Here is a 119,472-nt window from a genome sequence, read left to right on the forward strand (position 1 = left end):
TCACAGAGAGATCTGGCTGTTGCACAGAAATGGTTGCAAAAGTAAGTGCTTTCTTGGCTGTAGTTAAATATCTTTGCCTTTTGAAGTATTACAGTGACAGGACTTTTATCCGGTGGCAACTGAAGGTCTATTTAGGCACAATCAATATTTGGGATGGCCCTTCAACTCTCCAATCAGGCTGTTTATTCTAAAGTGTGCACCTAATTGCTATTTCAACCTATTACATGAACAGTTTGAAGAAATACTATTTACATAATGTGAAACCAAAAGATACGCTCAGGTTTTTTATGTCCAATTGTCCAAACACTCCAAGGATTACATCTGGATTGCTATCATGGAGACACTAATTGATTTTCAAGGATGACAAATGGCATTCAAAGCCCCAGTGCCAGGGTAATTTTGAGCAAGCGATGAAAATGTACAGTGGGGCTGTCCCAAGGTTCATAGTTCTTTTCATACTCATCTCTCACATGTGCATTCGAGGTCACTTGACTCAAATTTATACTGATCTTTTATTTATACCCAGAAAAAATGGCAGATAAGAAACATAAGTGTTCTTGATATTGTGTTTTGTCATATCTAGCAGCCAAAGATTGAAATCCTGCGAAACAATTTTCTGTAGAAATGAAAGAGCGTGCCCTTCTGAACCCTGGAGGAAAATAACCCCACGGTGCGAAGCAGAATATGAAACAGAGGCACAGAATAAGTAAAATAGACAAGTGCACCAGGCTTGTCAGTTTTCCATTTGCTGCCCCCGAGTGTGAGCACTTCAAAATGCTCCTCATCTCAGCAAAGACCTTCATCGTTATGCTCCATCTACTGTACTGAATACAAAAAAAGGACCATATCAGACAAAGGTAATAAAGAAGGGAGTTTTACAGATATACCATGTTTCTGTCCATCAGGAAGTAGAATGCAACAGGAAGGACAACAAAGTCAGAAATATACATGTACAGCACAAGCCATTGTGCATTGGAGGCGATGTGGAAAGTGCTGAGATGAGTGTCACAGAAGCAGTTTAACTTGGTTGTGATATCAGACATCACCATTGGCTTTTGACAATAGCATCATTACACAGTATTAAGAGCACAATCTCCTTCAGAGAAGCATTAAAATCAAATTATATTATACAAGAGCTTGGCTTGATGAGGTGCGAGGGGTGATGGTTCCCGAGCAGTGGATCTCTGGTTATTACTGTAGCTCTTTAGCTTGCTTGGGCTTGAATTGCCACGTGACAAAGTTGAACAGCTTTTACAAAAGGTCATCAGCTTCCAAGAAATTAGTTTTTAAAATTCAAGTCATTTGAAATCTACACACCCAGATGGATGGCTTTTCATTTTTCCCCCGCATCAATCTGTCAAATCACGAATGCATGCCGCTGAATACATGATGCCGGCAATAAACCACTGTGCTGTAGTTTATACCAGAGTGACATTCAGGGATCAGAGAGCATTGTCATTCTCTGTCCTGTCCTGAACTCATTACACCACTGAGCGATGACATCTGTTTGAGCATGCATACAGTTTGACAATTATTACTGCAAACAATACACTGTTGTACCTTAATTAAAATTAAACTACAGTAGGACACACTTTTAGAAAGACAACATAGGCATGAAAATATTTCATCATTGTATTAAAAAACTGCCTATAACTTAAAATTGAGGTGCTAGCATATACTGAATTAGTTTCCAACACAGAAATTTGTTTAGGCTGTTTGTGCTTTTAATGGTCCTGTATATACATATTTTTTGTGCTTGCCAATTGATATATGGATTAATTTTATATAGTGTTAGGAGAGCATGCCCCTGGAATCAATAACGTAAAAACAAGGTTAACCTAAATTTACACGTCCTGTCATAGGCAGGATAATAATTCAATTATAGAGCAGAGTTAAGCACAAATAAATACTTCTTTGTTTTAGTTTTCTTGCTGTTTTACTAAAGTATTACATATTTCTGTGCTCAAGAAACCACCAAAAGCAGAACAGGGAAGAAATGAAAGGCAGAGACAACACACCCCTGCTACTACCTCATGTGGAAATCATACAAAGCATCCTGCAGGCAGCAGGTTCATTTTATAGCTTCATCTATTACCACACTGTCATTGTTAATTGTCTTCTTTTTACCTCTGCAGGATTCTCCAAATTGGTCCTATCGAATGTGACAGGAGGAAGAGCATTAAGCATCTGACAAGATGATATCTAAGTTCAATTTCCTACTCCTCACCTGATTTATACCTGCAGCAGATCATTTTCCTTTCTGTCATAAAGACCTCTATAAATCAGTGGTGCTTATGGAAGCACTACAGAACAGGGTCTCTGGATTTGTATCCCCTGTGTTTGCTATTAGGAAGCCATTACAGCCACATTTTCCTCCTTCAAACAAAAATGATCAAATCTAATACTGGCAAGATTAGAGAGATAAGGAGAAAAAGCGCTGGCAGAGCTGTTCAACACAGTCCCCTATCTAAACAATATGCTCTAAACTCAATAAAAACAGGGCCTTTTGCTGGTGACACCATTATCCATCTGTTTGGACAAAATTGCTGTATCATGGTATAAATCTGTGATACAAGTGACATATCCTCTAAAATAAAAGGGAACATTAACTGCTCTATCTTCTAGAGGCCATGGGACTAGCTGGCTATAAGCTCAGTCAAGTGTGATGGCAGTTATACTGTGTTTTACTAGACTGCAGACAATTATACTTTGCTCCTCTCCCCTAAGAAGACAAACTGCCATGGCTTCAGCTGAAATGATTTCAAATAGATTTTCCAAAATGTCTGTCGCCAGATTGCTTCCATACATTATTTCACTTAAATGGAGAGAAAAAAAAAAGAGCAAATCCACAAATCAATCACAACAGCTCACTTTACCAGATGGAAAGACGAGAGCTTTGCTTTCTCTGTGTGTGTGTGTGTGTGTGTGTGTGTGTGTGTGTGTGTGTGTGTGTGTGTGTGTGTGTGTGTGTGTGTGTGTGTGTGTGTGTGTGTGTGCAGAAGGACAGTTATAGGATGTGCACAGTCCTGTCTCTGCTAGGCCTATATGTGTCTCACTCATCTTGAAGGATGACATAGAGCATCAACTTTCAGTGGTGAGCTGGCTGTGCTGTAAAAGTGGAATAATGTAGGCTATAATGAACTGACCCGCTGACTTCTGGCGAGTTCAACAACTAGTTCATTCAACAGTATGTTTTATTAATAATAATTTATTAAGATGAAAGGGACATACAGTTATTTCACACATGACAGGCAACACACACTGCTCTGATAAAAGAGATAAAAGAGTTGAATAATACTGCTAACAGTTGCATACTAAAAAAATGTTTTGTAACACAGGCACAAGATAATATAGGAAGATCCAGTGAGTGACATAAAAACCCAGGAAATATGACTTGGCTAAAATGCTTTAAAATATTCTATACTGGTTGATAGGTTTATCTGAATGTGTTGCACATTAACTTACCAACGACATCTAGTTCAACAAGCATACTTTACGTGTATTTGTTTATTTGTCTACTTTAAGTCCACATCCACATGGAGACTTTGCGACATTTATCAACCAATACGAATGCTGGATTTTAGCCAGATCTACATTCAATCACGGCACGACTTTCTACGTAGCAAGTAGTGCTAACGCAACTTGTCATGTCATAAAACCAAACTAAGAAGAAAAAGATATAATTATTTTGTTTATCAAAGTAGAGGAGTTTGTTATATACGTTTATTAATGTCTTTAATTTAGCTAACTCCACAGGGAGTTCGGGTGAGGAGAGAATGAGATTCCATTGGAGGGAAGCAACCGTGTTTTTAAATAAGCTTGCGAGAAATTGCTAGCTAGCTAGCTAGCTCAACAGGTGGAGCAGAGGTGCTGCAGTGCGTTTCACCTGGAAACAACTAAAATGGTAACTTGAGTGAAGTTAACTTAAGTTGTAACGTTACTGTGGTGAATTTGTCCTAGTACATTTACTCAAGTAATGTTACTGTACTTAAGTACAACTGCAATATGCTTGTGTAACGTTATTTTACTTAGCTAGCTAGCTAAGTATTTCCATGTTTTGCTACTTTAAACTAGCTAGCTAGCCAAGACTTAACATTTCAAAGAGAAATATTGTAAAATAGCGTTAACGTTAGTTTAAATTATCTCCACCTTTACTGTTTACCATCGACATTAAATTAGTTCCCACTTAAATGCTAGCTACATATTGTACTTTTAGTTGTAATGTAGTATGTAGTATTTTTATACTGTAGTATTGCTACTTTGATTTAGGTAGGTTAAATGATTTGAATACTTCTTCCACCACTGCATTTCACCTTTTCTAAGTATAGGAGCAGCGGCCAAGGGACCAGCTCCAGTTCTGAGGCCAGCACCTCCGTCTATTGGAGAAGTAAGTAAAAAGATTTCTCGAAGCAATTGTGGGTTTGTTTCTTAAAGTTATTACCATGGTTTATGCTATCTATTCAGAAGTGTCCTAGCTTGTGCAAATGTGGCCTGTGTTCCTGTAAACACTGTACGCTTTTATCCAAAGCAACTTACAATTGCTATATATGTCAGAGGTCGCACACCTCTGGAGCAACTAGGGGTTAAGTGTCTTGCTCAGGGACACATTGGTTGATGTATCACAGTGGCAATCGAACCCAGGTCTCCCACACCAAAAGCATGTGTCATATTCCACTGCACCATCACCACCCCATTTAAGGGTAAGCTTGTGAGACAGAATAGGCACCAGACAGAGACTGTGTTCAGACTGTGGACAGTATGCTTCAGATAGATATGAGGACCACGTGAAAAAAAATGAAGCCCCACATTCATTGCAATAAGACCACTGGGTTGATGTAGCAGATGTGCCAAGACAACACAAAGCGTTGTCATTCGGCAAGGTTTTGCATAGGTCAATCAAAAGCATGCAAGCGCATAATCCTAAAAGATTGCTTTGTATCATGGACAGTACTTTTTCTGTTCATCATGAGAATCGTTGAGATGGAGGATAATAAGTATACCTCCATCACAACTTTCCAGAGTTGTATAATCCTACTTATACTGTAGGGTTACTAAACATATAGGGCTACACTGTGTAGTGTTTGCTTTATGATTAACCTTCAACTCATGAATCTATTACTCCAATGAGATTTCCTAACTAACTTTTTTCACTAGGAGCACAGTGGCCCCCAACTGAAAATTTTAGGGACGCAACCAGAAAATGTAGGGGCACACACCGTAAATCAACATGCTAACCAAATATTCACATTTCTACTAATTTCCACTGTATTACTAATAAATACTTTGATAATAGATGCAGAAATTACAATGTGCTGTTTCAAATTCTGTGTCACATTTTATTGTGCACTTTTGAAGATGCAACATAGAAGGTAAACTGACAGCACCATCGCTGTCATACCAGTACAAATATTTTAAAAATATATACCATGTATACATTCAGAATAAAAGAAAATGCTTAGTAACCTTTCGGTAATTTCACAGTTAAAGGTCCCATGGCATGAAAACTTCACTTTATGAGGCTTTTTAACATTAATAGGAGTTCCCCCAGCCTGCCTATGGTCCCCAAGTGGCTAGAAATGGCGATAAGTGTAAACCGAGCCCTGGGTATCCTGCTCTGCCTTTGAGAAAATGAAAGCTCAGATGGGCTGATCTGGAATCTGCTCCTTATGAGGTCATAAGGAGCAAGGTTACCTCCCCTTTCTCTGCTTTGCCTGCCCAGAGAATTTGTCCCACCCATGAGAGAGAGACATCATGGCTTTCAAACGAGCAAAGTGGCAGATGGTCAAGGCCACTTGCTTTCAGCACCTGAGAAGCCCTGTGATGAGGGGCAGAGAGTTGCAGTGCTTTGCCTTTCTGAGAATATAGTTCCCAGTTTGTATACGGTTAGAAGATGGCTGTGTCTCATGTGACGTGGCAAAAGCGTAGGGGGCGGGTAAAACCATCACCAATGAAGAATGAAGTCTCTGCTGATTTCAATGACACCTCACACGAGACTCTACCTTAAACGGTTCAAATGTTATAAATGGGGGCGGGGCCTGAGTAAGTGGGCGTGATTAAAGTATAGGGGGCGGCTCAGTATCACATGTAGACCACACATTCTGAGTTTCATGTAAATCGGATGATGTTTGTCATATAAGGCAGATTTCCTGATGCTATGACCAAAAGTCAATTTTGGCCTGTAGGTGTCCTGAGGCCTGGACCCTTGTCAATCGCGAGAAATTTCGGGCAGATACGACAACTTACACTCAAGTTACAACAACTTCTTTTTTTCATCGCTAAACATTCAAAATGGCCGCCACGCCACGCCCACACCGTCTGACGAAAAGTTTTTCTTTTAATAACTTTTCATCGTTAAGGTGTTGGGATGGTACAGACCAAGTTTCAAGTCCATCGGATGAAATCTCTGGGAGGAGTTCGTTAAAGTATAGCACCTTAACTTTTAGGCCTACTTCCTGTTGCCACTAGGGGGCGCTATGACTTTAAGTAAATATCGGCCTTTATTTGTCCTCAGGGTTGGACTCTTATGAATCCTGAAAAGTTTCGAGGTAATCGGACAACATACACTCGAGTTACATCCACTTCCTGTTTCGGCGGCGAAACGCACAAAATGGCCGCCCTGCCACGGCCACGCCCTATGACGAAAAGTTTTTCTTTTAACAACTTTTCATCTTTAACTTCTTAAATGGCACAGACCGAGTTTGAAGATGATCGGATGAAATCTCTAGGAGGAGTTCGTTAAAGTACGACGTGTGGAAATGGCCAAAATCACACTAATTTCGAACATTTCATTCAAAATGGCGGACTTCCTGTTGGGTTTAGGGTATGGCTCTAATGAAGTTCTTTGTACATCTTGACATGTTACATATGTGTACCAAGTTTCGTGAGTCCACGTTAAACGTACTGCAGGGGCTCAATTTTCTTAACATTCTAAGGGGCGCTAGCGAGCCATTTTTGTCCGCCTATTCCTGAAACCCTTAAAATATGTAAATCTTCACCAGAATTGATGCGCCCACCAAATTTGGTGAGTTTTTGAATATATTAAGCCCCTCAAAAAGCCAATTCATTTGACAGGAAAATAATAGAAAGAAACAATAATTCCTTCAGTTTCAATAGGCCCTATTGAAACTGAAGGAATTATTGTTTCTATTCTATTGAATAGGGCCTTTGCCGCTGTCGGCGCTTGGGCCCTAAATAGGAACATGTTGGCGTTATTTTGTCACTTATTGGGAGCAGTAGGCTATTTGGAACCGGTTACCTCCAGGATCTGGTCTAAACTAGGCTAGCGGTGGGGGCGTCAGACGGATTTACAACAAGCACGGAGATTAGAAGGGTATGCATGGACTTATCTAACTCTGAAGGATATGGTGAATAAGCTTAAGTCCTAATAAGACATTAGGGGTCGAGCTGGCTTTTGAATTTGGTGAAGGGTAGTTCCTCTTTGGCAACGAAGTAGGCCGTGTTAAATTTCAACATCATCTCTGCCTCATCTCTGATTTACAGCCTCTTGTCTTTTAAAAGCAACCAGCAGTGGCGTTGTTTTTTCATTTATTAACATGCCACGGCATACTCTATGATGAAGCTAAGATTGTGTTTAACTGGTGTATTGTGTTTAAACTGCGATGTGCCTGCACTGTCGGCAAACTTTGTGTTCCCTGCAGTTCATCTCCTTACAGTTCTTGAATTCTTGCAGTCTCAACAATATAACGGTCTACAAGTACAGCTGAAATGATCAGCCGATTATCACTTACTTGATTGACAGAACTTATTTTGATCGTTTCCAGTTTCTAAATTGTGAGGATCTTTCTGCATTGATTACTTTTACTTTTAATACTTTTAAGTACATTTTCCTGATGATAACATTTTCACTGCAGGACTTTTACTTGTTACAGAGTATTTTTACAGTGTGGTTTTAGTAATTTCACTTAAGTAAAGGATCTGAATACTTCTTCCACCACTGGAGAACAGAATAGTTAGTGACTATATGACATGATAATGATAGATTTGATAGATTTGAAAATTCCGACTTGCGTGCTAAAGTCATTTGTGGTTCCACAATGCAATGCACAACAAAAGTATAGAAGCTCCTCACAGCAGGGAAATTATAAAGAAATAGTGGACTTAACATGGCAGTTCTGGAGACAATTCACAAAATGGAAAAAATACAATACTTTTTTTATTTTAACGATTTATGATTTCTAATTCAGGCTCTGTTGTAAAGTCAGTTTGATTAACATCTGTTGTTGCACACACACTTTATTTACAATTACACGTTAGTACAAAATAGTATAGTACATGATTTAGTTTGTAATGTATGCTTTTTAGTATCATAGTTTGGACTTGGGACAAAGGGCCTGACCAAGGCATTCTGACATAGACTCCAGCACTCTGTGACAATGAAAATAAATCCCAAAGGACATGTTTGCCAATTCAGTTTGCTGCTGTTCACAAAACTGAAAGAAAAGAAGAAATTAAAGGTTTTGAATAAACCAATGTGCAGACACTAAGTTGTCTTACGTCTTAATAGAAACTGTTCAAAGGCATATGTCTCAATCTCAATGACATGTAACCTGACACAAGCCATATAACACTTGTGCATGTGCCATGTTCTCACAACAAGTAACTTTATACTTAATTTAAAAGATCTGCACAAATCCTGTATTATATTTCAACCCGTAAGGAAGCAGTCACACACATTAAGACACTGCTGCAATTTAGCATTATAGTCATGCACATTTATTACGTTTACTCTGGATGGCAAACACCCATGCATGACTCAATCCATCTCTGTTTTTGCAGATAGAGTTGGGTTTGAGATGGATATATGCAAAAAAACTGCCACAAATGTGCAAAAAAAATTGTGCTGAATTGAAACAACAGATAAATTAAAGAGCTGCTTCACTGATTTCCATTTACTAAATGAAAGAATTACAGCCTCTCATGGTTCTTTATCATCATTTTGCCTTTCTTTGTGTCTCTTCCATAATGTGTCTATTTTATTGAAACGGATGAAGATGTACAATAATTTAAGTGCATTTGAACAAATCTGTGTTTGACCCATTATTATTGCAATCATAGTATAACTGAATAGAACCTTGAAAAGAAATAGGTTAACACACCAAAATTACAGTGATGTGAAGATTTAAGACTGTGCCTTTTACATTGATTATATGTATATAAATTAGGAAAGAAATGTCAAATGCTTTGTTTATGAGATTTGTATGGCTGTGGGAAATGTGATAACGTGCATAAAAACCACACCAAAAGAGTCATCAATAAACTTGCAAATGACAGTAGAGTTTATTTTCTGTTTACATAATACAGAAAAGTAAACACATATTTGCTTCCATAACTCATTTCATTTTAGTGTATTGTAATTATACTTTTATTCTTAGCCGAGAGTGGTCATATGCCATCGGGTAACCCACTCTCTGTACAACCCTCTTTCTGTGACCCTGTTTTGAAACACTGCTAAAAACGTTTGGTAGCACAGAAATATAAGTCTAAAAAATGATCAATTAATGATAGCTGTAACTACAGCGAAACATGACTTCACTCATATACTATATCACTTTAATTATTTAACAAAACTTTTATTTTTCAGTAAGCAATAAGCAGGCGTTGATTAACAAAAGACAAACCTTAGCCTTAGATTTCTCGCAATATGTCAAAATGTTATATTTGACTTCAAAATACTTCAAAACATAAAGAATATTGCATAATTTCTTGTTATAAACTGGTAATAATAGTGTAGTATTTATATAAAATAGAATTGGTATGATGTAAAGTCTGCCCTTCCCTTTATCCTGATAGCAACAATTAACTTCTTAAATGTTCATAGACTGGCTGATTTATATTTAGATTAGGTTTGGTTGTACTAAAGATTAGCAAAAGCAAAAAAGTTGCATAAATATAGGTCAAATGCAGCAATCTAATGATTAAACTAGTGAATAGGTAAACATTTGAGCAATACTTGTTAATAATCAACAAGTAATGACATAATAAAATACATAATAATGTATCTCTTCACTTATTCTAACATTAAGTGAAGCTGTATATAGTTTTGTTAATTTATAAATCAGTGTAATTTTGACTCATATTTGTATAATTTATGAGTCACTTATTGAAATTAAATTCAAAATTAAGCTTGGATTGTAGCTGTATGATATAGGACTGCAACTCTGAACATGTACAGTAGCAGCCAATGCACCCTTTGCACTTTTTTAAATGTTCAAGGAGAAATGTCTTCAGAAGCTATAGAAATGGCAATAGTCATTGTGCCCTTGATGTTTTAAAGTATGATGTTCACCATAAAAAAAAGTGCATTATGTGTAGAGAGTATTTTACCTAAAAATTCTGTCTGGGTCCTCTTGCAGTGTGAGAAAAAAAACAAAACAAAACCTCTGTGAGGATAGAGGGTGGCAGCACAGAGCGTAGAAGACCGCAGTTCAAAACAGTATTTAACAAAATTTAAATACAGTTTTTCAGTGTTTATTACATCGCCAACAGTTTGACAGCCCCCAGACAACATTCATGAAAGTAATTATCTCAATAAAGCATAGGTACAAAAACAATCCAGTGCCTCTTCTTTGTGGACATTAGCCTGTTGGCACTGCTGTGCTGTGACTGTGCACCAGATAGTCCTTTACATGGATATTCCCTGTTGCCAACCGTAATTAATTGCTTTACAGTCTTCGAGGCCATAATGCTCATCAGTTATTAATTAGAAATTCATTTCACTGAATAAATAATGCTCATGATTGATGATAAAACTTGTAATTAGGTTCTTGGAGTAATGCACAGGGGAGAAAGCCTTTACACTTGAAACCAGGCTATTAAATACTGCTCATTTAAGGGACCGCTGTACCTCTTGTCATAAACCCGGGCTGCCACGGTAGCATCTGGATTCAGGGAGCAGGAGCATAAGTTTTTATCCAGACAGGATATGTTAGACTACCTTCTTCAACAACAGCTCATGATCCCTTATGCTACTGAGCTCTTTTGTTCTAGAAAACTAAAGCATTCATTCCCAAAGCATCAGGTTAGAGCAGCAATGACCTGTTGTCAAGTTCAAAACAACAGCCTACAGTGTTTTCACCAAAGGCAAAACAAATTAGGTTATTACTAATCTGTGTCTGTTTCAAACAGCGTTGTTGCTATGTTACAACAATCTCATGGGTTCTTCCAGGCATCGTATAGCCTACAGTCTTTTTAAAGGACGAGAAAGAACTGTGAAAACTCAAGCCATCTATGGCTCGCTATTGATTTTACACAGAAGACCCTACCGTTGTTGATAGCCTTTTTGATATATATTCTTGCAACCACCAGTCCCTTTGGAGTTTTGTGGAAAATAAACCAGTCAATATATACCTATTAGAATTTCTTGATCTGAGCCCATAAACCTATGGTGTACAGTGTTTCCGATGCTCATTGCATCATAACAGCAGAGAGACCAAAAGCTATTACTTTCGCAGCATGAATGATCAGGCCAATTAACATGATTGACCAGCAGTACAGAGGAAGGTGAACCATGATGGCCCTCAGCAAAAAGACTGAAGAAAAAGAAAACAGCAGCTGATGATAGTGTAGCCTCATCAAGCAAGAATACTACTACTGGTCCTTTTTCACCTGTCATCACGGGTGGGAGTGAGCAATGGTAACCCCCCACTCCTCCCTTTTGCTAACCAGTATCTGCCCTATTAGCAATTTATAATGGAGATCAAGAAGTAGTCAGTGGAGAATGAAGACAACTGTCTGCATCCATTCCTAATTGGCTTTATGTTCTCTTCCTGATAAATGGTTTGCAACTACTACAGAGTCCTGTGGATTTTATTGCCCTAATAGGACTCAGTAACTGGATTTACTAACAGATAGCGGGTCAAAAAGGACATAGAGAGCAAAAATGTTAATTAATATCAATAATGGCCAATTATTAGTTTGACAGAGGGATCCAAGCTAGCTGTGTGCTCTAATGACTCTGAGCTAACTTGAAGGGAAACACTGGCGAATTAGCATAACTGTGTATGCACACTCCATGGAGGTGCCCAGCAAACATCTGTTATGTTAGAAATTCAAATACAATTCCTATTAGTAACCCTAGCTGTGGTTGCATAATCAGTCATTCTTCTCTGGCCATTTTGGAGGCACTAACAATGCCCCTGTGACTGGTGGAGCTCCTCCCTTTGGGCTTTCCAATCAAATTTGGCCCCATGTGGACCAGGTCCTAACAACAGACGAGGCAATGTGGACTTCTGAGGGGAGCTTTGTGCTCTGACAGGAGCTCAATCTATCCACCCATGACACATGACTGAAGAAAGGAAAACTGTTATATTATAATATGAATACAGCAGATATGAGTTAAGGAATAAATGTTGAAATATAGCTTTCTGACCTGCTGGGATAAAGCTTCTTATTTTCCTGCACCCTTTGTGTGTTTCTATCCACATGCAAAGTGTATTTGGAAGCACTGAATTGTTTGCATGTTGTATTTATGACATGAATTCTACTTCAATACTGAATAAAATAGTATAAAAGAAGATGGTAAACAGGGATTTATTAATTCATACTGCGGTCATCTGAAGACAGCAGCTTCTGTGGGATATTGAAAAGAGAAAATATTCAGCAAAGTAATTGATCTTCTATTTGGAGCAAATAATGTTTCTGTACCTTATGGGAATTACTGCATTCTACTGTATTGATGCTAGCAGGCATCTTGCGCTTTCTTTGTAATCAATGGCTGAATAAATGCCCTCAAAGACAAAAATCATCAACATCCATCCTTAATATCTGTATACAATGACGTAAAATAAAAATTAAATCCAGTTCTCTTGCAGACATTATTGAGTTGGCTTGTTGGCTGCTGGGTTGAGCTTAATTTTCCACACTAACACTGGTATGCAGGAAAACGATGGAATAAAGAGGGATGGACATTTTAATGGACCTCATTATTTTGTTCGCTACCTCAATAAAACATTTCAAAAGCATTGTTAAGTTTGTGAATATTATTAACGCATCTAAAACATTTTGAATGTTATGTTTCTGTTTTTTTAGTGACTTCAGCGTGAGACAATTCTATAATTTGGTTTACCTACTGTACCTTGTAGTTTGTCTGCTTCTCATTAATATGCTCCATATGTTTGACATTCAGAATGAGCCTATTCTACCCTACAGTATGTGTTCTATCATTTTATTTAGTCTTTGTTACCCACTGTAGCAGCTGCATGTGTAAGAAAAAAATGTAATAATTAAAAAGAAAACTATAATAATTTCATTAAAACTCCCTGCATATTGAAGGGATATTTCCATCTAACCTTAAATTCCCAGCCTGCCAGACGAGGGTCGGAAACTTGTATTGTGCTCAGTTTAATGTAACTGCATTAATTCTTAAAGTAATATTAGCCTTCGCTATCTGCAAAAATAGTGTGAGACTGCTGTCATGACTTACAACTCGGTGTGACCTTCTCTGTTATAATCTGAGCATGTAATTCCCTCTAGTGTAATGTCATGTTTGATCAGAGGAGCTACCAGTGTCCTGATCTCAGCAGTGCACAGCAGGAGGTGTGGTGAGTCAAATGGACAACCAGAGGTTCCTCTTAAGGGCAAAATTGACACTGTCTGCATATTCTTCCCTCACTGTGGTTGGCTTTGTGGGACAGTTTCATGTTTTAATATCTAAAGCCGTGACAACAGTGTGGTATTTGAAAGCAAATAAGTATCATGCTGATAATCTTTGACTTTCACTAACTAAGGAGGAGTTTACATGAAATCAAAATTAAAGTTGGTGTTTGTAGCAAGAAAATTGCAAACTCTTACAATCAGCAGGCATGTTTTTCTGAGCGTTTATTTATTCATTCATTTGGTTGTAAACATTTTGCTTAACGTATTCAGTCATATTTGAATTAATATCTGCATCCTGAATTAATATCTGTTTGTTAATAAACAAACAACATATGTTTGGTGCACAGTGCTGAATCCAACAGATTTGGGTACAGTATACATGACTGGGCGACTCCATGGTTGTATATATGAAATAGCTTCAGCTTTACGCTCCTCTCCATTCCACGGCCTCCGGTGTATAAATTTAGTTGATGGTTTTCGTTTCTCTTTCTTAATTCATTGCAGTTGGATTCCTCTTTGATGCAGTTCTGTTGTCCCCCAAACAATTGAAGTGGAGACAATGGAGGCATAATGATAGATCCGTGTACCCACCATCTGTAAGAGCAGCTGCTCCCTTGCATCTGTACAATATGCTGGAGCGGGGAGCCTCAGTAATCTGCATAATAAGGAGAGGGCTTATCTCAGTCTAGTTAATAATCACAAGCAATCGATGCACTTCATTCCCTCACTCTTGACTGATGAGAAAAAGCAGCAAAGTTTTGTTATGTTTGCTGTATCCTCAAGATAGGCAGGGGTCACGGCGTAATGCCAAGCTGTTGATTTTGCCTGCAGCTACAGATTTAGTCTGCACTCTATTTCATCTTTTCATGAATACTATAATTACAGCAGGACGCTCTGAGTTATCATACTGCTTCTCCCCTCCTCATTCCCTTATAGGGTTTATAGCCTCTGAAGCAATACTGGACCTCATAACAGAATTGGGAGTATGACTCAAAGTCTGTGATAAACACATAGCTCGTGTTGTGTTGATAAGAGTCACACCTTATAAGCAATACTCTCAGACTGGCTAGAAGATTGGCCCCGTAAAACACTAAAAAATTCATTGGAAATGTAACCTCCTGTCTGAAATGCCTTCTTAGACACCACTGCTGCTGTGCATGTGGCCATAGTACAACTGTAGTACGCTTTCTGCAGGACATCACATCTCTTCTCAAGGAGACATTTATCTCTGAATTCAGAATAGTTTTTGCTGGCCATATCATTACTGGTTTGTTTGACTTGAGACTTATCAAGAAATTATCATTTTAATTATCAACCACGTGCTGTTGTTAGGAAGTACAGAAATATGGCTATGAAATTTTACATTTTTATTTGGAATAAGCATTTATAAAGAACTGATTTGACAATAAACATTCATGATAATTGATTAAACATTGCTAAACAGTCCTTTAAATTCAACTGGAGGCTTTGAAAGTCAATGTTTGTCTTATACTTGTTGACAGTCTGGGAGTACACAATCTATCCATTGAATGGCCTTTTTGTGTGTTGTCCATAGATGACTTCGAACATGTCTTCATGCAATTTAATAAATGCCTCTGGGGTTTGTAAATCAGTATATTATTATTTTCTTAAGCAAGACCTTTATTTATTGCACTTGGTAATGGCTCTTAAGCAGACGCTAAATTGATTGGATAGAGAGTATGCAATAATATTGATCAGCAAAGTCTCCTCTTGGTATTCTCTTGTTAAATATGCTCATTAAATCAAGCCTATTTAATACTCTGCAGTGTAAAAGTAGAATAAGCTTTGTTTGAAATACTGAAGGAACATTTTCCATCTTGGAACAAACTGCTGTTTGAGAAAAGCATATTACATATATTTTAACAGAGGCCTTTTTAATTTATGTTAATGTTTATTCTTTTTTTTAATTTCTGTTCATAATTTAGTTACATAAATGAAGTTACACTTATTTTACTTCCTGATGCTGAATGAATTAATGTATTTTTATATATCCCGGAATATATACTGTGCATTTAAAATTGCCAACCACTTCCCATGGTTCCTGAACCTCCTAATTAAGCATGCATGATGTTTCTCTCCCAGCTGCTAGGCTTCCGGAATGCACTTGGCAGGTGTATTGAGCCCCCCAGTGAGGCTCGAGAATGAGAGTGGTATACGTAGAAGTGCAGGTGTGACATGTTAGGAGGAGTCCAGGTGCTTATTGAGTTATCAGAGGCAGCCACTGCACGTTTGATTTATCATCTGGGGTTTAGCATTGCCATATCTGAGAGGCAATATATCAGACAACAAAATAAAATGTTCAGAAAATGACCCGTTGAAGTGCAGTCGTGATAACTTACATCTAGCACAGTGTCGGATGTAGTGTGGCAAGGACTGACACTTTATGTGAAAAATTGACAATGCTTATTGAACGTGTATGCTGACAACACACACTAAATCATGAATGCAAAGCCTTTAGCCAAGCCAAAGATTCACCTTGAATTCACCCTTTAAGCGTCATGATTTGTCCCTGATTTGTGGTTTATGGTATGTTTGTCCGCACTCGAATCAAATAGCTAAGTTACTGCAGTGCTACATAGGGACACCGTTCTCATTTGGAGTGCATTAAGACCAATTATAATATGTACGAATATATCATAAACCACATCCAGTAGAACTAGTCTTTAGGTACTCGTCATACAATGTATGCTCTTTGACATAAATACCATGCTTACCTCTGCATTCTTGAGAGCCTTTAACTCAGAAACAGCCAGCCAGTCTCCATGAGCACATAAAAGGTACCCAGATTTATAGGGAGTTTTTTTTATCCTAGACTCAGGCACCATCTGATAAACAAGCACTGTTTGCTTGAGGCTAAATAATACTCTTTGAGGTCCTGATTTACAATGCTGTGAAGGATCCATTTGTGGTTCAGCTCTGAGGCACGCACCTCTGTGATTGGTCATCCATAAGCTTAAAATTTGGGCTCAGATCTACAGCTCACGAGCTTGAGGATTTCTAAATGGACAAATGCATAAATGGTGGTAGTTTTTTATTTAGAGTTAATAGATGAAGAGAAATGAACTTTTCAGAGATGTAAAAGGCTCTTGGATTTAACAAAATCCTCCCCGATTCCCTGTGATTGAAGCTAAAACTGAGGCAGCGTGCAGCCAATCTAATATTCCCGGCTTTTTAAAAGGAAACTCTTTGGGGTATTGGTCCACTACATGGACTCTTAAGAGATCTGATTAATTGGCAATCCCTCTATGTTTTACCTTCACCTTCTCCCCAATAAATCAGATGCACATTGCAAATGCCTATATTCATCTCACAACGCCTTGGTTGACATAGGAAAGAAAAAGTTCCCAGTGCAGCGAATAGATGCTCAAAAATAATAATAATTATACTTTGCCCTTTTTTAGATATCTCATTTGCAGCTATTGTTTTTTATATAAGATGAAATATACTAGGCTAGGCTTTACATTAGCATACAGATAAGGATTTTTATAACACCTGACATTTATTCAGCTAATATTTTATACTGGACACATGAAAAGCCACCTTGTTTTAAGATGGGAACCATTTTAGCAACAATTTATTCAAAATGATAATGACTTTTTTTTTATAAAGCCATAAATAAAGTGTTTATTAAAGATAATGTACATATTCACATTGCCACATAACCAATGAACTCTTGAAAAAAAGACAGTGTGAGGTATACTGTAGGACTCCATTTATATAAAATGGCAGTGAGTGAACTAATTCTGTACTGAGGGGCACGGACCCAGGGTTAGGACAAAAGCCGTAACTGTTAAATAAATTCAAGTGAAGTAGCAAGCAGACTCTAAAAGAAAAACACACAAATTCTCCGTTGCTGACATGCACAGGATCATGTGTTTACAAGTGCTTGGTGCATGAAAGAATATTCAGTAGCTTGGATATTAACTAGTGAATTAGCTGCTAATGATAGCATCAAGTTTCATTAATGAGAAAAAAAATCACAGATCATTTACCTCATGTGGATTGCCTATAAAGAGAGACAGAAGAGGATCCGATCTTATAATCCATTCATAATGATTTATGTCTTATTGTTCTGACATTAAACATATTCTCCCTAAAGACGAGTGCTTTGTGCATTGTAAGACTTGTAGTGGCTTACAATTTAAACAGAGCCCAACCTATATTTATCACAATCCTCTCATGTTGCAGCCTATACATTAGATTCTCCATTTACAGACCTTAACTTTAAAACCTCACACCTCTCTGAGATATATTTATCCTCATATCAAATGTCACTAACAGAGCTTCCCTGTTTTAGCTGCAGCTGTTATATGAAGTTCAACACCTGAGAAAAACAACTAACTTGGCAATTGTGCTTGTTTTGTTTGGTGGTTTATAGAAATTAAACGCTGTCATTGCGGTTCAAATACATCTATTTTAAGCCTTGTCTTTTATTTGATGTTTATGGGGTTGTGAGAAGGCCATGACATTGTTGGGTCATATTTTGACACATTAATTGGACTAAGGGTTTTTCATCACAGCTGCTGGGAAATTAAGAGGAGATTGAAAGCCCCTGATGTCTTGTAATTACTGTTTCATGTTGTGTAGCCTCACTTACGAACAGCAGTGCTCTCTGATAAATGGGCAGTAAAAGCAATAATAGAGCAACTACCATACCGAGTGGTACCGAGTTAAGAGGGAGACAGCTCCTTCTTACGTCAAAAGTTGAGATCAGGAGAAAGCAATTCAATTTGTGTCATTCACAAATTAATACAAATTAATGTTTTTATACTCCATCCAATCCAGTAGTAGTAAAGTCAGAATAGAATTACACGCTTAACTCTGCCGTGACCACAATCAAGTATTAGTACAATTAACTACACGATTGTGGCAGAGTAGCAGCATGCTTATCAAAGGAAATGTTCCGCCCAGTTTGTTCAGGCCATGCTCCAATGGGGTGGGGTGGGGTGGGGTGGGGTGGGGTGGGGGGGGCTGGGCTGCATTCAAAACAAACCGCTGTCCCTGATATCAGCTGGTTAATCCTCTCCTTTTAGTGGCTTTATTGGTTCATTCAAGAGGGTCTGTTGACATTCCCCCTGCCCTGTTAAAAGGCGACTGCATCTCAAGTGAAATCTGGAGTGTTCTTTACACAGCCGGGGAGCCCCATGTGGCTCCTGCCTCCCAGTGGGCCTGTGATTTTCCTGCTTTAAGTGTCTACTGTCAACACTAATTTGTCCCACTCCGCCCCCTCCGGAGGTGGTGGCTCTCCTAAAGTTTTAATAAAAGATCAGCTATAACTCCCTGTTTTCTGGGGGTGAGACAAGAGCTTTAAAAGCCATAGAGGCAATAAGATGCCAGGTAATGATTACAAGGCTTGAACAGACGCAGTTACCAATACCACATGCTGTTTTAAACAGCAACACTGAAAGTGTTTGCTGCAACTAAAGGCTGTTTCCTTTACAGGAGTCATATCAAATCAGAGACCTGGTCTCAGCACTCCCCATGGGAAATGAAAAGCAAAGTTGTAGTTTTTCATTTTTGTAAGTCTATAGGACTAGGAGAAGTGATTTTGATGAGATGAAAAATTAAGTTGATATGTTTCAAAATCCTGAATGTGTGATAGTTCGATGTTGGTCTTCCAAAAAAATCTACAATCTACTCAATCTCCTGCCAATGAAATAGAGGAATGATTTTATTGTAGTGTGCTAAGATATATATTGGATACAACACATTTTTTAATCACTTGTAACTAGAAACCATGTTTGTGTAAAAACTTTGTTTAAAAGTTACACTTTAATTTTTAATTTTATTTACTCTATGCGACTGCATGTGTCCCTCGCCACTGTTTGTGGCCTTATACAAACTGAAAATGTGTGTAGCCCAGTAAATCCCTATGTGCGTTTTCATTTATTCGTTTTCCTCAGGATTAATAAGAGCAACATGATTGCAGATAATAGTTTCTGACATGTTTTGCTTGAATACCATTTCAGAGCTCGACAAAGTAAATTGCTCCATTTCATTTGTCTGCCTTTGATGTTTTAAGGAAAATCAATAGAAAAAGTAATTTCTCACCTGCCATCTACCTGAATGATAGGTTCCTGGGAAAGCATTCAGGAGACTTTCTTTTCAATTATCCCTGACTTGTTTACATAGCGTTTTGTTCACGGGACTAAATGTGAACACACAAATGTATATGGGTTCCGCCGTTATTGTGAAAGTTTAATACCTTTTCACTTATAAGGTAGGCAAGAACCATGTAGGAAATTGTTCAATATCTCAGTCAAAGCCCAATTTTCACTGCATTGTTTTGTTGCACAGTGTATTGTAGGGTTATGGTAATGTAATATGCATAATTCATACACCTAGGGCCCCCTCCTCATTTTTGATTCTGCTGTCCTGCCTGTTCATCTGAAGCTGAATTAATGCTACATTGTCCATTAGGCGGCCATAACACAGGGCAATACTGTCACACACTGTGGTTGAACTGAAATTCCCTTGAGGCAAATGGTATTCTTAATTTTTCCATTTTGGTAGACTCGGCTATACAAGAATTGCTTCGCAAAACACTACATTTCTCATTTTGGGTCAAGAATGATGTTTGAAAAGATACTGAGATAATAATTCTGCATAGTAATTGGAAACGGCATTTTCATGAAGAACTTGATGTATGTTTTCCACGCCATCTAGAGATTGCATCCACAGCTTTGCTTTGTGCTAACTGTGTTTTAGCTTGTAATATTCTCAGGTGGATCAGTGGCTGTGAGAGCACAAAGAAAGAGCGTTAGATGTGTCTTGTTATCCTCTCCTGGGTTCACTTAGAGAGCCCCAGACTGCTGCAGTTGTGACCTTCATAAGGCACTGTCTCCCTGCTGGGAACACTCACACACACACACACACACACACACACACACACACACACACACACACACACACACACACACACACACACACACCAAGCACATCCACTCTACAGACGGCACTCATTGGGTCATGATGGGGCTAAGCAGCCCCATTACAGCATGCTCATCTAGGCTGGAATCACGTGCACAAAGCATAGAGATGGACTCTAGCCAAGAGGTCTTGGGCCCGTGGTTTCTTGCTCCACAGCCCAAATGTTGTACAGTTGTAAGATACAGTAAAGTAATGTCCTTTTTTGTATACTATATCTGTGTCATCTTTTCCTCATGATACCATTCTTGTGCTGTTTGAGGCTGAGCTCAGTGTATTATAAATCCATTATTTGGACATGCTGTGGTCAGTTTAATGATCATTATGTGGCTCAGATGGAAAAACAAGGGAATAAGGTGAATCAATGATCGATTTTACAACGTGACTTGATTCATGGGTAGTGCTGTGATAAATGGCTGTCCTATTGAGCTTGAGGGTAACTGTTAAATTTGTATGTTGTGAGAGAGAACTCATAAGAAAGCCTTTTGGTTTTACTTTCTGTGTTTCATTAGTTGATAAGTCTTAATAACATCCTATAGTGTACTGGGCTGTTCAAGAGAACATACTGTATTAGCTAATGACTACAAATTATACAGCAGCATACAGTTTAAAGGTAACTATGAAACATTTTTCAGATATTCATTATGGAGCTGCCGCTGCAGCTGTGCCCTCCAAAATCTTCTGAGATCCTGATTTAAAATCCCCAAGCACCACATCACCCAATGTTTTTTTTCCCCTTTTTATTTAATTAGTCAAATGAGATACAGAAGTGCCTTTCTCATTGTGGTATGTAGCTTCAGTGCCAGCTCTGTAAGAAGATGGGCATGTATAATATCAAGCAGAGGATCTGTGTTTGATTCTGGCTGATGGGAGGGCGAGCTTCACCTAAAGGTACTGAAGCAAAGAAATAATGGTATACTACACTGCTTGTGAAAAGCAATAGGAGAATGGAGGGGGGTTCACATTAAAAGTGTCTCTCTAGGTAGCTGACATGACGCGACTAGTCAGACGTAAATAATGACAGACGGAAACTATCATGAGGTCTGTGAAGCATCCGCGTGCTGCCATCATTTTCTGTCTAACCTTGCATTGCCAGCAGCTCACCAGCTCTGGAGATCATTTAAAAAGCAGACTAACGATGCTGCCAGACCTAACACCAGTCACAAGGATTTGCATGAGTTTAGATCAGTTAAATACATTTTTATTTCCGCCATAGGTGATGATTCCCACAAAGTGACTTTTTCATTGATTTGCTTTAATTTAAATTTGTAGATACTTTTTTTTATAATAATTCATGTAAAATATAGTTTTTAATCACATCATGTTAAAGGGTTTTACCTATGCTGTTTTAAAGAGAAGTGTGTACATGCTGCTTTTCTGTTACATGTATGTTTGCCAGACTACTGCTGATGAGGAAAATAGGGTTCATTTTTCTCTTTAAGTGGATATGTCACTTTTTGAGTGAGGGTAAAATGATGATACAAGAGGACTAAAAGTTAATATCAATTCATTGAATGACCTGGTGCTTCCATGGGTTGGCATTTTAATTATATTCTGTTCATATGACATACAGTTGCTTCACTACCTGTAAATCAAATTTAAATCAGGTACCACGAAGGGTCCAATTGAGAAAGATGGTCCTAATTTTAAAATGTTTATTTTTTGCATTACATTGCAAGAGATGAGCAAAGTAATTTAGTTTGGGTAGAAGGCTTTTCTTCACACTGATGCACCGACCCACGACATGTCCAAAATAACATCCCTATAATTGCTCTATGGCTGTAAGCTTCAACCAGAAAGCACATGACCATATTTCATGTAGATAACATGCACCAGATATGTTGCATTTAAGCGATGTGAAAAATAATTTGAATATCTGCAGAGACTCTTATTTATTGTCCCAGCTCACCGGTTCCTAACTAGAGGACAATAACAATGCAAAACAAGAGCCCATTCTGCTATATAATTAAAATCATCTTTGGGGACATGTTTTGCTCTGCACACAGAATTTGAAACTTAAAAAATGGCATGGTAATGTATTTGCATAATATAACAATGAGTCCCACTCAACAAATTTATTAGTCTAGATTCTGAAAAAGCCATGGCAAAGCAACTTGCATACTATAATTGGCATCTTGTGGTTTGCTTTCCTGAGGAGAAAGTGAATTTTATATGCTTTTATAATAAATAGCATATTTAAGCACCCAGGAAATCACTGCAAGACATCCATCCTACATCGTTTCATTTATTCTAGTGTGTTTAATTAAAGCTCGGAAACTACATGCAATTTGTGTCTGAACAGTGTCTAATGTCTGAGACTGGTTATTAGATATTAAATTGATGCATAATTCAGGCAATTAAGAAAGTAATCACACAAAGTAATGTAATGGAAGTTAATTATTACTGCATAAGCAAACAGTTCATCAATGCTAGTTAACGCTGTGACTGCATCCCTAATATGCTCACCAAGCACGGGAATTCCTCTCCCTCAATGTTTTGATGTGCTGATTAAACATCGTAGAGGCAGATTAGTGAAGAAAAGAAGCAGGGCCCTCTCACCTCTGCTGTTCCTGAGCGACAGGGTTCAGTGTGTTGCCGCAGCAGGGGGGGGCTTTGTGCCCGGTGCCTCTTCAAGTGCCAAAAAATGACGAGGAACGTTGTTTCAGTGCAGCCAAGTCCATTTTACACTCATGTCACAGGTAGTGTGACTGATTGCCACGTCACCCCCCCCACACACACACACACACACACACACACTCTCAACATTTTTTACCATATGTCTTTCTTTTTATCTTTGTTTCTTTCTTTCTCAAATTCTTGTTTTGCACACTATATATACCGGTACTACATGTACATGTATGTACGCACAGGGTAGGGCATATCTATCTATCTATCTATCTATCTATCTATCTATCTATCTATCTATCTATCTATCTATCTATCTATCCATCTATCTATCTATCTACAGTATCTATCGAGGAATACACAGCATAACCTTGTGTATCTGTCTCTGTGACAACACAGCGCTTTCCTGTGTTCAAAGACCCCAAATCACGTAAAACTGGGCAGCCAAACACTCTCTCTCTCTCTCTCTCTCTTTTGAAGACATCCGATAAAACAAGACCTTCCAGCCTCGGGTTGTTTTCCGGAGTAAACATGCGTGTCACAGTTGACCTTTCCCGGGGTCAGGCTGCTTTTTATTGGCTGACATGTTTCCAACTTAATAGAACTGTTTAGCGGAGCTCCCCTGGGCCCCTATATTTATTAAGCTGCAATGAGTTGCATCTGTCTGGTTAAATCAAGAGGACCAATCAGCTGAGGTCAGACACATAGTAACAGAGAAATATAGACATATAGCTGCACACAAACACATGCTTAATATGGGCACATACAAAGATGCAGACGTGTGCAGGTTTGCAGCATGCACACACACAGTTTGCAACTAATTATATTAGCTTATTTCCTTCTCTTAAATGATTCATTGATTAATTTTAGCTTCTTGTAGAGTAGTATATGTAGTAGCATAGGCATAAATGGAGCAAGTGTAGCAAATGCATCCCCATTATTCAATTAGGGGGAGCAAGACTTTTGTCTTTTTAAAATATAAACTTATCATACAGTCCCCACAATCAGGTGTTTATATCAGTAATAATTTTTGATATTTTCAGCAACTGACAAAACAAGTAATAAAAACATTACACATTTTTGGACTTTTGAGTTGGTTCAGTCAAATCCATCACTGATTGTTTGCCACAGAATGCTTTGGTTGTTAATCACAATCCACACAGGAGTCTGACTGTTTACAAACAGCTATTTTGCTTAATTGAATGAGCTAAAAGTAGGATTGTACTTTCGCCGAAATGCCGAACTGATCTATTAGTCAACCTTAGCTAGCTTTACCAGCCAGTCCACCTAATGTAGCTCGCTGATTTGGAGAAGGGACGTTCGCGATAGGCTTGGCCGATCTCTAATATTTTCAAATCATCCAATCATGGTTACTCGAGATCGCCAGTCTGACAGGCTACATTTAACACGTGATTGGACATAACATATTATGGATATGCAGAGCGGCTTTCACTTTCATCAATGAAACTACACCAGCTCGGCTGTCCTGCCTCCTGCTGACATGATATTCTTCTTTAAAGAGGCTAATTATCCATTTTACATTTAAACTTAATGTTACACTAGTTTATTCAAGTACTCATAGCAATCTCCTTTTTGTGACTTTCTCGCTAATCCCACAGATGTTTACACGCTATTAACTCTGTTAGCTACTTTAGTTTAGCAGTTAGCAATTGCTTCTCTCAATCTCCGTCTCTCTGTTGATCTGCCCGTCAAATTTAACTATTCCTCTGCCTCCTAATGTGATAATTGAACATGTAATAACTGTACTTTTTTGTCGTGTTGGGGGCGAAGCTCCGCACTAGGGAAAATCAGTAGTTAACGTTAGCTGCTGTTTCTTAGCCCCCAGTAACGTTAATCGTGCGGGCTGACCCAATGTAGCTCCCATCCCCTGGCAGCAGCCGGGAAGTCAGGGAGGGCTGGGTGACGGCTGTCCAAAAGAAACACAGCCCATCAGGTGTCAGATCCATAGAAAAGAGACGGAAAACTGCTTTGTAATTAACGTTAAGGATTTAAAATTGACTCGTCACTCGTGTTGATTAACGTGGCTCAGCGGGCGGGCTTACAGCTCGACAAGAAAATAAGCAGTAGGGCGCAGATTCTAGAAATTATAGTTCTGATAGTAAGTAAGTTAAAATCACTTTAATATATGCGTAGGAAAAACCAATCGCCGATCATTCCTTCAATCGTCGATATACGACCTGATCGCCAATCGGCACAAGTCTGGTTCTCGAAGGAGCCTAATCAAAGAGTTTACAATATTTTGCATTAGCCTTGTCGATTTTATAATTTGGGATGTAGTGGAGGGTAAACACACATAAACGCAGTTTACCCACTGTTTTCAAATGCAACATACAGTAGGTTCACTCACCTTTTTATGAGTTTACCGTCACTTAACATTGGATTACAGTATATACTCATTCTTGGTCTAACTAATCTAGGCTGCAGGTGGCCGTTTCTTGACTTAATCCAAGAGGTTAGGTGCTGTAGAAATGCAGGGAATTTGTTTTAAATTACAATTTCCCGGCAATTATGTATCTTTCCAGGTTTGCTCCCCCATTTTAAAGCTTAACCAGGCGCCCATGTGTAGTAGTATACTGTATCTGAGGGATTGTTTGAGGCACAGCAGCATGTGGTTTAGTGTGACACTCTTTTGTCTTGTTCTCTAAGCCGTTTTCTGAGTTGTATTGATTTATCTTTGTTCAGCCATTGTACAACATCCCATAATGCAGGTCATTTTCTTAGACTGATTTTAAGCCCCTGTCTGGTAATCAGGGATAATTGTCAATTATCACAAGGAACCATCAGATCAATTACTGCAAGATCAATGCAGCCACTTGGCTCGTACTGCCTCTTTTCTTCTAACAGAACTACCACTTGGAATAGTAAAAAAGCTTGTAAATCTAAAAGATGCATATAAAACATCTAAAATATTTAATAATATACGTTTTTTTTTTTTTTTAGGGTTGTTTTGTGTTGCTGGAGAATGATTGCAGGCTAGTGTTTTACAGCCATGTTTCAGAAATAGCGAGGCACCAGATGCACATCTTGTTGCTGTTGTTTTACAACACCTAATGGAGACAAAACTATTGTTACCTCTTAAACTGAAGGTTGTGTATCATACCTTTTCCTTTTTATGAGCGAGCTGGAGAGAGCCACTATTCCTGGTGGGTGAGATGAATTTTGTGATGAAAGTTAATGTCGGGGAGTCCTGATGTCCTTATTTTCCTCTCAGAGGCAAGATTCCACTTTCATCTCATGAAGGAAAGATGCCATCCACTGAATGGCTTCCTCCATGTATGGAAACAAATGTGCTGCTGTAATGGAATAGCCCGGTCAGCAGCCTAATGTATTATCTCCTCCTCAACGTATTTATTTACACTCAACTACTCCACAAATTGTCTTGCCATCTTAATGGGTGAGGATTAATCTGTTGCCATGCAGGCTTAGGTGCATAAAAGAGATTGACTTTTTACAAACTTTGTTTGTGGCCCCAAAGGAAAAGTTAAGACTTTAAAGTCTGTGCTTTGAGATGCTGTACAATTAATTGTTCTGCTGTTTTGTATCTGATTCAAATACAAAGTAAATCTCATTGAGTTAATCATAAATAGGCTGTTTATGTATTCAAATTGTAATTAACACATAATAACAAGTTGATGGCTTGCACTATATGGACTTTATATTTTGCCTTTTTCATTATATCCATGCAGTGGCTTGTTCAAGGACATACCTTACATTTCACCACTGAGGAAGGACAAGCTATATCAAGACAAATGGTAAGGTCATCATTAAATCTATTGCAGTATCTGTAATGTTTATTACAGAGTATATTGTTTCTACATATTAGATATTGAATCCTTGTTTAAGACGGGTGCCAGAATCATGTTGTCCATTTCGATATATGTCAATTGTGCTATAATGATTTTCAGTGAATCTAGCAGAGATTGTCATTTACCCAGTGTCCAAACTGCTCATATTTCATCCCCACCTGAAAGAGACTGCCATTGAATATAATCACATACACACCTACTGCATCAGACCAAGAGAAAACAGAGTGTGCACTTTGTGCACAGCTATTTATATCAATAAGTCCCGTGCTGAGAGGCACAAAATGAGCGTTTAAGCTGCAGGGCCCAGAGAGCTCAGTAGCAGGTGGGCAGGCTGCTTTGAGGTGCCTGGGCTGAGGGGGTAGTTGCTCTTTTACAGGTGTTGCCCATTTCGCTGTGCATCCATGGCACTGGGAAGGTTTAGTTTTGGGAGGGAGTGGGACAGCTGGAGCAGCAGGCATTGGGGAGACAGAGAAAGAGCCTCCTCTCACTGTCGGGGCCTCCGCAGGTCAGTGCCTCTACCCAAAGGGACGGCGGAGCGAAACGCCATCAATTCACAAACAAAGGAGCCACTTCACCCGCCACAAAGGAAACATATGTGATAGAGCTGACTCCCGAGCCGCAGCTCACTTTAACATGTCAGCCTCTCCTAATTAGCTTTGTTAACTCCCTCTGCTGTCTGCCCAACTGAGGCCTCTCCCAGTCACATGTGGGCTTTGTGTTTACAAGGGCAAATGCTTGGACTCGCTCCCAAAACAGACATTTTCCTTCAACCTGATACGCTACTTAAAAACCATCCCCCAAACAACTGCCCTATTATAGATAAATTCTATTGACACAGTATTGACATATTGATTTCTGTAGTACACACAACCTAAACCTTACAGTGCTTTATACGGTTTTGCTGCAGAGCTTTACATGGCCTGGTTTTCATTTTGTGTGCACGTGTGTGTCTGAGACAAGTTGTTTTAGATTAAAACAGCTGCCCCTCAATCTTTATCGCGATGTTTTGGAGTCATTACTGGCCAGCTTTCAGACTGTGGTCTGCCATGCGTTACATGTTGCAGTCCACACTGAGCCTCATGTGACCCCTGCTGCTTACCCACTGGCAGTGCAATTTAACCAGGCTGATGACATGCAGCATGACATCCTTAGGAGAAGCGGCCTGCTCGCAGCCTCATTGGGGGTTTTAGTCAAGGGGGATGTGTGAACTGCAGGATTTCTCACTGACCTCTCTGGAGAACAAATCAAATTGGTCTTTGTGTAATTTTGCATATATTTGAAGTCATGTGTAACAGATTTTCTTCTTTAAAGGTAGGAAGGAAGTAAACTAGAAACTTCATCAACTTAGTCAAATGAAGGAGGTGTCCTGTATACAAACAGTAGCTCGTGCTGTGATTGAATCTCATTATCATAAGTCAACCTCAGTTAGAACCAGCCATAACTAGGTGTCTCTGGCCTGAACGCTATAGGTGGGTCTGACAACTGACATGGCTAAAATATTTATAGCCTTCGTGTTGTTTATGATTTGCTTCACTCTGTTTACCCTCCCAACAGTTTTTTTTTTTTTTTTATTTGATGAAAAACAGCATGCCTTGATGTATTCATGCATAGTTTAATGTACGCTGCCGTACAGTAAGTGGAATCTGCTGGACTAATATATAACTAAGCTATGTGAAATTCAGCCTCTGGCCCTGCTGGCTGCCAGACAGTCCAGCACTTGAGAAGCACCCGGCCCAGAGCTGTGTGACTGCTGCTGACTGAGTGTCATGATCCCAAGATCTCTGCTTTCTTTTTGACAGGAGGGTTTGAAATTCCTGGGTTAAAAGTTCTCTGAGATTATATCTCAGAAGGCTTTTGTGATGATGGTTCATGACAGGTATTGCTTTCAAGTGGGTGAAGGAATTCTGCTGAATGTCTTTACTGCAAAGACCTTCAAAGAATTGCATCAATGAACCATACGAATGTGGAAAATTAATATCAGTAAGATGTTTTTTATTTTTTTTTATTTCTACACCCTCTACCCCTCCTTGCTTCAAATTGAGGTATATTTTTACTTAAACCGTTTTCCAGGGTCTGTACTCAATAAAATTTACACTCACATTACAGTATCAATAAATGTCAGGACATTCAAGATGCATTTCCCATCTCTGAAATGATTGTCCTGCTCTTAATGGATAATTCACTAAGTCAGTTATTATCCATGTGCATTCAAGAGTAAATGTGACCTCTTTTACCATGACTGTATTTATCTCACTTCATTTATATTAGCAATTTCTTAATGTAGATGCAGGTGTATACCTACATAAATATGTATACATTACATTATACTGTAATGAGCCATATTACACATAGACAGCAGCCCAGTGTCAGTACAAAAAAAAAGAATTCACATTATTTACATTTCCTTTAAATGACAAATTAGTTCAAGGTTATTTTAAGCTTGGATTCGCTGCAGTCCACCCCTTTTTTTTTAAAGAGTGAGAATATTTACCACGCATATGTGTATCAAAATATGGCATTATTCCCTGATAGGTGAAGCATACATACATGCCTCAGCAACTTAATGCATTCTACACACTGACTGCCAGCCATGACAGCAGACAGTTTTTTTGTTCTTTTCCTCCTCTTTCCTGAACACTTAGAATAAAAATCACAAGTACTGTTGTGCCAATACCAAGGTAACAGTCTGGAGATGTCTGGCCAAAAGGGATTTGTCCCTCTTGGTACAAGGTAGGGAACGTTATGCCCTGCTCTTTTGCATTTCTGAATTGCTTAGCTGCCCAAGCATGCTTTATGTGGGCCAGGCTCTTGAAGTGTGTCATAGCATCATATGACCGCTGTACGGGAGGCTTGCTGTTGGACTTTACCCAACAAATATGGATTATGTTAAAGTGGGCTGTGAATTGACGAGGATATGCTAATATGTCCCAGATGGGTATGTGAGCAGCGGATGGCGGGGACATGCAGACAGTATATGGCAGAGGCAGTGTTTGGCAGGTCCATCATTCCGTCATTAAAGGCCACATTATTACTTACAACAAGTCTTGCATGACAATTGCTGGAATAAATGCAGTCCCTCTGAGAGTAGCCTGTTGTGTCCTTCAGTTTCTCTTTTCTTTTCCTTTTTTTTTGTTTTCTTCTTCCTTGCAAATCTGTTCTCAGCTGCTGATACCGTAGATCCCGGTTCTGTGTAAGGGAATTTGTTCTTACCTTGTTTAAACATCAATAAGACAGGCTATTACTAGCTGAGGCCATTCATTAATATAATGAGATGATTTTGCTTTAATTGATAACCGATCGGTGTTGATGACACATTATGCACTTGTGGATACAATATTTTGCTGCATTTTTCCTAAGTTGAACTGAAGCACCTGCATATTTGTTTTAGAGAGGCAGGACTCCTCTGGAGCTATTATTCGGTTGTACCACTGGGCTACCAATGTGCTGTCCCCTCTGCATTATTATTGAACTAAGGTATTAGGTTTTCAGCTGCACAAGCAGAAAGATAATGGTGGCTTATGTGTAAGTGTGCATTTGGGACAGCCTTTGTCCTTTTGATATAAACAGCTATATAAATGACAGGATTAAGGAAAATGGATAAATGATGCCCACTGTATTTCACCTTGAGTGAAAAAAATATTCTAACTCATATTTATAATATTAAAAAACTTGGTGAAATGATAAGTCGGGTAATCGATTAGTTGACTGACAGGTTTTCAAACATTTCAGGTTTTTAAATGTGTATATATATACATTCTATGATATTAAACTGAATATACTTTTTTGGATTGTTAGTCAGACAAAAGAAGCAATTTTAAGACCTGACATTGGGCTCTTGAAAATTGAGATTGACATCTTCCACTATTTTCTGACATTTTATAGACTGATTAATTGAGAAAATTATCAGCAAATTGTTAGTTGCAGCCCTACTTTCAAGTGTGTTCTATATGTATGTATTTATTGATGCAATATAGTAAAACTTCTTCATTGATCTAAGGATTTTTGTTAGCCACAAGCCTGTGTAGAGATGTACTTTGACGTGGAACAAATTACCACTGACACCACATCCAAGCACATCAAGGATTATCATCACAAAAATGACAGAATTAAAGATGTCAGGATTGGCTTTGAACCTCTCTCTGGAGACGTAGCTGGGTAGATAGCGAATGGGGGGGTGTTAACATTTGTTATAGACTTCCACACTCTATATTTGCTGGGGGCATTGTTAGCACACACTGCCTCGAGCCCAGGACTTAGGCAGGCCCCTTGCAGATGCAGACTGCCCTGTACACACACACACACACACACACACACACACACACACACACACACACACACACGCACACGCACGCACACACACACAAACACACACACACACACACACACACACAAAAACACTACAACCCCATCCCACGAAGAGGAAGAATAGATGCCCTGGGGCAATTCAGCTAGTGTGGATCAGTTCAGATGAGGCACATTAAGTGGCTAGTGATAAATTTGGCATGACAATTGCAAACACCATCGCTTTTGTCTGTAATTAATTCCAGTGGTGCCCGAGGCCTTTCCCGTGTTGCTACTGGTGTGGGCCAGCAGCGCTTTCCTAACGAGGGCACATTACAGCCAGGATTATAGCCCAGATAAAGGTGCTCTTAGAGGGAGGTTAGTGAGATGTATTTCTTTGGTGTTGAGGTTGGTAAAGATCTGGAAGTCATTTTTAGAACCCCTGATGCAGCAACAAACACAATAAGCCTAAACTAGAATGAAACTGGTTTAGGATGTAATTTAACTGTTGAGATTATTTACTATGAAGTTCATACACAGACCTCCATATCTTAAAGCTACATTGTGTAAGAATTACTCCCATCTAGCATTGAGATCATATATCGCAATCAACTCTCTCTCCACGCAGTATTGCAACTACGGTAGCCTTCACGCTTCAAAAAGCAAAGGTGTACAAAAGGCCGTCTATCAGCCGTCATTGTTTGAGTTCATACATTCTCTTAATACATCCATGAGTTCATGTCGGAGAGTGGCGTGGACACCACGAGCAGGCACGCGGCACCCGACGGAAAGGAGAGAGAAAGAAAAGGAGACTGGAGCGGTCCAGAGGATAATTAACTAGTTGGGATTTGGTGTGTGCCTCCAAAGCAGCTCCAATGTTCACTCTTTTTACAGTCTCTTGCTCTTTTCAATATCCGTTTTCTTTCTGGGCGAAGCAGAAGACTCCTGTTCCTAAAATTTGGATTTTGAATACGTGTGGTCCTCCATGTTTCCTTCTTCAAACTTGCCGGGGCTGGGAAGCGACGATACCCACTAGCAGCAGCTGTTAGTCAAAAACACGAAAGGCGGAACAGTATAGCCTGTATCATCATATTCTTTATTCAGGACACACACAAAAAATGGTCCATAGCACAATACAAAACATAGCAAAAGACAGAGAAATACAAGATAAAACACATTCCAGAATTCCACAATACACAAAAAGAGTGTTCAGATATTAGTGTATAGACTAAAACGCCAATGGTTCCACAATCTCGAAGTAAACCTAACTGCACTCAATGCAGGGTTCACTAGTGTTGCAATGATGCTGTTGAATGACTCAGATAGTCTACACATACATCTGTACATGAGATTCCTGAGTACAGGTGGGTACGTCAACACTTACAAACATTTGGCTTGCACTGCTCCATCGTGGCATTTTAAGCAGCAGCCTCATACCATCATTATATGCCTCACTGAGTTTCTGCATACTGCTTTTTTTATAGCGCCGCCACAAGTGACTGCCCACTTGTGGCGGCAGTCACTTGTGTACATTGGAGTACAAAAAGCTTTAAAAATACTAAATTTGTGATTCAGCATATTAGCTTGTGCATACAACATAAAGTACTGTCTATGAATGTCCCTATCATCAGACAGGTCATCAGTTATATAGTGTCCTAAGTATTTGACATCATCACACACTTTAAGGACAGTACCAGACAGAGAGAAAGCAGGAAATGAAAGTTTATTGTCCTCCCTGCTTCTAGCAATCATTATATTACTCTTCTTAGAATTGAAGTTAATATCAAAGTCTGAGCCATATTGGGAGCAGAGCCTTAGTAACTGTTGAAGGCCAGCACTATATGGACAAAGAATGACAAGATCATCTGCGTACATCAGGTGTATGTCCCTTACCGGCTAACGTATTTCAAGATGGTGCATCATTATGGAGCGTCTACCCCAGTTCATGCAAGCGCAAATGTAAAATTCCAAGCTAATAGGAATACTTGAAATTGATGGTGGTGGTCAATATTCATGAAAAAGGACAAGTTTGTGAAGGGCAATAATAATACTACACTCATAATACTAAGAGGTAAACAAATACAGTGATTTAAAACTTTGCTGAAGACACAATGAGTCTAATAAGGAATGATGTGCAGTACAGTAATCAACATGTCACAATACTGGTTTAGAGATTTAGTACCAGGATATATTTTAGTGGCTGAAATGATGAATTGGCACCGAGCAGTGGAAATTATGAGCCCACAGATTGCACCTTTAATATTTGGTCCAATGGGTCCTACAACTCAGTTATTCCATTCACTGGTAATGTGGAGGCATTAATTAACGGCTTGTACTTCTGAGTAGTTTTATTACGGCTAATGTCCCTCATTAAGTGAAATATAGTTACTCAAGGACATAAAAGAATCCCTCAGCAGCACTATTAATCTTGATTTCACTTGTGAGAGTACTTGGATATCTTCTGCAACTTGCTCTGTAATATGATATCTCTGGCTCTTGCTCTGGCTCAGGCAGCCTCGTGTGTTCACCACCTCCTCTGTAGTCTCCAGCAGGGGGATGCTGAACACACCACCAATCTGTGTCATTACTCTGTCATTGCATCAAATCACATGATTAGCTTCATGGGGCAGTGGAGGAGGCCTGCTTGGTGCGGCTGGCCGTTGCAGTCCCTGGGTAATGGTCCGGTGGCACTGTGATGGAGGGTTGTGTGCTGTCCTCCATGCAGGGCCAAGGATGCACCATCATTCAGCCTGCCGGAGATGGCCTTAGGGTGAATCGTGTTCTTTACTGCTCAGCCTTTTCAGCACTGCAGTTTCCCTCAAGAAAATATTGCTTATTGGTAACACTTCCTTTCTTGGACATGCTATCATAAACATGGAAAGTGAGTTGTTTGGAAATAGGCTTTACTGTGTATAATTTGCCCAATTATGGATCTGTCACATATGTGTGTAGAAAGACAGGTCTTTACTGTGGAAGTTGAAAAAATGACCATACCATTAAATGGGATAAGGAGTAGTCTATGCAGGAGTACCTACAGTAACAGGTCCAGGTTCCTCTGTGGAAGGCCAATCCGACAGTTTGTCGATGCAGCCTTTTATAATGCAAAGGCTTATAATTATCTCACGCTCGCTCATTTCGCACCGACATATCGCTTTCCTAAATGTCAGTAGGAACAGCCAGTGCACTTCTCTTCCAGCAGCTCCAAAGAGCCCTCTCTGCACCCTGCACACAGCTATGATGATGGCAGTGCTTTAGCCCTGAACGTGTAGCCCCCCGCCGGGGAATAGCGGTTCAGGCATCACCAATCGTTGACCTGGCTATTGTTGTTTGTGATACTTACTGGTAAACTTTTGCAATCAATACAACATCAGCCAGCAGAGCCCCTGGGAATGAAAACCTGAAACAGCGCACTTAATCTTGGAGCCGGCCCCTGCTCCCTGCTCTGCCGCTAAACTAGGTAGTTGGCCTACTTGATGCGGCATTATTGCCGCAGAGGTCAGATGTGGGCTGTCTTGCACAGCGCCTGATGAATGGCTGCTTTTGATAAAGCACCTCTCCCATCCAACAAGAGACATTTAATAATGATGGACCATAACTGCACACAAAAAAATCCTTGTAGAAGAAAGAAAAAAATCCCTCCTGCCTGCCTTTCCCCATCTCAGACAGTGAGCAGCTAGCCATGCTCAGTGCACTTGTGGGCTTACATACAAAGGAACCATAGCACTGTGTAGTTTACAGTCACCGCTCAATTACATTTGTGCAGACAGGTATGCATAGGTGGACAACAAAGTTACATTTAATTTATTAATATATATTATATATATTATATTATGTGTATATATATATATATATATATATAGTGAAATACCGCATATAGTAAAAAAAAGTAATTAATAAACTAATAATTAAATTACACTTTTACTGAACATTTTGGAGAAAAAAAATCTACCCAAATATTTCCTGTCATGTCCCTGACATGTATTCTAATGGAAAATATGGGTGTGCAATGCCACAGCACAGTATAAGCCTGTATACCGTTTTACATTGGAAAGTATAGGTTAAGGTAACAATGTTAAATTGTAGTATTATCTTCACAGTAATGCAATTTAGCATCCACTCAGACTGCAGAACCCTCCTCTCAGCACCCATCTCTGGAGGCATCCATAAGATAATTGAATGTCTTTTAAACTGTGGATGATCATTTAACCACCTCAGTGGTCAAGGCGGCAGCCAGCAATTTTGCAATCTGCCATTGTGATGAGCAATCAAATCAGCATGTATTTAGTTTAAGTGGCTCTAAATAAAATGCACACCTCATAAATGAGTATAGTTATGAAAGTATACGGTGAAATTAAATGCCATTCTCCAGAAAACAAAGCCCAAAGCGCTGTGACAGTTTTGACATAGACAATGGCTTTAGTGACAGGAATAACAAATTAATTGGAACCATAACACATTCTCTCTAAAGGTGAGGTAAACACACCTGACTGTATATTTTTCACCATCAGTTAAATCTCAATTGGATCTAAAAATAAACCCCAAGACATTGAACAGTTTAATGGATTTTGACGTCTCCACATTATGCTGTCACTCCTGTATAAATGAATCATAACTTTGCTCTGCACCAAGGAATTACCATGCATTTTGAGAAAATGCATTGTGCGCCAAGCTGTGAATTATGATGCGAGATCAAAATAAATGTGTAATGACTTTGGAGATGCCCAGAATAATTTATTGGGTGAAGATAGTTCCATATTGAAAAGAGGAGCCTAAGTGGGATACAGAAGCTCTGTGCACTGACACTGCCCTGAATGTGTTTGAATTCTGAAATGTCAGCGTTAGATAGGCAAAGAATCCAGCCTGTTTACTGAAGCTTGGTAAATGAGGGCTTCATTTGGGATGCAGCAGCATTCAATTATATGGTTATTTATTGATCTGAAACAATATATGTCTGTCTGCAGCATGTAAAGATGAATTCAGAGGATAAAACGAAAGTGTCAGGGAAATTGGCCGATGAAGGATTGCATTTGATCTGGGTGGGAATTCAAGAATGGAGACAGAATACCCTTGTGTTAAAAACAAAATAGGCCAGAGGTGTATCTGCAATTAAAGTTTTCCACAAAGAACTGTCAAGTGGGATTTAAAATGAGAAGAAAGCATAACAATGCCAAAATAAACCATTGGGGGAAAATAAATGAAATAAGTTAGAAAACCATCCTAAGTATTTCTTGTTACCAATGTTTGTCCTGTTAAGATCAGAAGTTATTAACAACAGAAAAATGATGGTCTAACTAAAGCAAAATGTTTTCTCAAATTGGTTGGGTGTTCAGTTTCAGTTGTACTACTATAGTGAAAAAAAGTTTAGCTAATAGCCAAACAACTCCTGTCACTATGCTCCACACACAAGTTAGCCAACATGTGACTGGATCTAAAACAACAAATGACTATTTCTATTATCATTCTCTGTTTCCACCTTGACAATTGTGAGGATTATCTGCTTTTCTGTTTTACATCTTAGTATACTGAAATACTTTGAGTTTAAGACTGGTTGGACAAAACATGCAATTTGAAGACATCATCTTTGTGTCTTTGTGACAAATTCTTTTACTTTATTGATTCATCAGTTAATTAAGAAAATAACTGCCAGATTAATTGACAATGAAAAAAAAGTTAGTTGCAGCCCTATATTTAAACTATTAAATGTCACAATTTAAGAAATAATAATAATAATAATAATAATAATAATAATAATAATAATAATAATAATAATAAAATAGCCAAATGTCTTCATCATATGATGGTCATCTTTGACTGTCTTTGCCACTGAGCTGTCCCAGAGCTTTTTGTAGAATAAAGTGTGAAACTTTACATCTTCTGCTCCTCTGTAAGCTCATTTACAGGGCTCAGCTGAAGTGTGCTGGGGTGTGTGATGCACCAACGCACTCACTTTACATCCCCACTGTAAACACTGTCTATTATATTATTCACAACAGTGTCCTCCAGAGAGATGGATCCCGGTGAGGCCCCTCTGAATATGGAACAACAGCTATTGTGCTTACCTGCTGCCCCATATCAGTGTGGCCCACAGTGGCCCTTAGATGGTTCTCGTTCGGATATCTTTAGCTGGGCTGGAGGGTAATCCCTGGGCAGCCAGGGCTTCTCTGTTGTCTCCTGGTTGTTTTCTGTGTAGTTCATAAATTATAGATGGGCCATGTCGAGGGCCATCATGCTGCCTGATCCCTGTCTGTGCTGACAGCTGTATGATGCGCACTGAGTGCAGCAGATTGGGAGCTCAGAGTTTCATCAATAAATATCACTCTGACCCTCACACTTGGCCTCGTGTCAGCGGTCAAGGTAATGGCTTTTTATTATCGTGAAGGGCAGCCCAGCGTGGGGTAGTCTTAAGGTTGCTCGTCCATCTCAGGTCTGGAGACGCAAAGACAGACAGAGAGGGAGAGAGAGAGAGAGGGAGAGAGAGAGAGAGAGAGAGAGAGAGAGAGAGAGAGAGAGAGAGAGAGAGAGAGGAGTAGCTGGCCTAAAGTTTAAATGGACTGGGCTGTTATTATGTGAAGCGTGAGGATGAGTGTACATGTGTTGTGTGTTTGACAGTGAACAGCAGGGAGCTTTTGTGTGGTGCTCCAAAGGAAGAAGTGATTTTCATGGACACATTATTGGATTAAATTAGCCTTATTAACCAGCTGTGATGAATTCTATTGAGCACACTGCCTCACAAAAATCTCCAAAGAAATGGTGTGAGTGTGTGATAGTGTGCCGCTGTTTCTATTTTCTGTGTGCTTGTGTTTGATTGTGGAGCCTATCTGTCTGTGTGTGTATGTGTGAGTGTTAGCTGATGGTTAGCTCTAACTGCCCGGATCATAGATGACAGGGCTTGAAATGCCATGAATGTGTACTGAAAGCTCAGGCAGCTGTACATGCTCTATGATGTCTTCAGAATACAGGTTTTTAGACAAAACAATATAGAACAGAACAGCATTTTGTCTAAAGTTCATTCATCAAAAAGCTGCATATTTTGAAAAGGGTAAAAGCCCCACACAACCCTGTCAGAGAAGCGCAAAGGCTAGATACTATAGATTACTTTAATCCCCTGCCAGATATAAAAAGGATAATTACATATTTGTGGTGGAGGCTGTGTGGTGAAAAAATCAATACAGCCTTTTTTTGTATGACACTTCATTAGTGTGAAAAAATCTTGGAGCTGAGAAGAACTGCACTGCAATTAAATGGTTCTGCTACCTTAGACTTTGTAATGGCTCTATATTATTATCCAGTTTATTTGAAATAGTGGTTGCACTTGTGGAGTAATTGGAAACCATTGATTATGTACTTTTATGTCTACACTCTTGCACATCATTATGGAGAGAAGCAATAGTTAGTTAGCCTCTCTAATGAAGCACTAATTGCACTAAGTAGGTTAAGATGTTAGTCAAACTGCACTCAACTGAAATGACAGCACAAAGACTTTCAATTAATCTGCATACACTGATTAGCAGATGTTGTTTTGGACTGCATATCTTGCAGATTTTATTTGCTTTGTGTCTGATCCTGTTGCATGAATAGGAATGTGTTTGTAACAGTCCATTGGCAGCAGATGAAATTGATTGGAAAGAGGGGAAATAAGGGGCGGCGGGGTGAAAAGAAATCTAAGGTGATGGAATATATAGTGGCCACTTTGCTGCTGTTTTCAAAAGGTGGACCGTTTGTAATGTAGGTTCCCTCCTAATAATGTCAGCGGTGTAACACTGGCTGGTAATTGTGCTGGAATGTCTGTTAACTCATACCACTGTGTTAACGTTTATTTAAGGATGTGAGAACCTTGCACTTATATTAGCCCCTGACATAACTCAAATGTGTCCAGTTGTAAAGAATATAACACAGCATGGAAACTGAACATAATTTGTCATTTTATCTGAGTATAGCAGAGTATTATCAGAGTATAGCAGAGTATCACAGGATAGTGAGGTTAGAGGCAGAAAGAAAGAAGGGATGACCCACAACATACGCCACAAGCCAGACCTGAAACCACAACATCACAAAGCACATGGTATGTCCCCTAATAGTCCAACGAGCCATGCAAATTTTTTTTTTTTATAATTTCACAGTAAACATCCTTAACCTCTGGTATATCTAGCAACTTCTGTGGTGACTATATAGACTACATTGCAACTATAACCATCAACTTATTATTCTTACAATTACCACTTATCATTTGTTAATTGGATGTTAATCTATGTACAAAGGAATCTTTCACATTTATAATAATTTGTATTAGATTTTGCTCTTATCTTCAAACATTTCCATTCACAGATGAAGCTATTACATTCAGGAAATGTATTAGCATGGCATCTCGCTAAATATCACTTATAGAAATTACAGTATATTCTTATTGATTTCTTTTTGAAAATACCCAATTATTTTTTAGGACTGCATTGAAACTAAATATGGCATCCATTCGGCTGGGTGCAGAGTTCATTTTCTGCAAAAATGAGATGGATTGTCCATTTGTGCAAATGAATTACCCTGTCTAGATATTAGTGTAGCACATTACCCACTGAGGTCATTATGGGAGATGCAGGCTGCCACCGTCTCCCTGCAGAGTTGATGGTATTGGTGTGGGGGTCCACATGGACTGCCCGCACACTGTCCCCCATCATGGTCCTCTGTGGAGAGAGTGATGCTGACAGTACACTCCTGGCAATCAGTCAGCTCGCCACCCACCACTATGCGCTATCCGAGATGTGGAGAGCAGGGTCTGTGCTGGTTACAGCTTAAACCCAGCAGCAGCAGGAGGACTAGCCGCCTTTGATCTTTTTTCTTTCAAAGGGCTCAAATGCTCACGCTATTGTACACTTGAGAGACACTTCAGCCTTCACTACTCAGGAAGAAAAAAATGTAAAACTGCTGTCCTGTCCGCTTGTTACAGACAGATTCAAATAAAAAGTAAACGTCTAAATGGAATAACATGTCGCAATATTGTTGATTGGTTTAATAAAAGCAATCTGTTGAGCAGGGTACATCGGTGTAAACCCGAGTATTAAATGTGAGGTGGAGACCTCTATCAGGACCTCTTATTAACAGAAGCTTGTTCTTGGTGGGATCTTAAGAAATCTCCTGGCTTTATATGGCTGTCTGGGGAAAGGGTCAGACCCTGTAAGCTGTCATTGCACATGAAAGGATTAATGTCATCTTATAAGAAGGGGGGAAAAGCCGTCTTATAGTTATTTATTCTGTTTCATTCACATTCTGCTGGCTCTGTAAAAGAAAAAGGCTAATGTCTGGTCTAATTTGTAGCCCTTTAAATTCCAGACAGAGATTCTTTACATATCTCTGGAGCTCATGGCTCCTCTCGGCGCAGCCCCTCTCCTCCTCTCCTTCTGGGATTCCCCTTAAACCCCACCAATTTACTATCTGAAGCAAAGTGAAGATTTACATGAGTTTGTACTTGAATGGCTCCAACTCTAGCTTCATGCACTAAACACTCCCACTGTAATTACCATTCGTGGATCCTGCTCTCTGATACCTCTCTCTCTCTCCTCTGTACCTAGGCCAATTGAAGAGGAGAGAAAAGGAAAATACTTATTCCCCAATGCTGATTCTTAGGGCTCCTTGTTCAGGATCTGTAATTGGATCTGTGTTTTCGACTCCCTGCTAATAAGCAGCTTACTTTGGCTCCCTCTAGACTTGACCCACCGCATTTTTGTTTTATGAATTTTACAAGAGGATTTTAATAGATGCTTTAGGCTATGCAAAACATAGGCTGAAGGGGAGGCATAATGTGAGAGCCTTGACACAGAGTACGCCTGAGTGGCTGCTTATCATTGCGGACAGGTCTCATAACTTTCATTAAGATTGATGTAGGACAAAGGAGAATGCGTGAGAAGAGGAACATGAGAGAATATTAACCTGTGCTCCTGTAACTAACTATAATTGTTTTGCATTCGGTCTCTCCTCAGGCAGTCGCCCTCATTATCTTTACCCGTACATGACGGTGCAGCAGATTTTAGTAGCCAGGCTTGTTAGATGAGATTGGAGGTCAGGGCAAACTGTAATCTGCCTTTGGTTATTTTTATGGTAGAATCCGACGGCCAAGGGCTGGAGTGGTGTATCAGTGTATTTTACAAACATAACACCTCATTTCCTTTCATTTTACATATGTGAAATTGTTTCTGAAGTTCACTGCTTGGGGCTGTTGGAAGTTCTGTCTTCTATACGTCTTGCCACGCTATTTTTTGTGTGAATATTTTATCAGCTCAATCAAGTAAAATGTATAGAAATAAATCTGCCTTTTATGCTATATTTTAAATGGAAAGCTGAGCAGACAATGGCATGTGGATTTTCATGTCTGTGATTTTCATCTTTCTCTCTAATGTAGAGTCTGCTGTTAGTTCAGTGCTCATTTAAAATGGCAGACTGCCAGTGTCACCCATACAGGGTCACAGAAATGAGAGAGATGAAAAATGTAAAGACAAGTGCTGACCCTTAGCCTACCCACAGTTTCTTCAATCATTAAAATAGTCCCAGAAACCATGGATGATTCCATAATTCATTATAGGTTTTAGTATCTAAGTGATTTTTTATCATGCCTGTCTACATCTCTACATTAAGCTAGTTCATTTGTCTTAAAAAAGAAAGAGAAATTAAAGAACATTTCCAAGATTTATCCAGATGAGTGAGACAGGTACAGTCATAGAGGTGAATATTCGGTGAAGATGAAGCTTTACTCAAAGGTACTAACTAAGACACTCTGTTGGGTATAGGAACACTAATGACCAACACAATCACCTATCTTGACATGAATACCAAAGATAACAAGGAGAGGTGGGAATAGGTGTAATGCTCTCTCTTTCATCCTCTCTCTTCCTTCTCTCTCTATGGGAATCTACCAAGCACGCTTTACTTCATCACAAAACTAACGTGGCATACAACTTTTAAAACCCGCCTCGGCTTTTGTATCCCCCCCCCCCACCCCTTCCCTCTTTCCCCCACTCTTCATCTCTCTCTCGTCTCTCTCTCTTCTCTGGTTGGTAATTCTCCCATCTGGAGGATGTTTGAGAGAAACAAAGAAACAATAAGAGGAAGTTGGGAGAGGGGGTGTCAGGCTGTCAGTAATCTGACAGCTATGGTAACTACCCTCTAATCCAGACGGCTCCAGCCACGCTCCGGCCTGACACCCGCGCCTCTGACTGACAGCTGAAGACCGGGCACATTCCACAGGCAGAAGTGACATCCAGTCTATTAAGGCAGACAAGCACAAAGCAGAGATTTGCCCTGACTGCCTGGTACTGAAGCCTACTATGGGGGTGATTGGAGAGGTCCTGGAGAAGGTGTCAGACTCAAGCTCAGATGATAACCATATTGTAATGATGCTGCTGGACAATGAAGTGCCATGATTGCCCATGCTGACAGCGGAAGTTTATGTCTGGATATCCCCCCCCCCCCCTCGTATGCATTCGCAGGCAGCTCACAACACACACACACACAGTCTCCAGGTCCCAACTGCCAGTCAAAAGCCTGGCCGCAAACGGGTGCACTTCTCATTCCAGCACAAGAGTGCACCAAACAGTGATCTCTAATGGACTGACCCGAGGCATGCTGTGCTGACAGGGAGAGCAGTATAATTGTTGTTTATCTTCTTCCTCTTTAGATATCTCTCTGAGCATAAAGAGACTTCTCAGTGTTCATTTGTTACTACAGAATAGCCCAGAATCCTCTACTTAGTTTCTTTATCAGCAAAACATTCCTAGAGAAAGCTATACATGATTGCTTTTGGAGGCTTTCACGATGGCAGAAAAGTATGTAATTGGTTTCACTTAAGGTTAATTATTTGCGCTGGCAGGTCACATTGTTGTAAGCCGTTCATTAGAATGCACATCCAACACACTGAGCAAATGAGATGAGCTGGCTCGTCTTTATTGTAGGTTTGCTTTAAAAGAGTCCCAAAACCGAGGCAAACCTTAATGATACTCTCAGCAGCCTATATAATGGAACAAGTTTACATAAATTAGGCCACAGAGCTGCACTGGCATCGGACAGCCTAGACTGTTTGTATTTGAATACTTTGGCTAATTAGAAGTGCTAAAAAAGGGGACTCAAAATACAGTATATACTCTTTGCTTTGAATTCAGTCCTGAATTTGTACTGTATACATAAAACATGTTCCCCTTGCTTTCCCGTATCAAATGCCTTTGGTTTCAACTTTATTTTCTTATGAAGCCTGATGGTTTAAGATGTAGATGATTTGATTTCCTCCGCTTGCAGTGTAGTTTGCAATGCCAATGCATGGTGGGAGATTTAAAAGGGAAAAGATGAGCTAGAATAGGGATTTTCTTGTGAATGCTTCAAGTATGAAGTAAATCCCATAAGACAGACATACCCTAACATTTCTACAATAGAAATTATATTAAGTGTGTAAAAGACACACACTCTGTATCCTCCCACCCTTAGCACAACATTCAAATACGTCTGAGAGATTTTGGTTCCAGGCGAGTTCACCAAAGGTGGCATTTCCCGTCTTCTTTCCAGCCAAAGCCTGCTCGTCTTCCATCTTACTTAGCTCGTCTTGATGGAGACTCAGGGTGCATGCCTCGCTAAGTGACAGGGAGTTAAGTATACATTCACACCATCCTGGGCTGCTAGTTAAGTTGACAGAGAGGTTCTGCAACCAGTCGGCCAACATGAAGCTCATTCACACTCCAATCAGACCAATGATAGAGAAAAGGGCTGTTTCAGGATTTCATTTAGAATTTTGTATTAAAGCGTTTATTCTTTAGCAATAATTTTGGTCGCCTTCATGTTCTCTCATACATCAGATGAGTGATCAACATTATAATAATTGCCTTTGCCATATTTATGCATCTTGCCATGACTATAATAAATTAGACATTAATTTCTATCAACTCTAAGCTCTGAAATGTAAAAGTCAACATGAGAAAAAAAAAAATCAATATTGTTGTTCATCTTCCTTGCTCTCTGTACATGCAGGCCAACATCACCATAATGAGACAGATAATTGAGGATATTTTTTATTCAATGGCTAGTTAATTGGTTGCCACCAGTTTCCCAGGAAAGGTTAAATTTATGGTTGCATGTCACCAATTACAATCCCAGCTGGCTTTGTTCATCTGGCAATATTTATGGCAAAAAGTCAATGTTTCGGCGACAAATGACAGGTTGGACGTGAACACATTGCAGAACCATAAGCCGCATGTTGCATTTTCTCACAGGATCTCACAGTCTGGGCTGTGCATAATCTTTAATTTTTTAGTGTAGAATCAATGTGTGCATAATCAAATTCCTATTGACAGCACTCATATCCTTCTCCCTGTTGCAGAAAAGAAGATCTTGAAGTGGGGAAGGATGAATGCATTAACATCCTTTCAGTCAGTCTAGCAGATAACAAAGCTCCTTGCCTCAGTGTTAACACTGCAGATTAGGTCAAGTTTCTACCCCTCTGAGTTTCTCTCCTGTAAATGACGAGTTTTGATGTGAAACAAGCAACATGTCAAGGCGAGTTGAAAAATGTAGGCATTTTCTGCCATGTCACAATGACAGGCCGCTGAATATTTGGGCCATTAGGGGCTTATTAGTGAATAAATGACCAGATGGTTCAGTGATGCACAGAGATGGACAGAACTGGATGCTACTAATCAGCAGTGTCTGTAGCTCGGTGTCAAATCACACGACATGGTAACCCATGGCAACAGAATAAAAGTTAACATTAGCAAGTCAATTTGAGATCTGGGAGCTGTAAACAGGGTTTCAAATAGCCCTGCTTTGCTCGCTTGAAAAAATAGAGAATGTCTGTGTTTCCAGAGAGCAAATTCAATTTGAAACAACAGATGAATGGTTTTCTATTTGCACTGTCCGTGCATTTCTACATGTTGTCCTTTTCAGTGAGAACTTTGATACTCTTTAGATTGAAATGGCATTAAATTACAAATACTTGTTATTAGCATTGTAATGGTTTTCCAGTAATCTACAGAACGAACCAGTAAAGCAATAGTACATTGTATAGAAAGCCCCTTCAGTGCTGAACGTTTAAATGGTTAAGAAAAGGACACCATTTAAAAAAAAACAACCACATAGACAGTAGGATGTCTCACAACATCTCACACTTGTTTATTTCAACAGCACCTCATTTTTGCGTTTGTCAATATATTCATTCAGATTCTACTTTTGAGGTGCTTTGATTAGTTTGATTCTGAGATGCCCCACCATCCTCTTTACAGGAGGTAACCAACAAATTTGAAAACGGCCGTGTTTGTGCTTCACTATAATTGGTGATGGGTTGTTTTGTGACAGATGTGAAAAATAAAAAAATTGTGTGAGCTGCATTACACAAAACACAATACAAGATGCTCCATGTTGGAGCTGCATATGAATGTGTGTGCGTGAACATGTGGGGTCTATTTAATTGTATGGGTTTTCTTCCAGACCCACAGCTGACACAAACAGGCAGCCTGTTTAATGGATGAAAAGAGCCGTTTGAAGATGGTCTGTCACTTCTGATTGCTTTGCCTCTGTTCTACAGCATAATTGATCACTTCTCTACTGATACCCCTCCATTTAACTTGAGTTCTTGCTGTCATTAGATTTAATAGATCATTTATAAATTAGGGATATAGGTAAGATGTGGAGAGAGCTAAAGAAGCTCCATTATTCGCCCATTTGTTTAATTAATAATTAATTTGTTTGATTAAATACAATATAAAGAATTCTGTGCATACTGTTGGACTCTGAGGTTACACCATAATAATGGTAGTTCACAATATTCTCATGTGTTTTTCACACAAACATAAAAAAGCTCTAGCTCTCAGAAATATATTAAAATGTACTTCCGCTGTCATTGAGTATGATTAAACTACGGTCAGGCTTTGTGCAGATTAAGCACCTTGACTCATTGATGTATTATAATTGTGATATTTCTCGATAAACATATTAATTTGAATAATTTATGCACACGTTCTACATCCCACTCCATTATAGCTTTGAACAACAGAGTGGGCAATAAAACATAGATATCGTGAGCTTTATGTAGGGTTGAAACAGTGGGATTCCATGTTATTATCTTATCCCCCATTACATTGAATTGGAGTGCATTGTTATTATTTGTCATCATATGCTAATTACACATCATTAATGTTAGACCTTAATGGCCCCAGGAGTGGGTAATAGGCTGTAAGGCTGAGCTGGCTGCTTGCAGGGAATCTGAGTCTGGGGGGAGAGAACACATGCTAATGAAGCTGAGACCTTTTATCTTTGCAGATTAAAAGGGAAAAGATCACAACCCTCAAAATAAGCGTTTTGACATCTGTAATTGGAAGAGACAACAAGCTTTTGTTCTATTATAGGGAGCAGGAGGCATCAGGCTGAGTGTATAAATCTCTCCAGCGAGTTTTACTCCCTCAGTGCCTTCAGTCAGTTAGCCAAATGAAATCTCACTGCTGCTTTCATGCCTTTAGCTGCAGTTAGACAGAAGATGGAGTGCTGCTGCTTCCAAAGCAGTGCAGGGTCTGTGATCTGGGTGCGTACACGTGTGAGCATGGTAGCTTAGCCTTTTCAAATTAATGGGTGCCCTTGTATGCTGAATGGGGAAGACAGAACAGTGACCATGGAAATTATTGGAAATACTATGGAACTGTTTGCACACTTTCTGTGCTGTTTCGCAGATAGCTAAAGTTGGATATTTTTCAATTATCACAAAATGCTACAAACTTTACTGCAATCATCTTGGCAAAATAATGCCAAAGCACTGGGGTCAGATAGTTAGACCTATGTTGCTGTAAGCTGTAGAAGAGTGACTGAGTGTGCGCATCTGGCCCTTTCCAGCGGGCCTGGCTCAGAGCTGGGGCGAACAGCAAAGCGACAGCTGGTCCAGCATGGCTCCATGTTTGACCCCCAGCACCATGTGTAGTCCTGGGCGGCCAGCGGCACTCCATACCCTGAAGACATGTATGCCATCCCGAACACCTGGTGGGAAGGGAGCCCACCTCAGAGCCTAGGGTCTAGTTGCGCTTACACCGGGTTAGGGATAGTGTTGAGGTGTGTGAGGCTAGATTTCAGGGTCTGTGACCCTCTCAGCCCCTGACACCTCAGCGACCCAAAAGGCTCAGAAAGCAGGGGGCCTGCTGACTGCCCATTTGCTCTGTCTCTGAGGTCCAAGCCCAGAGGTCCTGTCATCACAACGCAGCTCAGCTGGAGGCCATAGGTGTAATGACCTACATCTATCCATATAGAACAATATGTATGGCATTATCAGTCTGTTTATCTGTCTTGACCTCTGCCAACTGTACTACACTCTGTTCATGTAAATATCTGAAAGATCTAGTCTGTTTGTAAAGTCTGATTTAGTCAGATAAACTTTGCTCGCTGCTGTGTGACACAGCTGGAAGGATGGTGTTGGGAAATTCTCTTGCTATAATTTATGAAATCCTGACTTTGATAGTCTCCATGACTTCCCTCATTGTATCTGTTTATGATGAATGTATTATGCATGAAAGCAGAAAATGTTGATCAGGGAAATTGTATGGAATTTGTCTCCATTATGCATGCTTATCATAATCACAGCAAGATTATGCAGTAACAAAGCAGCAATGGTAATACAATAAGTCTCCTTGATAACACAGAACAACTAAGAGATGAAATGATGTTATACTTAGGCAGTATGTGGTAGTCACATAGCCTCCACGTTTTTCATTGTTCATATCTTTTCCTCTAAAATAAACTCACTCATACAAATAAGGCTTTTATAATCACTGCTGTGTGAAAAGAAAAGAAGAAGAAGAAGAAGAAGAAGAAGAAGAAGAAGAAGAAGAAGAAGAAGAAGAAGAATAGGGAAAATGATGGTGCTAAAATGTCAGCTTGTTTAATTATTGCTAGTTATCACAATTACCTTCTCTTTGACTTCAGCATGTATGTAATAAGAATGTTCCTGAGTGCCTCGGAGAAATGTGAAAGGTCAGATGTCAGTTTTAATATGACTAGAGCACCTCTAATGAAACACTGTTGCAATATGTGTTGAATACGAATGCATTAATTTCTTAAATGTCTTTTATATTTGCAGGCACCTCAGCCTTTTTAACTGGGATAATTTGACAGCAGCCCCCTGCCTCCCTTTGACAGCTCTGAGGAGCTGGGGCTCAGCACCTGCGTCCACCCAAGCATTAAACCTCAGATCCTGAACTCTCCTCACAAATGAACTGTCAGATCATTACTGCGCGTGATGCAATATAATCTGTCTCAGAATTAGCATTTGGCCAAGTCCACACAGGGTTTTTTCTTCCATCTCGCTCTTCCGTACATCTAGCCCCTTCGGAAGGCGCTGGTTTGAATATGCATCTCTTCACATTTCCATGAGGGACCCACGGGGAGTACAGGCAGAGAGCAGCTTTCAGCATTAGCATGTCAGGAGGGAAGGGTCCTTTTCGTTCAGGGTCCCACTGCAGATGCTATGCCTCACTTGTTCATTACAATTGCATTTCATCAGCTTGATGATGTCCACATGTCAATTGAGTGTGAGGATTTTGCACACAAAGGAGCCTCTGGGAAAAGGACTTCGCTAGCTAATCAGCTGATTATCATACCTCAAATGGGGCTGTAGTGCTCTGTTACAAACGCCAGCCAGAGAGAACGAGGGGCAAGAGACAAGCATACGACGGGCGAGTGCAGATAGGAAGCAAGCTCTCTTATGAACGCACATAGAGGAATGCAAAGTAAGCAAATAAAACGCAACCAAAGGACGAGACAGAAGATAGCATTAGAATATTTATGGTTATCATAGTTTTATACTCTTAAGACCTCAAGTTTACAGTTGGGTGTTATGATGTTATCCTCACATTCATTCTAAAGGTTAAAAAATTAAGCAGCTGGTACATAACTTGTGATATTTGTGTATTTTCTCGGGCACAGTTACGATTTGTTTCAAAAAGTGCCTTATTGGCCGACAGCAGAAAGGAGGTGCATAAATCAAATCAGGAAGATTGCCTCACTCTATTGTAGGACTGGTGTCATAGGCACCTGGAGAGGGCGCCACATGGAGACCCTGTAGCTCTGCCAGGAGACTTCAGTGTTCATGTTGTTAACGGTGAAACCTAAAGGGGTGTGATTGGGATGAGCTGAAACCTAGTGGTCAACAACATTATCCCTATTGTCACTGTCATTTCATGGACGTCATGCTGAGACGTCCGGTCAAAGTTGCTAAGAAGACTACTGTAATTTTTATTATATTACCTTTTAGCAAGTCCTTAGGAGCATGTCCCCTACTACCCCCTTTTCACTGAACAGATATAAATCCTTCAGTCTTAATTCTTGAATCTTGTTTTGTTATCGGACAATGGGACTCGATTTTTGGTTATCAAACAATTGTTATGGGGGAAGTTCGGGGAAGCCTTGAAAAAAGGACTTTCCATTGGTTCTGGTTAACTGTCAGACGACCCAGAAAAGGGAGGCAGGGCTTTGCTGGGTATATTGTTTGGCGGTGAAAAAAATACTTAGGGAACTCTTGAACTGAACCACAGTAATCTGCAGTGGCAGGGCACCAGTTGAGGAACAGATACACCCTGAGATGCTGAATGATATTGTAGGGTTATCTTGATTGACAATCCTCTTGTATCATCGCGTGGATGTCAGGGCAGTGCTTGTGGACTTGCAGGTTCGGGACCAGAAGGCGTCAGTATCACACTGCTTCATTTTCTACAGGAAATGTTATGCCAGAGTGACCGAACAGAGAGTCAGGCTGATCTAGTTTTGGTTTAGAAGTGAGCTGATTACTCTTACAAGGATACTGGAAGGGTATTGTGAGTTTACCCATCAAGTCTATATGCTTTGTGAACTTAGAGAAGGCTTATAGTATATACTGTAGGTCTTGTTGGTTGTATTGTGGGAATACAAGGTGCTGCAAGCCATCTCCTGTATAATTGGAGTGAGAACTGTTTATGAATTCTTTCAAAAAGTCAGGATCTCACTTTCTTTGTGGATGTTAGGCTCGGCGAAGTTAGTGTCTCGTCACTGATGGTTTTTGTGATTTTCATGGACACGATCGTTTGAACAGCCGAGGAGTTAAGAATGTCCAGTTGGGTGACCTCAGTAGTAGATCTCAGCTTTTTGCAGATAATGTTATAATGTATAATGTGAATAATAGGTATTCACATTAGCAGTAATATTGTTATTAAACATTAAAAGCATTAGAATGATTTTTGTTGACAGGTTATTTATTTATTTAGGTTTTCAGAATATCTGATTGGATCTAAAGCGTTATCATCTTTTTCTGTAGAATGCTTATGTCGTCCTTCAGTATGTATTGCTCACATTATTTTTATTTATCTATATCTCGTTGGTGTGTCTCATAATCCACAAACATCCTCTTCATTCCTTGAGCTCAGCGGGAATGTCTTTTTGTTATCGGCTTCTTTTGTTTGAATGGAGATCGCCAGCCACACATCGTGGAAAGGAAGTCACATGTGACCTGAAAGCCCAATTATAAAGTCTGCAATCTGCATTGTTCTTGGAGCGAAGAAGAATCAATGTGCTGAAGGCATATCCCCATCAGAAGACCTAATGATGTCTTTCTGGACCACAGCCTTGCACACTGCATAGTAATCTTCTGCTAATTAGGTTTATAATGCCTAGGCAGGCCTCCGCATCAGCACAATTCCAGGGAGGGCAGTGAAGTTATTTATTTATCTCACTGTGGCTCATTGTTATGGCGGTTATAATTAAAGCAAAATTATTTAGATTATTTAGGAAAAGAGTTTATTGGAATTATTGTTGCGCATTGCAAGTGTGCACACTTAAACTGTGTTTTAAATCATGAGTTCACATTGATTCAAATGGTTGCATTAGAAAAGGAAATGAAAAGAAAGACAACCTTACTAAAGCTGAAATGTGGAGTGTCAGCTGGAGTGATTTACAGAGGGCTCATGCTGCTCATGTCGAAGAATCGATAACACTCGCCATATTCTATATGTAAAGCCTTTGAGGTCCACTCTCTTGTGGCCATATTAAAATAGTTCAATAAGTCAGATTCATTTCTGTAGTCAATGGAAACATAGTGAATACGTCACATATGATTTGTTTGACAATATATATTCCAAGTATGGATGTTTATACAGATTATTTCCATTATCAATTTATCTATTAATTAGCTTGTCTTTAAAATGGCAGAAAATAACGTCTGATTATAACAAGTTAACAGATCCTAAAGTGATGTTAGAATTATTTATTAGTTGACACCTCCACAAATTTTGTATTTTAACTCAATAAATTATTTGTATATATGATTTACTAATTGCAAAAATAGATGGGGTTGTTTAATCAACTGATTGTTTAAATGCAAAAAAAAATAATACAATGAAAATCAAGGGAGAGAGATTTGAACTTAATTAGTGATCATACGTCTCCTTTAGAGATGAGGTCACCTTTGAGATCTCATGGGACTACTTCAGCTGGAAGTTGAAGAAAACTATACCTACCTGTACACTCCAAATAAAAAGTGCTGTTTAGCACCTTTAAGGGTTGTTGAGCTTGTCTCAGGAGAACTTGTATACTGCAGGTCCAACGCAGAACCTTTTTCAGCCAGTGTTTTTTTTTTTTAAACGTATGAAGTAATGGTCCACTAACCTATGAAATATTTCCAATGCCCTGCTATTCTTTTGTATGTCACATTCAATTTATACTAAACAATTGTACTTAACTTCCTATGTGCGACATTATATCACATTCTAATCCACCAGTACAACAGATTAAAGTACATTACATATGTTTTAGCCTTCCCTGTAAGTTTTAAGTTATCACATCAGGAGCTTGAAAATGGTGCTCTTAGCTGACGTATATCAGCTATTTATGGGTTGAATGCTTTTGTGCCTTGTGAACAACTAATCTTTTAAAACCAGTTGAATTTCTTCAGAAAAGAACTCTTTTGTATCTGTAAACATACCCAAAAGTGATGTCACAGGGCCCTATAGTGCACCTGCACATCACTAAAGCAAGAAACCTACAATCACTTCAAATTTTTATCATTATATTTATATATATATATTACAAGGTAATTAAAAAAATCATGTCAGACACAAATTATTATTCAAAAGCAGATTTTCTTCAAAATGTCACAGGGGGTCTTTAAAATGATCTTGGAAAAAAAGCCTGCAAATCCTAAACATACTTGACCTTTGTCAACATTTTCTGTTAAAGCTGCATCAAGCAACAGTTGGGGATGGAAAGACTCCAAAACACACTCACAGCAGTCTGCCGCAATACTGCATCAGCTAATCAAGTTCTGATGGATTGCAAAATATTCCCTAATTACTCACACACACCAGAAACAGAGCAGCATGGACATCCTGTTCTTACTTACCACCTGTCAAGTGCCAGACTTCTGAGAAAAATATATTTATCTCTTCCCTTTGATAGATGTTTAACTTTCCTCACCAGCCATTTATATAATTTTGCAATTCAGGCTGGGATTCCAGTGAAAAGTTGGCTAAAGCAAGTATCTGAACCGGCAAAGTTTTGGTTGGTGCAAACCAAAACAATGAGCTAAAAGTATTTTAAAGCTCTACAGGTGTTGATACTCAGAAAGACCTGCAGTACTGGAAAGCCTTTCTAGACATGCTCTAGTTCCCATTAGAGCTGGGCAATATATCGATACTATATCAATATCGTTATATGAGACTAGATTTCGTCTTAGATTTTGGATATCGTAATATCGTAATATGGCATTCTGAGCCATACTGAGAAATACAGAGAGAGTTTTGCGGAGCTGATAGTCTTGATTAGCTTTGTATCAACTCATTTGGAAATGGCTTGAATGTAACGGACGTTCATTAATATCAAAATGTTATGCACTGAAGTTTTAATACCAAAAATATAGCTTAATACAAGTTCAATAACCAGAAATATTCTTATACAGTGTAATGAAACTAACAAACTCTGTGTTGTTACAGTGCAGGAAACATATTGAGACAGAGAAAGGAAAGGTAGAACTAATTAGAGAAATTATTCTAACTTTTTTATTCATTATTATTCATTATTGTTGTGCCTAATAGTGTACATACAGTATGTGTACATGAGTTGTACATATTGTCTGTTGACCATCTCGTGCTCATACAATACCCTACATACCCTTGCCTAGTGTTTTTTTTTCTGATGTGACCATGTTAGTGTTCAGATAATGATTGTGAATTATTGAATTAGTCCGCAAACAGAAATAGTCAGTTAAACCAAAGTAAATTAAAATGTTTATACTTAAATGCCTTCAGATACCAGGTTCTGGCTTGTTACTGTGTGAACACACACACACTCTCTCTCCTTGCAGTATTTGCATTAAATGCATTAACACATGTATTGTGAAATGGCTTGCCTTAATCCTCGTGACAGTACTGGCAATTGCACTCTGAAAACTCTAAACTTTTCTTTTTATGGCTTGGAACTTACTGTTGGTCTTTGTTTTTTCTCTGAGAGGTTAGTAGCTGTCCACCTTTTTCTGGCAGACTGTTAACTGACAAGCTTCGAGCATTTGGCAAGATGTTATCCAGCAGCAGAGCTCATCTACAGCTCTGACAGCCCGCAGCACCTGCCAAAGGATCTTCTTACCTTCACTATCTGCTGTGAGTGAACAATGCTCAACGTGAGGGAACTGTTTCAATCTCCCTCATGCTGGAATTTTTTCCTTTCTCTTTGATTAGACAGAAGAAGCAGAAGAGATACTTTCATGGATAATGAGACACTGGACAGAGGTTTTATTTGTTTCCCAAGCTAAGGTCTCCATTCGTCTGTTGGCAGATGTGCTGAGTCTAGAATGGCACACTGTCATTATCTTTGTTTTTCTAATCATTAAGAGCAGACTGTTGCAGTATATGACAGCATGGTCTTTCTATTATGGAGAACAAGCAGAACATAAAGACTTGCCTCTGCACTGCTAGGTGCTACTTTTTTGTTTTTTTTGGTTTGACTGATGCAATCTGAACACAGCGGAGGAGGTAGATGAGAAGAATTTAATTTGCTCTCCTTTCTACTTCAGTGCCTGCAAACCTAAGGTCTTATGTCTAATGCAGTCGTGACCATGATAGATAAGCCTGCATAAGTCTACAAAGCCAGCTTCAATGCATCTGAGATTACTACATCTTCTCTATCTGGAACTTCGGCAGCAGCGTGAACGACCCTGGCCTTGGCGACAGGACAGCGGGACATAAAAGTCTTTGAGATCCCAGGCAGTTCCTCACAAGAGCATGTGCCATAATTAGAGCCATAATGGCATCTGAATGCAGTGCAGGTTAATGAAACTCTGTCTCTGCGAGGGAACCAGGAGCTTTTGGGTAAAGAAAACAGCAGGGTTCTGCCAGGAGCCCGATGATAGCAATTTGCAGAGTGAGTTATGTCCTATAACCTCGAAGCAGCGAGTACTTTGAGCATGTTTTGTTCTTAAATGGAGTATAGTTTTCCATTTCCCATCCATTAATATGCATAGAACAGCTAATGAGGCTGAACCAACTAAGATAATAAGATTCTGAGGCTGCAGCACCACTGACTGCATTAATGGTGTATGACTTTGTAGTGAGGCATTTGTCTCTAGATGCCTTTGGACATAAGCACAAAATGGAAACCTTAAAGAAACTGTGTTCAATGGCACATGGACACAATGAGGTTTTGATCTGCATTTTGCAATTATTGCCCAATTGAAATGCTTCAGAAGAGAGGACCTTTATCTATTGAGATTACATCTTAACGAGTATTAAAGGACTCGTTTAATTAGTTCATTTTTTACACTTTAATTTGCGCATTACTCATGATCTGTACAAACTGTAATCATAAACTAAATCTATGTTCCCATGTAATGTACTATATTGTGAAACATGAAATTTGAAATCTTATAAGTATCATTTTGTAGCATTTACCTTCAAAATGTTGTAATCTCACTTTTTAATCTGAATATACAACAAACAATGTATTATTGTAAGCATTATGTAACTTTTGTGTCAAACTATCTTACATTATTACAATACTAACCATTTTGAAGAGACCTCTTTCATCTCATATAACACAAAATGACCTTATCAGTGTTCATCTCCTCAGTTGGCCACCTTGTAGTTGAACCTGCAGTAGGAGCAACCGTGGAGGTTGTCTAGAGGTGTATTGGCAGATTGTGGGATGTAAATAAACACAACTATAAATATAAAGAAGTGTAACGTCCTCTAGGAGGGAAATCCTATGATTTTTGCCCTCTTCCCGTCAGCAGTTTTCTGCAGCGGTGTATTAGCGTTGTCTCCTCTCAGTAAATAATGTGTCCTCATTCAGTCACAGTGAAGAGAAAGAGCATATGACTACAATGGGCTATTATTGGCTATAATAGGGATGAAGCAGACTCTCAGGAGAGACTGGGAGACTTGTGAACTGGAAATGTCTGCTGTTCATCACAGCATTTTACAGCCAACGTTTTCTCTGCAAGAGCAGCATCACTGCCCCAGGATAACTTACACTGATGCCTCACTTCATTTACACAGGGCAGTTTCGCTTCTGCTTGAACAGAAACTGCTGTTAGGTGTTGGAAAAACTAGACAACTAAACCACTAGACCAGCCCCCTGTATAGATCCAGATATACCCCTGAACAAAAATCCTTCTCCTTTCCCTCAAATACTGTATCAGCATCCATCTTTGTGAATGAGGATCCTCATCGCTCTCTTACACTGACTGGACCATCCTCTTCATCCTCTTTTTGTACAAATTAACCCAAGAGCTATCTTGCTCATCTTTCTTTTTCTCCTTTAGTGTGCCATCCAGTAAGTCACTATCACTTTATCAGCCCTGTTTCTTTTCTTGCATCCTTTTTTCATCATTGAGGCCTGTCTGCGTTTTCTGTCTCACTTAATGCAGCCGCGATCACAACACAACTCACCATCGCACCCTCTTTAACTGTCTCTCATCCCTCCCTGTGTTTGAAGGACCTCCCCCCCCCCCCTCCTTAACAGAACCCTCTCCCTTTCTCTCCTCCCTCCCCCCATACTGACCCTCCTCTCTCCACCCCCCTGGCTGGACCCCTCTCTCTGGTGTGGGGCCTGGCTGTCAGGCCCTCTCCTGTGAGTGCGGCTGCTGTGATTTCCTCTGGGCCATCAGGTGGGCTGCTGCTAACTAGCCAAGCCTGAGACAGGGTGACCTCAAGCCTCAACATGATGGGTCTGAATCAACAATGTGTTCGCCTAAACAGGGAGGGAGAGACCAAACAACTTAGAGGGCTGCCTGCCAGCAAGTAAACCAACAACACTACATCTCAAAGTTATCTACGTGCGGAAATTTTATTGTTCAAGTAAGCATTTAATTCCTTTCCCTAAAAGTGCCTATTGGGTCTAACTTATGGCTTTTTGTCTATACTAAACTGTTTTCGCTTGGGTGTGTTTGCTGCAGTGTTTGTCGCAGTGGTGCCTCACAGTAGGCGTATTGTAAATCAACTGGGTGCAGCATGAACTGTCATTATAGTGATCATTAACACTCGTGATATCATCAGCGCATGGCATACACTTAATTATGGGATCCCTTCTTCTGTTTCAGAGGCCCTGTTGTATTTTTCTTTTTCAGAACAATTTCTGATGTCTGCAAAATCCATATAAGCCTGTCTGATTAGAACAAGCTCAGTTTAATGAGTTTCTCCTGTGCCACCGTTTCAGATGGATCTCATTAAGGGTAATCATACTGTAGTATGAGTTCTAAGGAGGACTTTATACACAAGCCAAGGCTATATAAATTGATTTTCCCTGTTAGTATTGAGCATTTAACAGGTGAGATTCTGTTGGTCAGATGAAAAATGTCATTCTGCTAATCAGATATCTGATCAAGTAAATGTTTCTGTCAAACTCCACTGTGCTGTGACTGTACAGAGCATTTGCTAGCGTTTAGGTAATGATAAAATTTAATGATGGCATTACTGAATAGCTGAGGCTTGCTGCAATCGCTCTTTTCTCTCCTGGGTCCTTTCTCTGCTCCTCAAAATGTTTCAAACTTTTTCTCTTCCACAATTCCCTTGAGCTAGCCTCCCATCATATCTGAAATGCGCTTACAGCAGTGGCCGTCTTTTGCTTGAGAGCTCTTTGCCTTATGCTTCCATCAGAGGAGACTGAGTCTCACAGATGCACTGCTTAACAATGCCATCCCCTGCTCCCATCAGAGGGGGGAAGGTTGCGGAGCTGCGCCCCGCAGAATAAGGGGGGCAGGTCCCCTGTGATTGGCGAGAGCTGAACATCGATGCCAGCTTCCATCTGTCATGATAGCCTATCTCTGAACCTTCAATCTGTCAAAAGCTTGCTGCCTAGCTGAAGGCTCCAGGAGATTTGGCGTGCTAAACAGATTTGACAACAGGCATTATCACTGTGAGGGGCCCGGCGAAAAACGCCATCAACGTGTTAATTGTGGCTGGAGATGTAAACTGTCACTTCCCATCTCATTTAACACTTGCTTTGCCATTTTTTTCTCACCTCAATTGCCTCGCTTTAGAAAACATATGGAAATGTTTTGGCTGACACTTTAATCCTTGAATAACAATATCTGCTTTATAACTTTCACTCATAGTTTTTTCCGAGAGGCAGTAAAATCTCAGCACTGTTTTGTCCTTTAGCCTTTCCTGTTTTGGTTAGCTGAAAAGTCTTGACAGACACTTGTACTGTTGCCTTCTGACATGCAGTCTGAATACAGCTGTAATGAGTTACTGCGATGAGCAATTTAATGTGAAAAACTGCTGTAGTATAACTGAACATTATTTAGTTAACATCCAAAGTATTGCCACTTAAGTTTCAGTTGAGCTAACGTGATCTCAAGTTAAAACCCTGTCTTTATTTTTCCCCTTATCAATGACTAATACATAATCATCAACAGCTGAAGAGCTATATGTAAAGATCACAGCAAATATTTTACAGATAGTCGACATTGTGTGCACACACTGACAAAAAATTACAGTTTAATAAACACATTCAGTATTTATTATAGCTCTAACATCACAAAAAGGAAAAGAAAACTAAATACAATTTTCTATTTTGTCTTTTTATTTAATAGTGTTCCCCTAAAAATAAGGCTTAAGCTGTTAATGAATGTCTAAACTCTCATTTCTCTCAAACGTTTTGTTGTTGTCATTATGTGACTATTTTTCCCGTTCAGAGGCGTCTCCAGAATGTCAACCCTTTTCCTATTACCACTAATTGATTATCCTCTATCAAAGCACCTTATTATTTGTGAGTTGTAGCGATCAGCCCTATTATTTGTGGGCTTTCCCCTGACAGGCCTTTAATGGTGATGGTTGGTTTAACCCCCAGGCCTTGCTAATAGGATTTAGCAGCAGGTGACTGGTAACACAGACACACACACCCCTCTAACCCTTTCACCCCCAGGAATATCAGACCCTCCCACTGCCTGCTCTCTGAAAGAGGCATACGAACACTGCGCTAAGACAGCCTCGTCATTCCCTCTGAGCTGAATGTATCTGTATGTGCTGTAGCAAGGCAGGACTGTAGTGTCACTCTTGGCTCTTCCCCTTTGTTTTGAATCTGTGGAGTCAGAATGCACGCAGCAACGCAGACGTATGCAAAAACCAAAGCAAATAAAGCAGAGGCAGACGCAGCGCCATCTTGGAGATGACAAACGACGACCAGACGAAAAGGCCACGGCCCCTATACTCTGGTTGTCTCATGAAAGCCATGTCATTACAAGCCACAAGGTTTGCAGTGTCTTGTGATGTACATTTTAATGTTAACTTAACTTACTGAATTCCTGGACACTGGAAATAAATTAGCAAATGGATTCTGAGAGAATTTAACTCTGATAATATAAGTAATAATTAATTATTATTAAGGAGGGGGGATGAACATATTTTACCTGTAATTGTGTCGTTAACTGGAGACCATCATTGGTAGTGGGCTTGTCTAAAAGGTTTTCCCTGTGTATATGGCTAACAGGGCTGTCAGAACTGCTAGTTTACCCAGGTGAGGCCTCCGTGTCATTATGGAGCCCCTGTCCATCAAGATCAGAGCTGCTAACCGAGGCAGGGCCATTCTCTCAGCTTTTATCACTTTATTTGGTGTCCATCCTTCCACTGTCTGCAGACAGCAGCAGAGGCTATCCATTTCTACCCCGACACTGATGGGAAGGAGGAGCGCAGGAAGCCTAGGTGGTGCCGATGTTGGTGAAGGGGGGAAAGTAACATGAGGAGAACAGCACTATGAGGAGCCGGTAGGGGATGGGTTTGTTATCCTGGTAATTAAGGACAGAGTGGCTTCCATGCCGGGTGTGCGGACAGGATGTGGCAAATTACTGGAGTCTTTGTGAAGAAAAGCTGCTCCCTCTCTGCTCTGTCCATTCTCAGGGGACCTCATCATCTTCTCTAACAGTCAGGATGGGATTTTGTACCCTCTATTCCCTCACCTTCTCTTTCCCTCTTTCTGTCTCTCCTTTCATTTCTTTCTGTCACCTTCCTCCTGAAATGCATTTCAAAGTCTAAAACAACATTGCAGCTTTAGAATTGTAAATGAGCATTTTTATTGTTGACTGAAGTATAAAACTTTCGACAGCTATTTGTGTGGATTTTTCCCAGTGAAACATGTTTTCGTGATAAAATACGGTTTTGTATTTACATTCTAAGAAAGACTTCAATTAGCCAAATTTTCTAACATCATTAGACAGATTTTGATAATTAACTGTGTGTTTCACAAGGTGATTCCCTGACATGCAGAGAAAGATAGAGAAACAGGCAAACCATAAATGGTAATTTATGTGCACATTTCACTGTCACAAGCGACAGCTCACCAAACACCGCTGAGACCACAACAAAAGTGTTTTGTTACTTTGGCATCGCTGTATAATTTCTGTAAAAGAGGATATTATGCCCTTTTTTTTCTCTTGACGTTTTGCTCCAGGTTCGTCAGGCTGTGGTACTCAGGTGGAGCTTGAGAAAACGGTGGCCCTCACATCGACACGCGGTAAGAGCAGCAGCCGCATGGCAAGACAGGAAGAGAACACTCTGGGGTTTAAAAGTACCCAAAGCATCCTGGGTAATTAGCCATTACGGCGCTGTCACAGAGGGTTCTGCAGTCAATACAGAGATAATTTGGGCAATGGTGAATGACAGTGCTGTCCAGGCTTTTGGGATGATCAAGGACAGATCCAGCTGCACCAGGCATCTGTCAGGCCCATGAATCACTCCTCCAGCCAGCAGCTGGGTGAGTGGAGCAGAGAGAATCGCTGGAGAGGCATGTGCAGACACACAAATAAACATGTTCCCCCCCGTATCCCCTCACCACACCGGGAAATGGCTATTAAAGGTCTGCCGTTACAGAGCACAGAGTGGAAAAGGCTTGTTACCTTCAGTGGCAAATGAATGACATTGGGAATAAGGTGAGGAATAAAAGTCAGACCAAGAGGACATTTTTCACAGTTATTTCGGCTGTGTAGCTAAAACCAAGGAATGCAATTGGCATGCAAAATTGGATCATCCAGTTTTTAAATAAAAGTATTCTACTAACCAATGCATTTACACAAAATTAAGGATTCCCTTCTTGATCTGGAAACCGCTCCTTGCTCTCTTTGACCCACTTATTGACAGTTGAAAACTTGTATTTAGATTCTAGCAGGTTTTAAGATTTTAGATTTCAAGTAAAATGGCATTCAAACTATATTGTTATTATAGATATAAAAGTGAGCTGAGAGGTCGAAGTACAAACGAGCATACTGGTGTGGCGTGTTGTTGACACAACACTCCTCTTCTTTAAAGTTAATAAAGTGGTGGAGTCTCATCCACCTGTATGCTGGGCCTGATCTCACCATGTTTCAACCCAATACTTCAGCCAGCATATATGGATCAATAGTGACGTTTTTAATTTATACCTGGAAATATGGAAATTACTGCATCCTTGGTGATGCTAACATTTGTTTGTGCAAATACATAGGCTACATACACATATATACATACACAATTATTAAAATAAAAGTAAATAAATAAGTATATACTGTGCATTATAAGAAGTATCTGTGCAATTGCATATATTTTAAATTCTGTCCACAATACTCAACATAAAAGTCAGACAGTTTTTACGCTGAACTGCTGTTGTGAGCTTCACAAAGCTCCACTGATGTTTAACTGCACCAAATTATTTCAGATGAATATATGTTAGATTTTTCAGACCACTGTGAGGTTTTGTATTTTATCAAAATGAAGGAAAAAAAAAACATTTCATCACTTTTGTGGGACAAAAATATGAATATTTTACTGCTTGTCTCAATGGAGATTTATTACATTGAAATGGGAAAAATCATATATAATAAGAGTTAATTCCTTCGCAAATTTCGAACAGTGACTTACCCTTAACAAAAACTTGTTCCTGTTGATTTAATATCATTTGTTAATTTGTCTGTTGAAAACTTGACTGATTTATTTTAAGGTGTTTTCCTACCGTACACAGACTTAAGTATGTATATACAATATCTCACAAAAGTGAGTACACCCCTCACAATTTAGTAAATATTTCATTATATCTTTTAATGGGACAACACTGAAGAAATTACACTTTGCTACAATGTAAAGTATTAAGTGTACAGCTTGTATAACAGTGTAAATGTGCTGTCCCCTCAAAATAACAAAATAACACACAGCCATTAATGTCTAAACCGCTGGCAACAAAAGTGAGTACACCCCTATGTTAAATTCCCATAGAGGCAGGCAGATTTTTGTGTCGGTTAGCCTAATAGCTGGTTTGATTTGCATTGAGAGATGATTTTATGGAAAGTACCCCATGCCAATCTCTAGGTATGGTGAAGGGCATGTGATGATGTGGGGCTATTTTAAGGCCAAGGGAACTTTATCAGGATGCATAATATCCTGGATCCATGAAATAACTGGCCTTTAAAAATAAAAATCTGCCTGCCTCTATGGGAATTTAACATAGGGGTGTACTCACTTTTGTTGCCAGCGGTTTAGACATTAATGGCTGTGTGTTATTTTGTTATTTTGAGGGGACAGCACATTTACACTGTTATACAAGCTGTACACTTAATACTTTACATTGTAGCAAAGTGTAATTTCTTCAGTGTTGTCCCATTAAAAGATATAATGAAATATTTACTAAAATGTGAGGGGTGTACTCACTTTTGTGAGATACTGTATATACAAACTTTTAAACTTCATGTTTGTGTGGCGCCCCCTGTTAAAAATTTTGTTTCCCTCCTAACATTTTTTACATGTGAACTTACATGTGACAGTTCAACATGAGTTTAATGCTAAAGATAAAGTTTTGTTTAAATTCGCAAATAATTGTATGTTAGTCATTGGATGAGCCAACAGCAAAACAATTTCTCCACTAATATTTAAGTAGTCACATTTATTTGGATTGGAGTTTTAAGTCCTGAAATTCATTTTGTGAACCTAATTTAATTATGGCATCTTCCTGTTAATTAAGCTATTGGTCCCTTTGGTTCAGTAAAGTCCATTTCTGCAATTATCAACTTGGCTGAAAACATCTTTGATCACTGAGATTGCTTGTCCATAACTACTCAGGGTTCCCTGTAACATAGTATTGTTTCATGTTACGTCACTTAAACTAACACTACACAACACAAAAAGGCCACTGTTACAGCAACTTATATCTTATAACTGTCTTATTATTTTATATGTTATACTAACCATTGTATGTACATTCCTAACTACTGTATATTATATATCTACAGGATTTGTTAGAAGCCTTTGCATTATTTCAAATGTCATCTTGTACCTTTGACATATGTTGGCCAAATAATAACTGGACTACATCCGCTTTGATATTAAAACAGCTATAATAAGGATCTTAGAGCTCTTATTTGCTTTGATTCAATATCAGTGGGAAAGATAATTTGCTGTATATAGATGCACAAGCTTCTGTCTGAGATATAGGTCCTACCTCGGTGCAGCGTATTTAATCATAGCTGTAAAGGCTCTGCCCTGGGACTGGAGCTTCTTCTTATCATACTTTAATCAATAGCTCTCTCACTATGTTAACACAAAGCAGTACTCTCTACACTGTAAAGATGCAGTGTCCTTGTGCAATGGATGATGAGTCTCCAGAAATACATGTGGAGAAAAAAATTTGATTTTGTGACCTGTGAAAATGCTGTATTATTTCATATGTGTATAATTTTTTTCAGATTGAGATCAGCTAGTTTGATTTGCATTTTTGCATTTGTTATTGGTTTTTTTTGTTGGTTTTTTTCTTTTCTTTTTTTTTTTGGTTGTGATTGCATAAAACAGCAGCAACCTATTACAGAAAAGGGAAGCAGATTTAGAGTAAGGCACCTTCCTTCAACATAATCACTACCATTCATCTAAGAATGGAATTAACTTCATGATAGGCAGTGAAAGTACCTATCCATCTCTGATACAATGAATTTAAAGATGCACAACACTGGCAGTCAATTAAAAATGAAATATAATCCACTCCTTCCTTTTAGTTAAATGCTTATATTCAATTTCACATACTGTATGTGCTATAAATACCTGCCATGATTTTACATCAGTTTTGCTATTTATCTTTTTTTTTTTTTTTTATTCTAAAGTGGAGAACCATAACATCTGAATATTTACCTGCATTTTATCAGGACTGCTAGTTTCTTGGTGACTGTTGTATGACCATACTTTAGTATTCCTCAGGGATCCATTCCCGTATATACGCCTATAAAGGGAATTTGTGGAGAGCGAAGTGAACATGTTATGTCGGTCATTTGCTGTGCAAGGATATTTTCCTCCAAACAGCGTTTTAAATGCTGTTTCTCCACATTACTCTGCGCGAGAAACATTTAAATGCCTTTTAATTAGTGTGTCCTTCGTCTCTATCGATAGGCCACTGGTAATCACTCAGAGGACTAATGACTCCTAATTGAATTGCTTTAAAGTGAAACACAATAGTTCCTGTCATCCGTTCCCAAACAGCAACATTTGGGAGTGAATCCAAAACACAGGTCATTTTGTTCAGCATTTCACTAATCGAAGTTACACATTTTCACAGTAGCAGAGAAAAGCCTAATGTTACTGTGGTGATGTAAGATCATGCTCTCTCAATAGAGCCAGGGGAGGGGGAACTGGATGGGGGTGGCTTGTGAATCATCAAAATCTCAGTAGATATTGATTTGATCTTTTCATATTGTCAAGGAGAAATCTAATGATAATAGAGCAACATAGCATGATATCTCCCTCAAACATCTTTTAACATCCACTGCGGCTCATTATCCAGTATGCCTGCACCAGACCCTCTGATACAGCATGAAATACTCCTGAGCACTACAGACCTGAGAGGGTTGTCCTTTTCATTCACATGCTAACAATCAAAAACCACAGGTTTTAAAACAAGATCACTGGATTTGCCGAATACTATAAGTGGGCAGTCGCGCGATCTGACAAGAAGTATTCATGTTTTTCTCCGGTAGGTCAAAGCAGTAATTATGCTAAATATATTCACAGGTAGTTATAAAGATAGTTAAAGTGGTTACATTCTGACATGTCTCTAAAACAGAGGTAAGGGCTGCACCTTGAGTTAAAGAGAAAAGTTGTAATGAAAAGGATGAAGCGCACGAGCAATTTCATATACATATATATATATATATATATATATATATATATATATATATATATATATATATATATATATACTCTGTACGTAGAGATTTTATATAGAACTTAATGATCCTATTTCCTGTAGAGTGTCATTGGCATCGCAGAAACTTTCTGTCCTAATTATCCTTTTCAGCCTGTCTGTTTCACATCTCTGCAGTCCCTCATTATCCCCACAGCCACCTCACAGTCTGCTCAGTGTTACATTAGTAAAATAGAGCCTTTGATTTGTCCTCAACAGCACATACGTTTGAAAACAGGAAGGAATGAGAGTGAGAAAGTGAAACAAAGAAAGAGAAGAGACGAGGCGAGAAAAGCCTTCTATATTAGCCTGGACGTGGCCTCGTGTGTTGAATATATTGACTGTGTCACCCTCCAGTTTTGGGGAGAAACAAAATTCAAGGCCACACAAGGGATTTGATGCATCACAGAGATAATAGGGGGATATTTTGGTTTGCTCTCTGAAGTATGAGAAACATTCCTCAATGTGAGCTGCCGAAGGGCATTTGTAAAACAAAATACTTTACTTGACTGTGGAAACAATGAGTGTCCACACCCCCTGTGGCTGTAATGATACAGTGAAAACCACTTCAACTGTTCTTAAAACCAAACTGCCCTGATTCAGAGAGCCTCACTCTGTGATGTTCTACATGTTAACCTGTGTTTCTGAAACCAAACACACTGCACAAAAATAACTCTGGGCTACATTTACATTGCACTAGCTGCCTCTGGCTCGCTTGCTATGACATTACGTCGGTCTTATTATAGCACTTGTGGTACCTTCCCGGCAATATTTCAGCACAAAAATGACAGCAATAAGAACCTGATCATGTTGGGTCACTCTGTTTGAAAGCAGCTCCTGCCTCTGCTTCCCTTAATTAAACCCACACAGCGCTCTTTCATCTTTGCATATTCCACGGCTGGGACATTGATACTCATTATTTCTTAAGTCTAAACACCAAGACTGTGTCAAGAATGCATCCATCACTAGCAGGCTGCTTGGAGTCAGCAGAAAATGTTCCACGCTGTCAGCAAATTTGGCAATTTGCAATTTTCTTACTGGGGTTCTGACATGTTTTTATTGCCAAATATGACTTTCAAATGCAGAGATCATGAGGACGGTGACTTCTTAGTCCTCTGTCCTAGCCCCTGCTCTAATTACAGTAATTAACAAGGCCACATTAAAGAGCCACCTCAGGAAGCATCTAACTGTTTATTTGCATTGCGTTAATACAGAAGGGTGCCGTGCAGTAAAAAAGGCTTTCCATGAGTACAGCAGTGCAGCGCTGCCTGTTTGGCAAGCCCTCCTGTTCTTAACAGCGCCAGGGCCTATTCTCCCATTCATTATGTGCCTAAAGCTTGAGTTATCCTCTCCTTGGTACGGGGATGAATGTTATTAAAGGCATAGCTGCCTGACACAACTCTAATGAAAAATAGGATGTTTCTGAAGGTTATGTTGCCAGCTAGCTCACAAATGCCTGCTTCATTTTCCCCAGCCCCAGCACAGGGCAATGTAATTCACACCTCTTGATAGATCTTTTTTCTTAAGTTTTTTGTGGCTCTGTGTGCAGGAGCCTCATCACAAAGAGACCTTTATTATCTGTGTTTCTTCCTCTGTAGATGCTCAACAAAGGGCGAGTCAGGACTTTTTGGCAGATCATACAATTGTGAAAAACTACATCTATGTGTCCTATCATGGTGGTCACTGCTGTGTTGGTTTAATTAAGAGGTATTGCTGTATTTTTGTGGGACTGGTTTTATTTAGCTGCATTTTATTATCATTGAGACTTATGTCTTTCTTTGCATTGTTTTTAGTTCAATTACATATAAACATATAAACATTTATCGAGATTGTAATTTACAAATAGACATTATAAATGGAGGAGTATTACACTACAGTATGTGGTCTTCATTCAGATGACACAGGCTTGTGACAGAGAGGAACAACTGCTCAGCATTTAGGGTCAGATTGAACTTTTTAGAGCTCCATCAGAGGTGGCAGGTCACGCTAAAGACGACCCAACCCGCCCACACTGACGGATGCCAGCTCTGGCCTTTGGTATAAATCCTCCCCTCCCCCTGCTGTAGCGCCTTGCCCCAGTTTGGCCTCGCCAGTCCATAACAGCCTCAGCCACATGGGAGGCCTGTGACAGACGTGTAAGATACCAGGCTGCTCCAATTTACCCCTGTATTCAAAAAAAGGCTTCTCTGCAAAGTCACCATGTCAACATCTTTCATAAGTTCATGACTGGGCCCATTGCTCTGAACAAACACAACAATGATGTTACAAAACCGACTGTGAATCGCACCCAAAGACATTGTGTAAGTATTTATTCCTTATTAAACATCAACATTGGAGATATTTAAGTGCAACAAACGCTCTTGTTTTTTTTATGTCTTCCCAAAGCATATAAAGCATAAACAACACAAAACCAGACTGACTCCCCTTTCTTAAAGGGTAAATGCACCTTAAGGAAATCAAGTATAGCTGTCCTTTCATTGATCTTGAACAGGTTATCTTAGAAGTTTGAACATGAGCAATGTCGCCACCAAGTTAATAATGAAACGTCGGAATAAAAAGCTAACAATTCTGTCATAATCTGATTAAAATAAAACAAACTGCAGTCTTTTGAAAAGACCTGGGTTTATACTCAGTCATTTCTTTATTATGTGAATATAAATCCCTTGGTATTCAAACTTTGTCACAGAGTCACACTTTCACTACAAGCTTTGTTTACCAGACAGTGGTGGATGGTGGCAACAATCAGAATTTCGTTTTTTTAGAACAAATAGAATATTTTATTATTCTTTTATTAAAAGAAGTATAGAACATACTTTGGAAATTTGATCAGATTTTGAGTGACAATGAAGATAACATACATGCTGTGTAAATAAACAGGGACAAGTGTGTTAATAGGGAAACTGCATTACCTAATATCTAAAAAAACAACTATGTAAACAATTGCAGTCTGAACTTTGAAACTCTGAAAACAGCATTATATATTTTCATTATTAAATAAGTCTTCATATTTACATTCTTAGAAAAAAATTAATTAGACTATTTTTCCAACATCAGACGGGTTTTGATTATAATAATTCTGAGTTTCACAAACAAACTCTGAAACTCTGGAGTTTTAAAATTAGTTTCATAACAGTGGCACCAGTTATCAGTTGTAAAATTCTGTCTGCCTTAAATTAATGTTTTTTTCTTGATCACTTCAAACTCTTGGAAATACTTGTCTACAGAGCCACATGTAAACAACAAAAAAAAAAAAGTTACATACAATGCTGAGTGATTTATACCTTTATATTGGTATCAAAGACATGAAAGTTCACCTTCAGGCATAAAGATTTATCAGTAATGATTCATCTTTAACAAACTATTTTTGACAATACAGAACACATATCCATCATATCTAACATTGGGACTGCATAGTGTCTCAGCAATGCATTTTTTTTCAGTATTACTGGACCCCTGGGAATACATTCGCTTGTTTTGCCACAATATCACATTCAAAAATCACATATGTGTTGCTGCCATTCAAGGCTAATATTTTTCAGGCTGCACTATTGCCATGGTTATATTGTTCTCTTAGCTGCCTCGTCTGCTGTGTAATCAGCAACAGACCCTAAACACAGATGTTTCAGGGTCAGCCTGCAAGACCTCTGACAATTGGTCACCACCTCTTACTGTGTGTAAATCACAGCCAATGTCAGCTTCCCCCAAAACCATGGGTATGTGGGTGTTTCCCTTGCCAAAAAACATGAGTTATAAGACAATAGTGGTGCCACTTTAATGCTTAATCTCCACTTTAATGCTTAATCTTGGGACCCTGGCGTTGGGACCCATGTTAGCCTTTTGTAAATACTACGCTCACTGGAGTGTAAACCGAAAGCTGGCACTTATGAAATACACAGTATTTGGTTTAATACTGTTCATTAGCACTTTTTTTTCTAACAAAAGTTGATGTTCTCATCTTAAATACCTGATTAATTTCATTTGTCAACTTGCGACTGGCTGATATCATAGCATATAGCATACCATATCACCTGTGGAGCATTTCAAAACATGCAACCTCTCTGTTGTCTGGCATTCGTGGTTTGTTAGGGATGCTTTTGAAGCAGCGACTCGCCGTGTCAGATTATGCCACATATCCATTTGACTTTCATAAGCTGTTTACGCTTCAGAAATTGTGGCAATGGCTTCTCTCTTGTGCAAAGGCTTTTACATATGTTGTGTGTCTCAGAAATCCTGCCCCAGTTATAGCTATCATTCTATAAAAAAAAAATAATAACAAGCCCACAAGGTTACATGAGGCTTGCCATTTTCAGTTTTCTTTTGTTATTTGCATCTTGTTTGTTGTTTGGATGAAGCATGCAGAGATCATTTTAGTGCAAAATTAAGACAAAGATAAACATAGCAATGAATTCTTACAATCACTTAATAGCAGTCCTATTATTTCTCCATTCTTAAGGAGAAACTACAGTTTTCCAGTTCTGTAAGAGCAATTTCTGTGAATGTATTTATGGCTTATGTTTTACACAAAGCCTGGTAATAATGTGTTTAATGTGGACAATATTGCTTACACATGGGTTCTTATTAGTGAGTGGTAGTCTGGTCTCAGGATCAGTGGCAGTATCCTTAAGGGATGGCCTCTCTTAGGGAAGGATGAAACAAGTGCATGTGAAAAAAAACAGTGTGAGTCCTGTTCAAAGCCGCAGACGAGTTCTTACTGGATTAACATTTATTGACCGTTCAAGCTTTCCTTTTTTTTTCTCCACCCCCTTTTTTATTTTCTTTTTCCTTTTTTTTTTGCTTCAGGACAAAGATTCAAACTTAATTGCAGTGGCTGTTCCACCAACTGATCACCAATGTGCCAACAAAAGCCTTCCTAATAGGCGCTTCATTAAGGATTAGAAAGTCTCTATTACAAAACAAATTAAGCATGCTCTGATCTTAACCTATAGGTCGAACAGCATTACAGCAAAGTTTAAGCTGTTAGATGGCTGAAAAACTTATTACGGTTTAGCGCTGAGGTAGCAGTTTGGTATTGATTTTACGATAGCTAGGTATGATGATTTATGGAGTGCTTGTGTCAGTATAACAAGCTGAAGGACACACAATATCATCTCCAACATCATTAAAATTCAGAGGTCTCCAGAGCTAGCTCATCAAGTACTGTTCACCACCTTGGAGTTTCACATACACACACACACACACACACACACACACACACACACACACACACACACACACACACACACACACACACACACACACACACACACACACACACACACACACACACACACATATAGTATAGTAAGAAATATCAGGATCAAGATAAGGTGTGTATTCACTCAGGCTTTCAGCTTTTTACAGAATTTTTGTACCACTTTGATGCAGTGCTACATTGTGAGTACATCTCTGATTTGTTTAAGATTATTTTGTTTTATCCTGTTTTGTATTTAATTTGCACCATTACATCATGCTTATATTCTGATAAGCTTGGTTAATGTTTATATCAATCGTACAGCACAGCAGTTCAAAAAGGTCTACCCTCAACACAATCAGCGCCTTGGTCTCTGAACAACCGCTAACAGAGTCTGGGCAGTAAAATGTGTGGTACACTAGAGCCCCCTGTGGGCACATGAAAGTAATGCTGGCTGGTAGTAATGAGCCCTACTTACTTTTATTTGGATGAATTGGTTGTTGAGAATCTGTCCCATTGGTTGTAGTGACCATGATCTGACTGCTGTTTTTTATTGTTTCAAAGCAGATTTCAATAATATTTTGCTCAATTCTTCACTAATCAGCATTCCTTACATATGGCTAATTGCTACATTTAGATATAAATTTTGTATTTTTTCTTTGTATGCTAAAAGTCACTTATTCTACTAATGTACTACGTAAACTCTAAACAGACATCAAGCACAAAGTGGTGCTTCTTAAGCTTTTTGCAAACACACATTATCTGTTCTGGTTTTGGAAATACGCTCTATTAATTACTTGTAAAGTCAGTTGCCAAATAAAAATGTGATAATTAATTGAAATTGCACTGTCAACATCAAAAACAACATAAAGCTACTTTGCAAAAAAAGATGCCTGTAGAATGCGTAGTGCACTAATAAGGGGAGGGGATCATTTAAAAGCAAACAAATCATTTAGCTGTCATTTCACAGAAACACCCCTCCTGCTTCCCCCCAAAAGAACCCCAACAAGGAGACTTCAGACTACCATATCAGGTCGGGCTGTCCGAGGATCGGCCTGTGGGATGGAGGTAAGCTTCTGGGCTTCTGTCTGTCTCTCTCTGTCTCTCAGATTCCTCTGGATCCACCCCCCTCCTGGATCCCAGATTCTCTCCATCATCTCCTCCAACCGTGAGGTCTAACCGGCAGGGCAGGGGCGTGTGGGCGGACATGCTGGGCGCTGGCAGCGGGCTCCGTCTGCTAGTGAGTAATGCGAGTACAGAGACGACCCCCTCCACCCCCCTCAAATACACACACACACACACACACACACACACATCTCACACTCATAGAAAGAGACGGGCCATAGATGGAAAGGCAGGCACTCCTGCTGTGACTTGGCGCACCCCACTGGACAGCTGGAGACTTAGGGAAAGGAGACGCTGCCAAACATGCCTGACAGAGCAGGGGAGTGCTTGAGGTGCAAGGTTGGGCGAGGCCTGAGGTGGCTCCCATACCTGCAGCTGATCACCGGCCCATCATCTGTAATTATCTACACTTATATACCAGTGAGATAAAAACAGGGATGGTGAACACACACATGAACATTTACAGTCACATTAAAAGGCTATGAAAACATACCAGTGACCAGCCAGTGAAAACTAATGAATTTGGAATGAATGCACCTAATTGTGTTACTCTGATGAGGAAGTTGTATCTGCTATAATTATTTTGATTGATGAGTTGTGCAGCAGTAATAGGCATAATGTGCTCCTGCATTGTTTAGCAAATGCCAATTGTATTTTATAACAACAATTTGCTTAAACTGTGATAGTTATTACTGAACCTGAGGCAACAATGAAATCTATTACTGTTTTGTATGAGTCATATTTATGTTTGGCAAATGGAAGTTGTAATGTTGACTTAGGGCTGAAACTAATGATTATTTTACATTATCTATGAATCTGCCAATTATTTAATAGTTTTTTTGAGTAATAGTCATAGCAGACGTAGAAATGTTAGAAAAATGGGGAAAATGGCCATTATAATTTCCCTGAGCGTGACCTATTGTAGTTCCTCTTTCTATCCTAATAACAGTCCAAAACCCCCAAATATTCAATCCATCATATATCAGAAAGAAAAGCAGAAATTGCTTACTTGAAAAGCTAAAACTAGAGAATGTTTAGCATTAATCAATTCGAATCAAATTTGTTGCTAAATAACTTTCAAATGTTATTATATTTAAAGAGCTCCTAAGAATTCTTAGAAGAAATATCTGAAGATGGCTTACGAAAGCCAACAATTCACAAATTATCCCTCCCCAGGTCAAACAGCTTGCACGCAGCATATGCAGATTAGAGCAAAGTGTTGCAATCTACATTGAGACTCTTCATCATGGCGCGGTCGGGCTGGAGCTATCTTACAACTATTGCCTCTAATGCAGTGTAGATCTCCCCCCCCCCGTAAGAAATAATATTGCTTTAATATTCTGAATATCAATCTAAGCAATGTGGCTGTGGCCCATTTTCTCCTCCTTCATTCTCTATCTATCTGCTTAATTTTGATTCATCAGTTACTGCAGCTTATTATGGAGCCCTGACAGCATGCTCGGGTTCTTGATAAATGACACTGCTCAGGCCAGATTCAAAATGTGAGGCTCAAGTGCCAATTATCTATGCAGACCTGGTTAATAAGGGGATCCCTTGTTAACTATCTGATCTCAGCATGTGCATCATTTGTCATGAAGGCCCGTGTTTACCTCAGAGACAGGAGTTCCCGAGACCTCCCCTGCCTAACATATGTAAAACCTGGATCTTTGTTCCTTTAATAACCTTTTATTAACAGCCTGACATCATGATTAAGTTTGGGTCCAAACACGCGCACAATGAGGTACACAATTACCCTCACCCACTCACAAAACTGCAGCAGATCACAGTCAGGGAGAATAATGAATATTGAGCCGGCATTTGATCCATCCCACGTCGAAAGCCCAATTTGCTCGAGCACCTGGAGCTGTGCCACTGCATGCAGTTTTTTGAGGTGATGATGGACTCATGGGAGCTTATTTCCATGAGCACATCTTCTCCTGATTTGTAAAGATGATAAGTGATTTGACCTTAACTCATCATTACTGCTCATTAAAGCTTTTGTTTGTTCCACCTTGGAAGAAGAAGCCGGTTTTAAATCAGCTCATTGCAAACCATTATGGCTCTTGACTGTTAAGAAGTTGGAAGTGCTGCGTGTCTGTGCTTTAGTCTTCATTTAGCAACTTCTCTGAGGTCTCAAGGTCTCCGATTAATAAACACTCGCTGTGGTCAGAAGTGCAGAGCAGCCGAGGGAGGTGAGATGCCCCCTGTCCTCTCTAAACCCAGCATTGTCATCCTGTCCGCCACTTCTTGATGTCTGGCTCACAGGCTCAGTGCTCTTTCTTAGTATGTATTCTCTTCCTGGGAAAGCAGCAAATAAAACATTTTGCAGGTCTGCATAGCCAAGGGACTTTGTCTTCCATCAAGAAACACCTCTAGCTCGTAAGTGCCGAAGTTGTAAAATACTTCCAGACAGCACTTGGAACATTCCTTTTAACCTTAGTTGTCTAGCATGAAATATAGAAAAAAAACGATTCTTTGAAATAAATAATTAATCAGTTTGTTTTCTATTATTGCTTGGATATGGAGTCAGTAGGAAGCCAGGTGGAGCGATCAGATCTTCCCAGCATCCCCACTTCCTGTCCCCCACAGATCGCTAGACTGTCTAGGCAGCATCTGCTGAGGAAAATAAAGCCCCTTTTCCTTCTCATGTAGAGAGGATCATTTGCATAATATCCCCCTCTGTAAGGTGAAAACAGAATAATAATTGGTTTGCCCTTTTCTCTCTGTGTGTTGTAAAACAGTTAGGAATTAATTTGAGGATAACTGTGCAATTAATTCTAAATGCTAAAGATGGTGTGGGGGCTTTGATTCAAAGGAGGGGAAAGGATATACAGGCTAAGGTCATGAAACAAACACTTTGTGTTTCTACTGCTGCTAGAGCTTACTGCATTTAAAGAGTGCACATGGGGGTCTTGGAGTATTGAGATTTGGTTGACAAACAGGGGCAACTTGCACGCTCATTTACCCCTCCACATCTATTATTACTCTGCCATTTTAGTCCCAACTTGCTGTATATACTCAGCTGTGTTTGGATATTCTTGTCTTAATGATGAATTATAGTGCTGCAAGAAAAAAGGGTGCATGAATACTAGGATTCATGAGTCTGTTTTTAACCTTGTTACCCAATGCTGTAAATTCCACATGTATCCCCATTATGGCTAATGAGCAGCACTGTAATCAGTGCCTGACTGAGTGTTGTGTTTTCTTGCATAAATGCTGTGTTTAGAGTGAAGGAACATGCTCCACCTTCCTCAGACAGATGTCAATAATCCCCCTAGAAGGTCAACATCAAAAAAGGGTAGATTGACATGACAGTAGTTGGTCTGACATTAGAGTTAAGGAGATTTGACATAAGCACATATCTGTTGAGCTTCAATTTAGGCCAGCCGTGTGATATTGGGGCATACTTTACAACCGGCAGTGGCCCTGGACGTGTCTCCTTTCTGTATCTCGTCCTATTAGGAGTTGAAGCTTCATTCCCCGATACTCCACAGCGGAAAAAGAACACGCCTCGCCATGAGTCCCAATTACACCTAATGATGGCGAAAGGATAGAGCACATGCAGATTGTGCCGCAGTTCCTTTGTCACGCCAAGCACAAGGCATGATCATTTATCACACCAGTCATATCCTGCACTCCTCCCTGAGCGCAGACAATGAATCCCAGCACATCATCCATGCTGTTATTTGTGTTTAACTGCCAGGAAAAGGAAAATAAAAGCCCAGTTACAAGGCGTTGCAAGAACACGGCTGTATCCTGTGAGCAAACGTGAGAGTCTTCACCATCAGGGAGGAAATGCTGCCGTCCTCCAGTCCTCAAAATAAATCTGCCTTGACAAAGTCTGCACCCACATACACACATGTACACACACATATACACACACACACACACACACACACACACACACACACACACGCACACACACACACACACACACCAGCCACCTTTACCCCTTGTGTTTCAATAATTTAGTTTGTAATCAATTTTGGCTTTGAAATCCAAATGAGATGAGTGTAAGGTCTGTGTGTTACATGTTGAGAGGCGGGGGAGAGCTTAGGGTGAGATTTGGGAGGTGCTGTATGAGTACGCGTGCTGCCGCAGCAGAGAGGCAGCTCGGTGCTTGTCAGTGGCTTTCTCCTAATCCTGGCCTGATCTTTGTGTTTGATCCGCAGCATGGTCCTGAGACAGCATGAGCAGCAGCTATTGCTGTAATTTAAAGTCAATATTGTACTCATGATCCCTCTCCCCGGGCTAACGGAACAGCCTCTCACCGCGATGGAGAAAGTCATCTCTGCTGCTTAAAGGGAATCCTCAGCTTCTCTTCTCTGATTCTCAAAAGAAGCCTGAATGGTGGGTTGTGTTTGTTCCTGGAAAAAGAAAGATTTGGGATTATATTTTCCTCTTTGCTGGTATCTTTTTCCTGACTGCTGACATGAAGTTCTCATCTCTACAAAAACACAAAAAGAACTGAACATTTTACATTTCATAGTTTTGCTATCCTGCATAAAAAAGCGTCAGATGTTTCCCAATCTTTGAGAACCAAAGTGTAAATATAAAATATCACACGCTCACTGTGTGTGTGTGTGTGTGTGTATATATATATATATATATATATATATATATATATATATATATATATATATATATATATATATATATATATATATATATATATATATATTTCAATAGAAAATATTACAATATCTCATATAAAGTTACTGTTTGTGACCATTCCTACAAACCCCATCAGAAATTGTTATTGACTCCAGGATCTAGCCAACAAGCCCATAGTGACATCAATAGCTTTGATGATTCATTCGGAATCACTTTAATAGATCTAAGATTAGAAATGGGGGTCTCATCCACAAATCTCCTTCTGTGTTATTACACTGAGAGCTAGATATTAATCCTGTGTGCATGACATAAGATATATAAGGGTGGCTCAAGGGCCCATTAAATCCATACATGTCATGATCGGCAATGTGTTACACTAAAACTTTGGACAAAATGCGTTGCTGACAAACACTTTGATTGAGGCTGTACAGAGCTGTAAATTTAAAAGCCAGGGTCAGTGAACTCTGAATAGATGGAGGTGAAATGTCAAAAATTGATTCCTTTAGTGGCCACAATTTGTTTTGATATAGTGTCAACCTTATATTGTGGTGCTGTTTTACCATTTAGTGTGGTGTTTCTGAAGGTTTCAACCAAAAGGCTGCTAATGCACTGATTACCATGTACAATCAGAGGAGGAAGGGACCAACCATTTTGATTGTTGTGGCAGTCTACATTTCAGAAAGGTTAAAGGGCCTTGTCCTATAGGAATACACCAGAGATTGGTTGGTTAATGAAACCATCCATGCATTCCTGTTAGGGCTGGGTATCGTTTAAAAAATTACGATACCTGTACCAATACCAGTACCCTTCAAGTGATACCGATACCAATAGAGTACTTTTCATTTTCTACCTTTTTTATTCTGCTTCATTCGATACCCATCATTTGAATGGAAGAATGCAGTTGCATAAAATGCCACCACCCCTCCAATACCAGCTGCTGCCAATCACACGTCGCATTAAATTGAAGAAACGCTTGTGGTGATTGGATGCAAGCAAAACCATGCAGGTTTTGTTTAATGGAACTTTCAATACTACTTGGTACAGGAGTATACAAAGTAATGGAAACACTAAACAGCACATACATTTCCTAATAAATCCGATCTCATGAAGTGGCAATTCGTATGCCATTATTGGCGTGTTATCAAGACGCATACTCGCTTTTTAGCGTGTTTATCAACGCCGTTTGGCCTCCATTGACTTACATTATCTTTTACGAATTTACGCCATAGCGAGTAGTATGAAAGGGCGAAAATCCACGTTATCGTGTCCCGTGTGTCACGTTTCCTTCGTGTCCCGCGTGTCACTTTCTTCTTTTCCTAAACCCAACCCCGTTATTGTTTTCCTAAACCCAACCCGTTGGCCATGATGCTAATTCCTCGAGCCGTCTTTCTGCTCCATCTCTGTGTTGCTCTTACACTGTTGCCCCTGGCAACCGATAGCATAGGATCCCAAAATGGTGGGTGGGCTCAGACACCAAATCGTCACGTGACAGCAAGCTACCATGACATATGTTCTCATTGTCAATATGGCGTAGACATACATGTGGATAGCTCAAAATGCGTACAGATCACACGCACAAAAGTATCGTGTATGTTTATACAAAGATGTCATGTTGAATAAACAGCTGCCCTTGTAATGCTGTAATATACTGGTTCTGAAATCATTCTTCAATCTCTTTATAGTTATTGTCTTTATCTCATGTGGAGATGAGTGAACAGCGCAAAATATCCTCATATTCTCTCTCTGTTATAAAACCACACAGAACTAATTATCAGTGCTAATGACTCCTCCAAAAAAAGCTTTTAAAGCAGGTCATTTTCAAATAGCATTAATATTTTTTAACACAAATAGCTTCAGAATAGCAGCCCTGTCAGATATGCAGCTTTGTTATACTCACAACACACACATATTGTTGCAATAAATTCACATAGGTCTGTAAATCTTTTATTTTTTATTTTTTAGTTTAGTCTTTAGTTAATCACTTACTGTTCTAATCTACGTTATGGACATTTTCAATTATTTCGTCTATCTTCTGACACAAGGTTAACCTTTGACTTTTTCTCAATGGCAATTTAACTTAATACCCCATTTAGCCCTAGAGCAAATCTTACCCGTAGCACCAAATTATATAAATCAACACTAGGCTAAATCTAGGACTGTGTCTATGAAAACCAATTGGAGTTACTGCAGCACTAATCTTAATCCGTACCTGTGAACGCAGACGTACACCAGTGGCCCACTTATAGCTTAAATGACTAGTTTAGTTAACCTTCCTGTTTAAGTCTAACATATTGTTATGACAGCAATAGTGCACTGCATAATTTCCACAGCATTAGCATCAGTCATCAGCCCGCCTGCTATAAATACACCTGACAGCAGAACTGTTTCGGAAGTGTTCTTCGCAGGATAGTGCACAGGACTCCAGAGGTGAGGTACTTTGATAGTGCAGCTCATGAAATATTTGCTGACTTCTATCACCTATGGGACTACTGTTCTGATGGAGCCAATGATATGTGCCCCTATTAGTCTCTAAGGAGGTTTCCTAGCCCACTTTCACCCGATCCGTGCCAATTAAGTAGCAGAATTATGTATATTAGTTGGGAGTCACTTGCACTTCCTCGCGAAGGAATGCATATAGGAAAGGATGACAGAGGGATCGCGTTGAATAATTAGAGTGAATTTTCAGAGCCCTGGAAACTCAATCATATTCTGCCATATGCTAACTATTTTTAACCTATTCTTTGCTCCTCTTTTCCCCTCTCTTTTCCTCCTTCCTTCATAAATTCCACTGCAGAAATGAAGAACAAACTATGTCTGCACTGCTGTTACTTTACCTGAAGTAATTGTTCAAATTCCATGTGACGACCAAGGCTGATGAAAACACCCACTTTGATAACAGCCTTTTTGAAATTTTAAAAGCGCACTTCCTTAAAAATAATCTTGTTTTAAAAATGTGTGTGTATGACAACAACTTTCATTCTCATGTCTAATTATCATTTTCCTTCAGTAATAAGCAAGTAAATGGATCCCAAAAGCTACGCATGAAAAACCATTAATTGAGCTTTCTGTAAACTCATTATGTCATGCTTGGTTTGTCATCCACACAATGCTCACAGGCAATGGATCTTTAGTCTTTTTTATGGAGCCGGGTGGTTGGTGGAAATATGGAGTGTCACAAACAGACCTCTAATCCTCACAGACACTTCCCACAGTCATCAGTATTCTAATGACTCACCACTGCCGTCCCAGGGTGTTTATTTTTAGAGATAGAGAGATTGATGAGATGCTCATATCATCCTTAACCACCAACTAATTAACTAATTAGGACATTCAAATGAAGACTTGCTTTGGATAATGCAGCATGGCTCTGGCATGGGCAAACAGCTCTTGATTCTAACTGCTTGACTCAGCTTCAGCGGGGGCTTCAGCATCATGGTCTCTTGCTCATGGTTCATGTTCACCTCGTTGGTGCCAAATAGTTTTGTTACATTATTGATGAGGGCAGGTATTGATCAAGTGATGCTGCATTGGATGACCGCAGCAGCTCCTGCAACACTGATGGTATCAACTCTTATATTCATGTATTCATATACTAATCGGAGTCTGTGTGCCTCCGTACAACTTCTCACGAAGGTGTACATGAAGACGCCTCATGTAGATGAATGATTTGTCATCGCACGCCAACCACACCTATCCATCCCTGTCATTGTCCGAAAATGCACTCTTATTATTCAAGAGCGCCAATGATTTTCAATCACGCTCGACTTAGGCTGACTTTGAACTTTGAACTCACCTGCTTTGGAGGTGAAAGGCCTTGAAGATTTCGCTGTCTGTATTTTATATACAGTATATATATCCATCCATCTTCGTCCGCTTATCCGGTGTCGGGTCGCGGGGGGAGCAGCTCCAGCAGGGGACCCCAAACTTCCCTTTCCCGAGCAACATTAACCAGCTCCGACTGGGGGATCCCGAGGCGTTCCCAGGCCAGGTTGGAGATATAATCCCTCCACCTAGTCCTGGGTCTTCCCGAGGCCTCCTCCCAGCTGGGCGTGCCTGGAACACCTCCCTAGGGGGCGCCCAGGGGCATCCTTACCAGATGCCCGAACCACCTCAACTGGCTCCTTCGGCGCAAAGGAGCAGCGGCTCTCTCCGAGCTCCTCACGGATGACTGAGCTTCTCACCCTATCTCTAAGGGAGACGCCAGCCACCCTCCTGAGGAAACCCATTTCGGCCGCTTGTACCCTGGATCTCGTTCTTTCGGTCATGACCCAGCCTTCATGACCATAGGTGAGGGTAGGAACGAAAACTGACCGGTAGATCGAGAGCTTTGCCTTCTGGCTCAGCTCTCTTTTCGTCCTGGCAGTGCGATAGATTGAATGCAATACCGCACCCGCTGCGCCCGATTCTCCGACCAATCTCCGCTCCATTGTCCCCTCACTCGCGAACAAAACCCCAAGGTACTTGAACTCCTTCACTTGGGGTAAGGACTCATTCCCTACCTGGAGAAGGCATTCCATCGGTTTCCTGCTGAGAACCATGGCCTCCGATTTAGAGGTGCTGATCCTCATCCCAACCGCTTCACACTCGGTTGCGAACCGATCCAGTGAGTGCTGAAGGTCGCAGGCCGATGATGCCATCAGGACCACATCATCTGCAAAGAGCAGCGATGAGATCCCCAGCCCACCAAACTGCAACCCCTCCCCACCCCGACTACGCCTCGATATCCTGTCCATAAATATTACAAACAGGATTGGTGACAAAGCGCAGCCCTGGCGGAGGCCAACCCTCACCTGAAACGAGTCCGACTTACTACCGAGAACCCGGACACAGCTCTCACTTTGGTCATACAGAGATTGGATGGCCCTGAGTAGAGACCCCCCTCACCCCATACTCCCGCAGCACCTCCCACAGTATCTCCCGGGGACCCGGTCATACGCCTTCTCCAAATCCACAAAACACATGTAGACCCGGTTGGGCATACTCCCAGGCTCCCTCCAGGATCCTTGCGAGTGAAGAGCTGGTCCGTTGTTCCACGACCAGGACGGAATCCGCATTGTTCCTCCTCAACCCGAGGTTCGACTATCGGCCGAACCCTCCTTTCCAGCACCTTGGAGTAGACTTTACCAGGGAGGCTGAGAAGTGTGATACCCCTATAATTGGCACACACCCTCTGGTCCCCCTTTTTAAAAAGAGGAACCACCACCCCAGTCTGCCACTCCTTTGGCACCGTCCCAGACTTCCACGCAATGTTGAAGAGGCGTGTCAACCAGGACAACCCCTCCACACCCAGAGCCTTGAGCATTTCTGGACGGATCTCATCAATCCCGGGGCTTTGCCACTGTGTAGTTGTTTGACTACATCAGTGACTTCCGCCTGGGAAATCGACGACAATCCCCGTTATCCTCCAGCTCTGCCTCTAACATAGAGGGCGTATTAGTCGGATTCAGGAGTTCCTCAAAGTGCTCCCTCCACCGCCCTATTACCTCCTCAGTGGAGGTCAACAGTGTCCCATCCTTACTGTACACAGCTTGGATGGTTCCCCTTCCCCTCCTGAGGTGGCGAACAGTTTTCCAGAAACACTTTGGTGCCGACCGAAAGTCCTTCTCCATGTCTTCTCAAACTTCTCCCACACCCGCTGCTTTGCCTCTTTCACGGCAGAGGCTGCAGCCCTTCGGCCCCTTCGGTACCCTGCAACTGCCTCCGGAGTCCTCCGAGATAACATATCCCGGAAGGACTCCTTCTTCAGTCGGACGGCTTCCCTGACCACTGGTGTCCACCACGGTGTTCGTGGGTTACCGCCCCTTGAGGCACCTAAGATCCTAAGACCACAGCTCCTCGCCGCAGCTTCAGCAATGGAAACTTTGAACATTGTCCACTCGGGTTCAATGCCCCCAGCCTCCACAGGAATGCACGAAAAGCTCCGCCGGAGGTGTGAGTTGAAAGTCTGTCGGACAGGGGCCTCCTCCAGACGTTCCCAATTTACCCGCACTACACGTTTGGGCTTACCAGGTCTGTCCAGAGTCTTCCCCACCCCCCTGACCCAACTCACCACCAGATGGTGATCGGTTGACAGCTCTGCCCCTCTCTTCACCCGAGTGTCCAAAACATACGGCCTCAGATCAGATGAAACGATTATGAAATCGATCATTGACCTTGGCCTAGGGTGCTCTGGTACCAGGTACACTTATGAGCATCCCTATGTTCGAACATGGTGTTCGTTATAGACAATCCATGACTAGCACAGAAGTCCAACAACAAACAACCACTCTGGTTTAGATCAGGAGGCCGTTCCTCCCAATCACGCCTCTCCAGGTGTCTCCATCATTGCCCACGTGTGCGTTGAAGTCCCCCAGCAGAACAATGGAGTCCCCACTGGAGCCCCATGCAGGACTCCAGTCAAGGTCTCAAGAAGGCCGAATACTCCGAACTCCTGTTTGGTGCATATGCACAAACAACAGTCAGAGTTTTCCCCCACAACCCGCAGGGCGTGGGGAGGCGACCCTCTCGTCCACGGGGTAAACTCCAACACAGCGGCGCTCAGCCGGGGGCTTGTGAGTATCCCCACACCCGCCCGGCGCCTCACACCCTGGGCAACTCCGGAGAAGAAAAGAGTCCAACCCCTATCCAGGAGTATGGTTCCAGAACCGAGACTGTGCGTGAGGTAAGCCCCACCAGATCTAACCGGTGGCGCTCCACCTCCCGCACCAGTTCCGGCTCCTTCCCCACAGAGAGGTGACGTTCCACGTCCCCAGAGCCAGCGTCTGCCGCCCGGGTCTGGTCCGTCCGAGGCCCCTGACCTTCACTGCCACCCATGTGGCATCGCACCCGACCCCAACGGTTCCTCCCACAGGTGGTGGGCCCATGGGCTGGAGAGATGGGAGCCACGTAGCTTGTTCGGGCTGTGCCCGGCCGGGCTCCGTGGCAAACCCGGCCACCAGGCGCTCGCCGACGAGCCCGCCGTCTGGGCCTGGCTCCAGACGGGGGCCCCGGGCTTCCTCCGGGCAGGGTCACTCCATCTCTACCTTGCTTCTTCATTGGGGTTTTTGAACCATTCTTTGTCTGGCCCCTCACCTGAGACCACTTTGCCTTGGGAGACCCTACCAGGAGCACAAAGCTCCAGACAACACAGCCCTCAGGTTCACAGAGACACACAAACCTCTCCACCACGATAAGGTGATGGTTCACCTTATCGTGGTATATATATATATATATATATATATATATATATATATATATATATATATATATATATATATATATACTGTATATTGTTTTTTTTTTACCAGTGACTCATTCACCCTGTCACCTTATTCTCACCATGTTTACATTGTCTCTTGGTCAGACCTATATCATTATCCATGTATTTGTGCTGATTGTTAGCCCACCAGGAGTGCTGTATCAGCATGGAGATGTGGATGATAGCTTATTGAAGTTGTAGCTCCTTAAAAAGGCTAATGTGTAGACCAGCCCATAGTCTCCTGATTATGATTGAAATGATGCACCTCATTCTCAGCTTGTTTTGTAAAAAAATGCTTTTGACACTTACATTCGAGGGTTTAATCCCACATGGCTCTACTTTAAAGGTTAATAATCCTTTTAATTAAAGGATAAGCCTGGTATTGAACACAAAATGTAATCACCAACGGATTACCAGTGGGATGAATATAGCCATAGCAATTAGTTCAACAATTAAGGTTTTAGTGCTGGACAGAGATGAGAGAGCTCTGGCGATGTGTCATAAAATTCATAGAGTTGTTAGGACGCTGTGAATATGTTGGTTGCAGCTTTACAGCAGTGCGCCTGCATGTGCACTTGGGGTGGTGGTGAAACATGGCGTCCCAGTGGATGGAGCCGCAACAGCTGTTCTTGCCTGAGCCTGGTGTTTCGCACAATATGATCGCTCCATCAGCAAGCCCACTCCCCAAACAGCCGCATCTGCATTCATCAAACACACTTATCAATAAACAGAGCCGCGCAACAATTAAATGATCTCTGAGAGGGAACAAAACAGCCAGCCTGGAAAAGAATGTCAGCCGTACACTTTAATCACTGATGTTGTTAATCAATAAACCAGCTTCATATATTTTAATTAAAGTTTTATTCGCAGCAAATGTTTACTGAATCTGTCTGCATGACTTTTGTCTTTTTCATTAATGGGACCAGTTGGGGCTGGGGAATGGAGGTGGCAGCTGCTGATGACCAGTCACGATGGGGCACTTGTGTTTGTAATTGCATTTTGTCACCTACAGAGGGTGTTAAGAATCCTTGTTAAAGGCTGGGGGAAATCTCACAGTAACAATTATTGTCGAGCAAATTACCAGGTAGGCAATATCTAAACTGTCAGGAAAGGTTAGGAGAAATGAGAGGAAGAAGATGGACTATTCAGATATTCATCATGGCCATAGTTGCCACTTCCAACTTGAAAATTGGAGGGAATGCATCCTTCATTTCCTCAAAATTTGAACAAGTTAGTTCTGATTATTGTTGTGATTGACAGAAAGGCCTCGATAAATAAATCGAATGGTAATTTGTGTCTGTGCTTGTGTCTTAGATCCATTCTCACATATCTTTTCTTAGGGTTTTGGCGTGAACAGTAAATGACGAATGAGATGTGGCCACAGGTGCATCAGGATCAGACTGCCCACATGAACATGTATGTGAACAGGCTCATGATAGATGCACATGAACATGTATTAATAGATCTAATCTGGCCTTGGATGGTTTTGGATGGGTTTTTTCATTGGCGCTGGCTGCAGTGGTACCATTGCACAGGGTTGCCACATGAGAGTTTCACTCTACCATCTGTCTCTTTTAACGCTGTATATTACATTTATACCAAGCACTTGGAAATGTAGCTTCCTCGTTTTAATGGGAATGTGAGGCAACCGTAAAATAAATATTCTCTCTTTTTTTTTCTGGCAACCGGAATGTTGCCGGAGCCAAAAGCAGCCTCCGTGTTCATTTGCAACAACATTGTCCTTTGAATTCCATTTTATGGCGAGCTATAAATTGAATTATTGAAAAGCTATTGTTTGTTGCATGAAATCAGTGAAGCAGTAAAGGGGTTAAAGTCAAAGAGTCATAAAAACAATAAGCAAGAGTGTGAAAAAAATCTACTCCAATCAGGATTGGGTCAATATTTAGCCCCTCTCCATATCACAGGATTTAATAGGACATGCTCCATGTGTATTTATGGATTGCAGACATCTGCTGAAAATGGGAAAAGGTTTAAGTGTTATTGATTCTGGATTTTAAAAGTTTTACTCAGTAACACATAGGTAACTAAGTTTATTGGGGAAAGATTTTGGGACATGATCTAGTTCAGTAGAAAAAGTAGGCCTTATTCACTCTGAGAAAAACTTCTGCTGGTCCTGTGGGTACAGTGGGCAGGCTGAGTTTTACCTGCTGTGTGACAGCTTGAAGTAATTAAATGCTTTTCTCACTCATTCTAAATCTTTTAAGCAGAAATGCCAATAATTCATAGGTTTTCAAACATGATTATTTGCAGGTCTTCTTCTATGATATTGAACTGAATATGTTGGGGTTTTGACATTTTATGGACCAAATGATCGATTGATGATTAAGAATCAGTGCTGGCGAAAGTACTCAGATCCTTTACTTAAAAGTTGAAATACCATAGTCTAAAAATATTCAAGTAAAAGTAAAAGTCCTGAATTAAAAATGTTACTTAAGAAAAAGTACTATTATCAGCTAAATGTACTTAAGGTATAAAAAGTTCTCATTCTGTATACTCATTCTGCAGAATGGCTCCTTTCCCGGTTTTAATTAAAGCTAAAGTATATTATATTATTCTACATTTATCACTAACTGATACATGCAAGAGCATTTTAATGTTGTAGTTCATCAATGTGGAGCCAATTTTAAATACTGTGTGTACTACTGGGTGGATTAGTAGTATAAAACTGCATCATATCATGTAAGCATATGTGTTTTTAAATGTAAAAAGTAACTACAAGTGTCAAATAAATGTAGTGGAGTAAAAAGTACAATATTTCCCTCTGAAATATAGTATTAAGTATAAGGTAGCTTAAAATAGAAATAGTAAAGTACAAGTCTGTACTTAAACTCAAACTGTACTTAAGTACAGTACTTGAGTAAATGTACTTAGTTACATTCCACCACTGGCCTTTACAGAGAAAATAGAGCCGCCCTAGTACAATATATTCTTACATTAAGCTGCTAAGATATATCTTACATAAGCCCCCCCTGTGTCTGTGCTTATCACAGTGTCTCTGTTTAGTCATTTGCAAGCTGTGACCATTGTTGATTCAAGGCGAGACCTGATATTATTGCCATGTAGGCTTGTGTTTTTATTGTTGTTATTTTCAAGAATGGACCCATTTTGTCATTTAATTGAGGCTCATGGGCTTGGCTGTGAAACGGCACACGGGGGAATACGACGTCAAGTGGCTGAATTTCCACAGCCATTAACTGTTCCACACTCAATTAGAATGCATAGGATCCTGACATTTCATAACTTATGGGTCTCCAGGCTGATATAACCCCCCACTATAAAAGAAGCCACATTCTGAAGACACAGAGCCAGATACTTACATCCTCTTTGAGATTTAAGCGATTGTGAATGTTTGCATTGCAAAATCAAGGCTGGTTAAAAGGCATGCATGATGTGATAAAAATTTTCCAGGGGGCTCAGTGTTATTGCTGCTGTTTCTGTGTTATTGTGGCGTAAACATATCGTGCTGCGTTGCACAGTGGATGCCACACAGATGACTCTTTAGAAGCTACGCCTTCTCTTACTATCAATTAAATTCAGTTTCATGGCAGCATTCTCATATTTAGATAAATCAAATCAAATAAATCATGTTGCATACTAGAAATAACAAGAATGCAGGACACATGGATGACACTGTTGTGATGTAGCATAAATATAAAATATGAACATCAGCATATTGAGCCACTTAATAAAAACTAGGATTTGTTGTGCTGCTATGAGCCATCTTAGAAAGGTGATCCTGACAATCCGAATTACGATGGTAGAAATGTACTTTGATTGCTGTTTAATTTTCTTTGGTGATCTCTCACCACCACTATAACTCAGTTTGAAAACAGACAGGTCCTATTTGCCAGGTAATTAATAACAGGCCACTGAGGCAAGATTTAGCTATTATTTCTAATATGTTGTGTGATTGTAAAAAGCACCTTTTCCAACAGTAAGATTGCATTCATTTATATCTTGTTATTTTGTAAATGCTTTTCCAGAGCTTTAATTTATACAAAGTGAAGGCACATTTTCAGCACAACCATCAGTAATCTAATTTAAAAAAAAGAATCTGCTGCTATCTGAAGGGTTACCAATTAATTCAAATTGATTGCCTGTATAATTTAGTATATTACAAAGCGCAATATTAAGATTTCATCATACTGGGCATTGGCTGTTTGCTCCTTTGAGTTTTTCCAACATATTTCCAACCTATTTCATTTCAACCCTTTAAAAAAAGAACCCCAAAGCCAGTCTGATCCTTAATCACTTAAATCATGAATACCAGCATGTACTGTAGAGGTGATGAGTTTTAAGAGTGTCCCTTCTAATCATAAAGTACCTAACATTGATTAGGAGCAAAGCAAAGAAATTGAAGTCAGAGGTTGGTCAATAGATCACACTTTCTTTGGGTTCTCCGTTGGTGGCAAACCAATAAACTCAAAATAGGTGAGGCCCTCTGCCATGGGCAACAAAGCGCCATCAGCCGTGCCTCCAAGGTGGAGCCTCCTATAGGTCACTGCTGCTGTGACTCTCGACAATATGACAGATTAACGACAACAGGTTGAGCCCTGCACTTTCGGCCGCCCACAATCTCAATTATGTCTGTCTTAATGTACACTGAACAGCCACAATCGCAGGGCCATGGACAGGGTAAACACACTTGCAGGAAGCAGACTAGTGACAGGATAATAAAGTGCCATGATTGATTCAACTCGCTGTGTGCCAGATCGGTTTATTGTGTGGGAGGAGTGGTACCAGATTGTGTAGGTTTCTGTGGTGAGCTGTATGTTGTCTTGGTAGCGACTGGAGCTGAGGCAGGCTGAGTGATTATATGTAAATGTTAGCATTTCCTATTCCTATTGTTTCCTTATTGTTCCCTTCACTAGATCTATAGGTCTGCATACTCATTTTGTATTTTAAAACATATTTTGACAGTGGAGGAGGAAGTATCCAGATCATTTTAGTTAAGTAAAAGTAAAGCACGCTGTAAGAATACTCAATACTCCAAGTAAAAGTACAATTAGCTAAATATACTTTAAGTGTCAAAATTAAAAGCAATGCAGAAAATTGCCCACTGTGATAGTATTAAATATAGTCTATATAGTAAATCAATAAAAAATAGATTTGGTAGTTCAACCTGTTCATCATCGTGTTTTGTTTGTAAAACCTTAATCAGCAAAGTAACTAGTTACTGTATCTGTCAAATGAATGTACGGAAGTCTAAAGTACAATATTTTAAGGCATTTATTAACTAATCTTACGAGTATTTTCTTGATTAATCGATTATTTTGTTTGTTCTAAAAAATTAAAAAATGCCCATCACAATTTCCCAAAACCTAAGCTAAACCTTATCTGACCAAAAGTCCTTACCCCAAACAAAATGAGTCTATTATCATAAATGACATACAAAAGCATCAAATAATCACATTTTTGAAGTTGGATCCAGTAACACTTTGACATTTTTGGTAGAAAATTGATTGAAACAATTAATGGATTATCAAAATAGTTGCTGATTAATTTTCTTTTGACTGACTGATTGATAACTGGTCTCAGCTCTACAATATTTCCCTTTGAGATGCAGTGGAGTAGAAGTAACATAAACTTTTATTTCTGCAATAGGTTTTTATGATGTCAAAATTCATTGTGTTTTATAAAAGGTTAAAAGAAAACCTGTTACCTGGCTGATGTGTGGTAAGCAGCGACTGTTTGTCTGCGCTTGAACATTGGAAAAGGAGTTAATGCATATTAATGGGGCCCGTAAAAGCAACAGGCCCCATTCCGGATCTTGCTGAGTTGGGGATCTGTGAGTGACATTGTGCAGCTCCAGGACCTCCACCAGGCTGCCTTTATTAGCCCTCTGAACTGGGATGTAGGTCAGGCCATTAAAAGCAGGAAGGGCTTTTCCACTAAAAATTGCTGTGACAGCCTCATATTTGACACCCCAATCTGTGAGCAGTGCTTAGGAGACATTTGCAGCAACCGTGCGGTGAAAAGCTTTGAGTAAGGAGACGTTATATAACGGATTGCCCCTCCAAAAAGTTAATCCTAGTTTAAAGCGATTAAATGAGCACAATAAAATGCAGCCATATGCATCCCATAAAAATCAACAGCGTTCCATAAGAGTGCAAAGTAACCATGCCTTGAAAATAACTTTATGTGTAACAAGTTTCATATCCAAGTGTTGGTAATGGAATTTTGTTAATGATTGAAACAAAGCCTGCATTTATTTATTTTTGCTTTTATGGTGATTTTCACATTAGTTAAAGAGTGATTGAAAATAAGCTTAGGGGTTGAATATTGTGAACCCATCATTATTTTAGAGTAGAGATTTGTTTTGTTTAACAAAAGAACAAAGCTTTGGCTGCCTCCAAAATAAAGAAATCTATTTCAATCAAAAGCTCACACATTATATTTTGGAGCTACGACTGAAATAAACCAAACTAGACAGAACCCACTAAATCACCATCTAAAACAGTAAGTAGGAGAGCAATAATATTTCAATAGGGGGCAGCACACTGCCATTACAGATTGGCCTTTAAATCATATTTAATTGCGCTTTCGTGTAGTAGTCTGTAACTGCAGTTTGAGTGGAGCTTGAAACACACCGTTCTTCTAATCTTCTATACTGTGTGCGCCATATACTGTCTGTCTATCAAATCCACACTCCATATGCCGTCCTTAACAACCTTCTGTCTGCTGAAACTAACGTGCACATCTTTGTAAGGTGTTATAATAAAAACAGACAACAGCACATCCTAGTAATGGATCACAGTATGAGGTCAAGCAGATTCCTCTAAAGTGGTCGGCTCGTTTTTTTTTCCTGTCATCAGCTTTGGGTGGCTTTTACTAAAGTGTCATAAGCCATTTCATTATAAATCTCGGTGACCTTGAAGTCACTAGAAAAAGCACAGATCCGTAAACCAATCATCGCACGACTGCCCCTGTCAGCCACACTCCTGTTCACACAGTCACTGCCTGAATTTCCTGATGTTAAACAGAGGAAGGAAAGAGAAATAAAGCTCGGTTCACGCTAGTGTTTGTAAGAATATGTCAGTTTTACACTTTATTTAAAACCCAGCCAATAATAGTAATATAGTACTGCTGTTAAGGAATTATTTAATAAAATCACTGCTCAGTTGAACATCCCTAAGCATAGGGCATCCAGTGGATATAGAGGTGTTACAGACTTAGCTAAAAAGTCAGGATAAAGACTAATGATACTGCAAGCCTCAGCATTTCTTAGACCACTTCCAACTGCGCTGCACACCAGCTGCACAAAGATCAGTGTTATTATGGATTTGTTGAAAAATCAATTTTGTGAATGCTAATGTCCTTTATATCTTTCAGAGATAAAGAACGCTTGGTGCATTTCTGTGGGATGATTTCCAGAGGTATCAGAGATCTGCCTGCCTACTCCTACTGTGGATTATTGGACTTGAAGGCTATCTACACTCTCAACGAAACAGACTCTCAGGTTTTCTGTATGACCCACACAGATGTAACCCCCCCCCTACATAGGCATAAATTATGCCTATGTAAGGACCCCAGGTATCTATACTCCCACAATGTCTTTCAAGGAAAGGATGGTTATGTGTTGGTTATGTGTTCATCATTCACAAAGCACAATGTAACTGGAACCACTGGAGATACAGAAAACATTGTTTATTACAAATTAAAACTTTCGCTATATTTCTGAAGTTAGTGTAATCAGTGTGTATCATTGATGTGTGTGTGGTGACACATCTTATTGCATATATGTAATTTGTTAACATGTCTCTCATGCAAAAAAGAGACTTAACTAAGTAACTAACTTAATAAATGGAAACACTATAATAATGCATGAATTATCATGCATTAATGCATGACTTCATGCATGAAAATGCATGAATTCATTCATGTAATACTTCATGAACTATCAGTAATGTACAAGGATTAATAATATGTCATGCATGACTTAATGCAGGAACAATATGTCAATTAATGTATTTCAATCATCATAATTTCTGATTTATTAATGATGTTCACGTCGTCTTCAAAAAACTGACCAGACACAGCAGTGTACATATATTCTGATAAATTGTAGTGTTGTAATCATTGTTAACTAAACATTACTTCTTCATTAATTCATCATGTTACCATTAATTAATCATCTTATTTGTCAATGTTAAAGATGGAGCAGGTCAGCACTTTATTTGAAGGGCCACAAACATGAAGAAGTAATGAAGAAGTAATGTTAAAGGGGAACTATGCAGTTTTTTTTATCTCAATTTACCTTAACTGAACAGCTTCGGAGTCAGTGGAATGGTTATATGACTTTTTTCGGGTTGAATGGTGGTCGTCTCGCTTTCCCCTAGCGCCTGTGAGCGCAAAAAACACCCTTGCAACTTTCGGCCGTCAGAAAGTATCGCGTCATATCAGGTCTTGCGATGTAACGAATTGCTTCACGGCACTACACACATACGCAAATTCAGGAACTGGCTAACAAGGTAGCCATCATTATGGCTGATCCGGCAAAAAAGAAGCAGAAAGCTAGGAAAGCATTGTCGGAGGATCAGAGAAAGAGGAAATGGCAGCCTGACCGAGTGAGGAGTCAGACACAAGTAAACATACAGTAGGAGCTGCCAAATATCTATTCCGAAGCCGTAGGGGGAGCTCTATAGAGAAACCTGCGAGCAAAGAGCGAGAAAACAGCGAAGAAATTACCAAAACTGCATAGCGCCTCTTTAAGTTAATGATGGTTACAACACTACAATTCAGTTTCTTTAGCCTGTCACTTTAACTACAGATATACCTTTGAAGAAGACATGAACATCATTAATAAATCAGAAATTATGATGATTGAAATACCTTAATTGATGCATTAATTAACGTATTGTACTATGACTCCTTGTACATTACTGATAGTTCATGAAGTACTACATGAATGAATTCATGCTTTTTCATGCATGAATTCATGCATGAATTCATGATAATTCATGTACCATTATTATAAAGTGTTACGTCATGTAGATGTACATAAAGATAATACTTGTATACTAAGTCATCCTGAGTCAAGGCTGCAGCAGTATTGGGTGAAAAGTGAATGTGGGTGACATAATTGTCTGTAGTTCAGTCCTCGTTTATAAACCAAAAACATTCCAAAAGTGTTGTAGTTAGATCTTGTAGTTAAGTTAGTACATTTATTTTCCTGATTTCTTTTTGTCCCCACAATCAGCTTTCCAAAGGTTTGCATAGATTTAATTGGCTTCCATACAGACAACTTGCAATGAACGCCCAGCCAGATGTTTCCATAAGAGGGGATCTGATTTATCTATTAGCTTTAGTAAATAACTGCCTTAAGCGATATACGTGGGAGTAAGAAATCAGAGGTGGAGCGCAGATAAACTGTAGCCCTACAGGCTGTGCATCCTTGGTCTTGACAAAGAAGGGAGCCTCACTAGTTTCGTGCAGCATCCAGGAATGAAGATTAGCATGGAGCCATCAGCAGCGCTGCAGTCCCTCCCTACCCTGCTTCTCCTGTCAGACCGCCTCCTCCCTGCTTGTCAGGAGCTTCGACGAGGAGCTGTAAAAACCTTTTCCCCTCTCCTTAACAACTGCAAAACAACACGCACACACCACGGCTGAGGTGCCTGCTTTTCTGAGGCCTCTGACAGGACGTGCTGCAGGCACAAATTGTAATTCATAAAGGTTAAGGGGGTCAATGCCTTTTATTACCAGTCTGAGTGCATCCAGCTTGATGGGGCGGGCATGCAAATGGAATGTCTCAGAGTGTTCTATGCAAGAACTCAGACAGCGAGTGCGTGCGTGCCTCTGAAAAGGAGGAAGTAAAAGGTGGTGGGGGGTGCGTGAGATCGGCTGCTCTCTCCGCCTTCCACAGCCATGTAGGACCACACAGCCGCTGCCTGGTTAATTAGACAGTATGACATTGACCTCAGGTAGTTAACGGCCACTTTGATATGTGCCGTCTTGCAATTAATATATTGTAAATCTTCATGTTTTATCATACGGCTAGCTCTGACCTATAAGTGTCTGCATTACACTTGGGCTTACAATACATTCTTACATTTTACATTTGCATTAACAGAAATACAATATCAGCAATGTTCTGACATATGATAGTATTGTCTTAAAAGCTCTCTTTCTGCACATACATAATTAACAGGAAGATTAAGAGGTTTAGACCAAACTAGGAACAGTATCACAAAAATGGCATAAATACATATTTCATCTATGGAATAGGTTTTGAGATGTATAACCAGAACAGAATATTTTCTGTTCTTGATAATCTGCTAGTGAATTTTAGAACAATGTTGTTGTGATATTCTGTTGCTCACCTCTTTTGTGCAGTTACCATGACCCCGGCAACAAAGGCTATGATCACATTAGACCCTATTGCACCCTCTGCTGGACCTTTACAGAAATGACCTTATTCTTAATTGCTACAAGTAATGTTTAAACAATTGTCAGTCTCAGGCCAGATTGGGCATATAATGATGCAATAACAGGTTTGGGACTTTCTGGTGTTATACAGAAGTTTGGTTTGAGCATTGTAGAGGTCATCTCTAACACTGACATGATAACAAATTCAGTCATGTGAAATAGGCCGTTAAAAAGGAACTACTTGGCACACAACTACTACAGCAAAGTGAAAAAGCTCAAAATAAGCACTTGAAACACTCTGCTAACAGAAATATAGAACAGAACAGATCAGAATTAAATAGAATGTTTTAGAATAGAACAAAATAGAATATGATATATCAGAACAGAATGAAATAGGATAGAACAGAATTTAATAGAACAGAATTCATCAGAATAAAATATAGTTTAATAGAACAGAATGGAATATTATACACAGAATATGAGAATAGAATACATCAGAATAGAATAGGATAGAACCTATGGATAGAACAGAAAATGATAGAATACAATAACACAACAGAATCAGATTTAGCATAAAACAGAATTGAGTAGAATGCATCAGAATAGAATAGAACAAAAATAGAATAAAACAACTAAATGATAGAACAGAACACAATAGAATGGGACATAATATAATATAATTACTTGTGTTCAGCTATTCTGTGATTTTTAAACGCAATCATCTACATTTCTGTACATATATGATCTACTGACTGTGAATCTGTGGCTTCATCTTAGCTGTAAAACTGAAAAGATCATACCTGAGGAGCCACTGAAACATTCCACTCTTAAAGCCAGCATGCAACAAAGGCAGACTCCCTGTGCTCATTACCTTTCCATCACAGACCAGCTGCTGTGGAGTCATTCATCACGATTACAAATCCGCCCTGGTGTTGGTAGCCTACAGCTCCACCATCAGCCTGTGAGATGTACAGGCAGGGCCCTGAGCCATCAGTCCCTCTGGGCAGAGTGTTAAATTCACACCACAACAGGTAGTGGACAGTGGCAGGCAGCTTTTGAGGAAAAAACTCATTTTGAAATACTGGTTTACTAGTACTGGTCTACTTCGCCTGTAGCCACAGGATGGAGACTATTTGACAATAAAATAGGGAATTTCTCCTTCTAGCTACATTCTTGATCCACTGAAAATGTGTCACTGTGTTGTATGCAAATATATAGGCAAGGGAAGCACATTGCCTTTCAGAAATTAGTTGTTGTTGTTTTTGTTTTTTTTTGGGGGGCTTTTGACAGGACAGCTAGGTGAGAGAGAGGTGGAAGACATGCAGGAAATTTGTCACCATCATATGCATACAGAAACAAATGCAACTAAACTGTTACAAGCTTCCCCAGAAGTCTGTTGTCATTGCATTCACCCCAAACTTACTACTTATTATGGTGAATGCAGCTTTAAATAAATATCAAATAACCCATTAAAATCCACATTCCCTTTTAGTTTCCCCTTGATGTAGATTTAAAGTTGGAAGAATAATCTTGAAGTTATTTGATATGGTGTTTACTGTTTACACCATGGATGTATGACCGGAATAAGGAATACACTGACTGAAACAACGTGTTTTTAAATAAAGTTTTGTGAAATGACCTTCCACTGTAATAGGTCACAGTAGATTAAATGGTACACTTTTTATATTAGGGAAACATCCGACTGGCCTGTGCAATGTATGTGAGGTAATAGGGACAGTGGAGCATGTATTGATGTCATGCAGGAAATATGTCCGAAAAAGAGGGGTTATGTTTGCTGGACTACGGAAATTAGGTTTAGGTGAACTCAGGATTACAGATGTCCTTGAAAGTGGTGTTATTATGAATGGAAGGAAATATCTATTTGCGTTTTTGAAAGGTACTGGTGTTTTTAGGAAATTGTAGTGTATTGGTCTGAATAAATAGATATTGAGAAATTGTCAATAGGAGGCAGTAATGCAACGACTTGGATGCCAACTGCCGTTAAACTCTAAAGAAGAAGAAGAAGAAGAAGAAGAAGAAGAAGAAGAAGAAGAAGAAGAAGAAGGACCTTCCACTGTCATCATCCGGGCCTCTACATACGTCACATCGCGCATGCGCACCTTTTCACTGTGGTTCGACCTCTGCAGTCGGTAAGTGGGTAATGGCAGTTTGAATGAGAAGTCTGTCTTTATAAATCCCTTTTCATCCTCTCTCTTAACTTCACATTGCAGCGCACAAGTGAGAATAGCATGCAGAATGGATGTGAATGTACATATGAATGGCTTTATTTTCTTTGTGGAGCATTTTTACACCCGTTTGACCTTACTTTTCTCCGGTCTTCCTCCTCAGAGAGACCCGGGCTTCAACCAGATTTGACCGAACCGGTTAACATTACCTAAAGTAGAAAATGTACGCCTGTGCAAAGTTCGTCTCCACGCCGGCTCTGGTGAGTTTGCTTTATTCGATGTTTTCATCCTGCAAGTTTGAGTCTTGCTTTCTTAATATCACGATTAAATCTGGTGGGCCTCTGGTTGAACTTGACTGTAGCAGACTGGCAAGGGTATTATATGCAGTCTAGGCCAACAGGCTAGATCGCTAATGCTAAAGCACAGAATGACAGATAGACTTTTTAAAAGGTGACAATGTAGTCCTAATATTCATGAATAAGGTGCATGCATGTTATTTTCAAAAGACTGCCACTGCCTTTGCTTTCGTTTGTAGCGGACATGTTAAGTAATGGCCGTTAGTTAAGGTCATTACTGCCTCTGTTAGCCGAATATAGTGCATTGTTCAGCTGCAAACTCATAAACAGGGCTGTGCAATTGATGCACAAACTATCACTTTGTGTATTTGCGCATTGTTTGTTCCTAAATATATGTAGCCTGTGTTGGTCCTTCTCCAAGGTCACATTTCTGTTTCTAGTAGCTCTAGCAGGTTAACCAGTTTGAATTACAATAGGACAATTTGTTAGGCTTGCCATCAATGTTTATTGTAGTTTGCCAGCACCACATATAAAGACTTCAAACTAACCAGGATTGACTTTGACAGCACAGACTATACTCAAATCATTAAAGGCCACAGGTCATAAGTGTTTGCACTGCAGTGAATGACACTGTGATTGACAAAGTGACATTCAAGGTGCCTCCCGCCTGCTCAGACTGGGAATAGCTAAAAACTATGTTTCATGGCTTATTGAGCTTGTGTGTTGTATAACTAAATTTGTACGGCTTTTTGTATCTTTGCTTCAGGTCCGTGCTGGTTCCCGGGCTCTTTACAGACCCCTCTCTGCCTCTGTGCTGTCCAGGCCTGAGCTGCAAACACAGGTAAGAAGACCACTACCACTTATTACTAATTTCGACTGATTGCTTCTAGTCATTTACCCTATAAAATGTCAAATGTCATCACAAATGTTTCCCTAAGATGACTGTTTCAAACTAGTCTGACAAATAGCCTAAAGACCTAAAAAGACCCCCAACTCATCTTCCACTTGCTAGCTTTGCAGGCTACAAAATTAGTTTTTAATTTGAAATATAGAAAAGCTTCACTCTTTGCATTGAAAAGGTTAACATGGAAAATGGACAGGCTTTGGTACAAAATTATAAAAAAAATGATCATGAAAATTGTAATTTAGTCAGTGTTTAATCAGTTTTTCCTATCACTAATTTGTTTCAGCACTGTTTTGGATGTCAGCTAACTCATGGCATTGGTTTTAAAGGTGAAATTAACAGTTGTTGTCGTTTCTTTCTCCAGAGCGGTGTTGCTGTGATTCCACAGAGCCCCTTTACCGAGGTCACACTGAGGGGCTTTCAGACCAGCGCCATCAGCAGGGACATTGACACCGCTGCCAAGTTCATTGGAGCTGGAGCTGCCACAGTCGGAGTAGCTGGATCCGGAGCTGGAATTGGGACTGTGTTTGGCAGTCTCATTATCGGCTATGCTAGGTTTGTTGCTGCATGCATACATCCTGAGAATATTAAAATTAGATTAATAGATTTCTGGTGCGTGCTTTATTTTTTTCGTTGATGCATTGAAGTGGTTTGTTCTTGTTTGCAGGAACCCATCTCTGAAGCAGCAGCTGTTCTCATATGCCATCCTGGGATTTGCCCTGTCTGAAGCCATGGGACTGTTCTGTTTGATGGTTGCTTTCCTTATCCTGTTTGCTATGTAAAACTCCGCTGTCATACAACACTTTCATTACAGATGTGACTACATATTTTATTGTGGCTACCAAAATTGTTCCGTGTTGGCGTCATGGAAATGTACATTTTCAAGTCTTTCAGACACTGTCGAAATACGCAAAGCATGTATTGTACAAATGTAAGAAATTACGTGATTAAAATACATGTATTTGACTATTTAACAATGGCAGTAACTTTTGTCTGGATAATCATGCTAGCAAAAGAAATCTTTCTTGAATGTCATCTTTTTTGAGAAGCAGCTGCTTAGACTTGCCATGAATCCGCCTTGTTTTCTCAGCACATCACATGCAAGCTTTTTGGGGTCCACCTTCATGAATTATTGGTACAGATGCAGTTATATTATAGTACTGTAATTAGACAGCAAGTGAGTGCTTGCTTTTGTAAATGACATTAAATAAATCTAGATTTAATTGAGCTTTTTAATGGATTTTGACTTTATTGAATGTCATTAAAAATCCCCATGGTTGTTTAAAAAAAACTGACCAATTGTGGTCATTGGACCTTTCTGTAATGTAAGCTTGGATTGCACAGAATTTAGTTTAAACTGAAATAAGTCTATTGATTTAACAATTTTAAGTTTTAGTTATCAGTTACAGTTCAACAGTTATAAAGCATAAATGGAGGATTTTTTTTTTTGGTTTTGTTCAACTGTTTGAGTATTTAAGTTTTAATAATTGGTAAATATAAAATAAGCTGACAGTTTAGGGTGTCAGATGAAGTTGAACGCTGGTATTTGACCCTGAATAGTAGCCTAAAAACAAAAATACCCTCTATGGTTCTACAACTAACCATTATTCAATAAATAACCTTGGACATTGGTATGCAAACATTAAAAGTGAACACAGGCTACCACAATGCAATTATTGTAAATGAAATCTCAATAGGTATGCAGGCATTTAAAAAATTCAAGGTGAACTGAAACCAAATTATCAACGAGCAAATATAGGTGATGTGGCAATATAAAGCCTCCAAAACATGAAAGGAGAGTAATTTGTTTTTGTTAGGTAGGAGACATTTTGTACAGTAAATCATCTTTCAAAACGAAAATATTTTTCAAAGCAGAATATATGTTTTAAAACATGTCTGAAGAGGATATATAATTACATTTATGTATGTTAAAACGACTTGAATATCAAAATCAAACAAGAACAAGTGCAAAACCTGGCTCTGTCCGTGTGTGACGTTCACGGAAGAGCTCAAGCTGCTGTCGCGAGACTTTAGTACAGCAGTGGGATTTTGGAAATTAAGGGTTGTGGCTGAGGGGTAAGTGAGCGTTATTATGGATCCAACTGATAGGGAATGGGTAAAAAGCGGTTGTAATAGCATAATTTCTGGTACCGCGAGGGACTTGTGCTCCGGTACAATGAACGATCTCGAAATATACGTTGACATTTCTGTTTACAGTGATATTAAGGTCCAAATATGGCGACGGTTGCAGGGCTCGGGTTAACGTTATTTAGTGGAAGCGACGAGAGCAGATAATCGTACTCTGTAATAACGTTATTGTTTTTGTGTTGTGTTGCGTCTTTTCATGATACTTTACAATATAGCGGTAAAAATGTCAGCGGAGGATAGCTCAAGATGTCCTTCTCAGCCGCGTATTGGGAGCAAAATAAACGGATGATGACACTGAGGTGTAAACAACCAAAGCAACCGCCCATCATCGATATGCTTTGTCCACATTTCTAGCTGTCCTCTCTCAGGACCTTCACCTGTACAGTGCCACTCCAACCTAGTCACACATCCGATATCAGCTCTGTACATTTGCTGAAATAATGTTTTGCTATAGTTACAATGTTTATTCTACTAACCTTGATGGACCCATAATCTTGTTTGTAAACAGTTAATTATTATTTTCATACACATCTTAGGTCTGAAATTTAACTCTAGGTTTTTTTGTTTTTTTGCTGTTTTAATTTAGGGTGACATAACAGGAATTCCTTAATATGAGTGATGATAAACCTTTCCAATGTACTGCTCCTGGGTGTGGACAGGTAAGTTATCTCTGTTATTTCAAATGATACTTTGTGCCAAATGACCCTGTGAGTAGACAGGCCTATGACTATATCAACCTGTTTGGGAAAATCCATTATGTGAGCACAATATAAACTAAAAAATAATAAAGGTGTTAGAGCTAGATTTTAACACAGGGCCACTTCAGAAGAGAGGACTACAAGATTATGTAACAGTGCCAGACCCAGACGATTTTGTACTCTAGGGGTACAGATTACAGTAGTAAGTAATCAAATTACCAAAATGCAACTGACATACAGTGAACCTGGGGCTCCTGTGGGTGATATGGACCCCCAGGGAAGTTTCTGGCTCTGCTCGGTTGGTCAGCCAACTTGGACATGCCCTTAGCCAGAATTTTCAGTATTCTAAAGTCATAAGTCCAAGGAGCCAACCCCACAACCCTCCAAGATAATTTTGAAGACTGTTTAAAAAGGTGTTTCTGGCATTAAGTCTACCCTCATTAATATGTGAATGCAGACACAATATTAGAAATACCTGACACACATATATATTCAATCTAATGTTTTGTCTTAATCTGAGTAATGACAGTAAAGACGTTTAAAGTCCCCGCCTGCAACTTATTAAAGACATGTTTGTTGGATGCTGCGCTTAAACTGTAAACGGGTGTTCCAGAACTTATCCATATAGATCCTGTGTGATTGTCCTTTCTGTTTTCTTTTTTGACCGTACCTTAGAGATTTACAAATGAGGATCACTTGGCTGTCCACAAACACAAACATGAGATGACACTGAAGTTTGGCCCAGCGAGGAATGACAGTGTCATCATCGCTGGTAAGTGCTCATGAAGTTGAGATATTTTGATGTAATTAATACTTGATACATTACAGCTTTTGTACTGAAGGTTTTCCTCCATTGCAGACCAAACACCTACACCTACCCGCTTTTTGAAGAACTGCGAGGAGGTTGGACTGTTCAATGAACTTGCAAGTCCATTCGACCATGACTTCAAAAAAGTGACAGAAGATGACATTAAAAAGGTTGTTCTCGTTGTCAAACTCCTTGTCAGCAGGTCATCTAACTTCTGTTTGTCCCATGGTTAGCATCTATAACACTGATCTCTTTTACTGAGATTCTTATTTTTCTGTAGTTACCGTTGGATTTGTCACCTCTGGCAACGCCTATCATACGCAACAAAACTGAGGAACCCACAGCTATGGAGGCACATCGAGATAGCCCTCTGCCTCACCCTGAATCTACTACGAATGATGACAAGGTAAAGCCTTTGAATTAGCCGTTTCTAGTATTTGTGCTGATCATGGAGAGTTTACAACGCTGTCATGAAGAGTGAATAACAGGTGTTCGCCTGCTGATCTGTGATTGGTATTTTAATCTAGGATTACAGATCCATTGGTATGAATTAATAATTAAATAAGTGATCAGATAATTTTTTTTCAGTTTGACTTTTTCTCACCGTTCAACGATACATGAAAAAATGCTAACAGTACTGCACAAAATTATTACCTCGAGAAATTCATTGGAGATATTAGATCATTTTAATTACCTATTTTTTTTATTTTTTTTTAGCTGTTTTATTCCTCATTTTTTGAAAATTACAGTGACATTTGGCCTTCCTTTTTATCATAAAAAGTAACATCTGGTGTTCATTAAACACTTCTTGAAGCTAAGGTCTTGTATGATGTTTTCAGGAATTATCTTTGCAGCCTGCCTCACTGCCAACATCCACTATAGTCCATCCTGCATCCCTCCAAGTTCCCAATGTACTTCTAGCAACCTCAGAGGCTAATATTGTAATACAGCAAGCTCTTCCATCACCAACATCTAGCTCTGTTATTACCCAAGTCCCATCCACTAATAGGCCTATAGTGTAAGTAACTCAAAACGTCAATTTTTTTTTTTAAACCATAGTTTTATTAAGTCATCTTTTTTTTATATTTGTGCAGTTTTGTCTTGGTGAGCTCATATTTCATGAGGCATGTGCTTGTTTAGTTTTTGATTTAATTGCACTCTACAGGAATTTTTCTTTTTGGCTGTAGACTGCTGTAGTCCCATCTTCAAGAACAACATCAGCATTGCTCAAATATGGACTCATAGCTCCAGTTCAATTACTGAGTGGTGGAAAAAATAATAATGAAAGGGGTTTCCAAATAATAATCCTAGTCACTTTATTAGGCCCATATATATGATTGTTTAGTTTATTGAGCCTGTTTTTATTTGAACAAAGATACAATAAGATACAATTATTGTTATAGAACACGGACAGTGTTCAGTAAAGCACAAGTTAGCCAGACCTAGCCAGCCAGATAAATGTGTACAGTATACATGTGAAATATTAATTATAATAATAACCAATAGCTTGTGAAACTGAGCCCCAACTTCAGTAAGTTTCACACGTCAAAATTGCAATAAATTGTTCTTTTTGTTTGTTATCTAATCCTTGTCTGACTTAGTTCGTAGAAAATGTGATTTTTCCTTTCTTTAAGCTTTTTGGTAGTAAAATATGCTTCAAATTGAAATACATGGGTACAAATATCCTAAATAATGATTTGGTGGAAACACCAAACCAGAAGTCCATATCTGGGCAACACTGATGCCACTTATGGGGTCTAATGTGATGACAGAATATTTGTTCTAATAATATTGCCTGAACCATATGTATTTCTTAAGTTGGATTTTGTTTTTGGTTCCACTTTATTTCCATAAGTTGTTGCTTGATTATGACATAATGTGTTTGCATTAGTAGCCACCCTTGTTTTTCATTCGTGAAAGATTCTGTTTTATGCGTTAATCACAAAGTTGTTTGTTATTTTCCTCACTGGGATTTCTTTTCTCTCCCCCTTCAGCCCGGTATCTGGCACCTTCCCTGTGCTCTTACAGCTGCCTAACGGCCAGACCATGCCAGTTGCTATACCTGCGTCTATTACAAGCTCAAGTGTACATATTCCAACTGCAATCCCTGTGAGTGTGCTGCTGGTTATAGTATGTTAATGTTCTGTTTCCGTATATTTTAGTTAAAGCAGAATTTTGAAATGAGACTTTTCTGATAATTTGGTAACTATTTGATTAAAACTATCAGAGAATTAAGAATGCATGCAATGACCTTTACTTACTGAACAAATAGCGATGTTACTAACATGTTTTTGCCGACAAAACAGTCTCACCACAAGGTCCATTTAGTAGCTCTCTGGAACTTTCTGTCCTATCACAAAGCTCCAGAACAACCACTAAATAAACCTTGTGGTTAGAGTGTGTTGTCGAATGCTGTTTCCTAACTAAATAAACCAAAGCATTTGTTTCTCAAGCAGGGTCATTTTAGATTACTATATTTTAGTCCAGTCAGTGTGTAGAATAACAGATTCACTTGACTGTGTTGAATTACTTGATGCTTTGCTGGTCAGGAGTTCACTGTTTGTTACTCACATTTTAAATTTGAAATGTTGTACGGACCATTGTTCACATCAATGAAATGAAAGTCCTTCCAAAAGTGACATTCAGACTACACTATGCTGAAGCGATACATTAATACGTATTTTCTTTGCTCTACTTGGAGAGAGGGACTATTTACAGCTTTGGCACCTCATATTTGGCAGTGAATTCAGAGCAGTAACGGTTGAGTGAAATAATGGACTTCAGAGTATAACTGTGTGTCACTGTGGCAAAGACACAGGGTTTGGCTGAGGCACAGCAGGCTCCAGTCCAGGATACTTCACTGCTATTTGTCCTTGTTCAATTAGAATCAACGCTCTTGATTTCTGGCACAGCAGATAGATGATACTACTAATGTGTTTTGCAAACCAATTATAACTGCAACCCAAGACAGTGTCTCATATAGAAAACATGTTGTAAATGGAGGTATTTTTTTTTTTAACTCCCCCATGAAGCGTGTCTTGTTGTTCACTGTAGACCTGATTGTCTGTGTGGAACACTGAGCTGCAGATGATTATCTCCTGATAGCAGCACAGCAGGAAAAAAAACTCTACTTTACCTGTCTTTGGGGAATGGGAAAGCCGTTGACAAGTAAAGGAGGGCAATAGTAGATGGAGAACATGAGCCACCAGTGGGCCTCCCTTTCACTCGATCATCTCTTCCCCCCTCCTTTACTTTCTCTCCCTCTCCAGCTCCCCCCACCTCCCTCTGTCTCATTGTCAGCGGCTGCAAGAGGAGGCCTGGCTCTGGCCTTCCGACTCGTGTCTCTCCATCCTCTCCTCAGCTTCCCTGCCCATATGCTCTCACGCAGGCAGGCAGAGGTTCATTAGCGTGCACACTGCATCTCCATGTGGCGCTGCCTCCACAAAATAACAGGCCATCCAACCTAATGAGGCTGAGATATGAGGAAACTCTCAGAGCCTGCCGTGGCTGTGTTGTGTGGGAGCGCCGCCTGCCTTTTTACTGCTGAAGACTAATTTTCTCTATGCTGATCTGTCTCTGTGTCTCTGTCGTCAGCTTGTCAGACCTGTCACCGTAGTGCCTAACGTCCCCGGGATCCCAGGACCTCCCTCTCCACAGCCACAGCCCGCCCAATCAGAAGCAAAGCTGGTATTAATTATATCTTCTTTTACATCAAATATTATTTCCATGTTGAGTCTGTATTCCCATCTGAGAGAGACAATAACAACTAAAGTAATGAGGGCGCTTGGCGATAAGCGGCCTTTCTTTGACCAGATGAGGGCGCCAGTGGCAGGCTGGGCCCGAAATATTCCAAAAACTGTGTTGTTAGATTTGTATAGCTTGTATAACTGTATTTGTATAGCAACTTTCGTGCAAGATGCAGTCCATTACAAAAACAATGTTCCGCCAAAAAACGAAAATAAACCATTACATTAAATAAAACAGTTGATAGAAATACCAATAAAAAGGAATGTAAGTAAGGTTTGATGCTCTTTGTCATACATGATAGTAGACTGAATATCTAGGTTTTGGACTGTTGGTCGCTCTGGGAAATTATAATGGGCAGTTGTCACTATTTTCTATACAAATTGTATAGACAAAATTATGAATTATTATTTAAAAATAATAATAATAATTGACTGATTAATCAAAAAAAAGCTGATATCAGAAAAAATATTTCTCTTTGATGGTCATAGCAGTCTTGTAACCAAGTCCTCCTGTATAAACAGTAGTAGATAGTTGAAGGGCAGGGATATGAAGTGTTGAGAGGGAGATCAGTGACAATGTGATGAAGCACGGATCACAGAACATGTAAGTGTTCGCAGCGTGCTCCGCCTGTGGAAATTAACAGATAAACTGCGGAGAGGAGGTGTGTGTGTGTTGGGTGGGAAGGATTGATCCTGAATGGCCAGGAAGGAGTGAATGGAGGGGGAGGGGAGGGGGGTTGTCGGGGATCATGGGGTACGGAGATGACAAACGCAGAGACAGCGTTGTGCTCAGCACGCCGTCACCGGGGCCAACCGGAGGGGGCTACCAGCGAAAGCCAGCTGGGGGCATCCTGGCACACGCTCAGCGAGGCACATTAAGTCGGCCTCACCCTGCATGAAACCTTTTGTTCAGCAGAATCCTGCCTGACCTGCACCCCCCCCCTTCACTCCTGACGCCTCCCACCGCACTCAGCTCATCAGCAAACACCTAATGAGCCTGCGTCAAGAAAACAGACCCCCTCTCAACCTGCCTGCTCCCCGCCCCCACCCGGCTCTCAGGGGGCGCAGAGACGGCACTTTACAAGGACTGATGATGCTGCAAAGACCACAATAATGATAATTAACTTGCTGAATTTAGAAGATTATGCTGTTAATTAGTTGCAAAATAAAGATAAGTAATATAGTAGCAGATGGTTGAATAACACCCATGAGATGGAGGGTTATTACACTGATGAGGTTTCCATGGCAGAGATGAAATATGAATCTGACTGGCTTTTCCCTCTTTCTATGGGCCATTCCAAGAGAATAATATCTTGTTTCTGCCAGAAGAGCTTCTGGAAGGGTATTACACGATAAACTAATTTGGTAGATAGATTGGCCTGGCAGAGGTAGTTGTTAGAATAATGTGGTCCTCTGTTTTCTCATGTAAATGTATTCCCTCTCACTTTGTTATTGCTTCGAAAGGCTCATTCACTTTAACCTTGTTTGCTCAGTGTTTGATACTAGAGGAATTGGCCTGTGAATCATGGACACCAATCTGTAGAGAAATAGTTTCTGTGAATGGGCCGTGTTTGAGTGTGGCATATGCAGCCCTAGTCAATATTCGAAAAAGTAATTTTTTGGATAGTTTGGGTCACATTATGTAGCGTGGAAGTCCATCACCTTTGGTGTCATGATAACATTACAACCTAAACATATCCACAATACATGTGAGGAGTGTGTTATGAGCTTCACCAGACAGTTCAGTCTTCAGTGTCTTTGCGAGGTTACTTAAATTCTACTTTTTAAAAATTGTTTAAGTTGCTTTACTATTTGCAGGATTTTTTTATAGTTTCAGTTTTTCTGGATTTATTAGATTTTTATTTTAGAATCCTTTTTATAACCTTCATTTTGGGGGAACATGGAATACGACAGTACTTCTATCTAGTAATCTAGTAACCATCCCTAATAATAATGTCAGCGGTGATACCTCCCTTCTTTGAGGCTGCTGTAAACTCAGTAGCTTTATTGAAGCAAGATGTTACGGTCTGTTCACTAACTGCTAAATAGGTCTGGCGTTTTTAGTCACCTTTAGGTACCACAACTCTCAACTTTACACATTTTCTTAAGTCGTTGAGGTATTTTTTGAAATTTCTTGGCCTTGCCATTTCATTTCAACTTCCCAAACATAATTGTCAACTGTTAGTTTAGGATTTGTGTTCAAAATAATCCCACTCACGGCTAGCTGCATTTGCAACGTGTAATTCCGTGGCTCAGGTTTGTTTGTTCTAGTCTAATTAAAGTGTGTTTCAGTTCATTTGACTTTCAGATTAGTTTTAGTTTTAAATAAAGGGTATATGTTACTAGCATTTGATTTGAATTAAGTTTTTAATTTTTTTATTTTAGATAAGTCTTCATTTATTATAATAAGCTTGTTTGTTTTTCACAACCAGCCTAATTGCTAAACCTTCGCTCAAAAGATGGTATTACAGGTGGAAATCATAATCATATAGTGTTAAACACAACAGCCATTAAAAAGGAAACTTGGTACTTTACTTTGAAAGTGTTACCTTAATAGTCTTATTCTTTTAAATGTACTGAGTGATAAATGATACAGTAGCAAAAAATGGTCCTGTCCATGGTACTGTCAGCATGACCTCCTTTTTACCATGTTTATATAACTGGATATAGTTTTCCTCTTGTATCAACCATTTCTTTGCATGAACATTTCATGACTGTTTTCCCCCGTGCCGAATTCTCTTCCCAGAATCTGAAAGCCACATTAAGTCAGCAGCTTCCTCAGTTAACCAATGGAAATCGTGGTGAAGTGCAGAGCAGCGCCGTAACCCACACTGCTGCTCCCACTTCTCCTGCTCCGACCCCAACACCAACTCCAGCCCCGATCGCGGCCCTAACTCCTGCTCCGGCTCCTCACCTGCCCACAACTGAGGAACCTTCTCCCCATTCCCTTCAGCAGCCAGCCACCTCCACCACAGAGACACCTGTACGTATTCACAACTGCAGTACAGGGACAAACTTCTGTATGAGTGTTTCATAAAAGAGACTTCTTCTTTTGTGTCTTTAATCTGTGGGTATACGTATCTGCAGAATAATGATCTTTATAATTTGAACTTCATTAAGACCGAAATGTAGCTGTAATATCAAAAACTATCAAGAAAGATGGCTTCAAGTCTCTGATCAGATTTGTAATTTGTAATTATTTTGATTAGATAGTTTCTGATTTCCCCAGTTTCAGCCTATTTATTTAGTCAAAGTTCTTGTACAGCAGTTTGTTTTTGTTTAATGAAAAAGGTGTCCTGTAGAAAAACACGTTTATATTTCTCAAAGTATGGTATCAGAAGAAAATGTGTTTTTGGCTGATGGTACCAAAACAGTATTGTATCAAAAGTAGTATGAACATTTTTTTAAACAATACCCAGCCTGGATGTACAATAGATACATCAATGTGCGAAATTAGTTTGCTTTCTCACTGTTAGCTTTCAGCTAACGCTGAGAATTATACCTGCCTCCGTTATTATGAATCCCACTGCTTTCCTTGGCAAGACATGCCCTGCATAGCATTCAAGAAACTAGATTTGTTACATCTTTCTGTGTGTAAACTGACATGTCAAATGTATTTCTCTGTGAAATTACTGTCCTGATCATCGTGTAAAAGCAACTAAACAGAGTACATAATATGATTAACCACATTAACTTCAGTATTTTATGAGTGTAACCACCCCAGTTCAGTTACTCAGTATGCAATATTCAGTGCTGCACCACGATGTCACCAGATGTGGTGGTGGTTTTGTTCTGCCAGTTATTATTTTGTCTTATTATTATTGTTATTATTGTTCAGGCTTCCCCGGCACCTCCTGCGCAAAACCCCCCAAGCACAGGGGGTCGACGGCGCAGAACCACAAGTGAAAACCCCGATGAGAAGCGGCGGAAGTTCCTGGAGCGTAACAGGGCTGCAGCCTCTCGCTGTAGGCAGAAGAGGAAAGTTTGGGTCCAGTCTCTGGAGAAGAAGGCTGAGGACCTCAACTCCATGAACGGACAACTACAGGTGCTCTTTACCTTTCCCCTCAGCTACTGCATGCAACAACTACTTCATCTGTCTTTGTTTATGCATCAGTGTGTCAGTTTGTGTACGTTTGTATGTATGCGTATGTCTATTTATCACCATGTGCTGTTGGTGTAAGCGTGTGTACACAGACTTTTCCCTTCTGTGGTGATGAAGTCATTAAAGCCGATTAAGAAGAGCTGTCGTGTGACAGCAGCGGCGTGTGAGCCCTTTACATCGATATGTCCCTGTCAATAAAGATGTATCCTCCAGATGTCAGCCGCGCACAAGCGTGTCTTCGCTTCTGTCTCAGCAGTTTACGGAATGGCCTCAAAAATCTCCTAGGGAAAGGTGTCTTTTTGAACCTTCATTTTGCTGGAAGCAATTAGGATCTGATGCTGACAAGTTCGAAACAGTTCATGTATCTGCTGTCTCTGTTGATAAGTGTGAGCCGGGGGTGCGGCACATCGGTGTTCCAGACAATTAAATGAGATGTGGTGTTTATTTGCTTACTGTCTTATTTATCTATGAAGATGCAGATTAAGATGTGGAAAGTGGAGGAGGGGATAGACTACAATATAAAGAAATAGATTCATGTTGTTCATCTCTGGTTCAAAAACAAGTTATCACCACTTGTCATGAGTGTGCTTTTTGAGATTGTATTTGAATATAGGTAGATGAAAAGGGAAGGACAGGTGAGTGGATGGGGTTATACACAGAGCATCGCTGTCAACTACAAAGAAGGGAACAACATGTGGCTGAGAATAAAAGGGCGCTTTATATGAAGGCATTAATCAGCAGTGCAGTTTTTGTAAAAACCCCCATGCTGACATGGCCCAGCTGATCAGTGAAACTACCTCTAATGATGCACAATTATTTAAACATCATCCTTAACTGGCTTTTTAATGAGGTGTCAGACCTGGCAGCTCACAGGGCTTCCAGCATCACCCAAGGCCCATTTGCTCAATTTTGATTAATTCTTAAAGTTAGAAACAAGTTTGACTCTCAAAAGTCCAGTTTATTTGCGGGTTAACATTCCAGGTATGATGCAGTTTGACATTTCTGTAGGCAGAGCGTCAATGGCAGTATTGCTGTTATGGTTTTTAATTCATCTTCTGGCTAAATGTTTTTGTAAATGCATTTGAAAATCAACCAAACACTTTGTATTTTCACTGCAGTAGAAGTTTAGTTTATTTTTTACATTCAACTAATGAAACAGGATTTGGGATGTTAACATTGTTGACTTTTGTCTACAAGTCTGCCTCGTATCCTCCCCCATGGCGGAGTGGAGGGAGAGTTTTAAATGTTTGTGTTTATATTGGCGGTAAATGGCAGCAGTCATGGTGGAAGTGAAGTGAATATGGCTTTGGCAACATGTGATACATACGCTCGTCCAGCCGTGTTTAAATCTGTCTAACAATAGCTCAGCCCTGCCAACACCAGCAAGACTAAGCAGATGGAATCAAATAAATTGGCTGCTTTTAGACTAATAGATTAAGCCGCCCGTAGTCCTTTAAAGGAGAAGAGAAGGAGCTTAAATCTGCCATTGGGTGTTCTGCGGGGACCTGGCCGCTCTAAATCCAGTTAAAGTCACCTTCAGCGTAATGTGGCCGTCTTTACGACATGCAGAAATCCTCAGCTCCCATGGGAGCTGTAAGGACATGGGAGTGTAAATCTCAGCAGCATCTACAAAGTTGCACTGACAATCCGAACAGCTCACCTCTGACAAATGTGCTGGTTCGGTAGCCAGTGAAGGGCCATAATTATTGTGCTGGAAAAACATAAATGAAGAAGTGCCTCATGCTTTATCCTGAATTCATTCATTACGCTGCTACCTTTCCCTGTGTTTTCTGTTTCTTTTGGAGTTTGTCTGCAGTGATGAAGTATTCATGTAGCCTTACTGTACAAAGGAGGTCTTGAGAATTTAACCCAGTGATCCCATTAATAACTAGCATTAAAATCAGCCATGGTAGATAAGAGGCATGGCTATTCATTTAGAGCAGGCACAAAGCCACATTTAAGCTACAGATGGTGTATATACCGTATAGAGCATTTACTGTATATATGCAGGTTTTTGGGTTCAGACTAGAGCTACACCGATAAGTCAGGTAGGGCTGACACATTTGCAGATATTTTCTTTTTGGCAGATACTTAAATGTGGGCCAAAAAGTAACAAGAACAGTACTGGAATGCTAAAGATATGTTTGAGTTGTTAAAACTGTGTCATCATTACATAGTTTGTCCCCCAGAGAGCACCAACATGTTTTATTTTTTAGCTGTAAAATGCACCGCTTAGTACATATCCTGGTCACAAATCTTAAAAAAAACAAACATAAGTGATCCTTATTAAAAATGTTTGTGTTACATATGTTGTGTGTTTATGTAAAAAAACATAGTAGTGGACAATACATTGTTATCGGGCTATCAGTATCGGCCTCAAAAATCAAGTATGGGTCTGGCTCTGGTAGTTCAAACATAAGGTTAAAACTTCATAACTGAATGAAGAAAGACTTTTCAGTCATTTTTTTAATTAACTGAAATCTGACCTTTATCTGGTTTTGGAAAATCATTTTTCCAGATCTGAACTATGTGCACATGTGGTCTGTTTGAATACATGTTGTAATCTGATATACTGTATGCTCCAAAGTGACCATTTTATTGAGTGCTGTTGTGTGTCTCCTCTCTTAAAGAATGAAGTCACCCTGCTGAGAAACGAAGTGGCTCAGCTGAAGCAGCTTCTTCTGGCTCATAAAGATTGCCCTGTAACCGCCATGCAGAAGAAATCTGGCTATCACAGTGAGTAATGCTCCATTATTTTCAGCCCGAGGCTTCCAGTGAAACACTTCTAAAATGAGCTCCAGCTAACCACTAGAAGGACATGTCTTACTTATGGACAAACAGAAAGAGCTATTGATATATTAGATCCACCTTTTTTCAACTTTGCAAAAGTTAAGATATTTATGGGCAGTGCAGTTTCAGACAAATTCTCGCTGGCGGTATTGTCTGAGTCTTTTCAAGAGGCCACAGGTGGTAACCAAAAGAAACCAATTGTTTCCTCCTCATTTGACACCTAAATAAACATTTGTCAGATAAAGCTAACTGTCTTGGATGTTCAGAAACCAAATGCTTGGGTTGCCTAGAAATGGATAAGTTAGCATGATCTCTGTTTTTGTAACACTTACACCATACAATGATCATGAATATTTGAATATATAAGAAGATTCTGCCTGTTTGCAGCCTGTCCTGTTGTTAGCCTGGACAGTGTCCTCTCCATGCCAGTGCTCATAACATGGTCTCATTTAAAATTATATCACCAATATTTCTTTGTTTCCCGAGACTGTGGCTCTGTCATTAAGATTTTTCCAGTCATAACTCACCTTCCCTCACAGATGAGCCAGTATGCAACACGAACAAGTGGTGATCCAAGCCACTTGTGTACTGTTCTCTAAAAGCCTCCGCTGACTTGTATTGACAATGATTGCCTCTGAAATGAGTCCATTAAAAGCAGCAAGCTTGACAAGACTGCATAGAATTCTCATTGCGGGGTGTCCACCAAGCTAGGCTGTTCATTATGCATCCCTTATTGCTAACCATCCCACTGACACACGTCATGGGCATTATGGGACTGATGGTTTCCAGGCTAGAGTGGGCTGTCAGAGCCAGGTCTCATTTGGTATCGTCTGGATTGTTTTTTTTAGAAAAGATCCGCAGATGAATTGGGTCATCTTTCTCATGCGTTTGCTGAGGACGTCTGTCCCGTGTTTCGAGACCTTTGTGAAGGATGACACTTGGAGCACTTTTTACCCTGTTTGGGAAAATATAACCTCATCCAAATACCCAAGTTCATCAGTTTGGCTCATGACAGGTGGGGTAGATTTTAGACAAGCCAAGAAGGAAAGCCAACTAATGAGAATGAAAATAAATGTTGATGTCGGTAGAATGGCAGAATGAAATAATCCTGTGGTTCCCAACCTTCTTTTTTTGTCTGATGTACACTACCTCCACATACCTATTTATCTATAAGTTTTAGCTAACAATTTCAAGTTTTTATTCTAGCTATATATATTTAAGTTGTCTACACTTCTGCTACTTCAAGTAGTGAAATGGTTCGCTAAAACTATCCAAAGGTTTTTGCTATTTCACCCATTTATCCATTATATTATTGAACTGTTAGTTCATTACTTTTTCTGTAGCTATCTACTTCAGCCATTTATCCATTACTTTTCATGTGTGTTTAGATGTCTCTGCTTGCTTGCTGACTAGTTTTCATGCACTCACAACATGTAGTTGACAGGTGTTACGGCTGATTCAATATTGAAATGAAATCGTAATTTCATATTTTTTCAGATTAGTTGAGCTACCCCCTGGCAGTTGCATAAGTACACCCTGAGGCACGAGTACCCCTGTTTGGAAATCACTAAAATAAAAGATCTTGCTAATTAGTGAAGCTGAAGCACATTATTTGATTCTGACTGATCCGTAACCCTCGTTCATGTAAAGGCCTCATCAAGCCCCCCTTTTACCCAGTGTTACATATCCCATAAGGCTACACTGCAACCCCAGACCTGGTAATACCCTTCATCGTCCAGCCCAGGCGTAGCCATGGCAGGTGGGAGGAAATTATCCAGACTGCCCCACAAACAAGCCAGGACATGCTTTCACTTGGCACACAAAACTGTCCATCTGCTTACAGCGAACCCCACTTCAGAAACCAAGAGAGCAGAAAAAAGCTCTGGCTGCCCAGGCAACCAGCATTTCTTAGTATTATGATATAGACAACCACCTCTTAATGTTGTTAGGAGTAATAATGCTCACCTGAACATGGAACAAAATCACCAAACTGATTTATCCTGAGGTTGACCTTCTGTATAGTAAAACAGCAAGGGAGTTTATAGCGCTTTGACATTCACTTGCACTAAATCACACGGTCAAAGTCCAGTCAAGAAGGCAGATGAAGCCTCCAAAGTGAAGGCATTTGTATTGCACTTTAATTGCTTCTTCTTGCTATGGAATCTGTATTTTATGTTCTCAAATATGAAACCCAGTCATTAATTACAAAGTGCCATAACAAGTGACTTCATATCATTAACAATATTAATTATCACTGTGCTCCTTATTCCTTTACGAAACAGAGCATGAGAGTAGAGTTTTTTTTTCCATCAGGATCCAATTAATTCAATGCAACTACATAACAGCTGGTGGCATTTCGACTCCAAGTCTTCCCTACTCTCCAGTGTGAGCATCATTAAAATCAGGTGCTGTAATCATCTGTCGCTGCAGTAGTTGGCAAGGTAACAAAAAACAAATGAGAATGCAGTTAGGGATGGGAAACACTGCCACATGCCCCAGAATGTAATGTACCCTTATGATGTGGGTTTAAATTGACATTGGAGCTTTAATTAAAGGAAAGGGTGCAGAAGTAGCATTATGGGGATTAATGAAACAGTTTGCATACACCACATGCAAATAGCTGTTTTACATCTGATTAGGCCTACATGACAAGGCTTTCCCGAGCCTTTCTGGATTATATCAGTTAAAGGCTGCATGTAAACTGCAATGTGATGAAATCCAAACATTATAATGCTACGAGCTATTTCATCGGTTATTTTCTCATCTTCTCTAACAGTCTCTGACAAAGACGAGAGCTGCGAGGAGATGTCCGTCCCCGGCAGCCCCCAAAACGAGGCCATCCAGCACAGCTCAGTGAGCACCTCCAACGGGGTCAGCTCCTCGTCCACGGCCCCGGCTGCCTCGGCCCCGTCCAGCGCCTCCACCACCTCATCAAACCAGAGCACAGAGGAGACCCAGTCTCAGCCTTCAGGGAGTTGATCGTCCCAAACTGTACCCGAGCGTCTACACTGGAGCGCCGTTGCCTCTTCAATCTCTACAAACGGAAGAAAGCGATTTTCTCCAGGCTTCAGTTTTGTTTTTAATTTATTATTTTATTATTTTATGTTTGATCAATTTTGTCCTCCGTTGGCAATGCTTTTTAAAAATGCAAATGTTTTCTCTGGAATTGATGAAGACAAAAGAACAGGCACTTTAGGTGAAAGATGTAAAACATGTGGTTCTAAAAGGTTTTTGTGTTAATTATTTATTACTTTTCTTTAAGCGATCAGCCGGAAGGTTTGATCAGTGAATTGTTGACCTTACTAAAGTGTGATGCGGTTCATTTGTAGTTTGCTTGATTGTTTTCATGACTTATATAAGCACTATCTTTATGATAGAGTGACATAAAGAGCAGTCACTTTTTTCATAATTAGCTTTTTTCCATTTTGCACATTTTGAGAAATTACAGGTTTACCTTTTTAGAGGTATGACAGTCCAAATGTTAAGTACTGGCAGCTTTTTAGAATTAGATTTGAATACTGTCACATTACACAAATGTTAAATGGCTGAATCAGATTTTAAATTTGACAACTTTTCTGTGAGCGAAATCAACTGTAGTCGCATTGTTCAGTTTGAATGTTTGAGCTCTACCTTGGCTTGTACAAATAGTCTTAAAGAGGGGAGCTGGTTAGAAATGTGTGTTATTTCATTAACATTCCACCTGTAGTCTGATTGTTCCTGAAGCAGTGATTGTAGGATTGCAGTACCTTTTCCATTACTCAATCTGGTGACTTCATTCAGTGCCATTAATGTTTTTGTATGAATTACTTCTGTACATTTTTAATGCAGATTAGCTTTAGTTGATAGCTGTTCTCTCAGAATAAGGGTCTCATGAACAATGTTTCTCAGTAAGGAAATATCTTGCTTTGTATACTGTCTTTGCTTTAAAAGTGACTGTTTCTGGCTTTAATGCAGAACACTTAAGGGCAATATGTTGTTTTAATGATTTTTAGAAAACATTGTAAATAACAATGATACATTATATGTGATCTTTCTAGGTGTTATGTACTTACATGTATGTTTTTTATAGAATAGTCTGGTTTCAGTAGCTGAACCCTGTTGATCACATAAACTCTGTTAGCAGTTAAACTTAACAATGTTTCAATCATTAGGATAGGCCTCTTCCTGACTCCATTCATTTTCATGTAAGATTAAAGCATTCAGATGTGAACTGGAATCACGTCATGTATATTACAGTAACACTACTACCGCCTGTAAGAATTGTAAGTATTTCATCATTGAATAATAGGAAGCAAATCACACCATGAAGTCAATTTGCCTTTTCTCTTAGTCTGTACTAGCTTACTACTGTGTAGTTTTACGAGAACCTAACACATTGTTTTCTTAAAGTATGATTTTTTTATTTATTTTAATGTTATGTGCTGTCTGCATGAGGTAATAATTCTCTGCGAGAATTTAACTGTTTATTCTATAATGTCTCGGTCAGATAAATATCATTAAACAAGTTGGTTCAACTTGAGTTGAGGCTCTAAGCTTATGAAAGCTTTGGTTATTTGTTGTACCTTGGCTTAACTGCTAAAAAAGGAGTGTGATACTGTGTTGAAAGTGTACTTGTAACTTGTGAAAGTTATGTATAAAAATTTAAATTGATAAGTTGTTGTAATAAACCTTTTAATATGTCTTTAAAATCCAGATTTGCTCACATTTCATTATCCAGACAGAAAGAAACTGAATATGTTAATCGTAATAACAAATAAATGGCTGTGCATTACGATTCTACCAATAAGATGATAATGTCAATAGTAGACAAGCCAAGTCCTCTAATGCAAAACAGGACAGTGTATCATTGTAGCTTACACACAAAAACACTGTATATTGATTTGAACTGAGGTGCTGAAGTCATGTGAAGCTGTTGCTGGTGCACAAAACATGTTGTGGTGTATTCTGCCACCTTGTGGAAGATCTAGAGTTGAACATATCCCATAAGGCAAGTGGTGGTACTGACTGTGTATTTCATAATTATTATCCAACAGAAATACTTACAAATATTATTCCACAACCACGGTGAACTTTAATCATGGAGTTTGCTAGGGATGTTAGTTTTGGCTGTGGGAGAAGAAGTACTCAGATCTTTTACTTAAGTAAATCTACCACAATGTAAAAATACACCTATTAAAAGTAAAAGTCCTGCATTTAAAGGTTTACTTAAATAAAAGTACATAAGTATTCATCAGGACAATGTACTTATATTTACATTTAAAAAATCTGTTAGTGGAACCCATTTTAACAACTTTACATACGGCTGGATAGTAATCAATAATTTATGCGTCATAGTGTTGATCATATGTTTGGTGTGTAAAATCTGCAAAGTAACAAAAAATGTACAATATTTCCCTCTAAAATGTAGTCGAGTAGAAGTATAATCATAAAATGGATATAATATATAATAAGTAGAAGAGTGTCCTCTTCTACTTGTGCATTGGATTCTTGTATCTATGTGTTTGTATGTCAAATGTTACTAAATCCAAAGATGACCCCAATGCGTCATCAGATATTAAGGCAACATGCTAAGATGAAATACTCTTTTCTGACAACATTGCTAATGCCAGTATTTTCTCTATTATTTGTAGCCTGTTCAACGGCCGTAGCAGACAACAGTGAGTTATTTTAAGCCAAGAAAGGGGGGCTGTAAATCGGGAAGAGAGGACCGTGAGTTTGCAGTGTGTTTGTTGCCATAATTCTAAGCCAATAAAGTGTGTATTTCAGGAGGATGGCAAGGTAGTGATATTTTTAGCGGTTTCTACCGTAATTCTAAGCCGAGAAAGTGTGTCTGTGCGGCGGGGGAGAGGACGGCGAGGTTGTGGGGTTTTTAGCGGTTCCTACCGTTATTCTAAGCCGAAAAGGTGTGGTTGTTAATTGGCTACTGTGCACTGCGTTGATTGTCAATATAGCCAGTATCTAAAGTTAGCTACTCTGCTGCGCTGTGGAGTTATGTCTGGCTATGTGAGACAAGCTTCTAGCAACATTGTTGGATGCTGCATTCTCAGCCTGGCAACCTCTGTGAACTTCGAGTCTGGGGAGGAGGGTCCGGGGGAGACGACCATAGACAATATATAATGGACCAACAGATCCCGTTGCTCTGGACGGAGACTAGTGAAGGAGATTAGAAGCACTTTTCCGGTGAGCGCTGAGCGTTACTGCGCAGCCTCCAACTGAGAGAGACGACGTAAATGTGACGTGAGCAACCTGTCTGAAGTAAGTCTTCTGGTAGCTGTGCCAAGAGAAATCTCAGTCATTCCGAATCTTGCAGAGACGGAGAGCGTAGGTATATGTAAGGAGATAACATGGGCACAGGCTAATTATTGCTAACTAAAATGCTAGTTAACATTAGTACTTAAACTTAAACAGCTAATGTAAGTCGAAACTGCCTGCGAGCTTCTCCTGTACTATACGGTAATTTCTCTACTGTGCGACAGTAAGTCGCGTGGTTATGACACAATCGTTAGCCTATTTTTACAAAAATGTCTGCTACGGAGCCATAACGTGAGGTACAAGGTAATGGAGCCTTTTATACATTGTCGTGTTTCTTTAGAAATAATCAATGGACAAATAAAGTCTTTAAACGCTTCAGATGTAAAGTTATTCGCTGTCAAAGTGACGTCACAATGAATGGCAGTCAATGGGATGCTGACAGGGGGCTGAGTGCTTGTTAGAATCAAAATGGCGCCATAGGAGCTACGCGTTGTGAGGAGAAGCTTACCCCCTTGGAGACGACTCTCTCCAGTATTTTGAATTTGGACTGCAGCAACTATTTTAAATGCTAGCTGTCAGTGTTACTACACCTTTAACACGTTGTTGTTTACATTGACTAAACTAAGGGGGGACTATCTAGTCATATCTTTCACGGCTTTATAATGGCAATGTATTTTTTATTCCTCTATTTCTTCAGTTTATTCATTTTAAATCTGAATGGCTTGTTGAATCCAATGCTTTCTGATCTAAGCAGAGTGTTGGTCGTCACTCCAGACACCCAAATTTATGTGCACAAGCACTGAAAAAGTAAATGTTTCATAATATGTCCCCTTATTATCATATATGTGTGTGTGTGTGTGTGTGTGTGTGTGTGTGTGTGTGTGTTTTTTCTATGTTGCCTTGTGTATCTTTTATAGTGTGTCTTCATGTCTTTGTATACAGTATGTAATGCACTTTGAAATGTCTCATTTTTGAAAGGCGCTACACAAACAAATGCCATTTGTCTTTTAGCACACTGTACACAGAACACACCTGAAATGAAGTAGCCCTGGTGATCCTGACATAGCCAGAATCTAAAAATGTTTCTTGTAACTGCAGCAAGAAGCAGGTAGAAACACATATACTGCTATGCTGGCAAAACTATCTTGCCTTTCAATGTGTGGACTATTAACTGAGTGCAACATAGGATGATGTGGGCTCAGGTGAAATAAACATTGTCAGCTTTTGACACCCAGCATTAATATAATATGAATACGTCATAACCTTGATTGTTTGTGATATTTGCTCACATAATTGATCAAACATGAAACCCGAGCAAAGGATGATCTGCGTAACGCATAACTGAATGTTCTTCTGATGAATCCACCAGCACCAGCTCTGAGTGTCCAAAAGGTGGCGATACATCCAAACCAATGCCTCAAATGGAAGTGACTCATTCTGCTCATATCTGCTTTTCATGAAAACATAACTCAGATTACTGTTAGGAGAACTCACAAAGACGTAGACGTAAACAAATAAGCCTTCCAAATTGAAGATTTTTTTTTATCACAAAGTACAGTAGTTTCAGTTTTTTATTAATTTAAAAAAATAAATAAATTTGAGACTATAAGGAAAAGTTATAGTCTCAAATAAAAAAAAAATGTCAGTGATAATTACAAAATAATCTCCTTTTTTGTCATTTTGTCAGAATTCTGCCTTCCAACACATGGATGCTCCCTAACAGTGCTTAAGTGTGGCAGCCTTGATTAGCTGCTGATCACAGAGGGGAGAATTGTAAATGTTACTATGTAGGTCACAGCATTCACGAATAACAACACTTTTGGCTCGATGCTGCATATTTACAAATCTGGAACTGAATGATGCTACAGTACAGCTCTGCATCTTTGAAGTAAAATCAAAGGGAAGAGAAAAAGCGGCGCATCACAGTGATATTTTTCTATTCTTTTTCACCTCCACATGCAATTAATTTTGATTGTTTGATTAATTAAATTCCCCTCGGCAAACAGCTCTGCCTTATTCATTATTCATTCCATAAGGATTTTAATGTTAATTTTG

General features: G+C 39.7%; 2 protein-coding genes and 1 long non-coding RNA gene across 7 annotated transcripts; all 3 read left to right on the forward strand.

The window, feature by feature from the left end:
• The first annotated feature begins 3,606 nt into the window (after window positions 1–3,606).
• On the forward strand, window positions 3,607–90,735 carry LOC114564370 (uncharacterized). 3 transcript variants are annotated; one of them, XR_003693740.1, is made up of 5 exons: window positions 3,607–3,904; window positions 4,329–4,387; window positions 26,895–26,960; window positions 71,096–71,193; window positions 90,455–90,735. It is a non-coding gene; the product is annotated as an uncharacterized LOC114564370 (long non-coding RNA). The 3 variants fall into 3 exon arrangements; XR_003693739.1 differs by lacking the exon at window positions 90,455–90,735 and having other exon boundaries at window positions 71,096–71,359; XR_003693741.1 differs by lacking the exons at window positions 26,895–26,960; window positions 71,096–71,193; window positions 90,455–90,735 and adding an exon at window positions 11,485–12,790 and having other exon boundaries at window positions 4,324–4,387.
• A 4,791-nt stretch (window positions 90,736–95,526) lies between these two features.
• On the forward strand, window positions 95,527–98,100 carry atp5mc3a (ATP synthase membrane subunit c locus 3a). Of its 2 annotated transcripts, none has more exons than XM_028591020.1 (5): window positions 95,527–95,637; window positions 95,837–95,933; window positions 96,736–96,810; window positions 97,238–97,428; window positions 97,541–98,100. In XM_028591020.1, exons 2-5 carry the CDS (start codon window positions 95,895–95,897, stop codon window positions 97,653–97,655), a joined length of 420 nt encoding a protein of 139 aa, XP_028446821.1. In that variant the 5' UTR covers window positions 95,527–95,637; window positions 95,837–95,894; the 3' UTR covers window positions 97,656–98,100. The 2 variants fall into 2 exon arrangements, with proteins under 2 accessions (XP_028446821.1, XP_028446822.1); XM_028591021.1 differs by having other exon boundaries at window positions 95,634–95,725.
• An 801-nt stretch (window positions 98,101–98,901) lies between these two features.
• atf2 (activating transcription factor 2) lies at window positions 98,902–115,853 on the forward strand. 2 transcript variants are annotated; one of them, XM_028592147.1, is made up of 12 exons: window positions 98,902–98,949; window positions 99,608–99,680; window positions 100,395–100,491; window positions 100,579–100,697; window positions 100,808–100,933; window positions 101,367–101,545; window positions 102,522–102,636; window positions 104,122–104,214; window positions 107,020–107,256; window positions 108,112–108,318; window positions 111,006–111,111; window positions 113,942–115,853. In XM_028592147.1, exons 2-12 carry the CDS (start codon window positions 99,633–99,635, stop codon window positions 114,142–114,144), a joined length of 1,530 nt encoding a protein of 509 aa, XP_028447948.1. In that variant the 5' UTR covers window positions 98,902–98,949; window positions 99,608–99,632; the 3' UTR covers window positions 114,145–115,853. The 2 variants fall into 2 exon arrangements, with proteins under 2 accessions (XP_028447948.1, XP_028447950.1); XM_028592149.1 differs by lacking the exon at window positions 98,902–98,949 and adding an exon at window positions 99,021–99,044.
• Window positions 115,854–119,472: the final 3,619 nt, after the last annotated feature.

This window comes from Perca flavescens, chromosome 11, assembly GCF_004354835.1.
Source record: "Perca flavescens isolate YP-PL-M2 chromosome 11, PFLA_1.0, whole genome shotgun sequence".
NCBI lineage: Eukaryota > Metazoa > Chordata > Actinopteri > Perciformes > Percidae > Perca > Perca flavescens.

Bases quoted from the DNA above. Each gene is read 5' to 3' on its own strand.
- atf2 (XM_028592147.1), top strand. From the start codon at position 99,633: ATGAGTGATGATAAACCTTTCCAATGTACTGCTCCTGGGTGTGGACAG. The intron at 102,637-104,121 runs GTGAGTGTGCTG...CTCTGTCGTCAG, and splicing joins ATATTCCAACTGCAATCCCT to CTTGTCAGACCTGTCACCGT. The intron at 107,257-108,111 runs GTACGTATTCAC...ATTATTGTTCAG, and splicing joins CCTCCACCACAGAGACACCT to GCTTCCCCGGCACCTCCTGC.
- atp5mc3a (XM_028591020.1), top strand. From the start codon at position 95,895: ATGTACGCCTGTGCAAAGTTCGTCTCCACGCCGGCTCTG. The intron at 96,811-97,237 runs GTAAGAAGACCA...TTCTTTCTCCAG, and splicing joins GGCCTGAGCTGCAAACACAG to AGCGGTGTTGCTGTGATTCC. The intron at 97,429-97,540 runs GTTTGTTGCTGC...TCTTGTTTGCAG, and splicing joins CTCATTATCGGCTATGCTAG to GAACCCATCTCTGAAGCAGC.